The 144,179-nt window shown below is 40.9% G+C and overlaps 1 protein-coding gene across 9 annotated transcripts; it reads left to right on the forward strand.

Moving 5' to 3' along the window:
* Positions 1-23,709: 23,709 nt before the first annotated feature.
* On the forward strand, positions 23,710-94,441 carry AMOT (angiomotin). 9 transcript variants are annotated; one of them, XM_070066642.1, is made up of 15 exons: positions 24,061-24,496; positions 31,659-31,711; positions 32,556-32,620; positions 38,746-42,232; positions 44,618-45,551; positions 52,891-53,398; positions 57,472-57,616; positions 59,087-59,179; positions 63,456-63,601; positions 78,156-78,305; positions 79,054-79,244; positions 87,067-87,189; positions 88,325-88,557; positions 89,655-90,371; positions 90,720-94,441. In XM_070066642.1, exons 5-15 carry the CDS (start codon positions 44,680-44,682, stop codon positions 90,815-90,817), a joined length of 3,276 nt encoding a protein of 1,091 aa, XP_069922743.1. In that variant the 5' UTR covers positions 24,061-24,496; positions 31,659-31,711; positions 32,556-32,620; positions 38,746-42,232; positions 44,618-44,679; the 3' UTR covers positions 90,818-94,441. The 9 variants fall into 9 exon arrangements, with proteins under 9 accessions (XP_069922746.1, XP_008271119.1, XP_069922743.1 ...); XM_051827265.2 differs by having other exon boundaries at positions 42,084-42,232; XM_008272897.4 differs by lacking the exon at positions 31,659-31,711 and having other exon boundaries at positions 24,033-24,496; positions 42,084-42,232.
* Positions 94,442-144,179: the final 49,738 nt, after the last annotated feature.

Below are 144,179 nucleotides of genomic sequence, written 5' to 3' on the forward strand. Positions count from 1 at the left end.
ACTTAATAAATGTTAGCAGGTTTGAATAACTGCTAAAATATGATGTTTTGCATATTTAGCATAAATGAAAATTTTTTAACAAAGGAAAGCCATCTAGCTCCCCTAAAGAATGTTCCATATTGTCTTAATTAATTTTAAATTTTATTACTGTTGATTCTTTAATTTTATTTTTGGGTGGAGTTCAGTGTTCTTTTGGTTTTTGAAATTATTTATTTCAAGGGTCAGCGCTGTGGCGTGGTGGGTAAAGCTGCTGCCTGCAGTGCCAAGATCTCATATGGGTGCCAGTTCGAGTCCCGGCTGCTCCATTTCCGATCCAGCTCTCTGCTATGGCCTGGGAAAGCAGTGGAAGATGGCACGAGTCCTTGGGTACCTGCACCCGGTGGGAGACCTGGAAGAAACTCCTGGCTCCTGGCTTTGCATCAGAGCAGCTCCAGCCGTTGAGGCCAGTTGGGGAGTGAACCAGCAGATGGAAAACCTCTCTCTCTCCTCTCTCTGTGTAACTCTGAATTTCAGATAAAATAAATAAATATTTAAAAAAAAGAAATTATTTATTTCAGAAAGAGGGAAATGGAGAGGGGGAAAGATAGATTGAGTTCTCATCCACTGATTCACTCCCCAAATGCTTAGAAAGTAGGCACTAAATGCAGGCTTCCAATATAGATGACAGAGACCCAACTGCCTGAGCCATCATCACCTGTTACGACCCAGTGTCTACATCTGCAGTAAACTAGAGTCAGGAGCTAGGTCTAGGCATTGAACCCATACACTCTGATGTGGCATGTGGGCATTATAAACACCTACCCCTAAATTAGCTTTTTATTTGGAAATAATTTCAAACATATAAAAGAACAAAACTCCATAAAACATACCCATATACTCTCTAACAATTTATCTTATTTGCCTTATTGTTTTTATCCAGATATATATATATATATACCACCTATATATATAAATATAAATATAAACCATTTGAGAATAAGTTTCATGCATTATGGTCCATTGCCCCTAAATTCCTTGGTATCTCCTTTCTAGCTGTAAGTACATTTAAATTTTTTTTATTTAAAAGTGTTTTAACAGATAAATAAAAATTTTACATACGTATGAAGTACCCTATGCATCACATTATGTCCAATCTGGGTAATGATATCGATATCCTCAAATGTTTAACACTTTATTATAGTGGGAAAAAAAAAATCCTATCCTCTAGTTTGTAGGAGTTTTTTTTTTTTAATTTTTTAAAGGAAGAGAGAGATGGATAGAGAAAGATCTGCATATTCACTCCCTAAATGCCTACAACATCCATGGCTAGGCCAGACCAAACCCAAGAGCCAGGAAATCCATCCAAGGCTGCCCTGTGGGTGGCAAGGATCAAAATACTTGAGTCATCATCTTCTGCTTCCCAAGATGCACATTCTCAGGTGGCTGGATCAGAAACAGAGTGGGTACTCAAAGCTAGGCTCTCTGAAACAGGATGTAGTTGTCCTAAGCAGCATCTTAACTGCAGTACCAATATTCACCTCTAATGTTTTATTTTATGGAGAAATATACAGTATATTGACATTATCTAAAGTCACTTTACTGTGCAATAGAACCCCTAAACTTGTTACTTTTCTGTCTAGTTATAATTTAATATGTATTAATCAACCTTTTTCCATTCTTCCCACCACCCTTTCCCTTCACAGCCTTTGGTAACCTAACCACCATATACTTTTAAATTCTATGAATTCACCTTTCTTTAGACTGCATATATGAGTGAAATCATGTGATAATTGTCAGGATTTTCTCCTACATATTACAGTATAGTTAACAACTCCAGTAATGTCAACAACAGTACAATATTTTATATAATCTACCATCTGTTTTTTATTTTTGTCAATTGGCCCAATAATGTCCTCTGCAACATATTGTCCTCCCCCCTTACAGGATTCTAAGATGATGTGCTTCAATTATTTGTCAAGTCTCTTTAGCCATATTAAATTTGGAACATTTGGACAGCATTTCTAATGTCTTTTACAACAATGAATGTTCCATAAATTTTACAATAGAAACAGGGTTCTTCCACAAAGTACGGAAGCTAAAAGTAAAGACTCTGAAGCCAGACTGGCTGAATTAGAATCCCAGGTCTGCCACCAATTAACTGTGAATTCTTAGGCAATTTATTTTATTGTCTCTGCGTCTCAGCTTTCTCATGAAAAATAGGGTTGACAACACTACTTCATAAGGCTATGAAGTATGAAGATAAATCAGTTCATATACACAAAACATTGATAACAGTACTTAGCACATGGTAAAAGTACAATAATATTAGATATTATTATTATAATTCCAATGACCAATCAAATGTACCAAAATGTACACCTCTTACAAGGTACTCCTTTATTTCTTTTTTTTAACTTTTATTTAATGAATATAAATTTCCAAAGTACAGCTTTTGGATTACAGTGGCTTTTTCCCTCCCATAACTTCCCTCCCACCCTCAACCCTCCCATCTCCTGCTCCCTCTCCCAACCCATTCACATCAATATTCATTTTCAATTCTCTTTATATACAGAAGATCAATTTAGTATATATTAAGTAAAGATTTCAACAGTTTGCAACCACACAGAAACACAAAGCGTAAAGTACTGTTTGAGTACTAGTTATAGCATTAATTCACATAGTACAACACATTAAGGACAGAGATCCTACATGGGGAGTAAGTGCACAGTGACTCCTGTTGTTGACTTAACAAATTGTCTTGTTTATGGCATCAGTAATCACCCGAGGCTCTTGTCATGAGTTGCGAAGGTTTTGGAAGCCTTTTGAGTTCACCAACTCTGATCTTATTTAGACAAGGCCATAGTCAAAGTGGAAGTTCACTCCTTCTTTGATGACCCGTTCTTTCCACTGGGATCTCACTCACAGAGATCTTTCATTTAGGTCATTTTTTTTTTTTTTTGCCAGAGTGTCTTGGCTTTCCATGCCTGAAATACTCTCATGGGCTCTTCAGCCAGATCTGAATGCCTTAACGGCTGATTCTGAGGCCAGAGTGCTGTTTAGGACATCTGCCATTCTGTGAGTGCTGTGTATCCCGCTTCCCATGTTGGATCCTTCTCTCCTTTTTGATTCTATCAGTTAGTATTAGCAGATACTAGTCTTGTTTATGTGATCCCTTTGACTCTTAGACCTATCATTATGATCAATTGTGAACAGAAATTGATCACTTGAACTAGTGAGATGGCATTGGTACATGCCACCTTGATGGGATTTAATTGAAATCCCCTGGCATGTTTCTAACTCTACCATTTGGGGCAAGTCAGATTGAGCATGTTGCAAATTGGTACTCCTTTTTTCTAAGATCAAGTCATGTTTGCTTGACCAATTACAGTAACATAGATTGTTTAACTTTAAAAGGTTTAAAGGTTATTGATTTTTAATTATTTTTTGCATCATAAGCCCTTGAGAATCTAGCAAAAATCAATAGAATCCCCCTCCCCAAAGCCCAGTCTTTACCTGTCACCTTAGGTTATCCAGGTAAGCTCTAAATCAAATGGTAAATTTCCTTATAAAGAACACAGAGAGGAGATAGAAGAGGAGGAGGCAATGTAAATATGGAGGAAGACTGGAGTGATGTGGTCACAAATCAAGGAAGGCTGGGGCTGGCTCTGTGGCGTAGTAGGTTAATTCTTGGCCTGCGGCACCAGCATCCCATATGGGTGCCGGTTCTAGTCCCGGCTGCCCCTCTTCTGGTCCAGCTCTCTGCTGTGGCCTGGGATAGCAGTCCTTGGGCCCCTACACAGCCTGGGAGACTGGGTAGAGGCATCTGGCTTCTGGCTTCAGATCGGCAGGGCTCCAGCCATTGCGGCCATCTGGGGATTGAACCAATGGAAGGAAGACCTCTCTCTCTCTGTGTCTCTCCCTCTCACTGTCTGTAACTCTGCCTCTCAAATAAATAAATAAAATCTTTACAAAAAGCAAATCAAGGAAGGCTGGCAGCTGCCAGAAACTAGAAGGGACATGGCAGGATTCTTTCCTTGAACCTTAAGAGGGATCGTAACCCTACTGATACCTGATTTCAGACTTCTAGCATTCAGAACTATGAGAGTCATTTCTTATGCTTTAAGTCACCAAGTTTGGGGTAAATTGTTACAGACACCACTCCAAACTAATACAAACACACATTTTCCCTCACAATTTTATAGATTTCAGTTACCCCGTGGATGTCAGGTGGAAGAACTCTATTCTTGATCATTTACCAATCAAGAGCCAGAGGCTCACATAAAACCACTGCTAGGTATTGAAGTACAGGGAAGTAGAGCTGATGGTGACAACCAAAGGTCCTGATTGGAATGAGATATAGATGAAACTCAGGGAAAACAGTCATACTATGTCAATCTAGCAAGTGCAGGGCTTGGCCTGGAACATTTTCCCTGCATGCCATCACCATCTCTGACCTTCCTGCTTCAAGAGCCCTTCATTCCCTTACTCCCAATATTTGCAGACTAAAGAAAATAAACACAGTTGCACTGAAACCAATTGAACAAAGAGCACTTTAAAAAACGAAAGAAAACCTAACACAATGAGGGTGGGCATACCATTTGCTCAAGTACATTAAGAGATTGAAAACAGCCACACAGAAAAATGTTGCACACAATTTTTTTCCTGAAAAAAAAAAAAAAACAAGTTAGGGAGGAAAAGTGAAAGTTATTAAGGCAGGGGTCAAACTAGAGCTTGGTCTAGAGAAACATTATTTTCCTCAAATTTAATAACCAGGAAATGACATTAGGGAGAGGGCTCTGCTGTAGGTTGAATTGTGTCTCTCAAAATATATGTTGAGGGGCTGGTGTTGTGGTGCAGCATGTTAGGCTACACCTTATGACACTAGCATTCCATATTAGAGTGATGGTTTGAGTTCTGGCTATTCTACTTCTGATCCATCTCCTTGCGAATGTACCTGAGAAATCAGATGGCCTAAGTGCTAGGGCCCCTGCTACCCACATGAGCAACCCAGATGGAGTTCCTAACTCCTGGCTGTAGCATGGCCCACCCCCGGACATTGTGGCCATTTGAGGAGTGAACCAGCACATGGAAGATCTCTCTCTCTCTTTCTCTCTCTTTCTCTCCCTCCCTCCCTCTCTTGAACGTTGACTTTCAAATAAATAAATAAATGTTTTTAAAAATTATGAGCCTTCATAACAGAACCCAGGACTGAGTCTTGGAGTCTTATGCCACCATGGCAAGCCCTTGGCAAATTGATTAAACCAGTAGTATTTGTCTTCAGTTCCATCCCATTTCTATGAGTAGAGGCCCCATTTTCTATCATGCTGTACCCACCCTCAATAAGGTGATTATTTTGAGTCCTTGTCACATTCTTGCTTTGGCTTCCTATGGTAACTTTTACTACCCAGGAACTAATACCAAGGTGCCGCTTAAGATCTGACCACCTCACAGTATTAGTTTGTTTTATTTTTTAAAATATGGATGTATTTATTTGAAAGACAGAGGTATAGAGGGAGAGAGAGAGAGCGAGAGAGAATCTTCCATCCACTGGTTCACTCCCCAAATGGCTGCAATGGCCAGGGCTGGGCCAAGCTGAAGCCAGGATATTGAAACTCCATCTAGGTCTCCCATATGGATGGCATGGGCCCAAGCATTTGGGTCATCTTCTGCTGATTCCCAGGGGGATTAACAGATGGGTGCATCAGAAGTGGAGCTGCCTGGACTCAACTGGTACTCTTATGGGATACCAGTGTCACAGGGGGTAGCTTAACCTGCTGCATCACAGTACCAACCCCAATACTAGTTTATTTTTAAGGAGAGATGTCTTAGAGGTCAAAAATCTCTTAAAATAAAAAGGAATCCAGTGCTAATGATGGACTGGTGTGAAGTGGGTAAATCCTTATGACAGGAGTCCTGTGCCTTGTCATAGTCATTTGTTCAGTTCCAACTGTCAAGTGTTGAGCACTCGATACTCTTTGCCTGATCATCCCACACATATTCTTTCACAAAGATCATTATATCAAAACAACCACATGAAATAGATATTGACATCTTCATTTTAAGTAAAAGCAAACTGAGGACCAGAGAACTGAAATGACTTTCCCAGGGAACAGACAACAGGAATGTATCAAATTCAGAACTAGTTCCCCAAGGCTCTCTGATTCCCAATCCTTTCTTCTATATAATACACTGGCTCATTTGACATGATATAGAATAACTCTCATATGCAAGACTCTGCTTTGTGTCTTATGGGATGATGCAGAAATGAGCACAGTAATCCCCCCTTTATCTGAGGGGGTATATTCTGAGATCCCCAGTGGATTCCTGAAATCACAGATAGTACTGAATCTTATGGATACTATGATATATATATATGTAAAATATATATATATACATGATAAAGACTAATTTACAAATCAGATACAGTAAGGGATTAGCAATAATAAACAATAACAGAGGTGAGGAACTAACATAGTGGTTGGGACACCAGTTAAGACACTCACATCCCAGGGCTGTTAGTGTGGCTCTCTGCTAATGGCCTGGGAAAAGCTGCAGAAGTTGGCCAAGATTTCATCATGCTATTCAAAATAGTGCACAATTTAAAACTTATGAATTGTCCATTTCTGGGATTTTCCATGGCTATTTTCAGTCTGCAGTTGGACCCAATTAACTAAAATCATGTAAAACAAAACTGTGGATAAAGAGGCACTACCTTACAGCATGTCAATGCCATCATCCACAAACTTAAAATATATTCACATTGTGGGAGGGAGGGAAGTTATGGGGGGGGAAGCCACTGTAATCCAAAAGCTGTACTTTGGAAATTTATATTTATTAAATAAAAGTTAAAAAAAGAAAAAATATATTCACATCAACTCATGTCACATAATTGGTAACTAAAAGCCAGTTTGTCTTACCCAGGCCTAAACAACTCTCGTTCAGAGAATCACTGAGGGTTGAGGGGAAAAGGAAGGTGGTTGATTATATTTTAATTCAGTTCTTTCTGATGACCAAAAGTCCAAAAATATTTTTCCTTCTACAAGAAAAGTCTATTTCCCCCTGGACAAGCAGTAGCCCCCTGTTAACTTCTAGCATCCTGTTAACCTCTAGCCCAGCCTTCTAGGAAGTCAGCTGTTTCTCCTCATTCAGCTGAACTCTTTCTGTGTTGGAACATGGATTTCTACATTGTCAGAGCTTGTCCTCTTCAATGATGGGGGTGGGGTGGGGTGGTGGAGGTTCTCTGGTAACTTCAATGTAATTTTCTCAGCCTTGGCATTCCCTAATCTTCAACATACCAACATCTCCCCAATATTTTTTAAAGATTATTTATTTATTTGAAAGAATAAGAGAGAGGGAGAAAGAGAGGGGAAAGGGATCTTCCATCTGTTTGTTTTCTCCCCAAATGGCTGCAAGACCTAGGGCTAAACTATGCCAAAACCAGGAGCCTAGAACTTCATCTCAGCTTCCCATGAGGGTGGCAGCAACCCAAGTTGCCTTCCAGGCACATTAGCAGGAATTTGGTTTGGAAATACAGATTAACTGGGACTCCAATGGCACTCTGATATAGGATGCTAGAATCACAAGCAACTGCTTAACTCACTGCATCAAAATGACTGCTCTGCCTCCATGTTTTAGATACTATGCCACTTTTACGCTTTCGGTCTTCTGTATCTCAAACCTGCTATCCAGATATAACCAGATATTAGTCATTTATATATCGCTGTGAATATGCTCAAATTCATCCATCCATCCATTCCAGTTACAAATACTATGCTATTGTTGATAGAATAAACACATGGGTCCATATCTGAGGGAACTCAGTTTCTAGCAGATGACATAGACCATTACAACATAGCTTTTATTCAAAGTGAGACTAGAGTACCATAGGGACCACAAGGCAATATCTAACCCACACTAAGAGAACTAAGGAAGGTTTTCACAAGAAGGTAATGAATGCTAAATAGTAGACAAAAGAGCAAAGAAGTAAGAATTTCCAGAGAAGGAGAATAATACGTGCAAAGGCACCAGGGCACAAGCTGGCATTTAAAGAAAGAACATTGGGTTTTTTGTTTGTTTGTTTTATTTTGTTTTTGTGAATAAAATACAAGGCATGAGTTGGGAAGAAGAGCAAGATTTAATAAAGTTAGAAGGCATGTGAACCAATGAGGAGTTTGAGTTTTATCTTGAAAGACATAAGGGCACTAATGAAGACTTTTAAGTATCACAGTAATTTGGAGGCTCACAAAGCAGTTTCATAAAGTATGAAACTTTGGCATTCTGAGCACTATGAATTAAAGAAAATGGGAAGGCCTCAGAAGCCAAGTCTCTCTCTGATCTCCTGTCTTGTTATCTCTGGTCTCTTTTCTCCCCTGTAGTAAGTCATAGAAATCAGATTTGTTCTTCTCCAAGATAAGTCATGGAAGCTAGAACTCCCTCACCCCCAGAGCAAAACACAAACTCAGTCTCCTTGCTCCCTTGAAGATCTTTGGTCCAGTATCCAGGAGGAAGGAACACTACACATAAGAGACAAGAAGAATCTGGACAGGTGTCACTCGGTTTACCCCCTCAGTCTATTATCATTAGAAAATACTCTTTTGACAAATTACATTGCTATACAACTGCCCATTCTTTGTTTAACATAAGCATAAAAACAGACATCTTTCCCTGTATCTTTGGGTCTTCTTTCATGAGGACTCTCATATCATGTACAGCATTAATTACATTTGTTATGCCTTTCTCTTGTTTACCTGCCTTTCGTCATAGTGTTGGTCATGACCCTTAGGATGGGAGAGAAAGGGTTTCAAACCTTTCTGTCCCTACAATAATAGCACCAGCAAAAGTTTGTAATCTGAAAAAAATCTGGTTTATTTGCAGCCCAAGTGAGTATATTAGCTTGAGTGGAACAGACAGTTTATGCAGAAGTTCAGAAAAGTTCAACTTTGTAAAGTAGGATCAAATTTTTAAGGAACTTAGAATGCCAGCTAGAACAATTGGAACCTGTTCAAGCTGTTTTAGGTCAAAGTCCTCAGCATACCAATGTGCCATACTTCAAGATATCATTTTCTAAACTGCACCACTGTCCATGTGCTTGGAATGTCTTCCCTTAACCTCTCTACCTGTAGTCATTTAAAGAATCTCCATTGAACACCATTTTCTTTGCTGATCAAAGTTCATAAAGCTAACTCTTTTCTCTTCCTTATTATATCTTGCTTGGTTAAGGTGACTATATATTCAGAAAAATAAAATTTTGAAAAATATGTATGTATTATATGACAATCGGGAGAAACTATTTAAAATTGAAGCTGTTCATTCTTCTGAACTGTTTCATTGAACCTGTTTTCTAGTTATTTAAGCATTTTGTCTCTCCACCTCCCCCAGGGTTTTTGGAGGCTGGATCCAAGTTTAGACTTCATGGCACCAATCACATGTGAGGTATCTACAGTGGTTAAGTAAGTATTTGTGTTTGGACTAAGGGCTAATGTTCTTTTGTTTGAGTTTGGCAACATTCTTCAGGCGTGGTCCACCCTCAGTAACTATGAAGGTAGTGCACAAGGAAAACGAATGAAAGTAAGAATAAATTTGGCAGAAAATACATTTTAACAGAGGAGATTAGCCCTTCTGCTGAGTAAGCTGAGCCCTAGTAAACTGATCCATGCCTCCTTTCAAAGAGCTATGGAAATAAATCACCTGTGGGTGAAACAGAGTCTCTATATGCAAGGGGATTTTAAGTGTCTCCATGGTTTAGTTGTCTACAAAAGTCTCACCATATTTAACATTTGCTCTGTCTTCAAGTTACTTTGAGCATTTTCTTGAGATGGTGAAAAGGAGCAAGGAGCTCTCACTTTCCAAAGTATCCACCAAAGCCAAAGGGATGTTAATTAGAGGCAGGAGGGGAAGGAGGAGGGAGCTGGTCTTACTAAAGGAAGTTAGTTTATTCCCTGGGAAAGAAATGAAACGTGAGTTCAGGACCTAGAATGGAAACCTTTTAAACCCTTCATGACCAGACTAAAAATTCAGTGGAGGGGATAGATGAGATGTTAAAATGAGATGATAAATAAGTCAGAAATTTCCTGTAAACTTGGATGAAAAGGTGATAAAGTCAAAACTGCTTCAAATTCTGGTTTTTGATATTTAGAAAAACTCTAGAGTCAGCAAATGTTTTCTGTAAAGGAGCAGATAGCAAATATTTTAAGGTTTGTGAGCCACATCCCTATAGTCTCTGTTACATATTCCCTATTTCTTTTAACAACACAGTAAAAATGTTAAAACAAAAATCTTAGCTGAGATGGCACAAAACCCAGTCACAGGTATTTGTTCATGGTCACTCTGGAAAATGGTGATTATTTGTGTAAATTTCAGCTTGATGAAGACTTACTGAGCACCTATTTTGCTTAGGATTGATTATGCAAAATCAGCAGAAGTTCTCTAAGGTAAAGGTAAGGAGGCTTCTGAATGCTGAAGACTAGCTAACTCCACACCAGCTAACCAGGGCTCCTCAGCCTTCAATAACGCAACTGTTCCCAGTAGGTAGAAGTAGCGCAGAGGGCCCACGTTTCAGTGAATCTGAGGGTCTGTGCAAAAGCTCTTCAAGTATGCAGAGCAGGGTGGGGCGGGGTGGAAGAGGGGGATGAGTGTGACTTGAGCAGGACACTGAGCATCTGGTCAAATTAAAATTGGGGATCTCCCTGAAGAGTTTTCTGAGGAAGCTCTAGTGCAGTCCGGAAGCTGGGGTCAAGGAGAGGCAAACACAGAGTGAGCCTTGGAAAGCCCAGGCAGGGGAAGTCCTGAGGCTGCAGTTTAGGAATAATTAAATCTCTGCAGAATGTAACTTACCTGCCTGGGATCAGTCTAAAATGCCTCATAGGATAGACTTTAATGAATGTAAAGAAATTATGCCTGAAAAATTGGAGTCTGGGGGCTCTGAGAGTTCTGGTGCATTGAGGAAGAGGTTGGGAAAGTTCCCTTTTCTTTTCTCCCCATAAGACTCACTTTTCACTGGGGAGGACAAAACAAGCCTGAAGGTGGAAGCTGCCTGGTATCTACAGAGCACCTGATAATAAGCTTTTTGAGAAGTCAAGGGAGGGGCTCCCTGCAGATGCTGACTGAAAAGACTGGAGGGCAACAAGTCTTAAGCCAAGATCAACTTGTCAAAAAGATATGAAGAACAATGCTTCCCCCACCCAGCACTTGCCCAGGGCTAAAGACTGAATCAGTGCTCACCTAGTCCTGAAAAAGCTGAGAGAGTTAGTGTGGGTGGTAACCACACTAACTACAGGTGTCCCCTCTAAAAAGCCATATATTTCAGTTTCCAAAGTGTTTTCACAAGCATTATTTGATGTAAAGCTCACAGCAAGCCAGTGTGATACAAAGACATGGCAATGATTATTTTCTCATTTTTTATAGATGAGGAGGTGTAGGCTAAGGAGAGTTAAACCACTTGCACAAATTTACACAGCTTGTAGTAACAGTGTCACAGTCAAGTCTTTTTGAGAACTTGGGTTTTCAATTGACATGTGAGAAGTATACATATTTATGGGGTACAATGTGATGTTTTCACATATATACATCGCATGATAATTAAATAAGAGTATTTAGCATAACTATCATCTCATACATTTATCACCTTTTCATGGCAAGATCATTCAAAAGCCTCTCTTCTATTTTGAAATATTAAATACAGTATTGCTTTTTTTTTAAAGATGCATTTATTTGAAAGAGTTACAGAAAGGGAGAGACAGAGTCCTTCTCTCCACTGGTTCACTTCCCAAATGGCCACAATGGCCAAGAGATGGGCCAGGCCGAAGCTAGGAGCCTAGAACTCCAGCCAGGTCTCCCACATGAGTGGTAAGGCCCCAAGCACTTCGATCATCTTCCATTGCTTTTCCGACGCACATTAGTAGGGAGCTGGATCTGAAGTGAAACAGCTGGGACTTGAATTGTTACTAATATGGGATGCCGGTGTTACAGCAGCAGTTTAAGCCACTGTACAAGGCTGGCCCCAATATTTAATACAATATTCTTTTCTTAAGATTTATTTTTTTTGAAAGTCAGAGTTGCAGTGTGAGAGGGAGAGACAGAGACAGAGACAAAGAGAGAGAGAGAGAGAGACTCAGAGATCTTCCATCTTCTGGTTCACTCCCCAAATGGCTCCAACAACCAGGGCTGGACCAGGCTGAAGCCAGGAGACAGGAGCTTGATCCTGGTCTCCCACACAAGTGCAGGGATCCAAGGACCTGGGCCATCCTCCATTGCTTTCCCAGGCACATTAGCAGGGTGCTGGATCAGAAGTGGAGTAGCCAGGACTCATATGAGATGCTGGCGCTTCAGACAGTGGTTTAACCTGCTGAGCCACAACACCAGCCCCTCAACAAAATATTCTTTTTTTAAAGAAATATTTATTTTATTTATTTGAAAGACAGAGAGGTAGAAACAGAGAGAGAGGTCTTCCATCCACTGGTTCACTCCCCAGATGGCCACAGCTGCACTGATCTGAGGCCAGAAGCCAGGAGCTTCTTCAAGGTCTCCCACGTGGGTGCAGGAGCCCAAGGACTTGGGCCATCTTCTACTGCTTTCCCAGGCCATAGCAGAGAGCTGGATCGGAAGAGGAGCAGCTGGGACTAGAACCGGTGCCCATATGGGAACCCGGCACTTCAGGCCAGGGCTTTAACCCACTGCACCACAGTGCCGGCCCCTCAATACAATATTCTTAACCATAGTCACCCTACTGTGCAAAAAAACACCAGAAATTCTTCCTTCCTATCACTTTGTATACATTTACCAATCTCATCCTAGACTCTAAACCCAGTGCTACTTTTACAGCAACGTGGGGAATAATTGGCAAAGGTTTTGGGGAGAGGTGTGACCTATCTGGGAGCTGGAGGGGGATGGATGCCAACAAACAGCTGGAAGATGTGGATGTTGGAGTCAAGAAGAAGAACTTAAAGCTTTTAGAAGGCTATAAATTGGAAGGGCTTTTAAATAGAAACAGTTCTGAATCCGGAGTCTATGTTTAAATGAAGCAGGGAGTTCAGTTTCCAAATGTTGAGGGTAACCTGGGAAATCCACAGAGGCGGTATAGGGATAGGTTTGAGGAGTTTACCCCGAAGCAGAGGAATTCTCCAGAGCAATGAAATTGCCTGCCCATTTGACTACAGATCCTGAGAAAAACAGCTTTGCTTTTGGATTTACATACTAAGGGCCTCAAAAAAGAAGATAAATAACTGATTTACACAGAAACCTGTGTCATCATGAAACACGTTTCCCTAATCCAAAAAGCACCTGGTAAGCATCCACTAGGTGCCAGATAGAGTGCTTGTAGGTGTGGGGCATACAGCAGTGAATGAGACACTGTCCATGTCCTCCAGGGGAACCTAGACTCTAGTGAGCAATATGGAGAATGAATTGCTACAAAGCAGGATAGAGATAGGAATGAGGACTGAATCCAACGGAAAAAGAGAAAGCGAGGGGAAATACGTGTAGCAAGCCCACTGCACACTCTCACCCTCAACACCCTGACTTCATGTCTTCCCCACCCCCTAGCAGGCGGGGACAGGTCATTGAAATTTTGGAAATGTGATGCTACATGAAACATGACATTGGAGGCATTAACCACATGAAGTATGAAATGTAAGTCATAGTTCTGTTGTTCCACAATAGGTAAAAACTGCTGTTTTAAAAACATTAACCTAGAAATCATGAACCATGAGAAATTATGCACAGTGTCTCTTCCTTTTCCATTCCATCACACTATGCTTCTAGAAAGGGAACTATAGTATGAGGGGGTTGGAAAATTGAACTTGTGTTAAATGTGCTTGCTGTTGGTTAATGTCACCCTGGTAAGAGCATGATAGGAGTGGTTGTAGGGGAATATCATGATTTGAAATTTCTGTTCTTTACCCCCACAGATAACAAAGGAGGAAAGTTTATCCAAATAAGAGGTTTAACCTAGTGTTCAGGGTCAACTTGGCTAAATTTTACCACAGAAGGAAATGCTACTGAGGAAACCTTAGGATGGGGCTGCGGGAGACCCACTAGCACTAGGATGTGAAAACCCTCACAAGTCACATAGTATTTAGTGTTAGAAGAATCTCAAGCACTTAGTTTAAGCCATCTATTCATTATTTTCTAAAATTTATTTTTTGAATGGCATAGACACACAGAAAGAGGAGGAGGAGGAGAGAGAGAGAGAGGAGAGAGAGAGAGAGAGAGAGAGAGAGAGAGATCTTCTATTTACTGATTCATTTCCCAGATGGCCACAACAGCTGGAAAACTGGGCCAAGCCAATGCCAGGAGCCAGGAGCCAGGAACCAGGAACTCTTTCCAAGTGTCCTATGTGGGTGCAGGGGCCCAGGTACCTAGGCAAACTTCTGCTGCCTTCCCAGGCACATTAGCAGGAAGCTGGGTCAGGAGCAGAGCAGCCAGGACTTCAACCGACATTCCAATATGAGATGACAGCATTGCAAGCAGAGTCTTAACCAGCTGTGCTATAGTGTCTGACTTCTTGCACAGAAATTACCTGACTTCATGAGTTTTAACAGATGGTGATCATTATATTAAAATATAATCTTCTTCCTTCTCATAATAATAACAGCTATTATTTATTGAAAATCTAATATGTTACAGGGCTGTAAGTACAGCATCACAAATTCTAACAAATCCTTAAATATATACCCATTGTTTGTATATCCCTCCAAAATGTAAGCCCCATTAGGATAGAGAGTTTATTTGTTTTATTCACCAGTGCATCCTACACCCTCAAATCATGATGATGAATCATCCATTCATAGTGGATGATCTACACACATTTGTTCAACCACTAAGTTAGAAAATTGAAAATTGAGGGGTAAAGTGATTTATCCAAGGTCACACAATCACTTGACAACAGGGATCTTAATCTAGTTCTGTCTTATTTCAAATCATTTTGTTTCTTCTACTATACTAGCTTGACTTTTGAGAAATCTATTCCTAATTTACAGTTTAAATGGATATATAGGTGCCGATGCTGTGTTGCTGAAGGTTAAGCTGTTGCCTGCAGTGCCAGCTGCTCCACTTCCAATCCAGCTCCCTGCTAATAAGCTTGGAAAAGCAGTGGTAGATGGTCCAGGTGCTTGGGCGCCCATATCCACATGGGAGACTTGGATGGAGTTCCAGGCTTCTGGCTTTACCGTGGCCCAGTCCTGGCCACTGTGGCCATTTGGAAAGTGAACCAGCAAATGGAAGGCCTCTCTCTCTCTCTCTCTCTCTCTCTCTCTGTAACTGCCTTTCAAATAAATAAAAAATAAGGTAAATTTTTAAAAAATTAAAAATAAATGGATTTTTAAGGAATGACACCATCTACTAAGTAATCTGGACCCATCTTATTGCCATGGAAGACACTGAGCCAGCTCTTCAGTCTAATAGACTTGCTAGAACTCATGTCTACTTCATGTTTCTCATTTGCTAGATACCAAATGAATATTGCATGTCCTGCTTAAATAGTTCACAAACATTTCTTATCTATATGAGGATACTTCAAAAAGTTCATGGGAAATAAAGTTAAAAAATAAGTTTATTTTGCTGCAACAGATTTTTGGAGTCCATGCATAGTTTCTCTGTCTCTCTCTCTCTCTCCCCCCCCCCCCTTTAAATATTTATTTATTTGAAAGTCAGAGTAACAGACAGAGAGAGATCTTCCACCCCAAGGGTTCAACAGCCAGGGCTGGGCCAGGCTGAAGCCAGGAGCTACAAGGCTCATCCAGGTCTTCCACATGGGTTGCAGGGATCCAAACTGTTGAGCTATCTTCTGCTGCTTTCCCAGGTACATCAGCAGGGAGCTGGATGGGAAATGGTGTAACTGGGATACAAACCAGTGCCCATATGAGATGGCAGCATCACAGGCAGCGGCTTTACCTGCCACATGCAACGCTGGCCCCCATGCATAGTTTTTTATAATATACTCTTCCCATGACGACCCCCTCATACTTCAAAAACTTCCCATTATACACCAATGAACTGGGAGACAATAGGATAGGCATGCCACTTCTGTTCAGCTCTCTGCCCCAGTATTCAGACAACTTGTCAATGTTCTGATAACTCCCAACAGTTGCAAGGAGCCCCAAAGATCGTCTAGTTCAATGTCCTCACTTAGTAGTGCAGGAATAGCTCTAAAGAATTATTTAACTCAGGCTAGCCCACAAGTATCTTTAAGGAGATAGGCAAGATGGTACTAGGGTTGGGTAGAGCTGTGAGATAAGCATGATGCTCTATCTTGAACCAATAGTTTTCTAGATTGAGAGATAAAGTTAAATAATTTGTCCATTAAATATATTAAATCTTATTTTATTCTCTCTGTCTCTCTCACTGTCCACTCTGCCTGTCAAAAATAAAAAATAAAAAAATCTTATTTTATGTCAAAAATACTTGTGATACCATTTATCCCGTAGAACACACAATTCACATGAATGCTTAAAGAGAAACAGGAAGTAGAGGATACTGCTCAGGAACTATTTCCCTGAAGAAGTAATTTAAACAGAAGCCTGAGAAATTAGATTGGGTTAGTGAGGTGAAAAGTGGGAGGAGAGTGAGCTAAAAGCAGTTTTTACAGTGCCCTAGGCAGAAGGAATAGTGTGTACAAGGGTTCTAAGGCACACGTAAGGAACTCAAAAAGCCAGAGGCCTGAGAGTGACAAAACCACATACACCTCCCACGATCTCCTACAACACCTCTTAAGAATCCATCTTTTCACTCACATCCTGCCCAAACACTGTGAGGAAAAAGAGAGGGAACACCTGAAACTGAGATGTCCACTACTACTCCAGCACCACCCCATGTTCCTTAGTCAAGATTAGGAAGTCAGGAGCTCAGAGCTGGCATTTGCTTAAGGATTTTCAACATGCTTATGAAAAATATTCCCTAGTTTAGCTCAAAAACTGCTTGGTAGAAAAAGTAAACTCTAGTCAGCTCATTGCATAAAATATTATAAATAATGCCAGCTAATATTTGTCTGTGGCTGTCATTTCTCTTTATCACCCTCTGAAATAGCTGCTGCTATTATACTTACTTTACAAATGAGGAAACTGGGGTTCAAAATTTGCCAAAACTCACATAGATAATGAACAACAGATATAAAACCAGGTCCTTTTGGTGCTAAAGCGCATATCTGCTCAGCACTACACTGCCTTGTGTGAGGGTTAGAAGAGAAGAGGGATTGTGAGGGCTTTACTGCTAGGTGCTTTGTAATCCCTGGACACCACTAGACATGCCCATCATCCTGCCCACAGGAATGTCTAAAGAAGGAATGGAGGATCATCCAGAGACAAAGTGTTAAGAGACTATTAGATGCCACACATTGAGACAGGATCTCTAAAGATGTTAGTTCTTTTAGTCCTCATAGCAACGTTTTATGGTGAAAAAATTCTCCTCATTTTATGGATGAGAAAACTGTAGTTGAAAGCATTTAAGTGACTTACCTCATTGGTAAGTGGTGGAGCTGGGACTGGAATAATACAGGCTTGAGTAGCTCCGGAAGTCTGGGCCCTTTCCATCAGAACACATCAATGACAGCTTTTCTATGCTATCCTCCCCCAGTAAGATATTCACACCTTCACAAGGGTCTTTCCTATGCAACTTTCACAGGACAGACCTGAGAAGGCTGACAGGGCCTGCAAGGTGGACCTCCCTTAAATCACACCAGAATGACATTGACCTGCCTTCTCCTTGGAGTTCCTCTAGTAGGGCTGTGAGCCAGAGAAGATAAATCTCTACCCATTCACAGCCTTCTCCTTCTCCAACTGGGATAACAATTCTCAGACACTCTGGCAACTACAGAAACAAAGAATACCGAATCAATGAAGAGTTTATTTGCAAAGGGTAATGTCAGAGGATGAATTTCCTTTAAATTCTGCTAGCGCTCTACATTTAACATGCTTCCGAGTATAGGAATATGATTTTCCTCTGCCATGCTTTCAGAGGTTCAATCTACCACTTTTCAGAGAACAGACTTAGGTGCCTGTTCCTCAGCCTTCCCACTTCTCTCTTGGTCTACCTAACCTAGGACATTGCAAACAAAACCCTCCTGAGGGGTGTGGACAGTCAGGACCTTTCCAGAAACTCAAGCTTGTTGAAGAAGAGAGAGTATTTAGTCAAGTTGAAGTGAAACCCTGCATAAATCATAAAGAGGCAAACCCAGGTTACTCAAAACAGAACCCTAGGAGGCACTTGGGGAATAGACTCACAGGCAGCTTTTATTTTTTCTGCAGCCGATTTACTTCCAAAATGCTGGGACCCACAAGGACCCCAGGAGTAACTTGGCTCCCAAATGCTGGAGCGGGTCTTGGCCTTGGAGCACAGTTCTGATGTTGTTTCCTGAATTCCCACATTGCTGTTTTTCACACATGGATCAGGCTTCAAACTTCCTGTGTCTGGACTGTGTGTGTGTGCCTGTAAGCATGTGTGCCTCCGTGTGTGTGTGTGTGTGTGTGTGTGTTTATATGCTTGATAAGGGTGTAAGGGGATCCAAAAGGAAGAGCATTTAACTGAATGCCTGTATTGCATATATGTCCCTTTGCTTCTTTCCTGTTCAGATAAAGCTGCTATTTTCTGATCAGTTTGGATTAGGCATGCACAGGGCTAACATCCTTAGGAATAAACAAGAACCTGACTTTAAGAGGTGTTCTGGAGAGGGCTGCTTTTCCATATTTGTCGGATATACCCAAAGGGTATTTTGGGGGAGAGAGGAAGAGAAAGTTATGGGTGAAGACGTAAATCCTGAAGATTTGTTTTCCCCAGCATATGTGCTTGACTCTGCTTTCGTTCTTCAATTCATTTAAATGATTTAGTTGTTCACCAGGCAATTAGAGGAAGATGTGCTCAGTTCACACTCTCAGCCCACTTTGTGAGTTGGGGAGAATGTCATTCCATGTGAAGCACTAAGGTTTTCTGGTCTTTCCTTTAAGAAGAATATAGCTAAGGATTGGGGAATAGACTATAAGCAGTACGTTCCTTTCTACTTTTCCTGTACCAATGCAAAAATAGTGCACACAACAGACAGACTTTCAAATATTGAGATGCTTATTAGTTGCCCAAATTTAAAAAGCAGGGAATTTTATGTTAAAAATACTTGACTTCTGGGGCTGGCATTTGGTGCAGTGGTTAAGATGCACCTGGGATGCCCACATCCCATTATTGGTGTGCCTGGTTTGGGTCCTGGTTCCACACCTGATCCCAACTTTCTGTTAATCAACATCTTGGGAGGCAGCAGGTAATGGCTCAAGTAGTTGGGTCCCTTCCATCTACCTGGGAGACCTAGATTGCATTCCTGGCTCCTAGCTTTGGCCTAGCCCAGACTCAGCTGTTGAGGACATTTTAGGAATGGACCAGTAAATGGGAGATTTCCATATGTCTGTCTCTCAAATAAATAAATTAAAAATTTAAAAATATCTGACTTCTGATTAATCTTGAAAAAATCAGCAGTCCTGGCCACATTGGCCTGCTTCGCACTGTGCGGACATCAGGTCACTCCCTTCATGTAAGTCCTGGCTTCTTCTTCCTGGCAGTCCCATCGCTGGCTCCTGACATTAAGCCTAAGCCTCATTAACTTTTTCTTTCATTGTGGTCAAACATGCATAACAAAATTTACCATTCTAATGATTTTCAGTGACCAATTCAGTAACTTTAAATACATGCAAAATATTGTACAACTGTTACCATTGTCCATCTCCACAAGTTTATCTTCCCAAATTGAAAATCTGTACTGGTTAAACACTCCTCACTTTCCATCTTTCCTCCACCCCTTGATAACCACTACCCTACTTTCTGTCTCCATGAATTTGCCTATGCTAGGTCCCTCTCCTAAGTGGAATCATGCATTTGTCTTTTTGTGTCTGGTTTATTTCATTTCTCCTAATATTTTCACATCAGACATCTGATTTGTTTTAATGTACTTTATTTTTTAAAGCACACACATTGATTTTTATTGTGCTTTAAAGTAGTTTTTGTTCCTAACGAAAAAAGCTCTGATTAAACAGGACAGGTAGTTTGGGATGGAGAATTATCAGTTCTGAGCTTAAAATGACCTTCCTTTCTTCCCCTTGCATTGCTATATGCAGATTTGTAATGTGCAGTACTTAGGCAACCACTGCCTTTACACAGGTGTTTTACAGCTAGTGGTTAATTCTCCTGGTATCCCCCAGAGGGCTTTCCATATTTTATAGTCATGGTATGAAGACACAGGGATGCTGTGGGGATTAGTTAAATGTGTGTGGCAGTTTGCTGTATAAACTTACTCTCTGAAACTAGTTTTTACTCCTTGCTCTTAACTTTCACAGCTTTCACTGTCAATACCATTCATTTAGTACTTAGCATATGCTTGTTAGCTGTCTTTTTATGTATATATCCTTGAAGGCAGGAGCCAAGTCTCATACTTCTTTGTCTTTTCAGTCCTGTCCCTAATAGCAGCTCAATCAATGTTTGTTGATGTTGGCTTCTCCCCTCCCTCCTCCCCCTTTTAAGTAGAGTAGGCAGTGCAGAGCTTTAAATTCAAACTCAGTTTAAACAAACTGAAAGGTTTTTAGGGTACAAAAACATACAGGAAGTCTTGCATGGCAGGAGACAAATAACACCTAAGATGCTTGGAAAACCTGGGGGAAGCAGAAGGACCAAGAACTTTGCCACAGGCTAAGAAGTGACACAAACTGCCCAATTCACCACTAAGTTCAGAGTTCCGCTTACTCTTCCCCATCGAAATTCAAATTTGGAGAAGACCCAAGGTGGCTTTTCAAAAGGAGGTGTTAGAATTGAGTTAACAGGGCCACACCATGGTACAGTGTGTTAAAACCACCACCTGCAGCGCCAGCATCTCATATGGGCTCCGATTGCTTCACTTCCAGTACAGCTCTCGATAATGCACCTGGGAAAACAGCAAAAGATGGCTCAAGTCCTTGGACCCTTGAAGCTATGTGGGAGATCTAGATGAAGATCCTGGTTTCTGGCTTAACCTGGCACAGCACTGGCCGTTGCAGCCATTTAGAGTGTGAACCAGTGGATGGAATTTCTCTCTCTCTCTCTCTCTTTCTCTCCTCTCTCTCTCTCTCTGGCTTTCAAACAAAATAAAGCAATCTTAAATTAAAAAAAAAAAAGCCACTTGAGATGTCCGTATCCCATACTGGAGTGCTTGGGTTTCAGTCCCAGCTCTTCTCTCAATTCCAGTTTTCTATTGATGTACACCCAGGGAGGCAGCAAGTACTTGGGCCCTGCCAGGCATACCAGAGACCTAGATTGAGTTCCTGGTTCCCGATTTCATCCTGGTAGAACCCTGTCTGTTTCTGACATTTGAGGAGTCATCCATTGGATGGGAGATCTCTGTCTTTCAAATAAGTAAATCAAGAAAATTTTTTGTTTAAAAAAGAGTTATCATTGAGTAAAGAAATGCAAGGTATGCTGTGATTGGTGATGCCACTTGTAAGGGAAAGAAAGTGTGTGTGTATGTATTATAGGTCTTCAAAAAATGGAAACATAGAAAGTGCATGTTATTAAAAAACTACATGGATTTCAATAATTTTTGCACCAAAAAACTCATGTTTTAGTTCCATTTCCCATGAATGCTTTGAAATATCCTTGTGTATGTGTACCTGAACTTATGCTTAAACATGCAATGAATATATTTCAAAGATTACACATAATCATAAAGAAAAAGAGATTATGGGAATGAATGGTAGAGAGGAAATTTTCACTGTGCTGTCTCAGTACTGTTTTCATTTGATCTTGTGCATATTTTACTTCTTCCATATTAACTGCATGGTTGATTTTTAATAAGCATCCTGTTGTAAATGTGATCAGTAGTACTTCTCCAGCACAGTCCCACCTTATCTAACTCTCCTGTCCCCTCCTTTAAATAATAAGGCTGGAACAATCTTGCCTAACAAACAAGGTGTCCCCATGTCTTTGTAACACTCAAAAAACTCACCCTCACCATGAAATCTCACTTGGAGAACCTCACCTCTCACATAAATGGAATCAGACCAAGAATCCATTTTGCCTAAGTAGCTGCTCCTGAATCTTTCAGCAGCTCCTAGCAGAGCACATGGTACACTCTGCAGCACGCCTCCCACCTACCACTTTTCCTATACCCTGAGTATATTCGGAGATTCTGTTCACTAAGAGGTAATGTTTCCTTTAAGCACAATTTCTCTTGCATTCCTTGATCCATGGCCCCTAGAACAGCTCCCATTAGGCAGGCTTGAATTGGATGCCACCCTTTCATTGCCATGAGTTCCTTATAATAACTCAGAGTATTGTCAAGACCTTTACATTTAGATTTGCTTCCTCCTTGAAATGTTTTCTAGGAAATATGAATCTGCAGAGAATGGTGGTTTCCATGGTAAATGTTCCCTCATATTTGTTTTCTCAAGTTCACTTCAGAAATACACAGCATGATTTCCTCTTTCAGTATCAGCACCACAATAGAATTGTGGCACAACCGCAGAACTGTTTAAAAAAGAAATCTCACCCACCCTGGTTAGAAAAGGGGTAATTTATTATTCTAACTGCAGGGAACCAGCTTCATCATATCCACCCCCAAAGCTGTAGGAGAAGAGTTGACGTTTTAAAATAAAGCCACAAAGCCTACACAACCATGGATGTAAATGCTTAAACAGATGAGAAGAACGTTTGATTTCCAAACACATGTGAGACTTTCCACCATGTGTGATTCACAAGGATAAACACATACATGTGTGGAGTGCTTTGCTTTGTGGTTTAGCGTTTTCACACACATTTCATTGCATTTTCACACCAGTCCCTTTAGGTTAACAGGGCATGTCTTAATAGCTTTTATTTACAGGAAAATGAAGGCTGAGAAGTTAAGCCACTTAAAAGTCGCAAACTAGCTACTAAGCATCAGAGTCCCAGATAAATTCTTGCTATGGTTCCAAATTTCCTGTTATTCGGCTACCCCTTCACTGTTTCTCTGTGCTTTCTTTTCCCCTGATGTAAAATGGTAATTTTCGTGTCCCAGGATGATATTTTCAAACCCCCATGATCTTCAGCAATATTGATTTTTCGCAGCCAGGTAATGGGAACACCACATTGACACTGCACGCACTTTTCTCTCCTCCTGGTTTAATGAAGTAAGGAGGCAGAAAAGTTATCTACTTCTAGCGGCCTGGAGAGTGCCATAAACATAAAGGTGTACAGGGAGTCCGCAGACACATCGTCGCACTTTTACCAGACAGAAATCAAGTTTCTCATCTTTCGCTTCCCAGCAGCAGCTGCGAGAGAACAGAGCTAGACAATAGCCTCTTGTTTCGTTTTCACGAATTTTGAGGACGGGTGGGACAAAAGGATGGGACTGGCGTCTTAAGGGACCAATCGAAAACGAACCCTAAGCTAGGACTAGCCAACGGGTAACCGCAAAATAGCGGTGGGTTGGAACTTGCTTCAGGGTTCGCTCCGCCCGCCCAGCCCGTCGCTCCCAGCCCACCCTAGGGGCGGTGCCTCTGCAGGGCCCCGCCCACGCCCCCTGCCGCCTCCGAAGTTGACCGAGGGGAGGGGCGCGGGGGTGGGGTAGGTGGGGGAGCAGAGGAAGAAAAGAGGGTGTCTCGCAAAGCTGTGACCTGGGTGGAGGCCTGCTGGTAATAGGAAGCAAGAGGGGAAGGGAAAGGAAGGAACGCTGCTTCCTCGTGCCTTATTTTAGCCAGGCTTTGGTGGTAGTAGCTTTTCAGCATTTCTATTATTTGTTTCTTTTTCCTCCTGCAGTGTGGCCGGGAACTGCACTGGGTCTCCCACACGACTCGGCTGCGCTATGCCCTGAGAGTATTATTGGCCGTCTTGACAAAACCCTCTCCTTCCTCCCAGCCAGTGCCTGCGTAGGCTGTCCAAGCTGCCATAACCGAGGCACTCCCGGCAAGTGGGAGGGCAAGAGCTAGGGTCCTCCGTTACTCCCCCTCCCCCGCAAGCTCAGGGACCCAGAGTTCAATTGTTTGAAACTTCCCCGCCCCCTGCCCCGCCTGTCTTCCGCGCCCGGCCCCCCTCCCGTGGTCCAGGCCGGCTCCCACCCTTCTTTCCCCGCCCTCTACTCCGCCCCACTCCGTGGCCCACCCCCCGCTCCTGGGCGGTCCTAGCCGCTCACCGCAAGAAGAAAAGCCACCCATTCCTCCCCCTCCCCTACCTCCCATCCTTTGCCCAGGAGCTGCCTTCATCGCAGTCACGCCCCTTCCTTCCGAGGAGCTTTCTGGCTGCCTAAACGGGTAGACCCCCTGAATTACTTCTTCATCTCCTCTCTCTTTCGTCTCCTCTTAGTTCTCACCGTCTCTCCCCCACTACCACCACCTCCAGTCTATCTCGCCTCCCACCATCCGCTGCTCCACCCTCCGGCCCGGTATCCTGCCTGTCCACTGCCACCAAGGAGAGCCCGGACGGAGCAACGAGGAGGGGAGCAGCCGGGACTTGGGGCTTCCCCCCTGCCCATCCCTGGCCGTTGGCCCGGGACTGAAGCCACTTGAGCCAGCAGAGAGTCGTCACCTTGTCTTCGTTGCCTTCAGGGGTAGGAGACGCGTGGTTACTTTTTGCGGGGAGCTGGGTCAGGAATCCATGGTGGCATGAACTTGGTCGTGCCCTCGGCATGAGTGAGTCGATTTAGCTGCGTGTGGCAATGCCCATGTGTTCCACTTTCTTTACATCTGGCCGAGAGTTTTCTGGGATATGCAGCGAGTTAAATTGATTAAAGACTACTGCGCTCGTTTCCCGTCCTACTTTGGCTAGGAGATGCTAGTGGGTACCAGGACTTGGTGGTACTTAATTGACTCCTGGGGTTCTTGTAGGTCTCTAGGGTAATTAATCACCTAAGAAACTAAAGACCCAAAGAAGCTGAGCTCTACCTTCAGCCCAGCATGAATGTCTGCTCTTACCTCTGATAACTGGCTGGGCCTCTTTCAAGTGTTTAGGGTTAGGGTGGGTGCTTACACTCCCTGAGCCCGAGGGCGTGATTTCTTGAAGTTTTAAAGTCTAGAAGTAATCTGCAGTACAACGCTGCTTTCTCTCTCTCTCTCTCTCTCTCTCTCTCTCTGCTCTCTCTCTCTCTGTGTGTGTTTGTGTGTGTATGTGGTGGAGGTGGTGGTTGCTTCTAAGTGCTATTGAAAATTCAAATATATTAGAAAGCAATGTTGCACGATTGGGCAGGTACTTTGAGGGTTCACATCTGGACCACTGTAATTTGGCGCTTCAACAGTAAGATGGGCTTCATGAATGCAAGAAAATAATGAGCAGAAAAAGTGGGAGGGAAATGAGAAATTTTATAGACTGAGCTGTCCCTGGTAAATTCTCACCACTAATAATCATATATAATAATTTACACAAGGAACTAAATACAAATTAATGAGAGGAAAGAGAAGTTGGTGAGAAATGGCATTTCCAAATTTTGTGTTTGTTTTAGAATTTTCTGACAACTTGGGGTATTTAGTTCTGTTATCCTCCTTCCTTCAACATGAAGAGTGGACGTTAAGGGGCAGTTAGAAACTTATGAATATAACCTTCCTCTCCCATTCAGAGAGGAAGATAATTAGTCACCATAATCTTCAATGATGAAGGGCTAAGTGTATTTAAGTCTCCTTGAGCTAGGCTTTGTAAAAAGTTCTTTCTCAGGCCAGCCTTTGTGAAGCCTTCTCAGTTAGACCTTTCAGCACCCTCATTTAGTAGCTAAGAATAGTTTGAAATGCCATTTTGGATGTGGGATAAATTTTCACCCATCTTTCACCTATCTTCAATTGGACAAGGGTGTCAAGTTTATGAGAATTGGGGCATTCAGATATCCCCAACCTGTGACTTGTTTGGGAACAAATTACTTACATTTTAAAATAAATTCTTTGGTTGGTTTTAATGGAAGAAAAGAAAGCAGGAAGGTGGAGCAGGAACGTTACATGGAGATGATTTTAAAGACTATCAGGTTTCAGATCAGCTGGGAGGGAAAGCTTACTTAACCAAACTACATTTTGTAACTGCCTAGGACATTTTAATAGCCAGGTGGTTGTAGAGTAGTTGCATCTATTTACAGAGGATACCTCAAGTTCCAGCTATTCTGTATGGGTTTATCCGGTATCATTTACAGACATTCTGGCACTACATCATAATTCATTTGGAGTTCTTTGTTCTTCGGAAAAGTTTGTAGCTCTGTAAAATTGAAAGTGCATTTTTCTAACTTCACAATCTAGATGTGAAGTCAATCTCTGACCACATTTCTGTGTAGAGTAACTTTTACGTGAGAGTTGTAGATCTGTTTACCTATTGAAAGAGATTTTTAGAAAGCAAACAGTCAAAATTCATATTCAATACTGTGTTGAGTTTGGAAATTAAAATCTCATTTCTGGTTTATGAAGTATAGTTTATTTGACTAATGAATAACTAGGGAATTCTGTGGAGTTGCTTTCTCTGAAGTTTTGTAAAGAATGAATCAGATTCTCTCTAGGATGCTTTAAGAACTTCTAATCAGAAGGCAGAGGGATGGATGCTATGACTTTGAGATCCCATTGAGTGCCAGAATTCTAAGTGGGTACATCTGCTTCTGGGCCTCTCCTGAGAGCCCTCTCCCAGGGCCTGTGCCTTCTTTAAAAGGGTGTCTTTGTAATTAAGCAGCCCCTCTTTCCCCCATCCCCCTTTTTCTCTTTGATCCAGCTTTTTAAGGCATTTTCCCCCCATTTGGAGACAAGAGGAGTTTCTCACACCCTCCTGCTCCCCTCTTAGCGTTTCTTTTCCTTTACCCCAGAAAAATTCCCTGAAGTTCTCAGGATGATTCAAAGTTGTTTTGTTTTGTTTTGTTTGGGGGAGGGTTAGGGAGGGGTGGGATGGGGGGGATTGTTATCAATGAAGAAGAGTAGAGGATATATTCCCTCTTGGGAAATGCTTGTGACCAGGTAGCCTCCTCCATGGAGACTGAGCATTTGGAATGCATGAGAACAGTCTATTCTTTAGGACTGTCTGGTAGAAATTGTCCTTTGCACCCATTAAACACAGCTTAAACCCACTGAAAGGGGTGGAGAGAGGTGTGTGTGGTCCAGGCCAGGCCTTTTGGGATGGTAAATGGGTAAATGTTTCCAAATCTCCTATTACATCACCTCTGTCTCCCATGGATTCAGTAAGTTTAGAGAACTGCTTGACAAGTTAATTAGCTGGGGACTAAACCAATTTGTTTAGAATTGTGATCCATTGATTTCCTGTCCCCAGGAATTTTTGTTGGTGTTTTACTATGATGTGTTGTCTTTGGTCTTACTTTTTTGTGTTTGGACTTTGGTCGGAAATCCAGGGTCTCATCCCCAAGTCAAAGGTTAGAATTTGGTCCCAGGAACTAGGGGGACATTAAACAGCCTGGCCATACTGCATCACTCTCCTGCTTGGCGGGCTTCTGACCCTTTTTAACCCAGAGAAAGGAGGGAAGTTACCTCTTCCACACACAACAGATACACAATATCTAAATAAAAAAAAAAGAAAGAAAATAGAAAGCCACTTGCCTTATAAAAGAATCCATAACATGTTTATTTGAAAGAATTAGCTTTCCTAGTTAGTACCTTTAAACTATGACTTGATATATAAAAATTCACTATAACTGGACCTTTTCAGAAACATATTTACTGCCTAAAGGAATACATTAGAATTTGCTTGAATGATTATTGTTTGATTTAGGAGAGGCCATTTTTTGGTCTTTGAAATCTCTTTGTAACATAGGATGAACTTAATTGTCTAAATCATTCTGGTTTTTAATAATGATGGATACATTAGCCCTGGTACAAATTGCTTATAGAATGGAGCTAGTATTGCTTCCTGGAAATAAATTGAACTTAATCGATTATGAATATATCAAAGGATGGGACTATCTACCCTATATAGGTAAAATAGTTTATTTATTATAATTGTAGTTGACTAACCCAAGGATCCAGAAAATTGTTTCTAGTAAATAATAGAAATTGATGCCATTTTTTCTAACAATCTGTAATAAGCTTATGCAGAGCCTGTTTGAGAGGGACCTGGACTCTGGGCCTGATTCTAACTCAGTTTGGCTCCCTTAGCAAGTTTCTCCTACTGTAAATTGTGAGGGTTGGACAAGGTGATTGAGAAACAGTTCTCATAAGTTTATGGTTCTTTTTCTCTTTTATTAAGATTCTTTTTTTAATTATGTACAGAAGGTCAACTTAGTACATACTAAGTAAAGATTTCAACAGATTGCACCCACACAGACATACAAAGTATAAAGTACTGTTTGAGTACTAATTTTACCGTTAATTCTCATAGTACAACACATTAAGGACAGAGATTTTACATGGTTCTTTTTCTAGGATTCAATTTCTGATATGAGTGTGAATGATTGCTAGTATAATGAGTACTTGTTAGAAATACAATTATGTAATTATTGTGTTTTTAAAAAGAGCCTGTAAAGAGATATCCACATAAATGTAATATGCTTTATATTTTTAAGAACATACAATTTAAATTCTAAGACCCTGTTCAAAACATCATCAAGAATCTCATTACCCTAACAGATCACCTGCTTTCATTATTTCTAGTTCCTTTCCAGCTCTTTGTTCCCATACTAACATGAATTTTACATAGTTAAGGCCATAAGAATATACAGAGTTACTTTTAAATAAGAGTTCAGCTAAGACTTCGCTTTGTAAACCACTGTACAGGAATGAAGTCAGAACCTGACTGAGTACCATGAAGAATCCCATAGGTTTTGTTCCTTGAATGCCAGGAGAGACTAACAGATTTAATAAATAATCCCTAAACATTTTCTGTGATTTAGGGATTGTTCATATATCTACCTAGCAAGGACATTAATTCTACTCCTTTGACCTGTTATTCCTCCTCCCATTCTTTTTTTTTTTTTTAAGGAAAAAAAAAATCCTAGAGCCCATTGTTTACTTCGTTTAAATCATTAACAGTAATTCTTAAGTCATTGAGGTGTGCTATTCTATCAAGAGAATACAAATTTGTGTAGACTATAAAATTTCCAGAATGAGAAAGGAGACCTTGTGGTGGCACAGCTGTGCTTCTTTTATAGCTTTGAAAATAATATATTTGAATTCAAATAAAATATAGCAAAGAAATTTAGGATTTCAGACAATAATAGCCATATAAGTATAGTGGAATAGCCTACATAGAGTGGCCTTCCTGTGGGACCTTCACCATTCAGTTCTGTGGTCCTTTAAATTTCTTTTAGTAGTCAAGGTGTAGTACACATACGATCTCCAATTTTTGAGGGATCCTTTCATGGAAACCAGTTGCTCATCACCAATTAGACTAAATTTCTGTAACTAGAATAGAAAAGCAAATTGTGGAATTTTAGAATGTAGAAAGTACCAAGTGAAGTACAGAAACTTTTTTTTTTTTGGTCCTTCAGAAAGTTTGCGGAATAGTTGAATTAAAAGAGAAGTTAATATTGGTGCAAAAAGATTTGAAAGCTATGCATAGTTTTTTATAGTATGCATTTAAAAGCTTCTAAAGATCCTGCATATGTATTCACAGGGAAAATGCTGATGGATTTCTTTGCTAATATTTCTAAAGACAATTCTTGGAAAAGCCTACTTTTTTTTTTTTTTTTTTTAACTCTATAGGCTTGCCTTCACTTTTTTAAAGTCACTTTCACTCTTGCCCCAACTCCATGAAATGTCATTAAACAGTGTGACTTGAAGCCGGGATCTGGCTTTCTCTGCCCAACTCCTTTCGGACTTGCCATGTGACCAAGGGTAAATGAATTAGCTCCTCTAAGCTTCAGTTACCCTTCTGGGAAGCAAGGATATTAATACTTCACAGAGGTGTTTAGGCATGCTTCATATTGGGCACATGCTTTGAGGTCATTGGATGAAAGGTGTTTGCATGATGGCAAAGAAGGCTTATTATAGGGTCCTGAGCAGGTGTTCACTTTTAATGAGCTTTGCTCTCTTATAACATACAGTGCCCTTTGGTGCCCCATTGCCTTATTGACTATAATTAAGATTGACCCAACATTTGTATTGTTGGCCCCTTCAGCTTGTTGAAAAAATTTTCATATTATGTAGTAAATTGAGGTGCAAATAAGAGAATTCTATCATCTGCCAGGGTCAAGAAAAATAGTTTCATAAATAGACAAGAGTTGGAATGTGCCGTAGAAATCAGTGAGTTTGTCAAAGCTCCTCCAAAATATTAAAAAGAGTAAAGAAAATTTCTCTGTGTGTGTGTGTGTATGTGTGTATGTGTTGAGCAAGAAAGTTTTGAGTAATATTTGTGTGTGACACATACTGATGATAGCCAGTAACTGAAACCCGGCCATTGTAGTGTTTTTTGCACAGCTGTTTTTTATTAATGATGGAATATTTATGCTTGCTGTACAATTCGTGGCTCATTTCCATGTGTATGTCAGAACTTAAATACCCCCCAAAGCAACATTAAGGTAACATTAAATATAAATGTGGCCAAGCTAGAAAGGGTGGATTTGGGGAGGGGAGTCTCCTTACTCTCATTGGTGTTACCTCAGATCACAATAACTGCCTACCCCCAACTTTAAGCAAAGATGCTGATCTTGTTTTTTCCCCTCTATATCCCACAGCAAACTTCACATTTTGATCCTTTTGATATGAACAAATGATCTGCCCCCCCCTTTATAATGCAGATGAAACTGATGTATGTGTTTTTTAAGAGCATATTTTCCCTGCACATGCTTCTCATTATCCCAGAGGCCTGGACTCAATCAGTAAAGGAGCAGAGAAACCACATAATTGAAAGGAGAATGACGGTGGTGCATAGTTGGAATATTTGTGGGAAGGGGATTGCTGACATCAGAAAATGTAGTGGCCTGAGTGTTAACAGCATTGAAGAGAAATCAGCTTTCTGTGTTTCTGTGCATTGAGAATCATTTTTAAGGGGATAAAAAAATATGGGCCAGGTTTGACATCCTTTTATGAAGTTGCCCTGGAAACTTTGATGAAGGTTGTTATAGAATAGTTCAATTAAAACCTTCCTCATTAGGAAGCTAATTAGTGCATCTCTTACTCATTTTGGTGTTTTCAAGGGGCACGGATTTGCATTGAATTAGTGACATTCTTTCCATGTGATAGCAAACTAAGATAAAAATCACAGATGGGGAAATTATTTAGATTGCCTATTTTGAAGAAATCTAATTTCCTCTTTATTACATTAGATTTTCAGTACATATTTTTGTGTCATTTTGTTTATATAGAGTGATCACATCTTAGTTTAGTATTCAGTTTTACTTTCTAAATCAAAGCATATTAATTTGAATTTTCCAAATGAATTGGAGAAATACAATGAATCATAAATCATTTTATTAAGGTTATATTTGATTTTATTTCCTTCTACAACTACTTTCTCATATCTCTCCCTCCCTCTCTCTCTTCCTCCTTCCCTCCTTCCTCCTTAACCTCCCTCGTGTGTGTGTGTGTGTGAGAGAGAGAGAGAGAGAGATTGAAGGAAGAAAATTGTTTTTAAAAGCAAACAATTTTTGGAGCTAAGACAATATTGATGACCTCCTTTACTCCCAAGAACATTCTGCCTGCCTGAGGTTGCCAGTTAGGCTTCCATTAGGCAGGGGAATGTGATGAGTTTTCTGACCAGGTGCTTTGGGTGACCAGGCTAAGCAATTGTCCCTTTGAAAAGAGAGCTGTGGTGAGAACATGAGTACAGGATACCTAACAGGTTCTTTCTGCTGTTCTCCAACTTTTTAGATAAGTTCTTGCTTCTGAATTTTCAAGGCCATTTGCAGTGCAGTAAATGTTCTGTAAGTAAACAGATAATACAGACCTGCTGTGGAACTCCTTTGCACTATAGCTTGTAGCAGGCGATCATTCTGTACATATATTCTCCTTGTTGCTATGTCCCTTGTCATTCTCACACTAGTTTCTGCTAGTGGGAAAGTTAGCTGCATTTTGTGATCTCTAGTTTAATTGATCTCACCCTAGTCCTTCTTGGGAAGGCAAGATCTAGATTCAGTGTTGCAATGGCAGCTCCGTCAAGACAGCTTCCCTGTGCTTGCAAGTCAGCAGCAGGAGGAGGGGCTGCTTTCTGCCTTGGGAGAGTGACTCAGGCCCTTCGGTATGAAGATATGAAATACTGGCTCCTGTTCATGCACCTGCTGGATGCCACACCTGCAGTCAGCACCTGAGCCCTATTCAGACACAAAAACCAGAATGAAGGCAGATGGGGCTGCCTTCCAAAGGGGTACAGCAAAACAGGGAACTCCCAGTTATGTTAGCAAAGCCCCACCTGAAATTACCTTTAACCATGTGTTCCAATGTGAGCATGGGGCAATGGCTTAGGTATTTTCTTCTAGGTTCAGGGTACTCTTGCTCAAAAGATTTGTTGAGGTTCCCAGGGTGTTTGCTTTCCTCATGAGTTTCTCTTGAGAACTGGCCTCTTAAAAACTGGACAGGCAGTTCTGTAGAAAGTTTGGTGTTATAACTGAGCACAGGCAAGAAGTTACAAGACCTGAGTTCTGATTCTGGCTGTACCAGTGAACAATATGAAACTCTGGTCAAATTGGTTTTCATTAACTATCTGTTCTGGACTTGAGCTTTTCCAGCCATAAAATGGAATTAATCACAACTGCCTTTCTTTCTACACAGAGTAGCTGAGAAGGAAAACAGAAGTGAAAGAACTTTTGACCCCTTAGAAGACTGAGAATCTAAAGGTAATATTATTATTATTATTATTAGTCCATGTCTTTCATTCTTTTTCATTTCCTGCTGTTGTTTCAGCAAAGTCTTAGGGAGTTTTTATTCAACAAGATGCAATTATTAAGCACATTTATGTGTTATTTAGTGTTTTAGGTGTTGGGATACATATAAGACCATTTCAAGTTCATGTACAAATTATTTTAGTGCAAAAAATTTTGAAATCCATCTAGTTTTTTTGTGGTACATATTTCCATAAACTTTAAATGTCCTGTGGCATGGATTTCAAAAAAAATTTTTTTGTACCAAAATGTTATCTTTTTAAAAATATTTATTTGAAAGGCAGGATTACAAAGAGACAGAGGCAGAGAGAGAGAGAGAGAGAAAGAGAGAGAGAGAGAGAGAGAGAAAGAGAGAGGTTTTCCATCCACTGGTTCACTCCCCAAATGGCTACAATGTGCAGACCTGTGCCAATCCGAAGCCAGGAGCTTCTTCCAGGTCTCCCACATGGGTACAGGAGCCCAAGGACTTGAGCCATCTTCTACTGCTTTCCCAGGCCATAGCAGAGAGCTGGATTGGAAGTGGAGCAGCCGGGTCTCAAACCAGTGACCATATGGGATACTGGCACTGCAGGTGGCAGCTTTACCTGCTGTGCCACAGCACTGGCCCCTGTTATCTTTCAACATATTTTCCACCACGAAATTTTTAAAAAATATTTATTTTATTTATTTTAAAGGCAGAGTTTACAGCAAGAAAGAGGGAGAGACAGAGATAAGTCTATCATCTACTGGTTCACTCCCCAAATGGCCACAATAGTTGAAACTGGGTCAGTCGGAAGGCAGGAGCCAAGAGCCTCTTCTGGATCTTCCACATGGGTGCAAGGGCCCAAAGACCTGGACTTTCCTCTGCAACTCTGCTAGGCACATTGGCAGCGAGCATCTGTATGGGATGCTGGCGCTGTGTGTAGCAGCTTAACACACTGCACCACAAGGCTGACCCCCACCACAAACTGTTTTTAAGATTTAGTTATTTTATTTGAAAGGCAAAGATACAGGTAGGGAGGAAAGAAAAGAGGGAGGGAGGAAGGGAGAAAGAGTGAGCAACTGAGTGAGAGCAAGGCAGCAAGAGAGAGATCTGGTTAACTCCTCAAATGGCTGCCATGGTCAAGACTCGGCCAGGCTGAAGCCAGGAGCCAGGAGCTTCATTCAGGTCTCTTATGTGGATTTCAGGGGCCCAAGTACTTGATCCATCTTCTGCTGCTTTCCCAGGCACATTAGCAGGGACCTGGATTAGAAGTGGAGCAGCTAGAACTCGAAATGGTGCCCATATGGGGTGCCAGAATTGCAGGTGGCAGCTTAAACCGCTACACCACAATGTTGGCCCCCATCTACCACAGTTTTTAAAATGCTTTCATGTGCACTGCAAAATCACAAACCCTTCCCATGTCTTCCAAGATCTCACAGCCTAGCAACTTCTGTTTTCATATTGGGCTCAATCCATTGCAATACCTTCTGCCTGGGCATTTAGAGGCTTAAAAATCAAGCATTAAGTTTTTTTCTCTCAGTATTGCAGACTTCCATCCCTGGTGCAATATATTCTAAGGTCTAGATTGAAAGTGTGTGGGGAGAAATATTTTTTTTCTCACTCCCACATTTGCAAAGTGTCTGATCCTTGATTGATCACTTTTTTCGTGGAGTTCTGTACTTACTTTCATTCTTGGTTCTGCTGTCTAGACCATCCAATTTTTTTTTGACAGGCAGAGTTAGACAGAGAGAGAGACAGAGAGAAAGGTCTTCCTTCCATTGGTTCACCCCCCCCCCCCCATGGCTGCTATGGCAGGTGCGCTGCGCCGGCCCAAAGCCAGGAGCCAGGTGCTTCCTCCTGGTCTCCCATGTGGGTGCAGGGCCCAAGGACTTGGGCCATCCTCCACTGCCCTCCTAGGCCACAGCAGAGAGCTAGACTGGAAGAGGAGCAATCGGGACAGAACCGGTGCCCCAACCGGGACTAGAACCTGGAGTGCCGGTGCCTCAGACAGAGGATTAGCCTAGTGAGCTGCGGCACCAGCCTAAACCATCCAATTCTTAAGACCTGTCATCAGTATGCTAATGACTCCAAAAGGTATAGCTTTTAAAAAAAACTATTAATGTATTCAAATGGCAGAGACAGGAAAGAGAAAGAGAGAGAGAGAGAGAATGAATGAGCTAACTCCCATCTGCTGGCTCACTCCCCCAAAAGCCCACCATGATCAGGGCTATTCTGATCCAGAGCCAAGAGCTGGAAACTCAATCCAGGTTTCCCATATAAGTGGCAGGAACCCAGTCACTTGAACCATCACTGCTGCCTTCCAGGGTCTGCATTGGCAGAAAGTTGGAGTCAGGAGCCAGAGCTGGGAATTAATTCCTGGCACCTTGACAGGGGACACAGGCATCCTAACAGGTATGCCAACCATTAGGCCAAATATCTACTCCTCAATCTATCTTTGACATCAAGGTGGTCACAAAATTCTTTGCTATCATCTCAACACATAGATTTGTTTTTCCTCTGGGAAATTTTTTCAGAGAGCCTAATCTTTTGTATAGATCTCTGTGTTATCAGAGATATCTTCTCCTATCTTTGTTTTTCCAGTGAATTGTGATTCCCCTGCTTCACTGGGAGTTCTTGGAGGACTGGGTTCCATTTTATTTTATTTTATTTTTTCACCTCAGGGCCTGCCCAATACAGTATCTGGCTACAGTAAGTACTCAATAAATGTAGGAAATATGCTGTGATCAGTTATGTCATTGAGATGTATGGAAAGTTCAGTAGGATCACAGAGAAGAGAGAATTAATTTTTCATAGTAAGAAGAAGAACTGGGGGCAGAAGAGAGATGGATAATAATTCCAGAAAAGCCTTCACAGAGAAGGTGAAAAGCAAAACTGCCTTTTCCAGGGGTTCTGGCAAAGAAGCCATGGAAGGAAATACATGGGGTCTTCAAAAAATTCTTGTAAAAATGGAATTAAAAGATCAGTTTATTTTGGTACAAAATTTTTTGAAATCCGTGCTTATTAGGTGTCTTCAAAAAGTTCATGGAGGAGTAGACATTATAAAAAGTTCATGGGTGAGTAGACATGGTTAGCATGCTGATTAGGACTTCCACATCCCATATGGGAATGCCTTAGATTCCTGGATCTCCTCTCCATTTGGCTTCTGGCTTTGGCCTGGCCCAGCCTCGGCTGTTGCAGGCATTTGGGGAGTGAACTGGCAGATGGAAGATCTCTTTGTGTATATCTGTCTGCCTGTCACTGTCTGCCTTTCAAAGAAATAAAAACTGAATGAATTAAAACATTTTTAAAAGTTCATGGCGAATGAGCATTATGGAAAAACTATGCATAGATTTCAAAAAATTTTGCACCAAAATAAACTTGTAATTTTTTTCTATGAACTTTTTGAAGTACCCTTATGTTTGCCATGTCTGCTCTTGCCAAGATGGGACATCTCTGGCCAAGAATCACCACTACCTTAGGAGTGGATGACTTTCATGGTCAGGTCTTCAAATGACCATTTAAGGCAGGTGGTGCCTAGTCATATAATATTAAACAGGGCTAACCTTAAATGTGCCAGCTAACCTGAGGCTGAAGAAAGAGGTATACATACAAGCTTCTTGGTGATGTATAGAAGCTTCATTCTATACAGCAAAATCTTTAAGATCTGAAAATGAACATGTTCAGTCTTCATAATGAAACAGATCAGATCACTAGAACTGAATGTCTTCAAGCTGACTGTCAGATCTTTCCAAGGGCAAAAATGAAAGTTGATATAAGCCATTACAGGCCATGAACCTGTTCTCACCCACCTGATGCTTTTACTAATTAGCTTCTTGGCTGGGTGGCAATTTGGGGCAAGTGCATGCAAGCTGGATTCACAGGGGCGCCTGCATTCCACTCTGTCATTTCGCAAGGCACTGGGATACTACACTGCTTCTCTTGGCTTCTTTCCTTCCCAGAGCCCTTCTCTGCCCTGGTAGAGAAATGGAAGCAGGAGAACTTTTCATCCAGTGAGGGAGAGATTTCATGGGGCTTTGGTGTGTTGCTAGTTTTGTTTTTTTTTATTGGGTTGTCTAAAAACATTCAGGCTCCTTGACCCATTAACTTCACTTCTGGGATTCTGTCATTAGGAAGCAATCCAAAGTATTTTTAAAAGACGGTTAAATCACAAAGATGTTTTTGTAACATTATTTAGACTAGTACAAAATTGTAAACCATTTAAATGTCTTAATAATTGGAGAATGGATAAATGAATCTTGATACACTCATTTAATAACTATTACATAGCCATTACAATGTTTGTTAATGAAGTCTTGCTACCACATGGAGAAAGTGCTTGTGATAGAAAAATGTAGCATCTATAATCATATGTGCATTAGTATTTCATTGCTTTGTAAAAATACAAAACAAATAGGGAAAACTAAAAGAAATATTTTATTCTGGTATTCTAGGATTATAAGTTAAATTTATTATAAATATCTTCATACTGTTATATTATTTACAAAATAAAATATAAATAAAAATGGGTGATATGTCATTGGAGGTACAGGATGGGTTAAGTGGGCAGCTTCTAGGTGTGTTTTTAAACTTTCCTCATTTTCTGCTCAATCTTATTTCATGGATCCTTTACACTTTTCTGAGGCAATGAGAAGTGGGATGTGACATTATTGATCAAGTCCTCCTTTGAAATGAATGTGTGTGCTGTGGCAGAGGAAGCTGGCAACAAGGTTCTTCTTGCTACCACAGTATTTCACTGCTGATGTTCACTCCAGGGTGGATCCCTTTGCCACCTATTTATTTGTTGAAGCTAATTGCTTCAGAGCAGAGTCAAGTAAAACTGGGACCAAAATTGACCAAGCCTTTTGAGTTATCATCTTAGAAATGGTCTCTCATACTCTTGTTCAGTATGATACAGAAATGGCAGGGCTGGGGCCGATGCTGTGGTACAGCGGGTTAACGCCCTGGCCTGAAGCGCCGGCATCCCATATGGGTTTGAGACCCGGCTGCTCCTCTTCCGATTCAGCTCTCTGCTATGCCCTGAGAAAGTAGTAGATCGGCCAAGTCCTTGGGCTCCTGCACCCGCGTGGGAGACCTGGAAGAAGTTCCTGGCTCCTGGCTTCGGATTGGCACAGCTCAGGCCGTTGCGGCCAATTGGGAAGTGAACCATCGGATGGAAGATCTCTCTCTCTCTCTCTCTCCTCTCTCTGTCTCTCTGCTTTTCCTCTCTCTGTGTAACTCTGACTTTCAAATAAATAAATAAATCTTAAAAAGAAATGGCAGGGCCTTGCTGTGGTGCTTAAAATAATTTTCCAACTTAATCTAGACAGATGTAGCAATAGGAGCAAAGAGTTGGGCCTAGTTCCTTTTTACTTAAGCCTTTTCTTAAGCTAATGCTGGAGTTAAGTAAGAACAAATGCCAAGCAGACATGATGCTGACAAGATCAAGAACAAGGGCCTGAAAATATTGATGAGTGGAAGTTTGTATTAACTCTCTGAATGACTTGCACATCTTGGCCTAAATAAAGATTTTGCAAGATCCTTTTGCCATACATCTAGCTAAACATTTTCCTGTTACCTCTTTGGATTTTTCTTTTCTGCCCTTAACATTTTATTTCCAATGTAACTGGAAAATTACTTGTAGCATTGAGACAAATTTTCAGTGTCTTAAAACCAGTCAATTCAGTTTAACACTTATTAAGCATCTTCCATGTGCAAGCTAATAATATAAAATATAAAATCTGTGTTCTGATCTCAGCTCTACCCTTTTGAGGCCCTGGCATCTTCCTTTATGGAAAGGGTACATTGGACCTCTGAATAGTTTCCCAAGAGTCTTTCTACTTCTGACTTTTGAATGATCCAGAGGATCCTTACACAGAATACTGAGTTGCAAATAAAGTTTTTTTCTTTAATTTTGAAAATTTAAATTTTCATTTTATTTGAAAGAGACAGAGATCTTCCATCCACTGGTTCAGTCTCCAAATTTTCGCAATAGCGAGGGCTGAGCGTTGCTGAAGTCAAGAATGCCAGCCCATTCGCAGCGGCTTAACGCTCTGGCATGAAGCGCCGGCATCCCATTTGGGTGCCAGTTCTAGTCCCGGCTGCTCCTCTTCCTGTCCAGCTCTCTGCTATGGCCGGGGAAAGCAGTAGAAGATCGGCCAAGTCCTTGGGCCCCTGCACCCGAGTGGGAGACCCGGAAGAAGCTCCTGGCTCCTGGCTTCGGATTGGCACAGCTCCGGCAGTTGCGGCCATCTGGGAAGTGAACCATCGGATGGAAGACCTCTCTTTCTCTCTCTCTCTCTCTCTCTCTCTCTCTCTCTCTGCCTCTCCTCTTTCTGTGTAACTGACTTTCAAATAAATAAAAATAAATCTTTAAAAAAAAAGAATGCCAGCCCCACAAAGAAAGTTGTTTTAAGAAAACAACCTTACTTCATAAAATGGCTGCAACCTTCTAGAAAAATGCTACTTTGAAACAATAATTATTGCCATAGCTAACTTTATTGAGCCCTTCCTATGTGTCAGGCTCTATGGTTATTACTTTACATGGATTATTTCCCTTCATCTTTATAACAACCCTATTAAGCACCAACATCCCTATTCTGCAGATGATGAACTTGAGACTTGGGGACATGAAGAGACATATTTGAGGCCAGTTAGTAGTCATAAGTCCTGAATTTGTACTTGGGCAGTATCACCCTAGGCCTAGGCTCTTAACCATGATTCTTAGATTGCTCAACCCACTGCAAGTTTAGAGATAACCTGTATAAGGACCATAGTTTCTTACCCACAAAGTTAATTAGTGGCCTGAGCTGCAATACTGTTGGGAAAGGTGTTCTCTGGGACACTTCTAGCTACAGTATGGATTGACCTGCAGAACATGAGGATTGACTGTGACCTCTTGCTTTCTGTGAAAGATTGTAAGGTGTGTGTGTGTGTGTGTTTGAGATGCACAAACACATGGATATAATTACAGAGAAAACTTCAAACTGGCTCATTTCCATTCAGCTGGGAATAAAATTGCACGAAAGAAGTAAATCAAGATTTAACAGAGAAAAATTTTCTAGCCTTAGATTCTTCATCAGGGTTGGTGGAGCGAGGGGAGGGGGCAGAATGGGAGGAGGCATTAGAGGAAGGAACGAAGACAAGATCTTATAGGGATATTGCAAAATCTATTGAAGGGTGAGAATATGGTCTATCCTGGAAATCTTGTAATGTTGATTCTCTGGGACTTGGCTTGGGAAACATCAGGGTTCTCACTAAGTGTCTTGGCTTAACCTCCCAGGTGTACTGGGATAGTCAATGACTATAAATGAATAAGAATTTAGCTTGGCCTTGCTGCAGAGTTGTTTTTTCCAGAGCTGACTATGTAGACTTAGATTGCATTTTTAAAAGACAGAACCAGGGATATCCTTTCTTCTCCCATCAGATATCCTCAGGGACAGTCTGTATGTTTAGGAGAAACAAGATTATTTTATTGATTCAAGATGATGTCAGACCTCTTGCAGTGACATGATTAAAGCTGTGGGCAAACTAAAGGTTATAGAGTTCATACTATTTTAGTTCTTGAGCATGAGATAAGAAATCTTTGCCTTTCATTTTTCTAATAAATGGAGTAGTATTTTCCTCCTTATGTGACTATTCACATGTACATGAATAGAAGGTTTTTTTTAAGAAAAACATCAGTAAACTGGAGAGGACTCAGCAAATCTTTTTTCTTAAGTTGGTTTCTTTTCCTCTTTTAAACAGCAAATGAAAATGATGAGGATGGGGATGGGGGAACAGTCTGTGTCCCATGGACAACAAGTGATTTGGGTTTTGAAGTGGATATGAGGGAGAAAGAACAAAGTTAAGGGAAGAGGCAAAGACTTTGCACAAGCAGTTTCCTCAAGGAAGAGCTAGGTGTCAGGAGAAAACCAGTCACAGTTGACATGAAGAATCTAGATTGTTCTGGAAAAGAATTACATAGTGATTTCTCTCCAGGGGCTCAAGTTTAAAAGCCTTGGGCTGTTTTCTGGTGTTTCAGTTAAGAAAAAGACAAATGTTTTGTTCTGTTGGACAATAGAAGCATGGTGGATATTTACCATAGCTCTGTTAACAGTCTTACTTTGATTCCAATTAAAAGTTGTTCCTCTGCTTTGAAATTAGGGGAGACACCCTTAAATAATTACATTGCAGATTGGAGATGATTGTGCTTTGAATGGAGATTATACCTTGGGCCCAAACAAGATGGAAAGACAAATTTCCGTGTTTGTTCACTCTATATCTGTTCACTTTGTTTTTGGCAACATTGCAAGGAAATAATGTTAAATTAATCACTGTGTGGTTTTGTGGTTTTTTTTTTTTTAACTTGAATGTTTTGGACATGATCCCAAAATAGAGATACATGTGTGCTTCCTTTGCATTGCCTTGCTCCTCAGAAGGATTCTCTGGTGCAGATTAATATTTTTTGTTTAAGTGATTTGAATAAGTCATGGCGAGGCTGGGACACAAGAAAGGAATCTGATTCATGTGCCTCTCACCTAACACAAACTATTGAGTTTTATAACACTTTTGGTTGGACTTGCATGGCTTTCCAGAGGGTCATAGAAGAAGTTGAAAAATGAGGACATCTCAAATCCACATCTTTTGGGTGTTTGCATCTGGCATTTATAATGTGAGTCTAATAGTTTCCTTTTGCTGAAACAAGGACACAGAGAGAATTTGAGCAAGCCAGTTTTGGTATGTGCTGCTCAGAGAAGGGTTGCTGCTCTGAGTTAAGGGCAGTCAGCTTTCTGACTGCAGCAAGGATGACTGGGCCATCAATAAGATGGTCAGATTGTAAGCTCCATGAGGGCAGGGACTCTTTGTGTGTTTGTAAGTCCTCATTATGTCTATCATGAGAATGGAAAATTTCTGAAGTAATCAGCATGCAATATAATCACTTGACTGAAAGTTTTGTTTTTCTTCTTCTCATCCAAGACTGAGAGAGTCAAATTGAGAGCCTCTCCGAATGTTCTTCTTTTGACTCAAAACATGCTGTATGATGACTACCTTCCCTTCTGGTATGTGGGGCTGGGAGCCTCAATAATCTGTCTGGCTACTGACAGCAATTTAAAGGCTGCCTCCCTAAAGCTGACGGTGGTAATGGCTTTTGTCATCATCCACTATTTGAAATGGGAATGACATCAATGGTTCTATGGGGCTTTGAGGTTAGAGCAGAACAATCCTTTCCAGGCTCAGACCTGAGCATTTCCGTCATCTGGGGACCTGCATGGTCTCCTGAATGAACACAGCTGCTGAACAGTGTGGCTCCTTTCCCGCCTTTGTGGAGATCGACTCTGCCACTTACTTAAAAGCCAAGCATCATGGGAGGAGGAGTTATTCTCTTGGAAACGCTGGTTTGTTTAACTACTGGCCATTGGTGGCAAAATAGAAACGACGTTTTTATTTCTCCCTCCCTCCCCCTCCTGAACATTTCAGAGAGACCAGTGGTCGAACTCTTGGCGGCGCTTACCCTGATCCTGAGTGTTAGGGCAGAGGGAATCTGCTGTTGCGGTTTCTGGAGCTGCTCATAAGAAAGAATTCCCTATCCTGATCAAGGCTTTACGCCTAAAAGAAAGCAGAAATAGGTATGGACCACCAATTGTGTTTGTGTGTGTATGTGCTGGGTGGGGTGGATGTGGCTTGGGAGGGGGTGGTGTATTCTTGCTGGGGTCTTGGGCGGCTAAGTGTCTGCATTCCCCTGCCAGACAGGAGGGGTTTGAAAGTGATAAAGTAGTTTCAGGCACCCAAAGATATTTAGATGTTATGTTAGTGCTGTCAGCCTATCAGAAAATCCCATTTTGACAGTCTAAATACAGGGGTTCTAGAGGGTCACTGTAAGGGAGGGAATGGGAACTAGAGGGTAGGTTTCTCAGCCCTTTGGTGGTTGGTGTATACACTTCCCAAAAGAATATGATGAATGATATTTAAAAAGGATCTTTGGAGAGTTAACCATGGGGAGAAATTTCTCAAACAACTGGAAACAAGTAACAGTAATCAATAAGAAGTTAAAAAGATGACCTTTCTCCATCTGCCAGACGCATGTTCTTGGTCATTCCTTGCATGGTTAAAGCAAAGGGATTCATGATTCTGGAGAGATTTGAGGCTGTTTAGTATCTTAGAAATAGGGGCCTAGGAGCCAGTATTCCAAAATACTCATCTAGAAACTTGAGAGTGGTTAGGTTGACCTTTATGGTGACTCTGCATGTGACAGCATGTCCACCAATTACTTAAGATCCTTAGTGAAAATTTCATAATCGAATGTTAGCATTTAATTTCAGTGTGTAACATGACAGATTCCAAAGACTTTTATAGAAAGCTTTTATTTAATAAATATAAATTTTATAACTACAACTTTTAGATTATAACAGTTCTTCTCCCATACCTACCCTCCCACCTCCAAACCATCCCACCTTCTACTCCCTCTCTCATCCCATTCTTCATTAAGATTCATTTTTAATTATCTTTATATACAGAAGATCAACTCTATACTAAGATTTCAACAGTTTGCACTCACACAGAAACACAAAGTATAAAGTACTGTTTGAAGACTAGTTTTACCGTTAATTCTCATAGTACAACACATTAAGGACAGAGGTCCTACATGGGGAGCAAGTGCACAGTGACTCCTGTCGTTGATTTAACAATTTGAACCTTTAATAAGTTTGCATTATCTAGTATGCAGAGAGAGAGAGAGAGAGAGAGAGAGAGAGAGAGAGAGATAGTTTGCCTACTTGTTTTTCATATAGGAAGATAGAAGTTAAGAAAAGAGGAATCAGTTATTTAGGTTATTCCATAAACCAATAGTATGATTAGAATTCAAATCTTAAGTTGCCTTACTACTGTTACCTACTTTACTCAATCCATAATCCATGTGATTTCCTTAGAATTGGTGGTACTGGTGGTGAGTGGATATGGTATTCATACTTTTCAGAATGTCATTCTCATTTTTCAATTTCCTAATGTTATCAAAGACGCACTTCAAATGAAAGAGGCATTTTACTTTTAAGCTCCTCTTATCCAATAACATGAAAAACTCTGACTATTCCTGAATGGCTAAAAGAGAAACTTTGCCAGTAATAATTGCCCCCAGTCCTTTTCTTATTAAGGAGTCAAAATGGACATTACGAAAAAGTTCTTAAAAATGTTTCGGAGTGCATAGAAAAATATTTGCATTAAGGAGGGGTCAGTTCTACCTGGTGTAAGGCAAGCTTTCTTCATTTTTTTTTAAACTATTAAATTCTTTTTGAGAGGCAGAGAGACAGAGCCAAGTGCCCACCTGCTGGTTCACTCCTCAAATGTCTGCAACAGTCAGGGCTGGGCCAGGCCAAAGACAGAAACTGAACTCATTCTAGGTCCCTGACCTGGGAGGCAGGAACCCAACAACTTGAGCCATCACCACTGCCTCCCATTGTCCACATCAGCAGGAAGCTGTAGTCAGGAGCTGGAGACAGATATCAAGCTTAGAAACTCTGATGTGCAATATGGGTATCTTAACCACTAGGCTAAATGGCCACCCCATTTTAGTTTTCATTTAGCATTTTATAGTTCCTGTCACATGTAGCACTGCTTTACAAATTCTGCTGTCCTGCCCTCACCTCCACAGCCATAACAGTTTTAAATTTAAATAGAATACACAAAGGTAAACCCTGTGTATAAGAACCTTGGAAAATTGCTTACTCTGATCACCCAACTTGACCCTTGAAGGTTTCCCTAACCATCAGAAACTTAGATAGAATATGTAATTCCTGCTAAAAATGAAAGAGTAGGTACAAAGCTCTTACGCCTCTGTGTTCCACATCAGGTCAATGCTATATACTGGAACTCCCAATAATTAATCTGTTAATTCTAGATTCATTTCTGCATTTCATTTCTATAGTGGAATCCTCAACCCTAAAAGCCCATTTTCTTCCCTTTTAAAGGACTGATTTATCCATCAATTGAGTGTTAAGCTTCCTGTTTCCCCTTCCCAGGTCAAGGGCAGCCCAGGTGCCCAATTTCTCTCTCTCTTCACAAGGCACCACCAGCAATAGAGATGAGAAATTCTGAAGAACAGCCAAGTGGAGGCACCACGGTATTGCAGCGTCTGCTACAAGAGCAGCTTCGCTATGGCAATCCTAGTGAGAATCGCAATCTGCTTGCCATACATCAGCAGGCTACAGGGAATGGCCCTCCTTTCTCCAGTGGTCCTGGGAACCCAGGTCCTCAGAATGATGTGTTGAGTCCCCAGGAGCACCATCAACAGCTTGTGGCTCACGCTGCTCGACAGGAACCCCAGGGGCAGGAAATCCAGTCAGAAAACATTATCATGGAGAAACAGCTGTCTCCACGAATGCAGAATAATGAAGAACTCCCAACTTATGAAGAAGCCAAGGTCCAGTCCCAATACTTTCGGGGACAACAGCATGCCAGTGTTGGAGCTGCCTTCTATGTCACAGGAGTCACCAACCAGAAGATGAGGACTGAGGGGCGTCCATCAGTTCAGCGGCTCAATCCTGGGAAAATGCACCAGGATGAAGGACTCAGAGACCTTAAGCAAGGCCATGTCCGCTCCTTAAGTGAAAGACTAATGCAGATGTCATTGGCCACCAGCGGAGTTAAGGCCCATCCACCTGTTACCAGTGCTCCCCTCTCCCCACCACAACCCAATGACCTCTACAAGAATCCCACAAGTTCCAGTGAATTCTACAAGGCCCAAGGGCCACCTCCCAACCAACATAGCCTGAAGGGCATGGAACACCGAGGCCCCCCACCAGAGTATCCCTTCAAGGGCATGCCATCCCAGTCTGTAGTGTGTAAGGCCCAAGAGCCAGGGCACTTCTATAGTGAGCATCGCCTGAACCAGCCAGGGAGAACAGAGGGGCAACTGATGAGGTATCAGCATCCCCCTGAGTATGGAGCAGCCAGGTAAGAGAGTTCCCTTTCTGTCATTTCCTGACATCACCCCAACCAACTGCTTCTGCTGTGTGTTGGGAATCTTAAGGGAAAGTATGGGCAGTGTTTGGTATAACAGACTCTACAATGCATGGCTCTCCCCTGGCTTCACAAATTGCCTACCAATCTGAATTTCAACCCTCTGCAGCCGTAATACGCCCCATGTTAACATTTCCTTGACTTTATGGGTTGTGCATAGCCTCAACAACCCCATAGATGAACAGGAGCACAAATCATGACTTCAACAGCTACTTGCTGTCCTGTCTCCTGGGACATTAAAGGAAGGGTTAGTGTTGTTCTTCTTATGAGTTAAGACCTTCCTTCAGAAGCAGAAGCAAATTATCTTGGACTTGAATGAGTGAAATTTCCCATCATTTCCATATATTCTCCTCCAAAAAACCTTCATTTTTATGAACAAATCTGTCTGTTGCTTATATGTTATAATTTTCTGTAGAATTACTATGATTCTTTTGGGCATTAAACAAACATCCAGATATTACAATGGAGAGAAATATATCTGTACACACTCAGGTTACTTGCCTTGTACTTCCTTGCAGTTCATGAAGTCTGGACTGCTTCATCTTTCTTCTTTGGAGTTTTATTATTGCCTGTTGTGTTTTTGAACATCTATGAGAAACTTATTACAGATGCTAAAATGCTGGAGGAAAAATATCACCATGACTTCTGTTTTCTTCATAAATCCAGTTCTTCTGAATTATACTTATTAATTATTCAGAGGCCCATGGCCCCATTGCTCTACTCACCAGACTTGATGATTCCATGGTTCCGTTCATTGCTCCTATTGTTAGTATTTGGACCATGTCACTGATGAGAAGTATTTCAGTATATGCGATTGAAAAAGGTTTAAACTGGCCAACAGTGATGGCAGTTATGTATGATGTTCCTGCCCTGCTTCTATGTGTAAGGATGGCTGGCCATAAGATTTGAAGTCCTTTACCTCCTGTCCCTTCCTTGCTCATTTGGGAAAGAATCTCTTGGCTTGAAGTTCCTCAGGTTCCTCAGGAGTGAAAGCATTCAGTGGGTGGAGTAGGGTGAAGGTAAGAGAAGGCACCTGGTTTCTTGGGTTTCATTTTTTCCTCCTTCAGGTCCCTTTTTTTAGCCTGATGCAATTCACTTTGAGCTCCACCCCTAACATTACCAGTGTAGGCCTTTTCCCTCCTTAATCCAGATTGATTTCCTAACCTTTTTCAACCACCTCTGGATAGCCTTCAAAGCAGGAGCTTAAGTTCTGATAAAGTGTCTTGGAACAAGAAATTGGATAAGGGACAGAGCATTCAGGTTTTTTTGTTTGTTTGTTTGTTTTTCAAGACTTATTTTATTTGAAAGACAGAGTTACAGAGAGAGGTAGAGACAGAGAAGATAGGTCTTCCATCCGCTGGTTCACTCCACAGATGGCCACAAAGGCTAGAGCTGAGCTGATCTGAAGGCAGGACCCAGGAGCTTCTTGTGGATCTCCCACATGGTTGCAGGGACCCAAAGACTTGGGCCATCTTCTACTGCTTTCCCAGGCCATAGCAGAGAGCTGGATCTGAAGAGGAGCAGCTGGGTGTAGAACTGGTACCTATAAGGGATGCCGGTGCTTTAGGCCAAGGCTTTATCCCACTGCACCACAGCACTGGCCCCAGAGCATTCAGTTTTCAATGAGAGCAAGATCCCAGCTTCCACATGCCCAGTGAAACAGAAGATCCACAGTGGATTGGCCTGCTAGACAACTAGGCTTAATGGAAGCCCATTCAAGAAGGCAAAATGGCAGTGAAGCTGGAGAGCAAATATCTTATTTTTCCTATTAGTATGGGAGAGTCTATGGGACCCCCTCCATGCCTCAATTGGTTGTTGTCTGTTGCCTTTTGCGAGAGGAGTGTGTAAGCTATGGCATGAAGCAGAAGCAAGCCAAAACCCCACTTACTGCGTGGCCTGCCTTCCCAGGAAAGCAATTTTCAGAAGTCATTCACCAGTATTGTTTGTGATCTGCTATGACTCCCATAGTGATTGAAGCTAGATGGAAAAACCCTTTGATCTTCCTAGATAATAAGGAGACAAAGAGGGTTTTTTTTTCCCCTTTCTGTGTTGATTAAACCAACCAGAGCGATTTAGCTGCATTTATTTTCTAGAAAGATAGCTGTGTTTTCTCCTGCCTCATAAGTTATCAATGTATCACTCTTTTTCTATCCTCCAGAGCAACAGAGTCCAGGCTGACCTATGCTTTTTTTTTTTTAATTTGGTTTTTTTTTTTTTTTTTTTTTTTTTTTTATTTGAGAGGAAGAGTTACAGACAGTAAGAGGGGGAGACAGACAGAAAGGTCTGCCATCCACTGGTTCCCTCCCTAAATGGCTGCAAGGGCCAGAGCTGGGCTGATCTGAAGCCAGGAGCCAGGAGCTTCTCCCAGGTCTCCCATGTGGGTGCAGGGGCTCAAGTGCTTGGGCCATCTTCTACTGCTTTCCCAGGCCGTAGCAGAGAGTTAGATGGGAAGAGCAGCAGTTGGGACTAGAACTGGTGTCCATATGGGATGCCGACATCCCAGGCAGAGGATTAACCTACTGTGCCACAGCGCTGGCCCTGGACTATCCTTTCTTGATCAATATTTTCACAAAGACATTGGCTGTAACAGTTTTTCTTTATGAAATAGGAGCAGAGTGCTTAATGTACTTGATGAATAATCAAACTTAAATGGTGCTAGTTGGAGTATGCTTTGTATCAAATTTGGGTCTCCATCAGGCAAATTCTGGATGTGAAATTCCCGCAGATTCTGCATGAGGAAGTGGCACCAATTGTTGAATTATTAGTTACAGAAAGGTAGTTGAAATGCTTTCCTAAAGCATACTGCTTTTAGGTGATGACACATTTTTCTTTCTTTTTTTCCCCTTTTAATCAAGTAGCTATTCAAGTATATTTCCAAAAATGTATGCAAAATGGAATTAAAAGATAAGTTTGGTACAATTTTAAATTTTTTAAAATTTATTTAACTTATTTAAGAGGCAGAGAGAGAGACAGAAAGACACACAGACAGGCAGAGAGCTTCCATCTGCTGGTGTTCTCCCCAAATACCTACAACAGCCAGAGCTGGGCCAAGCTGAAGCCAGGAGCCTGAAACTCAATCTGGGTCTTCCATGTGGGTGGCAGGGACCCAAGTATTTGAGCCATCACCTGTTGCTTCCTAGGGCGTGCATTAGAAGGGAACTGGAATCTGGAGCAGAGCTGGGACTCTAACTCATGCACATTGACATGGTTTGCTGGTGTCCTGGCAGCAGCTTAATTGCTGTGTCAAATGCCTGCCCTGATGCAGAAATCTTTGAAATCTATGCACTGTTTTTTCATAATATGCATTTTGTCATGAACTTTTTGATTATCCCTCCTATAGTTTGTGAATATTTTTTGAAGTAATTGCTGCTAGCTCCAGTTAGTCCTAGTTCTTAATCCACAATTCAGAGATCAGGATGAAAAGCAAATTTGGGGGCAAATTGCTGTAAAAAAAAAAAAAAAGAAACTTTGCCTTTAGAAATGCAGTGAAATGCTGGAGATTTGCTGTTAAAATGAACACAAAAGTTTTAAACAATCCTTTGATTACGTCATCTTCCCTATGCCCTCCTCCCCACTTGAAAAATAAATACCTTGAATGCCCAGAACTCCAGAAAGGAAGTAGGGCCAAGCCATCCGAAGAATTTTTAAATTTCTAGATCTTTGTCTTCCTAAGTGCTGAGCCTTTTTTTGCATGCTGGGTTTATACATTTATCAACTACTTTTAAAAATTAAATCATTTCTGTTTACAAAGCAGCCACCTCCTTTCAATTGTTGAAATCCTGCCCAGATCTGTGGTTTCTTGAAATCCTTGTGCTGTGGCCTCTGAGGGGGCCTGACTCTAGTTCAGAGCCGAGCTGGTTGTGCAAGAGAAACCATCTGGTGTTTGCAGCCACTCCAGCACTCACAAGCTCACGCTCACAGAACCCAGGAAAGGCGCAGTGTCTGTGGGCAGCAGAGGTTCTGTGGTGAGAGGAAACTGGGTTCCACGAGGTCGTTGGCAACTGCTATGGTGAGAGTGTGTGTGTGGGCTTGCACACGCATGGGCCAGCGATGTAGAGTGTGTGTGTACATGTGTGTGTGGCAGGGGGGAATGAGGGCTCCCAGCCCTCCAGGTGACAAGGGTGCTAGGTGCTGTGTCAGCTGGAAGGACCCAACTTTTACTTCCCCCTTGCATCCCCAACAGCTGTTGCTGGGAGGACTGTGACTTTCCTCACTGGCCTTTGCGTGTATGCCAAGTCCCCTTTTCAGCAGAGCACCGATCCTTTGGAAGGAAGGAGCAGGATGAAGGGAGGGAGGGAAGGGGCAGGGAGGCCAGTCAGAGCTTCCAGGAGACACGTGATTCTATTGTCTGTGGGTGACTTGTGCTTCCTGGTTAATGTGTCAGTGGGGAGCAGTCCAGCTGCTGTGTGGTGGAAGGACCTGGAGAGTAAGCCGCTCACCTGATTGCTGCTTTTATTATTATGGGTTTTACTGTTACTATTGTTTAATCTTGTGTGTATTTTTGCTTCCTCTGATATTCCATCCCCTTCTCTCCCTCTCCTGTCCCTGAGTCCCCTCTTTTCAAAGGGACCCGTCTCCTGTGTTAATAGTGTCCTGTTTGTTGTGCTAGACGGGTGGTGGAGCCCAGATGGTGTTCCTTCACTGCAGGCCCTTCTCTATTTCTGCAACTGCCCAAGCCCTTGCTTGATTGCAAATCTATCTGCCAGTGACAAGATTGCCTTGGTTGTCCCAACATCTCAGTGCATTGATATCTGCTTCCTTTTCCAGGCTGGGGAACTGCTGGGCAGCTGCCTTGTCTCTGCTTATCTTTGTCCTAGGTTTTTCTGACCCTGGAGACCTCCTTTGCGGTCTCCTCCTTCCTGAGGCTGGTGGGAGGGGAAGGCCGTGTGCTGTGGGGGTATGGAGACGCCTCCCAGCCTCCAGGCAGGAGGGAAGCCTGAGGCCTAGTCTGAACTGTTTGAGAGAGAAGCCTGGCTTGCCTGATGGGCCCCAGGGGAACTGTGGGGAGAAAGCCCAGTTCAGAACTGGGTGTTTTTAACAGAGTACAACTTGCAGGTCTTGGGTGTCAAAATCCTGGGACAGAAGATGAAGATTAATATAGTGACTTTGTCTTCTAAATTTTGAGAGCTGGCTTGAACATGGAATTTTAGCTCCTCTCTTTTGTTGAAGAGATACAGAAGTTCCCAGCAAATCCTAGGACATTTTATTTTCCTTCTAGGGATATATAGACATTTTAATAGCTTTTAATCTTAGAAGAAAGAGAGTACATTGTCTGTGTTTAGCTGTGAGAATACTGAAGATCCATGGCATAGACAATGGGAACTCTTCAACAAATCAGTTTATGAACAGCTCCCAGGCCTTTGAAGAGTGCTTTGAGTTCTTGGAGATAAAGATTAAGTAAGGAGGCAACTTTCCAATGGTAGTCATGAGTACCATATAAATTCCTCTGTGCCCAAGTAATTTGTATCAGTATTCAGTAATTATTTATAGTGACACATGTATGAAATTTAAATAATGTGGGTACATCAGATTCATAGAATGAGTTGAGGGACATGAATTCAGAGTTTGTGCAGTTTTGAAGGCTCTTGTTAACATCTAGGTTATTGCGTATCCATGAGCAAGTGTTTGGAGTGGTCTTACAGATGTAGGATATCCTTACAGTGAGGCTGCCTTGTAGGGGTAAGTAAATGAAAAATAACAGTAACTGGAGTGTATGCGGGAGGCATGTGCTTTAGTGTCTGGATTTCCAGTTAAAAGTTAATTGCTCCTTGTCATTTGTCCCAGTTCTTCCATGAACTTTATGCAATTTAATGCAAAGATTAAATGGCTATCCCATAAGTAAAATCACTAATAAGGTCAACTCATCTCACTGGGAGGTAGATAAGAGGCTATAATTCTTCTTCACTTAAAAAATGAGAAGATCCCAGTATTTTTGCAATTCATTTGCAATCTCAGGAACAAAACAGGCTCATGCAGATTAAGTAATTTGAGTAAGGTTAAATAGCTGGTAGGCAGCAGGAACAGTCTCCAAACTTTCTCTGTTAGGATCCAAATCCCATGTTCTTAGCCATCTGTCTTCCCTGGATTGAGAAATATCAACTGGTAGGACAAGTGTCCATGGGACATGGGGGGCATATGAGGTTAGTTGGGCATGGGGTGGAGGTGAGCAAGCTTTTTGTCTTCAGTGTACACTGACAGATGTTCTTCCTGATGGTGGTGATGGAGGAAGTAATCCATCTGCCTACTCTGATTGTTTCTTTTAATGGCTAGTAGTCATTAGGTAAGAATTATTTGTACCTAGGTATTAGTAGTCTGTATCTAATAATTAGGGACAAAAATGAGAGAGCCAGATTAAACAATATAACCAAAGTGCTCTTCCTGGAACTTTCTCAGAGCAATAGGCTGGGAATCTAAACATCAATGCACAGAAATCAGTGTATTATGGCAGGGGAAAGAGCCAGAAAATGGAAATTGGGAAAGAAGTATTCTAGCCTGTTGTTACTACTAATGTACTCCTAATATTTGGCAGTTAACTTCCTCTCACTAGGCCTCAGTTTCCTCTTCTATCTGACAGGGCTGGACCAATACAATTCTTGATGATCTTTCTGGTACTTAGATTTTGTCATTTAGTACATCAAAAATAGTGTCATGAATGTCATGAAATTGCCTGTAACTTCCTCTCAGTCTTGATATTGTTATTGCTGATGGGCATTATTCAATTTTTCATAACTGGAATTCATAATTATTTGTTGTCTCTAATATAATGAGTACCTATATATCCTTGTAACTTTTTTGATGAATTATCACAAGAAGTTACAGATAGCAAGATGAGACCCTTTTGGGGGACAGCTGTTTGTTGTTTCCTTCTGGGCAAGTGAAACCTGTTTACTGAATTTGAATCTTTATATGTACTGGATCACATTCATAATGTCAGGAAAGGTTTAGTTTAAAATAGTGACATGACATGAAATTTGCCATGTGGAAGAATCATTTAAAATGCGTAGACTTGAGCAACGAGAACATAGCTGTACATCACTTAGATTTTCAAAGTGCCTAGAGGTTGTCCGTCTTGAGATCACACTTCTGTCTGTCCAGCAGAGTCATGGTAGGATTGTAGAAGTCTTTGCAGAGAACCCATAGTCTAATGCTGCCTGCTCCTCATTTTGCAGGTGTCCAGAGGCACCAGAAGGCCTCTCATGTCACTTTCTTGTGCCTTTCTCCCTAAGTGACTTAGGAGAAAACTTCACCTGAGCCTGCCCTTCTTGTTTTACAGGCCAACACAGGACATCTCATTGCCATTGTCAGCCAGAAACTCTCAGCCGCATAGCCCTACGTCTTCCCTGACGTCTGGGGGTTCCTTGCCTTTGCTGCAGTCTCCACCATCCACTAGATTGTCTCCTGCTCAACACTCCTTGGTCCCAAACCAAGGAGACCACTCAGCTCACCTGCCTAGGCCACAACAGCATTTCCTTCCTAATCAGGCTCACCAAGGGGATCATTACCGTCTTCCCCAGCCTGGCCTGAGTCAGCAGCAGCAACAGCAACAGCAATCACACCATCACCACCATCACCAGCAGCAGCAACAGCAACAGCCACAGCCAGGAGACACCTATTCAGCTATGCCTCGTGCTCAGCAGTCTGCTTCTTACCAGCCCATGCCAGCAGACCCTTTTGCTATTGTTTCCAGAGCCCAGCAGATGGTGGAGATCCTCTCTGATGAGAACCGCAACTTGCGGCAAGAGTTGGAAGGATGCTATGAGAAGGTGGCAAGACTACAGAAGGTGAGGATTCTGTTTGGGAATGTTAGCATCTCCTTTATTGTTTTTTTTTTTTTTTTTGACAGGCAGAGTGGACAGTGAGAAAGAGAGAGAGAGAGAAAGGTCTTCCTTTGCCGTTGGTTCACCCTCCAATGGCCGCCGCGGCCGGCACGCTGTGGCCGGCGCACTGCGCTGATCCAATGGCAGGAGCCAGGTACTTATCCTGGTCTCCCATGGGGTGCAGGGCCCAAGCACTTGGGCCATCCTCCACTGCACTCCCTGGCCACAGCAGAGAGCTGGCCTGGAAGAGGGGCAACCGGGACAGAATCCGGCGCCCCGACCGGGACTGGAACCCGGTGTGCCGGCGCTGTAAGGTGGAGGATTAGCCTAGTGAGCCGCGGCGCTGGCCTAGCATCTCCTTTAAATCTTATTCATTGGATTTGTTTAATATCCATATAAAAGTCTCTGCCTGTAGGTGCCTGCATTACTTATGGGCAAGTCTTCAGGATTCTTATGTCTGCAGGTTAAATATGGGTCAAACTTTGGAAAAAGCCTCCTGCCTATCTGTCTAGAAGAAGGAACATTTTACATTTATGAAATGAATTTAATTCATTGTTCTAGAATTTTAAAAGAATGGGATATTTCTTCCTAGGATCAAGAATACTGGTGATGTCTATGAAGGTGGGGGGCTTGCCAGCATTTTCAGCCTTTTTGTTTTGATTATAGTTCCCAAAATATGAATTTGAATCTTCAATATAAAACCATGTTTCCTAGAACAATCTCACTGGTTGAAATTAGAGCCTGTGCTGCCTTGTTCTGGAAAAAGCTTGCTTTTCTTTCTTTTTTTTTTATAAAGATTTATTTATTTGAAAGTTAGAGTTACACAGAGAGAAGGAGAGGCAGAGAAAGAGAGAAGGAGAGGCAGAGAAAGAGAGAGAGAGAGAGAGAGAGAAAGATCTTCCATCTACTGATTCACTCCTCAGTTGGCCACAATAGCCAGAGCTATGCCAATCTGAAGCCAGGAGCCAGAGGCTTCTTCTGGGTCTCCCATGTGGGTGCAGAGGCCCAAGGACTTAAACCATTCTCTATTGAAAAGCTTGCTTTTCCTAGTGGCAGTTCTCATACTAACTCCTTTTCAACACCACTTTTTGCCCTGGTCCTACCCTGCAGCTCAGAATCAACATCTGCTCTTTTTCTCTGGTGTATGTGGGGGGTAAGAGGGTTTTAGCACCAAGGCTGGGTGACAGGTGACAGCCCTAGGCTGAGGAAGCAGAAAAAGTGGTGTGTGTTCCCAGATCACATTCTTCCCTGGGCCCCTCCTGTCTCCTGCAGCTGGGACTTTAGTTCTTGAGTGCCCCAAGCTAGGAACTCTTCCCTTCCAGTGGCTGTTGGTGAATAAGGTTATGATTTTGGCAGCCTCTTTTCAGCTTTTGTCATTGTGGGGCTCATGTAGTTTGATCGTCCTAGGGAGGAGAGGCTGCCTTGTATTGTTTGACAACTCTGTCCTTAAGAGACACTAGATGGAAATTTCTGGGTCCTAAAGAAGAGAGGTTATCCTAAGCTGTCCTTTTATGTAGTCAGAAAGTCCTCCCCCCCCCGCCCAGTTTTCCCAAATCTGCATGGGGGTTGGTGGGTGGTATGGATGAGAGCTGTTTCTTCCTGGCTTTGCCCTGATTTTAAATTTTACTCATCCCCTCCCAACCATTACATTAACACAATATTATTTATATCCAGGCATCAAAAACCCTATGTGGATGATTAGATTAACCATTGACAGCCACACCCAAACTATGTGAAGTGGTCCTGGCACATCTTTGATACAGCCACTGAAGGATGAGCCCACTTTCTAAAACTCTCTTTGCCGAAGGATCCATGATGATTTTTTTTTCAGGGGCGATGGGGGAGTGGGGAGCGCAGTAACAAGGAAAAGGAGCGCAATAGCTTTGTCATTGCTTCCTAGGATTGAGAAAAATGCTTTCAATAAGTGTAGTATGCACAGCTTGAGTGTTGGAGGTAGGGTGGAGGGAGTCAAACCAATGTTAAAATAGAGTAAATGGACAGGTGAAGTAGAAGAGGAAAAGCAAAGTGGGAGGAAAACGGTAGATTGCAGGTGGTACTGGAAAAATTAGAAGGTTGAGGTTCACCATGGGTATAAGTAGACAGAATAGTCTGGAAACCTGCTGCCATGTTCTATCATGCCCTACCATCACCCAGACCAAGCCAGTGCTTATGTTCTGTGAGTCCTTTTCCTGGAAGGCCCTATTGACACATCTGACTCTTGCCTTTGGGAGAGCATGGTATTTCCACAGCAAGCTCAGGCAATATGGGTACAAGATCTGAAAATTGCAGTCCAAATGCCTTGAGTGAAGGGACTGCCCACCCCAGCTGTAGTCTATGGTGAGGAACTGGAAAACTTCGCTCTGAATGCAGCCCAGAGTAAGCCAGCATTTCAAATGGAAATGTTTATTTTCTCTACCCAGCACTTGAATTTCTTGCAAGAGCTTCATCAGGCACAGGTCTCACTGATCTTGTCTCTAAATGCCATTCACCAGTTTTCACCTTCTGTGCTGCTATCTTGGTGCCATCTGCAAAGAGAAAAACACTTTCAAGTCTGCTCTTTTCAGTGGTATAAGTCTCATTTGTTTGCAGGCAGTCTTGTCTCAGGCAGAATTTTGGAGAAGGGAGCAGGTTGAATCTGAGATGTTTGGTAACCTTACCTTTCCCCCAGCATCCCACTGGGGCCTGGTCTTTTTCCCCCAAAAGTACCCTAGGCTTTGTTCCAGAGGGTAGTAGAAAACTGAAAAGGAATGCAGCATGGTTGCAGGAGTCAAATTTAACTTGGAAATGCTTAATAGGCCATGGGGTTTATTTGTCTTATACAAATGATATGCAAATATCTCTCATTATTTTATGTGCAGTGGAGCTAACTGGTTTCAGAAAACTCTAGAGTCTGATTTCTTGTTTTCTTCCTGATTCTGGCTGATTCAGGGCAAGACTCTTTCTCTTTGTGTTTTTTTTTTTTTTTCATTTTATAAGATTTGTAGAGGTGTCATAAAATACAGCTCCATTCATGAATTTCTGTTAAAAAATCTGTACTGGTTTCCCACTGACTACAGGATAAAGTCCAAATGCTTGGCATTAAAACTTTCTTATTATCTGACTCCAGTCTCTTTGCAGCCATATCTTGTCAGGTTCCCTCTGTGTCCTCCACTGTGTCCAGCCAAATTAGACTACTGGTCATTCTGAGAATGCATTTTGATCACTCAGAATAGAATATCCTTCCCCTCACCTCTGCTCATTGAAATCCGATCCAGTGTTCAGGATCTGACTCTAAATGTCACCTCCTCTAAGAAATTGTTCTCCCCTCCCAACCCCCAATCAGGAATAACTTCTTCCTTCTCTGTACTTGATAGCACTACTACCTTTTTTTTTAGACTTCTGTATTTTGCCTGATGTTCTTTCACTTGATTTGACAGAAAGCTCCTTGAGGACAATAATGATCTTATTCATATTTATACACCCCACAGTGCTTTAGAGAGTTCTTGCAAATATTTGGGCCCATATTAAATGTTTGTTAAATGGAATTGAACTACAGCATTAGGGTCAAGCTTAGTGTTGTTAGGATTTATCTCTGCCATTTACTTGCTCTTGGGAAAGGAAAGGCAATGTACCTTTTTTCCTCTGCCAAGAGATTAGGACAAATTGAAACAGACATGTGAAAACCCTTTGAATGGCCTGGAATAAAGTTATTTATATACTATATACACCATTATTAATATTTTCCAAATAAAAATTTCAATAAGAAATTAAAATTTCTTTATGAAATTTTGTTTTATCTTACCACCTTCTCTGAAGGCAGAAACTACTATTATATTTTTTAACCTGAGGAAAACTTATAATGCCATGCATTAATTATTGATTTTATGGTTGAACTTGGAAATCCTTCCTTGAAACTTTTCCTATCTGTGTTATATTTGCCTTCTGGCCATCTGCAAGCCCTGGAACAAGCTGTTAAGCAAGGCTTTGCATATATATTTTCAGACCATCTTCCCCATCAGCTTCCTACCATTACTTCTACCTTCCCTTTTCTTATTCAGGTGGAGACCGAAATCCAGCGTGTCTCAGAAGCATATGAGAACCTGGTGAAGTCATCATCTAAAAGAGAGGCTCTGGAGAAAGCCATGAGAAATAAGCTGGAAGGCGAGATTCGAAGGATGCATGATTTCAACAGGGATCTGAGAGGTGAGGAGATCTGAGAGGTGAGGGAATCAAGGGATTTGTCTTTGTGCTTCCCAAACAGCTACAGGATGGAAAGCCAGGGCTGAAGGCCGGAACTGAGGAGGATCCCACTAGGCTTTGGGGCTGTCCAGCCCACTGGATGGGTCAGTAAATTTCAGGCCATATGTCAGGCTAATTTTGGATGACTGCCATACTACCTGGCCTCAAGCTTGCTTAATCAAAGTGGGAGGATATGCCTGATTGGCCTTCAGAGCTGTGAGCTGATGTGTTAATCAGTCAGAATTCCTCCTGGGACTTCTGGATCTACCTGATCTGCCCTGGCAATTAGTGCTGCCTCTTTTCCTTTTATATGATTGGCAAATGCATGTTTTTTTTGGCTTTGCAAGCTTGAAATGGTAATGCCCTCTGTTATTTCTAGAACTCATTCTCTTTTACTTTCACATGACAACATTGGGGGTGGTGGAAAATGCTTTTTAAAGATTTATTTATTGGGGCCAGCGCTTTGGTGTAGCGAGTAAAGCTGCAGCCTGCAGTGCCAGCATCCCATATGGGCACCAGTTCTAGTCCCGGCTGTTCCACTTCTGATCCAGCTCTCTGCTATGGCCTGGGAAAGCAGTAGAGGATGGCCCAAGTCCTTGGGCCCCTGCATCCACGTGGGAGATCTGGAAGAAGCCTCTGGCTCTTGGCTTCGGCTGTTGCAGGCAACTGGGGAGTGAACCAGTGGATGGAAGACTCTCTCTCTCTCTCTCTGCCTCTCCTTCTCTCTGTGTATAACTCTGACTTTCATTTTTGAGAGAGAGAGAGAGAGAACGAGATCTTCCATTTGCTGGTTCGCTTCCCAAATGTCCTCAGCAGCTAGGGTTGGGTCTCCCACACGGGTGGCAGGGGCTCAAGTACTTGGGCCATAATCTACTGCTTTCCCAGGGCCAGTATCAGGAAGCTGGATCTGAAATGAAGCAGTTGAGACTCAAATTGACACCCATCTGGGATGCCGGTGTCACAGGTAGCAGCTTAACCTGCTGCATCACTGTGCCTGCCCCATGAGACTGACTCTGGGAGCCAGAAACTTAATCCAGTTTCCTCAAGTCCTGTCACTGCCTCTTAGGATGTGCATTAACAGAAAGCTGAGATGGGAGTGGAGCTGAGACTCAAACTCAGGCACTGCAATGTAGGATGTGAGCATTTTAACTACTAGGCCAAGTGCTCACCCCAGCATCTGTTTTTTTTTTTTTTCCTTTCACCTAGGTTTTGGCATTGAGGAGTGAAAGTGTTAAAAGTACTGACCTCCTCTTTCTCTGCCATGGGCTACTAGTGTCTTGAGATTCACATTTGCAAACCTATGTCTGTGTCACCCATTCCTGTTTAACAAGAAGAAATAGGCCTGTTTTGCCAAAGGTCAGAATTTAGAAGACAAACAGCATGTGCTTGGAATTTTTTATCTGGGGCCCTGTTGATTGTCTCCAAATTCCACAGAGCGTCTAGAGACTGCCAACAAGCAACTTGCGGAGAAGGAGTATGAGGGGTCAGAGGATACCAGAAAAACTATCTCTCAGCTCTTCGCCAAAAGTAAGTCTGAAAGTTTCAGGTGCAGGTGTGGGTGGGAGCAATGAAAAGCCATGGCAGAGTGAATGTCACCTGGGGATTCCTTTTCCTGTTCAGGCATGAAATTGGAAGATTCTGTTCTTTTCCTCTTAGGCCAAGAAGGCTGCTTGCTTATCTATAATACATATTCAAGAAATGTTCATCTAGTGACATCAAATGGCTTCTTCTGTATTAAGCCAGAGAAGCCCAAGAAATCCTTGCTGTGGTCATGGCTAGCTGAAGAAAGGATGTTGGTGACCACGGGATGTCTTAATGGGGTTTTCTTCATAGAATCCAGGTGCTGGCTCTGGCAGTAATGAGATTAACATGCCAGATTGACAACTGGAGTTTGGAATGCCTAGCAAGTAACTGGGGCTCTCTGAGCGAAACATCTGGTAGTAATATATGTATACCTATATGTATATGTATATATATGCATATATTTTTAAATAGCATTACACAGTGGCAGGTTGCAAGGATAGCTCTAAGGAGGGCACTGCTATGGTGTGAACTAGTTGCATAGTTGGAGGGTGTGGGGCAGGGCAAGCTGTGTCTCCCTCTTAATTATTTGCTTTGTGTGGAAATTCTCCTGGGACAGTGGCAATGAATTAATCCTCTTCTTTATCAGTCCCTAATGGACTCCACCCAGCTAGACAATGCCCAATTCATTCTAATTGACACAAATAAAATCACCATTAAAAACTTCATAGTGGATTGAATCCACAAGGAGAATTAAACAGATAAACTCTCCTCCTCATTTCTGCAGATGCCCATAGTTGTTTATGCCACCTCCAGGCACCTCTGTGCAGCTCTGGTTGTAGTCATGCTTGGTGGGGACTTGTCAGTCTCTTCCATCTTTGCTAGGTCTCCAGATGACCCTTTCAAGTCATTCCATGCAGTTTCCAGTCAGCTTTTACAAGTTTGTTTGATTTTCACTTACAATACTCCCCTTTCTTCCTGGGTTGCTCTGTTGTGCTCTGGATTCAGAATGGATTTTTTTTCTCTCTCTTTTCCTTGAGCCTCCTGCTTCCTTTGTCAGTTATGTTTTAGAGCAAGGAATGTAGTTTTTCTGGTGTCCTCAGTGCCTGATGTGGATTGTTGTGAAGTTGCTTTTGTGGTGGCAGTTACCCTGGAAGCTAGTTTGCTGCCAGAAAGAGGGTGGCAGTTTCCCAGAGAGAAACAAAACATGTGACTCTTGCTCTGGATCTGTTAGTTTGTGCTCCTGTCTGTAGAGGTGGCATTTCAGGTGACCTAGAAGCTTAGCTGAGGGTCTATAAAATGTGGTAATGTAATAGAGCAGACTACATGAACATCAGGGCAAAAGACTATCAATAGGCTCTGGAACTAGGCAAGGAAGAGTATATGACTCTTGGCCCCTTTAATTTCTTTTCCCTATGTGGTTGGAACTGTGGCAGGAGAAAAGAAAGCCCTCTTGAAAAGTCTCCCTGGGCCACTGATTTTTATTTTAACCAATTGTGGGATCCTATACAAGTTAGTCAAGCTCTCCAAGTCTCCATTTTCTCATATGCAAAATGGAGAAGAGAATAATACCTTCCTTGGTATGGTTATTCTGAGGATTAAGTTAATGCAATGCCTGGTATGCAATAAGTATTCAGCAAATGTTCATTTGTTTCCAAGGTACACTTGAATAGATACCTAAAATCACAGCGGGAGTGAAGGCAAGACTGCCCTATTGAACTTTCTCCTACAAGCTTAAGGCTCTTCTCAAGAAAAAGAACCCTTGATCTTTAAATCTACATCAAAACTATTAATTTGAGTTTCTGGTGTGATATTTGTCCTACCTAGTTAAGAAGAGAAGGACCTAAAAAAGCATGAGACATAACTACATATACTCATGGTTCCTTGTAGCTATAATATAATCTTAGGTTCAGAGACATAGACTTACTAATTTTGTCAGGGGAGTCTCAACCTTCTCATTCTGAAAACAGAATCTGTATTCAGAATCTGTCACATCACAACGAAAAGCATGCTTTGAAGCTACAGATTTTCTCTCATTATTAATCAAGGTGATGATGATCATCTTCCTTATGTAGTAATTTCCTTTGGTATTTGTGCTTTCTAATGCTTCTTTCATTTAAATAAATACATTATATCATTTGATCCTTAAAAACTATTATGAGTTTAAATAATATGATATTTTTACCTCTGTTTTAATCTCCAGCGTTTTTAGCTTTATAACTTCCATCTTTCTGCTCATATTACTCATCTGTTCTTGCATGCTGTATCTCTTTTCCATTAGAGCATTTAACATCATAATCATAATTATTTTAAATTCAGTATGATAATTCCAACATTGATGTTTGTTCTTTTAAAACTGTGTATTTTTGATTTTCAGTATTCCCTGTCATTTTTGTTGTTATTGTTGAATGGCATACACATATGTCTGAGAGGGAAAGAAACTGTGATAAATAGGACTTTAGTGATGTGATAAGATGTGGGAGGAAGGAAAACTTTCTTCAGTTCTATGATTAGCTCTAAGTCTTTTAGTAAGCTCATATCATTGAACTGTAAACTTCACAAGTGCTTCTGTTTTTTTAAAAGATATATTTATTTGAAAGAGTTACAAAAATAGAGGGGGAGAGAACTTCTGCTTGCTGGTTCAGTTCCCCAAACAGCCTCAAAGGCTGCGGTAAGCCAGATGAAAGCCAGGAGCCTAAAAGTCCATTCAGGTCTCCCACATGGGTGCAGGGGCCCAAGGACTTGGGCAATCCTCCTCTCCCTTCCCAGGCACATTAGTAGGAAGCAGGATTGGAAGCAGAGTTGCTGGGATTTGAACCAGCACTCTGATATGGGATGTGGACATCACCAGCAACAGCATAACCTGCTCTTCTCAATGCCACCCTCTTTTTGTTTCATCACTTTAGGTTCAGGAATGCTAGAGAGGGCTGGAATTGAACATTTCTTTCTCTCATGTAGAATGCTAGAGCAGTATAGAGTTGGATATTTCCCTTCTTCCAGGTTAGTTGTGCTCTGGTTAAAAAAAACTCCAATAGGTTAGGATCTTATTAATTAGTTTTTCTTGTGGGCAAGCTTTCTTAAGAACAGGATGCTTTGGAATCTTTCTTTTTCAAAGATTTATTTTTTATTTGTTTAAAAGGCAGAGTAAGAGAGAGAGAGAGAGAGAGAGAGAGAGTCTTTCATCCACTGGTTCCCTCCCCAAATTCACCACAACAGCTGGGGCTGGGCCAGGCTAAAGCCAAGAGCCCAGAGCTTCCTGTGTCTTCCACATGGGTGCAGGGGCCAATCACTTGGACCACCTTCCACTACTTTCCCAGGCACATCTGCAGGGAGCTGAATCAGAAGTGGAGCTGGCAGGTCTTGAACCGGCATCCATATGTGATGCCAGCATCATAAAATGTAGGCCTAACCTAGTACACCAATAGTAACTTAATGCTGGCCCTGGCATATTACATAATGGTTACTTTTTCTCTGCCTCTGCTGAGGGCACTGAGGGATTTTTCTCTGATCACTCTTGTGACTGAGTTCTCCTGGAATAATTGCTGAGGTTTTGTCCACACCAAGCCTCCTGCAATTCATCAATTACAGTTCAGCTTATGCTGTCCTTCCACTGATTCCCCTGGACATTTTTGCATATGGCTTTCTACTCTGGTGAGTTATGATTCTCTATATCTGCCTGTCTGTCTCTCCAAATTTGAAGACAGCAATTTGCCCCATGATCTCATTTCTCTGGATCTAAGAAGAGTTGCTGAGTTTTCAAGTTTGAATTGTTGTTAGGAGGAATTGGAGGTCTTATCCATCTCATAAAATGTCATTTTTTAGTTCTATTTAATGTAGTGTCATGAGAAAACAGTGGGGAAATTTTACAGGGCTTAATTGTTCTTTTGCAAATGCAAGACCATTTTGAAGGAATAAAATCATGAAGACAAGCTGACCTTCTCTTATGATGTGTGTGTGTGTGTGTCTGTGTGTGTGTGCATGTGCACATGTGTCTACATGCTTTCTTCTTTGTTAATGATTAATACTTTTCATGGTACTTTATATCTACTTTCTCATTACTTTTGCATGGCAACCATTAAGTTGTTGCTAAGTGGCTTTTTTGAATTTACACAGGGAACTTGTAGTACAGCCAGTGATAAAGTCCAGATCTTGAGTATTCTGGTTCTTTTAGCTGTGTACTAGAAGAGTAAACTCTCTAATAATGGGAATTGATTTATCAGTTTTGCTCAGGTGAAGGTTGTGAGCCAGCTCCAGGCAGTACTGATATTTTGTGTCCTGACAGATAAAGAAAGCCAACGGGAGAAGGAGAAACTGGAAGCAGAATTGGCCACTGCCCGTTCTACCAATGAGGACCAAAGGCGGCACATTGAAATCCGAGACCAGGCCTTGAGCAATGCCCAGGCCAAGGTGGTAAAGCTGGAAGAAGAGGTATGGTTTTGTTAGGTGATATCTGAACCTGAGGGTATGAGAGTTGAGAACTCAAGAGCATTGGTTTTCTCATTGTGCTGAATGGGCAGCCGTATAATCCCTAACAGGGAGGTACCATCTACAGCTTCTAGTTATAGCTGGATTGATATGAATGGACTTTGATTTCTTTTGTCTGTAAGTTCATTTCTTTTGTTTCAGAAGAGGAAATCACCAGAGTGATTTGCTCATTCATATAATCAGATAGTTTCTAGTACACTCTAAATTCTTAATATATTCCCAGCCCTGTCGTGAGCCCATGCCACACAGACAGCTGCATGCACTCACACATGCCTTCAAAAAGCTCATGGAAAAATGTAATTAAAAGATAATTCACATTTTCCATAAACTTTAAAAACAATTTTATTTTGTTTGGGAGACAGAGAGATCTCTTATCCAAGTGCCTAGGTGACAAGAACTCAATCCAGATTTCCCACATGAGTGTCAGAGACCCAACCATTTCAGCCATTACCTGCTGCCTCCCAGGGTATGTATTAGAAGGAATCTAGAATTGGAAGCAGAGCTGAGGCTTAAAATGAGGCACTGGGATATGGGATGCAGGTGTCCAAACAATGGTTTAACTGCTGTGCCAAATGCCTGCTGCTCCATGAATTTTTTGAAGACCCTTTGTATATTCCTGCACATACGAAATTTTATGTGTTATTTTGAAAGACACAGAAGATGATTCTGGATATTTTAAAGTATGCCAGTCCCCTCTCAAGTCAAAAATACATCTTGATGGCCGTGTCTTTTGCTGTTGGACTTTCTTGGCAGATTGGTTTTGCGAGGTTTGGGACAGGATGGGACTCAGGGTCAGTTTGCAGTTTATGTCAGGAGAATGCACTGGCTAGGATACAGCCTGTGCCTTAGTGGCTAGTTTCTAGAATGCAGTTATGTGGTAGGGTGCATTTGTCAATTATTTGGGTGCAAGGATGGAGCCTTCCTTTGACAGATGATAGATAGTAAAACTGTTAAGCACACAATTAATATGTATCTGATTAGCCTTGCTAAAGACGTTATTTGATTGCAACCCCAAATTGTGTTCATATGAAATAGAGGTCACTTTGCTGCTGGCCTGCTGTTCATCAATCTTGGATGTGGTTTGTCACTGCACTGGAGTACTAGTAATTCTTAGATATTTTGCACTTAAGAGAATGGGTGTGTTCCACTAAACATTAATGTTAGAGTGTCATTTGCTAATGAAAATTTCACATCTCACTGACTTCTATTCTAAGGTTTGAATTGTTTTAAGGGAAAAAATAGCCTCCATTTTGACAATTAAATGCTTTATAAACTTGAGATTATATAAAATGTTAATGACCAAATAGCATTTTGGCTGTTGTTGTGGAGTATCTTTCCTGCCTTTATTCATTGCTTGCTTCCTCTCCCTTAGTACTCTGCTTCCAATCAACTTCCTGTTAAAGTGCCTGGGAAGGCAGCAGATGATGGCCCAAGTACTTGGGCTCCTGCCACCCATATAGGAGACCCAGATGGAGTTCCTGGTTGCTGGCTGTGGCCTGGCCCAGCTCTGGCTTTTACAGCCATTTGGAGAGTGAGCCAGTGGATAGAAGATCTCTCTCTCTCTCTCTCTCTCTCTCTCTTACAAATAAATAAATCCTCAAATATTATTTGCACCAAAATAGATCTCTCCTTTAATTCCATTTTTCGTAAACTTTTTAAAGTACTTTCATCTGGTAAGTTGCTTCATGGAAAATGAAGAAGCCTTGTATTTGCTTTGTCCAGATCTAAGGAGCTTAGCACACTTTTTAGCCTTTTGCTATAACTCATATGTTCCTTTCCCTCCTCTGTTTGCAAAGACATTCCGCAGAAAATTATAGAACAGGGTTAAGACAGGATTCTTTCAGAGAAAGCCAAACTGAGAGACCTGCTGAGAAGTAGCTTTCTGGTGATCACATGGCAAATTTTGTATAGAGCCAGGAATAAAACTGTAGTCTTATGACTCTTCCTTCCTTAAACCCTGTTGCTTGTCTGAATCATCCTTTGGTTCAACTCCCAAAATGATAATGTGGGCGCTTGTTCAGATTTAGTAACCTCTGCAACTTTTAATTTTTAAAAACTTGCTTTAGCTGTTGGGCCTTTTTGTTTAAAGAAATTATTTACTTTTGTTTATTTGAGAGACACAGAGAGAGGAAGAAACAGAGAAATCTCTCATCTGTTGGTTCACTCCCCAAATGCCCACCACAGCCAGGGCTGGGCCATACTGAAGCTGGGAGCCAGAGAACTTAATCCAGGTTTCCCACATAGGTGACAGGGATCCAAGTACTTGGGCCATCACCTGCTGCCTCCTAGGGTGCATGTTAGTAGAAAGCTGGAATTGGGAGCAGAGCTGGGACTCAGACCCAGGAACTCCAGTATGAGGTGTAGGCATCCCACGGAATGTCTTAATGGCTAAGCCAAATGCCCACCCCTGGACTCCTCTTCTCAAAAGACTGAATGAGAAACTTGTCTGGATTGATTTGAGATTGTGGTATCTCTATAGCTCTGTTGCCCTTCTGGGAAGAGTACCCATCTAGCGGGAGACAACTGGACACTAAGACTCTGCACCCATGTTGGTTTGCAATGTCTGAGGCAGTAACTGGTGGTTAATCATTAAAGTAGCATAGGTGTTAGAATAAGATGTTCAATTCTAGTTCCTACTGGGCAGCTCTCACTGAAGCAGTTGTCTACATTTCTGGCTTCAGCCTTCTGAAGCTTTTCTGGGCATTTGTTCCAAAGATTTAATGTAATTTTCTTCCCCCAAAATATGTAACTGTACGATTTAAAGACGTTCTAAATATTAGGCTGGGATTGAAGGATGGGTCTAGTGACCAGAGAGTTCAGATGAACTCATTATTGATTGTTATTTTATCCTTCATCCAACTTGCATTTTCACATGGAATCTAATTTGTGGGAAATTCTGTGTTGCTGGCGCTAAAGGAAGTGGGACCTTTGACTGGAGGAGCAGGAGCACAGCACTATACCCAGGGCAGTCTAAGAGGCCCTGCAACGTTTTCCAGACTCTTGAGCTGAATCGCTTCTAGCAACTAAGAAGGCTTGCAAGATCATGTCTCAGGAAAAATGCATTGGTTCTCTTTTTCCTTTTTTTGTTTTAGCAGCCTATAAGGGCTGGATTTGCTTCTGGGTGGTGTTTGTTTTGTTTCCCCTATACTTTTTAAAGGAAAACTTCTCTTTCTCTTATCCTCAAATATAGAATTGCTAGTAGAAGTTTTGCCTGTCTACTGTGACCCAACCCCCCATTAGGCCTTAAAAGTTTTTTCTTTACATTTTTAAAATTTATTTTTGCTTTTATTTATTTGAAAGGCAGAGAGGCATAAAGAGATATTCTCATCATTTCCCCAAATGACCAGAACAGCTGAGGCTAGGCCAGGCCAAAGCCAGGAGCCCAGAACTCAATCAAGATCTCTCATGTAGGTGGTAGGGACTCAAGTACTTGAGCCATAACCTGCTACTACCCAGGGTGTACATTAGCAGGAAATTGCTTTTGCAAGTGGAGTTGAGGCTCAAATCCAGGCATTCCAATGTGGGAAGCAAGTGTCCCAAGTGGCATCTTAACTTCTGTGCCAGACACTTGCCCTTCTTTTTTCTTTAAATGTCTAAGTATGGATCATTCCAAACTATTATTAAGGTATTGATGACTCCAGAAAAAAATTGATAAGGGGTCTTCATTGTGATTCCTTCAGAAAAATCAGTGAATATTTCTAAATCGAGAACAATATTCATAAATACAAAAGCTATTTCTTTGGCTGCTGTAGATGACTCAAGCAAGGCCACGTCTGAAGGCAGGATATGCTAGATGTTCTGCCTGTGTCAAATTTGAACAAATAACAGACTTATGGCTTGTACATGGCACCACAAACTTACCTCTTTTCTCAGACCTTAGAAGTTCTTCCAGGGAAAACCTTTCTAGTTTACTTAACAGAGTTAAGGATGCTTCCTCAAATTCATCCTTTTTTTATTTTTTGCTGGGGAGTGTTTTGTCAGCTTTCTGAGTGCAAAGTCACTAAAGTAACTAGTTCTCATTGCATCAAGATGCTTAGGGAAAGATTACCACTACTTGAATGATCCCAGCGCCCTTGCATTCATTTATGCAGTCCTCTCTATAAAGACTTCATTTAGATTCATTTCCTGAGATTCTTTCTATCTTTCTAATCCCATTAAATCTGCTTGCCTGTGGTTCTCCACAATCACTGTGCTCTAAGCAACAATGTTGCCTCAGGCTTACAGGGAATGTTTCCCTGCAGTGACAACTTTCCTCCTCTTCTAAGTTCAGCCCAGATTGTTTCGTGGACCCTACTATACTAATATCCAGAGAGGTATCTTGCTGGGGAGAGGACAGCGCACTAAGTAAAAAAACAGATCTGACTTTTTGGCAAGTCAGTGGGATCCAGGCCTTGACACACCAGTCTGCAGCCTGTGCTGCAGGCAGCCGGTCGAGGTAAATGGTGCCTTTCCGTCCTTGCCCTTATCTTTCGGAACACGTAGTTCCTATGAAGTGGAGGCTCATTAAACTCAAGTCAAAAGAGCTCTGTGTCCTACAGCAACCGTAGCATTCTCTCATTCAAAGAGAGCTTCCCCGCCCCCTACCAATTTGACCCCTCTGGATAGTTTTGGAGAATGCCTGGCATATCCTCTCACAAGGCTCAAGGCTCCTCAGGCTTCTGGCTAGCTGCTGTCTTATGATCCAGAGATGAAGCCGCTGCTTGGTTGATTGTTTCAGGCATGGTGGGGAAAAGGCCTTGGCAAGATCAAAGAGGGAAGATGCTGCGGGTGGGCTGCTTACTGAGCACAGTGTGCACATGAAGGGACAGAGCAGAATGTGCGGAGGGCTGGCAGAAAGAGCCAGTGAGCCTTGTGCTTTGGCTTTTGGCTAGAATGAAATAGAGATTCAGGAAGAAGAGGCTGAAATGTTAACCTGTTCTGCACTGTAGTGTCTGGTGGTGATGTAGACTTCCTGTTGGTAGCTCTTATTGGACTAACCAATACATTTTCCAAAGCTCTGATGCCACTTCACTCAGTTCTCCAAAACTACATGTTTTACCCCTTTTCCATCATTCTTCTTAAGGCTTGATGTTATCCTTTCTAGATCCCTTACTTGATTTTTTCCCCTGCTTTTAAAAATGCATAATTTTCTTCTACCATATGTATCCACAGAGTATCATACTAGTCCCCTCCCTTTCCAATCAATGTCTTTATATGTCTACTACTTGAAACTAATTTTCCAGCAGTAGGTGAATCCAATATAACACAGTGGTTATGATGGATTATAGATTTAGATGGAAGATCTCAGGGTGTAAAGTAGAATGTTGTTGAATTCAAAGTACACATCCACCCAGAAATCTTCCACAGTGTTCTTCTGATTTTCTTTTTATTTACTGGAGGGCATTTCATCTAAGGATGACATTCCCACATTTCTGACAATGGATGTTCTTTGAAGTACATGTGGTTCTATCCAATATGTTAAAGAAAGAAATTTCTTCACTTCAAATAGAGATGGAGGAACCTCTCTAAGCTCAATTATTACAGATTTCCTATGATTTCGTTTTGAAATTCCCACATTGGAAGGCTTGTGGATTTCTTTTTGGTCTCCTATACAACATGAACTGCATTCCCAAGGTAGCAAGTTTTTAGAGATGGTTTTTTACTCTTCAATTCTTTTAATATCCACTAGTGGACCACAGCCTTTTGGCAACAGACAGAGGCAGCTTGCTAATACCAGGGTAGTGTTACCAAATTGCTTCGGTGTGAACCCTTACTTGGAGTCAGGGTTTCCCGAGTAAGACTAAGTCAGATCAAGTTAAAATCACTGAAGACTTGTCTAGTAATATATAACTAGTTGTATCAAGGAGAGGAACAAAGTATGCTTCAGTTGTGTCATTTGAGAAATAGTGAATGCAGTTTTGGACAATAGAATGGAAGGGAAAAATCAGATATAATAAAGGCACTGGACTTAGTTCTATATTATTAGACTCAATGCCCTTTAGCAGATGGAGTGTTTGTATAATTTGGTGTTCATTCAACTAGTATTCATAGATTTCTCCTTCTTCCTACATATCTGCATTTTTTAACCTTTCTTTGCAAGCATTATCCTCTTTTGACAGATTAGAAAATTAAAGCACTAATAGATTCAGTAATACAGTTAGTGACAAATCTAGGAGAAATTTCCAAATACCTTAATTCTAAAACATCTAAAATTATTATTTGTCCACCAATGAATAAACTGGAAGGTTAATGAATAAGTCAGTTTCTTGCAAGTGGCTGAGACAAAAGGTTACAGCTTTAGGGGCCCTAGAAATAATTTTGTATAAAGCCATCCTTTAAAAAATAAGTTTGAAAGACACTCACAGTTGTTGGAAGGAGGGAAGAGATGCCATCACGTGGTATTCATTTGCAGGGATCAGATTTTCCTGAGTCAGAAGAGGGTTAAGAGACTTGCCAAATGCTCAGGGAAGGGTTCAAATTATTACAGAAGTGTGATGGAAAAGTATGATTGATTGAGCTCAAGATTATTTGCCTTATTCTTCATTAAGTTGCCTCCTTGCTGTTCTTCCTCCCATTTCTGATTCCCCTTTAAAAACTTATCTTTGAGTAGGTTTGATTTGAAACTCTTATGTTGACTTGGCCAAGCAAAGTAAATACATTTATGAAGGTGTTTGTTTATTGCTTGTATATTTCATTGTCATTAATCTATGTTGTGCTCATATTTGTTTTTTTTTTTGTCAGAGTTATGTAATATAACATGGTTACCAAGAATTCAGTGACCATTCAATTAGAACTAGACCCTAAGAGAGAAAGCAGAGTTTCAGAGTGATGAAATCATGCAGTCAGCTAGAGGTCTGTGGGTAAAGGGACTATGATAACATTAAAATATGAATATAAGTGGTTGTTCAGATTGTGGCATAAAGGAGATGTTCAGTTGTATTGATGTGTTGAGCAAGGATTCTCAACCTCTGCATTGTTGACAGTTGGGACTGGATAATACTCTGGTAGTAGTGGGAAGCAGGAGTTTCCTGTGTATTATGGGATGTCTAGCAGCATCTGTAGCTTCTATCACCAGACGCCAGTAGCAATCCACCTCCAGCAATGATAACCAAAAATGTCTCCACACATTGCTAAATGGCCCTGGGCAGCAGAACCTCCACTTGAGAACCATTGCCATGAAGGCAAAATAAGTACAGCAGAGGGTAAGATGAGGTTGGATGGGGTTGGAGAGAAGGTGGTTCTAAAGATCAAGACAAAGAGTAAGAGTGGTTTAAGGAGCCATGTTAACAGAGAATGCATAATCAGGGGAAAAACAAGGAAAGGAAGTCTTTGAAAAATTGTTGAATTGGCATTTGGTAAGAATACTTAAAATGGATGGAATGATTTCCTAGATATTCAGAGAATATCTAGGGAGAATTTTGTTTAAATGGTGGCCAGCATCACCTTAATCCCTAAGCCTGAAAAAGATGCAGCATTGAAAGAAAATTACAGACCAATATCCCTGATGAACATAGACGCAAAAATCCTCAATAAAATTCTGGCTAATAGAATGCAGCAACACATCAGAAAGATCATCCACCCAGACCAAGTGGGATTTATCCCTGGTATGCAGGGATGGTTCAGTGTTCGCAAATCAATCAATGTGATACACCACATTAACAGAATACAGAAGAAAAACCATATGATTATCTCAATAGATGCAGAGAAAGCAATCGATAAAATACAACACCCTTTCATGATGAAAACTCTAAGAAAATTGGGTATAGAAGAAACATTCCTGAATACAATCAAAGCAATTTATGAAAAACCCATGGCCAACATCCTATTGAATGGGGAAAAGTTGGAAGCATTTCCACTGAGATCTGGTACCAGACAGGGATGCCCACTCTCACCACTGCTATTGAATATTCTCGAAGTTTTATCCAGAGTCATTAGGCAAGAAAAACAAATTAACGGGATACAAATTGGGAAGGAAGAAGTCAAACTATCACTCTTTGCAGGTGATATGATTCTTTATTGAGGGGATCCAAAGAACTCTACTAAGGGACTATTGGAACTCATAGAAGAGTTTGGCAAAGTAGCAGGATATAAAATCAATGCATAAAAATCAACAGCCTTTGTATACACAGGCAATGCCACGGCTGAGGAAGAACTGCTAAGATCAATCCCATTCACAATAGCCACAAAAACAGTCAAATACCTTGGAATAAACTTAACCAAGGACATTAAAGATCTCTAAGACGAGAATTACAAAATCTTAAAGAAATAGAAGAGGATACCAAAAAATGGAAAAATCTTCCACGCTCATGGATTGGAAGAATCAATATCATCAAAATGCCCATTCTCCCAAAAGCAATTTATACATTCAATGCGATGCCAATCAAGATACCAAAGACATTCTTCTCAGATCTGGAAAAAATGATGCTGAAATTCATATGGAGACACAGGAGATTTATTTATTTTTTGAAAAACAGTTATAGAGAAACAGGGGCAGAGAAGGGGGGGTCTTCAGTCCTCTGGTTCACTGGTTGTGCCAGTCCAAAGCCAGGAGGCTGGAGCTTCCTTCAGGTCTCTCATGGAGGTTCAGGGGCCCAAGAACTTGGGCCATCCTCCACTGATTTCCCAGGACATAGCAGAGAGCGGGATCAGAAGCGGAGTAGCTGGGACTCGAACAGGCATCCATCTGGAATGCTGGCACTGCAGGCGGTGGCTTTATCTGCTACACCACATCATTGGCCTCAAAATTTTGATTTCTTAAAACCTCATGTGACTAGGCATTCCTAAGAGAGAATATTGTGTCCAAAGGCAATGAGGCATGAAACATTAAAGGTCATTTGGAAACTTTAAGTTATTTAACCAGACTGATGATGCATCAAATGTAAAAAGACGATGGAACAAGGTTACATGGGAGGCCTGTTTTCAGGGGGAAAACAGACAACAAAAATGAATGCACACACACACAGACACACACACAATCTTCTTTTACAAATGAAATTTTGTGTAGAACCATAATATACAAAATGCATAAAAGAAGAGCCATTTGATACAACTCACCCCTCCTTAGAGGCCCCTTAAGTACCTACACAAACATTAGGACAACAGTTTGAAAACCTTTCCAGGACTTGGCAAACGTTTTCTAAATGGTAGTAAACATGTTTGGTTTTGTGGATCATGCAATTTCTGGTGCAACTGCAACTGCTCACCTCTGCCATTGTAGCTGGAAGGCTGCCTAGGACAATATGTAAATAAGTGGGTATGGCTTGATTTGGCCTACTGCTGACCATTTTGCTTTGCTACCTCTTGAAGCACCCCTCATTTTTTTTTTTTAACAACTGTGCACTTGGGCGGAGAACAGGAACAGGGAAGCAAGTTGTGATTAGTAGCAGAGCTAGATATAGAACTGGTCTTCTGATTACCACTTTCTTTTCTTTACCTTATAATGTGCAGTCAAGTGGAAATTTCTAATACATACATACATACATATATATGTATATATACATGAGAGAATAATGAGCTCTGACTCAGGGTCTTTATACAGGACCTTTGACCATAAGTAAGCTATTTCTTTCTCATGTAGTGGAAGTGCCCCCCAGACCATGTCATTTGAGAGAATAAGAAACCTTTGCATCTTCTCTGTGGTTTCTTCTAATTGTATCTCCAGTGAACAGCTTTTTCCTGTAAACATATCTATAGTTCTATTTCATGAAGTATTTAAGACCTAGAGTTACATGACTTCTTGGGGAGAAAGTGGTTTTATTTCAATGTTATAATTAGATGAATTGATCAGTAGAGTTACTGAAAGAATGAAAACTATGTCAAGGCTATCAGGAATGGAACATGACTGACTTGATATAAACTGTTTTCTAAACAAGAAAAACATCAACCCTGAGCACTTTTTGTACCAGACGCTCTACTGAGCACTTCATATGTTATCTTATTCAATCTTGATAGATTATATCACATCATCATCATCTTCATGTTATTGATGAATTAATAAATGCAAGCTCAAATGCAAGGGAGAAATAAGAAAGGAAGTTCAGAGACCTTTAAGTAACTTGCCTAATATTGCATACTTAAGGAGTGGGAGAGTCCAATTTTGGACAGTCTGAGGCCAGAGCTCATGACTATAAACGTTTTACTATATGGCCCCTCTCCACCTAAGAAGGAACCACGGGCATTTCTGATGGCATTGGAATGTGAAGTTGAGGACCTGGTTGCCCTACTTACTGATGAAATATTTGAAGAACTTTGTACCACAGATAACTTTGCAGAGGAGAGGCAGAAAATAGAATTCATCATGATGAAGGTTGAAAGTGAAGCATAGAATGTCTAGTAATAGTAGTGATGTTAAACCATATAAATCTTTATTCTTTTCCATAGGTAGATGCAATCTAGAAAACATACTATGTAACTTAGAAAATGACTGACTTTGCTTACTGTATCTATAGGACCTTGCATCAGTAATATCCAAGGGTTGACCTTTTCTACCCTAGCTTATCTAGAGATTAAGCATTTATTGGGTCATCATGGTGTTTATGGGTGAGCTGTACTCTTTTTCTTTTAAAGGAGATGGGAGAATTATGCCAGCAACAGTGGTCCTGGTACCTTTTGTAAAATCATCCTAGTGGCAAACCATAATGGAATTTTTCTTGGCCTGCTTTTTGGAATTTGTCTGACCTACATGCCTGTCTTCAGCCAACTCAAAGAACTCCCTGAGCCTTTATTCTTTATTGCTTTTCCCTTCCAGAGGTTTAACTCAGTGACTTCTATTGCTTGGGGTTATTTTGCTGATATTTAAGTTTCTTTTTTTTTTTCAAGAGAGGCAGGGCATCAAGAAATCTACATGGCCTTGGACTGCTTATTTTTTCAGTTTTCTGAGCTCACATTGCAGAACTTTACCATCAGGGCAAGAACTGTATGCTATCTAAGTTTAATTGCCTTTAAGTGTAAGTGCCATAAGCCTTGGTAATTATAGTTAACTTTCTGTGCATTAACATTGCACTGCTCCCTTAGGGTTTTCAAAGTGATTCACAAATAAACGCATTCAACTTTAAATAGCTCATGAGGATTAAAGAATCCAAAAGGTGAAGGCTAGAGGAAGTTTCCTGCTCCCTAATTATTCAAATCTTAGCAAATAGGAAAGCAGAGGCAGCCATAACTTATAGGTTTAATTGCCCTAAACAGCATTGTTGCAAATAGTCATGTACTCCAGAAAAGAAAGGTTTAAACTTGTTTAGAGAAAAAAAAAGGGTGACTTTTTTTTTTGTTTTGTTTTACTTCCTAGGAAAAGATCTAATGGAAAGAAAATCTAAATGTAGAACTCCCCTCAACTGGTTCCCAAAGCTAGACTGAACTATGTTTGGAATAAAGGGAAATGTCAATAAAATATAGAAGAAATTTAAAAGTTTTTTTTTCAACCACCTAGGCAAAGTATACCACTGATCTGCTAGGACAATATCACATAGGTTTTCTTCCACCTAGAGAAGGTCCAGCAATTTTTTTTTTTTCAGATAGCGTTAGACAATGAGACAGAGTAAAAGGTCTTCCCTCAGTTGGTTCACTCCCCAAATGGCCACTACTGCCGGAGCTACACCGATCCAAAGCCAGGGGCCACGTGCTTCTTCCTGGTCTCCCATGCGGGTACAGGGACCCAAGCACTTGGGCCATCCTCCACTGCCCTCCCAGGCCACAGCAGAGAGCTGGACTGGAAGAGGAGCAACCGGGACTAGAACCCGGTGCCCATATGGGATGCCGGCGCTGCAGGTGGAGGATTAACCAAGTGAGCCATGGCACCGGCCCAAGGTCCAGCAATTCTAATTTGAGGCAAAGGCAGTTACAAGACAAGGTGAATTTTCCCACCAGTACATGCCAATGATATCTAACTGTAATTATAGAGCTGTGATTTGGACTCATTACCATGAAGAAGTTATCGGGTTTCTGCAATAGGGGAATCAGGTTGATCTTGTTGGCTTGACTCCAGCTAAATAGGTATGGGCAATGCTGGTAGGGTAGGTAACTTAACATTGCAATTGTTCGTCTAGGTAGCTCCAGCGCTTGGAGATTTGAAGAAAAATCAGGATTGAAAGTTCCAGGATTCTTTTTTGAGTCGATTATCAATGACACTTTCGGATTTTAATCTTTTTTTTCTAATTATCTTTTTATTCTTTTTTTTAAGATTTATTTAATTTTTTTATTTGAAAGTCAGAGTTACACAGAGAGAGAAGGAGAGGCAGAGAGAGAGAGGTCTTCCATCTGTTGGTTCACTCCCCAGATGGCTACAATCCAAAGCCAGGAGCCTCCTCCGGGGTTTCCCACGCAGGTGCAGGGGCCCAAGGATTTGGACCATCTTCTACTGCTTCCCCAGGCCATAGCAAAGAGCTGAATCAGAATTGGAGCAGCCGAGACTCAAACTGGCGCCCATATAGGATGCTGGCATTGCAGGAGGCGGCTTTACCCGGTACACCACAGCACTGGCCCCTTAGATATACCTAATCTCCATTTCCATGAGAATGATAATGACAGATGAGCTCCACTTGGGAGAATTTCTACTTTATAAAGAATCTATGGGTTGAATTATTAACGTTCAGAAATATTCCACAAGTATTATGAGACACATAATCTATTCAGTTGTTAATAATAAGCTTTGAAAGCTGCCCTTTCTTCTATCTTCATAGGTATAGAGATTATGTTTATCTTCTTTAGAGAGCTCTGAGATCCTCCTTTCCTTTATTCCCAAGGAGCCAAGATTTGGCTTGTAAATTATAAGGATACAGGGGCCAGCACTGTGGCTTAGCTGGTAAAGCCATCGCCTGTAGTGCTGGCATCCCAGATGGGTGCCGGTTTGAGTCCTGGCTGCTGCACTTCCGATCCAGCTCTCTGCTATGGCCTGTGAAAGCAGTAGAAGATGGCCCAAATTCTTGGACCCCTGCATCTTCATGGGAGACCCAGAAGAGGTTGTTGGCTTCTTGCTTCGGATCGGCTCAACTCTGGCTGTTGCGACCATTTGGGGAGTGAACCAGCAGATGGAAGACATTCTCTTTCTTTCTCTCCCTTTGCCTCTCTGTAACTCTGCCTTTAAAATAAATAAATCTTTAAAAAATTATAAAGATACAAAGATTTCACATTCTTTTTCTCAGCTGGCTTTTACCTTTTGATTTCTTGGGTATGGCTTACAGGCTTACATAGAGGAAGAAACATGTTTGATTCAGTCTAGACTTGATTCATTAGTTTGAGTCATGAGGGATCCTTGACGGTTCCAGAATGAAAGTTAAGGATCAGTTCAGGATCATCAACTCAGGCTCATGAGACAGAATTAGCAAGTAACCTGTGATCTTTCAATAAAGTACTGTCAGGCCATTGGTCATACTTTAGGAGACTACAGATTGCAGCTTTACTTTTGTGACATAGAAACTTTCTAGGAGAGAAGTGATGGATTATTTTTGGTAATTACCTGTGCCACAGATTTCAAAAGATAATTCTGGTCTCCTTTAACTTCAGCAGTTAACCACCGTCGTTTTTATCTACTTGTAGAGGAGGTAGCTATATAAAAGCAAGTGGGCTTCCTTTCCACACCAAACTCAAATCTTCTCCAGTGAGAGCCTTCCTTTTTTTTTTTTAGCATTTCTCTACTATAATAACCAAAATTTGTGTGTGTGTGTGTGTGTGTATCTCCTTCCAGATTGTTCCAATTAAAAATGAAGAAACCAAAGTGAGGACATCCATAGTGGGAACCTGGAAAACTTAGCATCTAAGACAGATTGTCCTGAGGGGAGTAGAGTTGGAGAAGACTTAGAGAAGGGGTAGCAGGAACTGATTAAAATGGAGCTGCAGGGCCAGTGCTGTGGTATAAAAAGTAAAGCTGCCACCTGCGGTGCTGGCATCCTGTATTGGCACTGGTTTGAGTCCCACCAGCTGCCCCACTTTCAATCAAGCTCTCTGCTATGGCCTGGGGAAGCAGTAGATGATGGCCCAAATCCTTGGGCCCCTGCACCTGCGTGGGAGATCTGGAAGAAGCTCCTGGCTCCTAACTTCAGATTGGCGCAGCTCCAGCTGTTGCAGCCAATTGGGGAGTGAACCAATGGATGGAAGACTCTTTTTCTCTCTCTCTCTCTCTCTGCCTCTCCTTCTCTCTCTGTGTAACTCTTTCAAGTAAATAAATAAACTTTAAAAAAAAAAGGAGCTCCTCATTTCTCTCCTGTATATGGAAAAGAAGCGGTCTTGAAAAAGTTCACGGAAAATACATAGTATGAAAAAATTATTTATGGTTTTCAAAACTGTTTTGCACCAAAAGAAGGTTATATTTTGATTTCATTTTCCCCACAAACTTTTTGAAGTACAATATACAAAACAGCCTGCTGCTCATGATGAAAGACCTTCTCCTCATTCATTTTTTTGGGAGAGGGAGTTGGATGCTGCTACTGAAAGAGATCTAAACACTGGGGTGGATTTGGTTGCTGTATAACTGACACTGTTGCTCTTCTTTCTTCCATCTTGCAACTCTTCCAACCTGGATTTCCAGTTGAAAAAGAAGCAGGTGTATGTAGATAAGGTGGAGAAGATGCAACAGGCCCTTGTGCAGCTCCAGGCAGCATGTGAAAAACGGGAGCAGCTGGAACACCGCCTGCGGACTCGCCTGGAGAGGGAACTGGAATCTCTCAGGCTCCAGCAGGTACGGAGAATGTAAAGGAAGAAGGGAAACAAGATTATGCCTGATGGCTTACTTTTAAGTTACCATTTGATAGGAATTATAAAAAAAAAAAACATTTATTCATCTTTAAATATTCTGCCCCATCTGATCTCACTCCAAGGTGCCTCCCTGTTGTAGACACAAAGCATGTTTCTTTAACCTTTTATCCCAGCAAAGTCATTGATGTCTGTGATCATGCACCTTTTGTTTTCACATGAACCTTAGAAATGGTAGAACCTAAAAGCAATGAATAGGCTATATAGAGTCCTAGACATTTTAGAGTTGAAAATGGCCTTTAGAAATTTCCCAGCCATATCTGTCCTTGGTTTTAGATGAGGGAAAATCAAGACCCAGAAAAGATTGCCTGACTCACTAAAGATCACATGACAAGTTAGGGGCAAGGTAAGAACTAGATCCTAGGTATTTTTATTTCCATGTATGTTGGGAGCCAGCTGGTGGGCAGGGATGGTAGTTTTTGCATCATTAATTGATTTTCTAAGCAGCAGGATAATTTGCCATGGCAGCCTCCTTTCCTGACAAACGGATTCACCAAGGCCCTAAAAGAAAGTCCTGTGACCTAGGAGATCTGAATGCCCCTAACTTCTTTCTGAATAAGAATCAAAACTCAGTAGCTTATACAGTAATCCCTTCCAAGAATAGAGACTTCAAATGAGAGTTGGATACCATGATTCTTCCCTCACTAACCTCAGGGATCTCCCCTTTCTCTCAGCGCCAGGGCACCTCTCAGCCCACCAATGTTTCTGAATACAATGCCGCAGCACTGATGGAGCTCCTTCGGGAGAAGGAGGAAAGGATTCTGGCCCTGGAAGCTGATATGACGAAGTGGGAGCAGAAGTATTTGGAGGAGAATGTGATGAGACATTTTGCTCTGGATGCTGCAGCCACTGTGGCTGCTCAAAGGTCAGTAGTTAACTGGGAGGGGTCTTTTCTTTTTTTCCTTAGATTTATTCTATTTATTTGAAAGGCAGAGTTACAGAGGTAGAGACAGAGAGAGAAAGGTTTTCTATCCCCTGGTTCACTCCCCAGATGGCCACAACTGCCAGGGCTGGACCAGGGCAAAGCCAGGAGTGCCCTATGGATCTCCCACATGGGTGCAGGGGACCAAGGACTTGCACCATCCTCTGCTGCTTTCCCAGGTGCACCAGCAGGGAGCTGGATTGGAAGTGGAGCAGCCAAGACTGGAACTGGCACCTATATGGGATGCTGGTACTGTAGACGGTGGCCTAACCCTCTGTACCACAGCATCAGCTCTGAGAGTCTCTTTAAAGGGTGGAAGTGGGAAGGGTAGAAAGGTACTGATTCATGGACTTTTCTGGGGTTTCTTTAGTAGTCTGTTTTTTCTCCAATTTCTGATTTAAGGTTGTTTTCTTCCATCTGGTTATGCAGGGATGGAATGGCTGTGGGAACAGACAGCTGGGGATTTGAAAAGGCAGGTTGCTTTATGAATTTACTGGAATCATGGCTCAGCATTCCTATGGAGCCAGAGCAATTGCAGGTGGGATCAGCTGCATGTTTGCCCACCTCCTTCCCTAGAGCCACTGATTGATTCTTCCAGCCACATGTGCAAGTTGTTTAGCCCCAGGATGGGAGTGAAAGCCCCTCTAGGGAAAGGCTACTCAGAATGTAAATGTCACTTAGGAGTGGCTGCTGCCATTTGATATCTCTGGCTCACCCAAGGTATGTCAAAGGCTGTGCTGAATATGAATCCATCCCTGCCCTTTGAGAAGGTCTATATTTGAAGGCCACATTCTCTGTGTGCCTGAGCTCATCACATGTAAGCAGTCCCATTCCATCTGCTGGAGGAGAGAGAGTGGCAGGAGGATTTTTATTTTTGCTTTTTGTTTGTCTTCTTTTCACATTATAAACATTGATTATTGACTTTGGGAGGAAATAGTCGAGCCTATCCTTGTCTGTCTTGCTGCCGTTTACAACCATCAGCTGGGAAAGAAAGGAAAGGAGGGAGGGGAGAGGTGAGGAGGGTAGGGGGAAGAGAAGGAAGGGGTAAAAGAAAAAGAGAGAAGAGAAGAGGAGGAAGGAAGGACAAATAGCAATCACTAGATTCAGATTAAGTGAGGATTTGGATTGTGGTGTTAACCGACAAACTTTTTCTATCTGTTGGGTATCCAAGGTGAGCTATGGTGTATGTGCTTGCGTAGATCTCTATACACAGAAAGTTACTAACAGCCCAGTCTTGTTTGGAACGTTATCCCAAATGCATGGCAGGCCAGCAGAGTCTGGAAGCACTTGCTTTACTTGGGTTGGGATTTGTTTGTCCTCCTCATGCTAAATCAGAGGAGAAATGTCAGTGCCTAAGTAGTGGACAGGTGTTTTAGAAACCTGCTCCCAGTTCTTCAGGAAGTTGTCTTACATCTCTAATGTGTTCTGCCTCCTCCCAGATACTCCCTAGACCTTAAATAGGTTCAAATTGCCCATGACTCAAATTGAGGTCCTCTTGGGCTAAAACTTCCCTGACTTTGTTTCTTGAGAAAGGTGTGCTCTGCATATGCCAGTGTGCTGATAGAGTGCACACAAAACCCACCTGAGCCAGAAGATAATTGCAGGTTTGTAGGCAGATTAGAAGCAGAATTAAGTGTCATTTTATCTGATAGCCCTCAAGGGAACACCTGCACCTAGCACTTGGTCAGAGGTTACTCATGAAACTAGCACTGAGAAAACATTGTTTTTATTGGGAGGTGAGGAGATAGCAGAGTAATTTTGTCATCTTTAGAAGGTTAGAAAGATACAGCTCTGAGGGTGTGCGATGTGAGAAAGTGTTCAGAATGCAGTCCAGGTCAAAATGCAGGAAAGCTAGGGGTTGTCACTGGGGACCTTGTAGAAAGAAATCACTATCCCTTCCTCTATCCCTTGAAATCCGTAAGTATCAGGGGAACCCCCTTTTAGATGGGTTTCCAAAATCTGTTTGCTTCAAAAGATAAATTTAATGTAAATCACATTCCTTTGCATTACCATGTAGAAAGTTGTCATGTAATTACTATTTACAATAAAATGCCCAAGCTTATCATTTCATATGATAAAACCAGCTAGTTCTCATTCATTAGGAATACTGTGTGATGATTCCACTTGCAAACATGAATCTGGACTGTGAGTCTCTTTTGCATGCTAGTGATCCAGCCCACAGAGAGATTGGGAAATAGACTGTATTCATATTTTTGTAAAATGAAAATTGGACTGGATGATTCCTCCATACCTTTCTATTTCTAGTATTAAACTGCATTTCTGAAGATAGTACCTCTTGTGTTCTGCCACAGAGATTGGTTTCCTTTTCCTCTCTTCTTTGTGAGATTCAAACTGAGGAGATGATGTCTAGCAAACTTTGTCTCAGAACCTGTGAGCACTTCTGCCTTTCTTTCCTTTTCCTTTTCTACTTGTTCCCCTCTTCCTCCTCCTAGCCCGAATGTAGGAGTCAGCCAGGAATCTGCCAGTTGGTCCTTCCCCTGGTAAAAGTTTTATGTTGTCTTTTCTTTCAAAATAATGGTTAAGTGCCTGGACTATTGACTGCAAATGAAAAATGCTCAAAATATATTTGACTAAGGAAAGAAAGTAAAAGAAAGGAAGGGAGGAGAAGGGAAGAAATGAAAGAGAGGAAATGATTTCTCAATGTATATCTTAAATCTTCCAATCTAGCACCACACTTTAATGGTGTGCTTGGGTTTTGTGTCTTCTATTATCTCAAACTTACCATATCACAAATGCAATAGTCAATGACAAGTTTCACAATTGGGCCTCCTGCTTTGGTGGTATCAATGGTAGTTGTAGAAGACAGAATTAGTTTTCAATTAGCTATTAGTTACAAATTTTTTAGAACACTGATGTATGCATAGAGTTTGATGAATGTTGATAATTGTGTAAAATAACGTAGCCACCATCTCAGTCAAGAGAGGACACATTCTGAATTATCTTTATTTCCTTGAATTTGATCCCTTTCTCACCTGCTTGACCTGAGGCAAGAAATTATCTGCTTTTTATTTTTATCATAAAATTAGAATTTTCTGTCCTAGAGTGTCATAGAAGAGGAAGTCATGTTGTGTTTATCCTTTTTTGTTTGAGATTCATATGAGTTTATTCGTGTATTAATAGCTCATTTCTTTTTATTGCTGAGTAGTGTTGTAGTGTTCCATGGAATGAATATATCATAGTTATGTATCCATTCACCTGTGATAGATACTTGGATTGTTACTAGTTTTTGGCCATTGTGAATAGGGAAATAGAGATTTTAATATAAGAAAGACAAATGTCTTTTGGGTGAGAAGATATATTAGGTGATCTATTTATACCTATACACCTTCTAGTACTTTGATTCTATGAAGTACATCTTGACAAAGAGGAAGCTGTAAATATAATGATTTCTGGTAAGATCAGGGTATGAATGAAAAGCTAGGTTTGGCCTAAAAGGGTCCAGGAGGAGGCATTTTAATTCATATGTGAAATGCTGGAATTGCCCTTTTTCCTGAGATTCATCTAGGTACCAGACACAGCAACTCTGTGATATTGGTCAGTTGTATGTGAAGGTGAATTTTAGCTAATAAAAAATTAAGAGGGCCTAGAAAGAGAGAGTAAATTGATGATTCTTTGGCTTATTGAAAATGAATATTTAAAACCTGAAACATAATTTGTTCAATAAGCCAGCATAAAATGTATTTTATTTATTAAGTACAAGTAGTATTTACTATGCAAGGGGTTCTTCTAGGCATTTCAAACTTATTGCTTATCTTTATAGCAACACTTCCAGGGAAGTACTGCTTTCCATTTGATAGAGGAGAAAGCTGAGGTATTGAGGAGTTAAATAATTGGCCCCAGATCACATAAAACTACTAAGTAGCAAAAGAAACAGGATTTATATCTACATTTCTGTCACCTTAGCTGCTATGCTCTGTTGCCTCTCAGATATGTTGTAGCTCAAAGATTAGGGATTAATAGCTGCTCAATAAGATAGTATTTGAGGCTTATTATGTAGTCACTTGGAAATATTGTATATAATTGCAATAATATCGCCTGCATTAAAGTTCCATATTATTGTAAACTAGAGAGTCCTCTCTCTATGCTTACTATAGATGAGAAGAATTACTACCAAGTAGGAGTCCCTATTCAGTCCCAGAAGATCCAATTTGGCAGTACAGATTTTTGGTTTCAGCTCACAAGGAGTGAATTAATTTCAGAAGAGAAGTGAAAGGATAACAGGATAACACATGTGATTTGTTTGTATTTACTGAATCCAATTGTCACCTTTCAGTGAATGTGCATTGTGTCATTTTTATTTGCGGTGAACTTTCCTAGAAGGAAAGAAGTGAAGAAAGGGATAGCAAATGGTAGAAGCTGTTCAAAACATGCCACATGCCCACCTATTCCTTCATTGTAAGCATTTATCAATTTCCATCCTCTTCTCATTCCACATTCTTAATTATCTTCTTTTCTGCTGAACTTTCTCTGTGTTAATAACAATGATATTAACTGTAACAGCCACTCTGACATCTCCAAGATTAAAATTAGGAATTTCAGCACTTCACTCAGATATACACCAAATCAAAATCCATTACAGCACTTTCCACAAATTCTTCCCTAGTTTCCTATCATAACAAATGCTCTGTCACTTTTCTTATCATTTGAATTAGAAACAACGAAGTTCTCATTCATTCTTCCCTCTCACTCACACCCACATTCAGATAGTCTCCAAATTCTATCAGTTCTACCTCTTATAACCTGTTTCCATTTCCCTTGCCACTTCAGCAGTTCATGTTTCCATTATCTTTTGCTGGGATTGCTACAATCACCACACTGACTGGTCTGCCTGATTCCAGTATATTTCTCCTCTAATCCCTCCATCACATTTTAGCAGAAGATAGTGCTGTCTTCTAAAAGCACAGCTCAGATCGTTTCATTCCCTTATGAAAACTCTAATAATTTTCAATGCCTATTGGAATAAAAACAAAACATTTCCATATTGGCTAATTATTTAATTTTTGTCTTCCTTTGAAAGTTTCTTGCAATCAAAGACTAGACTTCTACATGTTTCTCCTCCTCCAGCCTCCCAGTAACTTCAAATATAGTCTTCTACTTATTGTACAGTTCACGTATGATACAAACAAAAGCATGGTGCCCATAGGAAAAAAGACAGACCTGAAGTTTAAAATGCTGCTGGATGTTTTAATTAGGAGGTCATTGGTACCAAGGAATTTGAGTAGTGGGATGGGGATAATTTTATTGGAGAAAGGAAGAAGAGAAAAGATGACTGGGGGTGGGAGGGTTATTGACAAAAAAAATGTTTACTGAAGAATTTGAGATGGGGGAAGTCAAACTGACCAATTCACAATTAAGGGCTTGCACATTTTGTATTTTAAGGTTATAGCATAATATCATTCTCCTGATGTTCCTAAGGATAGTATTGGAGTGCTGGAAGGTAGCAGCTCAAATTGCTTCTTCATATACTGCTTGATTGCTTTGGTTTAAACCATTGACCTAGTAGCCCTGGTCTTCTAGAAAGAAGACTGATACTTAGGGCTGTCCTGGCAGCCCTGTAGGAATTCACTAAGTGCCCCACATTTTCAGGCTCCATTCCTGAGGCGTTCACAGTGTCCATATCAATTAGCTGGCAGGGCTCTGTGTCCCCAAAATGGTCTTTTATGCAATGAAAGTGGCAGGAAGCCAGGGCTAGTTCCCCCAGTGACAAACCATACGCTCAAGTCCTCCGTGTCCTTAGACACCATGCACTTTTTGAGAGGCCTGGCTCTAAAGCCTCAGCCATCAACTGGAACTCTGCAGTGCAGAAACAGCCTCCAGGATTATACCAGGAACTGGAATCTTTCAAGTCATACTCTCTTGTATGTTATTCTCTTACCTATGCACTTCTCTCTTACACTTGATCTTAGCCAAAAGACTTAGAAGCAATGCACTTCTCTTAATGCTTTGCTTTGTTCAGTGCTTTTACTCTGCTTGACCATGTATTTTACTTTATCCCCTATGAGATGGAAGTACAATTATTGTTCCCATTGTACATATAAAGACACTGAAGCTTAGAGCAGTGAGCTGATCTTCTGAGGTCTAAAAGTTGGTAGAGTACTTGGGAATGTTGGGATTTGAACCTAGTCTTGTCTATAATAAGAGCCCAAGCTCTTAAGCACTATGTGATGCTGCTTCCTCTTGGGTATCTAGTAGGACTAGAAAAAAGTGAATTACATGATAGGGAATATAGAATTTTGAGATATTACTGTATTTTCCAGAGTGAATTAGAGTAAAGTGTAGAATTCTGACATGTTAAAATATTTTGATTTGATTTCATCATCATTAAAAAAAATCATCTATTATTTTTCACTTTATGTTTCTGTGTGGGAGCAAACTGTTGAAATCCTTACTTAATGTATACTAAGCTGATCTTCTGTATATTAAGATAATCGAAAATGAATCTTGATGTGAATGGAAGGGGAGAGGGAGTGGGAAAGGGGAGGGTTGTGGGTGGGAGGGACGGTATGGGGGGGAAGCCATAGTAATCCATTATTCGTACTTTGGAAACGTATATTCATTAAATAAAAGTTAAAAAAAAATATTTTGATTTGAGCAAATGATGATCATTGTATTCCTTTTTCTTCTTGCTCTCCAGGTAGTTCATGGTTTCAAGAAATGGTTTCAACTTTGTACACAAGGTGCAAGCATTTTGGGGAATAGTAGCTTTGCAGAGATTCACAGAATTTCCCAACCATAACATCAACTTTCTGCTTCTTCCCTTGCCACTTCATCCCTTTCTTCCCTGGTCACAATCTCAAAGCTAAGAGAATATAGTTGACTGCCAGCAGAAAATCTGCCTGGATTTTTCTCACAGATCGTCATTCTTGTAGGAAGTCTAAAGAAGCAGGGCCAGTTCATTGTTTTCTCAGCCTATTGTTTGATTTCCTTTAAGATTAATGTAATTATACCAATATTTTCCCTTAGTCCTGATTTCTCTCTCTCTCTCTCTCTCTCTCTCTCTCTCTCACACACACACACACACACACACACACAGAGAGAGAGGCATATGTTTTCCCTTATTAATTGGTCTTTGAATTAATGGCCTGAGACATTTTCAGATGGAACATGATGGTCCCTTATACAGTTTGGACTTTGGCAAGAGAGCAGTCACTTAGGGTAGACTCATTGATTTGGTGCAGAATGTTTCAGATTTAGATTACATAGGAACCCCCATTGTTACACACCCAAAGACCCTCTTTTCAGCTCACATGGACTACCCAGTCTTTGTTGTTGACCTGTTCATTTGTTTCCAATGCTCAGGCATAGATCCCAACACTCATCTGTGGCAATAAGCTGACTTCCTTCAATGCCTACCCTTTTCCTTTTCATGATGGTCACTAGAATAAAGTAGAATGTAAACATATTCTTATTGTTTGGCCATGACCTAAAAACTTGAAGGACCATATTCCACAAGATTGGGGGTAGATATCTGTCCAGTTCTGAAGGCAAGCCTGTGTACATCTCATAGAATCTCTCAGTGACTCTTGCAGCTGCATCCATGCCAATAATCTCTTCATCTACTCTGGGAACTGAGACTTTTTTTCTTGGAAACTCCTACCAGTAAGTCACACAGAAACTAGCTGTTCCTAATGCGATTGACTTCAGCTTAGGGCTTTCCAGCAAAGCCTCCTTTACCTTGGGGTGGAGATAGCATTCATTTCTTTTGCTGCCCTCCTGTCATCATCACTGCCATTTTCCTCCCCAGGGATGCATCGGTCATCAGTCATTCTCCTAACACCAGTTATGACACAGCTCTTGAAGCTCGCATCCAGAAGGAGGAGGAAGAAATTTTGATGGCCAACAAGCGTTGCTTGGACATGGAGGGCAGGTATAAATGTCAATCTGGATGAAGATGAATCTGAGAATTTGGTGTAGAGACCAGATAGGTCAGTAGAGAAGGACACAGATATTTAGCGACAACTGGGAAGCCTGCTCACCCAGAATCCCCCTACCACCTTCACCTCTGCTAGCCTGTTACTTAGGGTTTGAGATGTGATGATCTTTACCTTGAAAATTCCTACCAATTGTTGAATTCTAAATAGTGTTGCTCTCCCCTATGCCTTCCTAATTGTGTTCCACCTGCCCTCTGCCAAAGTTCAAAGTTCAATTATTGGCATTTATACTCTGGATCATTCTTTGCAAAAAATATACCTTTAAGCCTATGATATAGCAGAATTCTTTTTTTTTTTTTTTTTGACAGGCAGAGTTAGACAGCAAGAGAGCGAGACAGACAGAAAGGTCTTCCTTCTGTTGGTTCACCCCCAAATGGCTGCTATGCCAGCGCGCTGTGCCGATCCGAAGCCAGGAACCAGGTGCCCCCTCTTGGGCTCCCATGTGGGTGCAGGGCCCAAGCACTTGGGCCATCCTCCACTGCCTTCCCGGGCCACAGCAGAGAGCTGGGCTGGAAGAGGAGCAACCGGGACAGAATCCGGCGCCCCAACCGGGACTGGAACCCAGAGTGCCGGTGCCGCAGGCAGAGGATTAGCCTAGTGAGCCACAGCACTGCTGATATAGCAGAATTCTTAATGAAAGAACATCCATTGAAACTGGGATGTAGGACTCCTGTTGCCTCCTGTAAACTTATAATCATTTATTATTACTGGAAGGCTATGGCTCATTAATAGAAGACCTCATCTTCTCATGGAACACATTGTTTTTGTTGACTCAAATTCTTCACAGCAGAGCCTGCCACACCAGTTCATTCTCTCCTACGTGGCCTTTCTTTTCACCAATACTTTACTTTGACCTTCTAAGGTGTAAGCAGCCACTCATAGATGCTCTACTGGGTGTTCAGGAAAACATTAAAAAAGTCATAGTACACCATTCCATAATATGCACTTCAGAATGAACTAGGCTACCCTTTAGTCAAAAAGAGAATGGGAAATCAAGTACTTGTAGGCAATGAGACCAGAACACAGAGGTAGCTCCAAGGTCTTTATATGTTTTTTGTCTTTGGTTCCTAGGATTAAGACCCTGCATGCCCAGATTATTGAGAAAGACGCCATGATCAAAGTTCTCCAGCAGCGTTCCAGGAAGGAGCCAAGTAAGACAGAGCAGCTGTCATCCATGAGGCCAGCGAAGTCTCTGATGTCTATTTCCAATGCTGGCTCAGGCTTACTCTCCCACTCATCCACCTTGACTGGCACCCCTATCATGGAAGAAAAACGGGAGGATAAGAGCTGGAAGGGGAGCCTAGGTAATGACAACTAAGGAAGATTATAGTCACACATTTAAAAAGATCTCCATATAGCAAGGAAAAAGGGTGACGCCCAGGTTCTAGAGAGGAAGATGTAGCTGGTCAGGATGTTTTCCTCCTGAATGGTTAACTACATATTGTAGAGCTCTGCCACACTGGGAAGTCTCATGGTGAGAACAATTAAAGAGGCCAGGGCCTGAGAAGATAAGAATTCTAAGTTCTTGGGTGGGAAGGGAGATAGCATCAGTGGCCTCTTAAAAATTTCTTCAATTTGGTCTTTGCTACACAGAATCCTTGTCCATGTCCAAAGCCCATGTGCCTCTTGTGCCATTCACAATTTCAAAATTCCAGCATTTCTTTGTTCTTTTCTCCCCTACAAGAGGACGACCCAGCATTCTACTTAATCAAAATCAATCTGGGTCGCAGGTTTTTGTTACCAGAACATTCTGATATGAGAACAGAATGTACTTTTTCCATTCCAAGCCTGTCCCTTCCATCCCCACTAATCAAAACCTCCAAAGTATTGTAGATACCATGGTACATTTTTAAAGCATGATGAAGGGAGTCATGTATATTTATTTACTTTAGCTCTTTGTGATGCTTTTTCACCTTTCTTGGTCCTCTGACACTTGCAAGTTCCTTTGCTTAGACCAGAGAAAGCATTTGGGAACCATGCTCATGTTCAGAACCATAGATCACACAATTAATAGCAGACTTATCTGTGTCTTAAGACTTCTTCCTCTGGTCATTTCCAGCTCTCTGGTAATGTGTGGTGTTGGTTATAAGTGGAACCGAGTGGAAGAATTCTTTCTAATCACCATTGGGAAAAATAAAACAGATACTCAGAACACTTCACTGTTTAATGTGTTGTGCTGGGAGTTGGATAATGAGGACCAGGGATCTTCCAAATCTAGAAGAAACCATTAGCCATGGTGGAAAATGCTGATAAGCCAACTCCTGAGTTTGCTGGAGGCAAAAAGGTTAAGAATTTAGGCCCACTCAAATTTCTCCTGAAGTCCTGAAGAGAAACAGATAATCAGATGTATGGATTAGAATACTGTATTGTTTCCTAACCTCTCTCCCTTGTTCATTTGCAGGCATTCTCCTGGGTGGAGACTACCGTGCTGAGTCTGTCCCTTCCACACCTTCGCCTGTGCCCCCCTCCACTCCCCTGCTCTCGGCTCACTCCAAGACAGGCAGCCGAGACTGCAGCACCCAAACTGAACGTGGACCGGAACCCAACAAGCCTGCAGCTGTTACTCCCATCTCTGTTCCTGCTCCAGTTGCTGCTGCCGCCACTGCTGCTGCCATCACTGCCAACACTGCCACTGCTGCCACCAACACCAACACCATGGTAGCTGCTGCTCCAGTCGCGGCTGCTGCTGTTGCTCCAGCTGCCACTGCTGTTGCTGCTGCCCCATCTCCAGCAACTGCTGCTGCTCTTACTGTTGCTGCTTCTCCAGCTGCTGCTGCTCAGATGCCAGCTGCTGCCTCTGCCACCACCGCCACTGCTGCTCCTGCTGCTGCTCTTGCTCCTGTTGCTGCTGTTGCTGCTGTTGCAGTTCAGGTTGCTCCAGCTGCTCCGGCTCCGGTTCTAGCTCCAGTTCCAGCCCCGGCTCTGGCCCCAGCAGTGGCTCAGGCTTCTGCTCCGACTCAGACTCAGGCACCAACTCCTGCTCCGACTGTGGCTCCTCCTGCATCTCCAGCTCCAGCTCCAGCTTTGGCTCAGGCTGAGGCTCCTGCAAGTCCAGCCACTGGTTCTGGATCACGTCGTTTGTCTATACCAAGTTTGACTTGCAATTCAGATAAGACAGGTAATAATTCTCTACAGCAGGGAGCTTTTGGTACGGCTCTCAAAACGCAGGTTGATTTGTGGGTACCTGCTGCTCAGGCAGAGATGGTCATCTGGACTGAGCCCTTCATGTTGTAATGGGGAGCCATTAGAGGAGGGGAGAGGGTCTACAGATGATTTCTCTTCCACTGAGACAGGAATGGGCATGAGTAGAAGCCATTTTCCCAGTAGAAGTAAATGGGGGTGAGGGGGTGGCACTCAAGGCTCAATTTACCCTTACCTCCACGAGGGCTCTAATGCTGTCTGTTTCTAGAAAATTGAGCTTTTTAAATATCCTTATAAGTATCTTCAACACCTTATTTTCATTCAGATGGCCCTGTTTTCCACTCCAATACTCTGGAAAGAAAAGCACCCCTTCAGATCCTGGGACAAGAGCCTGAAGCAGAGATGGTGGAATATCTCATCTAAATGACCTTATCAAGAGCTGGAGTTTATCAGAAACAATGCTTTTAATCATTTCCCCCTTTTGTTTGTTCTTATTTTTAGGGTGAGGATAAGGGTTGGGGGGTGGGTATGTTTTCTAAAGGGACTTTTTATTGGAACAATATAGTACTTAAGTAATACCATATGAACTTCAGTCTATTCTGGTATACTCCGAAAGTACCTCTAAAGACAGACTCATCAGAATGTGTTCTGAAGTCTGTTGTTTGCATTAGTACAAAACTGGGACTGTTACCAGGTGGATATACAGTGATGTTTTCAGTGTGCTTAAATTTGTTTAAAATTTCCCTCTTCCAGATTATTTTCTATTGAAGAGCACAGCATGTGTGAAAGACAGTGTATAACATGTAGTGCAGACATGGAAAGCCAGAGAGAGTTCATGTGTGTGCTGTTTTGTGCAGTTACCAACTGGATAGCAGCCAGAGAAAGCTCTCACCTCAGGCTCATGAAAGGGAATAGTTTTAAGAGCTTATGTAAGCTGGAGAACAGGTGGGGAGCACTGGGATACAGAAAGATGCTAGAGCTAATTTTCCCTCTCAGTTTCCCAGCTACCTTGCCCCAAGGGATTGTGTTGATCTTCATTTCAGTGGTGCTTTGGAAGTGGGTTCTTTTGGTTCCCTCCTGGAGGTTCATACATTCATATATATATATATATATATATGTGTGTGTGTGTATATATATATATATATTCTGAAGTAATTTATGCATTTGGATAATTAATATATTGCTTTCAGATGCTAGGAGAGTAAATTAACTGAGTGATATGCAACTTCCTCTCTCCTAGGGGAGTTAGGCATCCAAGGCCTCTATGGAGAGTTGCATGAGGTGCTGTGTGTAGATTGTTATAGCCATGAACACAGCTTGTCTGCCTTTTGTGAGAACAATCAGCTTAGTATTTATTTCTTCTATAGCATAGGTTCACTAGCTGGATTACTTACTAGTCCCAAATTGCCAATAGTTTGCAAAATGAGAGAGCGTTTTTGTTGACAAGTTGAACGCTTTAAATTTCTGGTGACTGTTTTGAAATAATTCATTCTGTTTTTCCAGTTTCTTAGTGTATTTGACTATCGCCTCCAAGGGAATAGCACTAGAAGGCCAAAGTACTATGGTGCAGACAGAGGAGAGGTGGATTGTGTGGTCTTCTCAGTTGCCTCTTCTCATTGCCAGGGATTCCTTGAAATAGCTTTGGGAAGCAGTGGGAAATGTGTATGTGGGCGGGGACCAAAGGAGGCAGTGGCTGCAAGCCTTGCCAGTCTGTCTCCAATGACACAGAGGGTGCTACTTGCCACAGGCCCCTGCCCTGTGTCACCTCTCTGCCCTTCATTAAGGGGACAAATCTGCAGACAGTGTCATTAAGTTCAGTTTTCAGGGGTATAGGAAGGGTGAAGGGGCATTGTTAGGTAAGGGTGGGGATAGAAGTTTTGGGATATATTAGAAACCAGATTAATAGAAGAATAGGCCTGATATATTGTATCATGAGCCATAGTGATGGGAAGGAACTTAAGCAACATAGCCCTTCCCTCTAATTTTAGTGATGAGAATCTGAGACTTAGAGAGGTTCGGTGACTTTTTCAAGATCACACAGCACTGCTGTCCACACTGCCAATTACCATGCTGATTTTGGGAAACCCTTATACACGGAAAAAGAGCCCATTTTAAGAAAAAGACATCTTCATGGTCCAAGGCATCTGTGTTTTGTAAAATGTCCTTGGCTTGAGTAGTTTGTCCAGGGAGCTGACAATTCTTATCTTGCCTCTTGTGCAGTGCCTTGTGCAAGGTTTATCCTTTCCTGATCCCCACTTCAATAACAAGTCACAGGAAATGTCCTCCTAAGAAGTCAACCCCACTTTGTTTCTCCATATCAGACTTAGTGTCTCAAATCATCTCATGGGGTTCTGCGAGTAAAGGCATGGCACAGTTAGAAGTACTTTGTGTAGTTCTTATTATCTTCAAAATGAATTATTGTGTGCATGTGTTTGGGATGGGGAGATGAGGAAGGATAATGTGATTTTTCAGCCAGTCCTCATATTTTTATTAATGACATGGTCATTGGAATATCAGTTCTCCATAAAAATTAGAAGTGCAGTGGTATTAATACTTATTCATACTATCCTTAAAATAACAATAATAATACAACTGTAATGGTAGAAGCAGCAAGTAGCACACTTCAGAAGAGCTACTTTCTATCTATCCAAATGAAGGAATAAATAGAAGCAAACCTTTCACTTACTCCTTTCATGGTTGTAGCACATTGCCAGGATTTGTGCTCACTCTGGGAGCCATGAGTGTAATCACATTCTGGAATATGACAAATGTCATACATTCCACACCGTGTGGCAGCCATCTTTTTAGACTTAGGTGTTTTGGAGAAAGAAGGAAGTTCTTGGCTAAGTACTTTTGGGGCTTTCTAGAACATCTCTGCCCTCTCACACCAGAGGTAGTACCCTGTCTGCTCAATTTCCAATCCCAGATAATTTGCTAAAATAACATTGTACAGTTAAGAGATGGAAGAAGACCATGTCAGTGCATTATGTTTATGGAGAAGTTAGAATGCTGCCTTTTCAGAAAATCTCTGCAAGGTATCACTTAAAAAATTCAGGTTCATGGGAGAAATCTCAAGGTAGCCACCTTTTCACAATTGTGTGGATCTAACACTTAGGGGATCTTTCTGGACTCCCACCTATCTATGCATTTTGGTGTCACCTCAGGACAGGAGGCTGACCTTGTTGTCTTAACTTATACTGCCTGGTGTTCTCTGTAATGAGTTGCACCCACAAGTCCCATGAACAGAACAACTTCATTTGAACAACTTTTCCTTGATATAAAATTCCTAGTAATGATTTCTTTGAAATAAAAGTAGCTTGAGCTTTCTTTTAAAATCGTATATCTTGATTGTTGTCTTAATGAAGGATTTCTTCTCAATGCTGCTTTTGAGCTTCAGGGTGACAGGACAGCAGGAACCTGAAATGTCTGCCATAGGAAATGTACCAAGAGACCTGTCATGTTCTCTTTTTGTCATTGCACTGTTGGGTGGGCTTAGCAGTTGGAACATGAACAAACTGATTGTGCAAACTACTTTGTATGAAGAGTCTAAACACTCATAATGCGGCAGCTTAAAGTGTATACATATGCACTAACTTTCATAACTTATATATTCTCATGTCTGTTAGTGTACAATCTCTTGTTATCAAAATTACTCATTCACATATGGAATATGTTACTTAAAATGTGTGCATTTTTACTGAAAATGTTTTCAAAGGAAGGCATCCACTGAGGGCTAATTGCCACCAATCTCAGCCTACCACCATCCTTGGAAATGTATCTTCCAAGTGCCATCCATCATCAGTGGGACAAGTGTCGGGAGTTTGTTTATATTTCTGGTAGCAACCGTAGGTTACATGGAGCCATCAGACCTCTTTCTGTCCTTCTTGTGATTAATGGCATGTGATTGTAAAACAGAGAGCTGGGGTTGGCAGATGGGCTAGAGAAGAATTGCCTTTACTTTAAAATGTATGTGGTCCCATAATGATTGTGATCTCATTCTGTAATCAACTGAGGTAGTTCCAATAAAGTGAAGCAGGTTTCAATCCACTTTGTGCCTATCTTTTCACTGACAATAAAGTTAGCTATTTCAAAATGCAGTACTATGTGGAAAATGCTTTGGTGTTTACCTGATGGAGGCTTTATTTGTGCTGTATCAGTCATGACTTTCAATTTAGTATGTGGTAAAATTGCCTTTCCAGGACACAGTGTACAGTAGAATTTGCATTTGGTTGATGTAGGGGATGCCATTGTAGATTATAGAGTATTAATACAATGCCACAGGCCACGTGCTCTACTTGGGCTCTTTTTATACTCAGGCAGCATATATTAAAATCTTTCATCGTTTTGTCTCCTGGTTCTGAAGGATAGCATGATGGCCATCCAGCACAAAGAATTCATCCCTTGGTTAGCATTTTGGAAGGCCCCTTGGTATTCCTTTTGTACCCTTGTTCTTATGCCAATTCATTAGTTCTGGTTGAGGGGACATGTTATTAAAAGCAAATCAAAACCACAAACAAGTCGACTGTTGGCTGCAAATGTTAAAATCTGCCTTTATATTGCCCTTTCTGTGCCTGTTGCCTACCAGTGAGTTTCAAACATGGCAGGTAAGGAAAGGTCCCCCTCCCCAACAGGAGACTGAAATGACACATTTTCATGGTGAAATTGGCTTGTTGGGGCTTGCCAAAGGGAGGGAGGAGTGTATAGAATTCCTCTGTCAATTTGAAATTTTTTAAGGTTGGATTTTTTTTTTCTCCTCCATATCATCATGAGTGCTTTTGAGACTGTAGGTGAAAAAGACCTTCTCTTTCAGGGCCAAGAAGATGGTGGTATTAAGTTAATCACACCTTCTTACAGAAGTTTGCAAAGCATTCCTTTCTGAAATATTGCACTTAGTTCTTAATGAGCAATCATTCATGGGGAGAAAAAGCAAAGATTCTTTCAAAGTATGTGAGATTGCATTGGAGGAGCATTTCTAGATTTTATCCAGTATTATGCCTGATCTGGTATCTGCATTGTGCTCCACTTCCCTTCCTGCAGATCTTCCTTACAAGTAGTCAGCACAGCCTGTATGAGTTAAACAGTTGCCCAAAAAGTACCTCCTTTCTCCTACCACTTCCACTTCCACTTCCACTTCCATCTTATATGGCAGAAAGGTTTTTATTGGAAGAAAATAAATGTTTCATCTCAGAACACAGAATTTCTACTTTGACTGACAAATACCCAGATAGTTGGGTGAAGAGCCTTGGGTGATAATTTTCTTTTTGGAAACTAAATCTTATCTTGCAGAGCACCCAATTTCCTATCATGTCACAAGTCCTCTCACGTAGATACACAAACTCACCAAGCTTAGAGTATTTACTTTTGTCCCCATGATTTTTCATCTTCCAATCACCTACACCAATAAATTCAGGCATGTGTGAGTTGTTGGATTACTACTTATTATGTAATAGACTCTACAATGCAATATTTAAAAGAATACAGTCCATGATGCTAGTTTCTTGAGGAAAAGCACACACAAACACATTTGCATTTCATTGTGAAATATGAAATAGCAAAAATTTGAACAAGATATGGAACTAGTACAAAAGGAAGGTTGGTGGTATGGCAAGGGAAGAGAAGAGCAGAACTAAGTTGAGCTTTGCTCTGAGTTACAGAGAGCATAGACAGAAATCTTCTATCTGCTGGTTCATTCCCCAGATGATTACAATGTCTGAGGCTGGGCCAGGCTGAAGCCAGGATCCTGGAGCTTCTTCCAGGTCTCCCACACGTGTACAGGGGCCCAAGCCCCATCCTCTACTACTTTCCCAGGTGCATTAGCAGGGAGCTGGATTGGAAATGGAGCAGCAGGAACTCAAACTGGCACCCATATGGGATGCTGACACTGTAGATGGCATCCTAACCCACTGAGTCTCAGCCACAGGCCCCTAAGTTGAGCTTTGAACTAGGAGATGAAGATGAATATTCCTTGCAGAAAGAGCAGCATGTGCAAAAACAATCTCACTTCCTTGGGCCTGTAATCAAATGAAGTCTCTATTTGAAATATAAAAGGACCTAGAAAACCATTTTGAATTGTAACAGCCTCCTAATGAAAATGTAAAAATTCATTTATAAGTCAAAAGAGCATGGAGTTTTAGTCCTATGGGGTGCCACTGAACGATGTTTACCTGTGCACAAGTTCCTTAAAGCCATCAAAGGATTTTATCAGTAAACTAGGGTTAAATACCTGTCCCTGTGGACCTCATGAAGAGGGGATAGAGAAGCCTCACAAAGTGAGAATATAAAAAGGTGCCAGTCAAAACAATAGGCTGAATCCATCAAGATGAAGTGATTTCATTAACTTTTTATTTTTTTATTTTTTTAAAGATTTTTTATTTATTTGAAAGAGTTGCACAGAGATAGACTGAGAGGCAGAGAGAGAGAGAGAGAGAGAGAGAGAGGTCTTCCATCCGATGGTTCACTCCCCAATTGGCTACAACGGCCGGAGCTGAGCTGATCCAAACCCAGGAGCCACATGGGTGCAGGGGCCCAAGGACCTGGGCCATCTTCTACTGCTTTCCCAGGCCATAGCAGAGAGCTGGATCAGAAGTGAAGCGGTCGGGTCTCAAACCGGGGCCCATATGGGATGCTGCCGCTTCAGGCCAGTGCATTAACTGGCTGTGCCACAGTGCCGGCCCCTCATTAACTTTTTATTAAGGAAAAACTCCAACATACAAAAACAGAATCGCTACAGCATCTCCATGCACATAATTTACTAGGCTTCAACAATTACCAATGTGTGGTCAATCTGATTTATTTATTGTCCCCACTCACCCACCCAACATTGCTTTGAAGCATGTCACACACACCATAGCACATTTTATCTATAAATATAAATGTAAAAAGTGTTATGCCTGAAACCAATATAGATACAGCCCACTAAACAAATGAAAATGACATATTAATGCTTTGTCACTTAACAAAGCTTCATTGTTTGATTCCACAACTCCTACCTTAAACTGAAACCTATGGTCTCAAACAGTCCTGTTCTCCACAACCCCATAACAAAGGGTACAATATTTTCCTGAAGGCTCTCCAATGTAGGTCCCAAGCCTTTATTCCTCCCATATGCATATTAAAAATTCCAACTCCATTAATGTCCCTGTCATCCAACTGTTCCTTGTTTATCTCATTTACTGATTTGGTCACTATCCCAAGTGCACTAAAAATTTTTGCCCTTGGATCATAGTTTCCTCTTCACCCTTTTTCTTCAGCCGTCTCTGCATCCTGGCCTGTCAGCTCTCAACCTCTCCAACTCCCCTGATCTCCACAACCACTCCACTTCAGCTGTCTCATGGTCAACACAGAACTGGTTCATCATATCCACCAGCCCCACTCTGGCCACAGTCTCCCATCCTTTCATTATGTCTACTCTGACTCTGTCTGCCCTCAAATCCCTTGATGCCTCCATTCCCTCTATTTTAGCCCTCACCTACCTGATCTGGACCTCAGGCTCAGCCACCTGAACCAGCAATCCATTCACACCCTATTACAACCTCACCCATTCATCACAGGCCAGAAACACATGAGCCATCCCTGATACCTCCTGCTCTCTCACAACTGATATCCACCACTACAATCTCATCAAAATAAATGGTAAAACCCACTCATTCTTTTCCAATTTTACTGCCAGCAACCAATTCTAAGTTACCATTTTGGATTATTTCTGTAACCTATTAACTGATCTGCCATGCCCACTCTTATTCCACTCTTTAGTTCTAGTTTCTATTCAACAAATGTAATTTAAAGCGTGTGATTCCTCTGTTGCAAATCTTTCAAAATATCCCCTTCTAATATGAATGAAATGGGATTATAAGAAGTAAAGTATCACTCATTGTTTTAAAGTTGATGGGGTACAGCTGATTAAGCCACCGCCAGCAATGCTGGAAGCCTATATTAGTTCTGGTTTTTGTCCTGTCTGTTCCACTTCTGAATCAGCTCCCTGCTAATGATCCTAAAAGAGCAGAGGAAAATGGCCCAAGTACTTGGGCCCCTGACACCTACACGGGAGACCTGGATGGAATTCCAGGTTCCTGGCTTCAGACTGGCCCAGCCCATTTGGGAAATGAACCAATGGATGAAATTCTCTTCTCTCTCTCTCTCTCTCTCTCTCTCTCTCCTCTTTCTCTGTAGCTATGCCTTTCAAATAAATAAATCTTTTGTAAAAAGACAATTCCTACACTGGATTAAGCCACTTAACCATGTACACTTAGTATTGTATTATATAACAAGGAAACTAAAGAAGGAAAGGGAAATAAGATAAATGCCAGGAAATCATTGGCTAGTGTCTGCCAAAATATGTAGCTTCAGGAGGTGCCACATCAAAATTTGGAAAGCTTGTCAAAATGTAAATTCCTGGGTATCTCTACTCTAGAAGTGAAGGATAATCATCTATGAGGGCAAGACCAGGGAGTGAGCATTGGTGTACACTGAATAATCACATGAGGTGATGCTGAGACAGAGGGCTTAGAAAAGATTTCAGGGAACACTGCACTAGGTTTTATATAGAAAATTATCATGCCCTGAAAATAGTGTCCTTTGAGCATAAGAAAAAGAAGATATATGGAACAAAGCATGATAAAGATTCTAATGGGCCAAGAGTCAAAGTATATCTGCACAATGCCAGCATGCCAGCCTCTAGTGGAAGTGTTATCTATCACACAATCCCTTACTTTGGTGGGCAATCATTTTATTATTTTCATTCACTCTTTTAGTACTTACAGTAAGAAGACTGTCTATTCTGCTAAGCTATGACTTTAAGTGGTTGGATTTACTGCTCTGATCAAGCAGCGAATGTTGTTGGTTACTTTTGTTACTGGCTTACTTGGTTTATAGTCCTTGAGGCAACCACAACCACATTTGTGATCTTGGCCAGCTCATTCAGCTCCAATGACTGTTCTGTAATATGAGGTCACTGGATTATGATCTCTAATGTCCCTCCTGGCTTTTACACTCCATGATTCCATGAGACTAAAAACTGCCTCTGAGGTCATAAATTCTTTCACATGGATCCAAAATTGTCTATGCACTACAGATAAAAGACATTTTAAAATCTGAATATATTGAAAATTTTCCATAGGTCTGTGGATCTATTCATCAAGATTGAATTTCTTCTTATTAGTTCTGTCCCCACTTGACATTTTATTCTCCCATCCTGGCTATACCTACTTAATTTTCCCACTGTACATGTAATTTTCAAAAGAAGACAAGTACACAAGATTAAATTTTCCAGAAAATTATGAGGAAATCAAAACAGAGAGAAATCAGGATAGTTTACATTTCTATTCAGCCATGAGTCTATGGTAATTTGTATTCATCCAATTTTAGGGGGCTTAACAAGCAAGGTTAAAAGGGAAATAAATATTCCAGGCATGGGACATGTCACAACACATGACAAAGAGAAGAATAACCATGGCTGAAGCACCAGGCTACCCATGGGACCAACAAGAGATAGGAAAAGGGCAAAGAGAAATAACATTTTTGTGATCTGCTAGGTGTTTTATATATATATATATATATATAGGATATATATATATATACACATGTGTATATATATATGTGTGTGTGTGTGTATGTATCTTATATATTCCCAACAATGAAAGTAATAAAATTTAAAATAAATTTAAAGTAAAAATTTAAACATTTATTTAATAAATATAAATTTCAAAAGTACAACTTTTGGATTATAGCGATTTTCCCCCCATAACCACCCTCCCACCCACAAACCATCCCATCTCCTACTCCCTCTCCCATCCCATTCTTTATCAAGATTCATTTTAATTATCTTTATGTGCAGAATATCAACTCTATACTAAGTAAAGATTTCAACAGTTTGCACCCACACAGACAAATAAAGTACTATTTGAATACTAGTTTTACCGTTATTTCACATAGTACAATAAGGACAGAGATGTTACATGGGGAGCAAGTGCACAGTGAATCCCGTTGTTGATTTAACAATTGACACTCTTATTTATGGTGTCGGTAATCACCCGAGGCTCTTGTCATGAGCTGCCAAGGCTATGGAAGCCTCTTGAGTTCACAAACTCTGAACTTATTTAGACAAGGTCATAGTCAAAGTGGAAGTTCTCTCCTCCCTTCAGAGAAAGGTACCTCCTTCTTTGATAATGGGGTTTATTTTTCAATACTTCTTTCTTTCATATACAAAAGACAAATCCACATTTCTTGAATCCTGATTCACAAATTGCTTAGGCAATTTAGATAGCCCTCTTTAGGAAAAAATTTTTAAATTATGAATATGCAACCAGATACTATTTATTTATAATGAGAAATCACAATAAGTAGAAATTTTTAAAAGCTGACAAATATCAATCGCAATGAAAAAGCCCAATTTAACTTGTTTTTTTTTGACAGGCAGAGTGGACAGTGAGAGAGAGAGACAGAGAGAAAGGTCTTCCTTTGCCATTGGTTCACCCTCCAATGGCCGCTGTGGCCGGCGCGCTGCGGCCAGCGCACCGCGCCTATCCGAAGGCAGGAGCCAGGTGTTTCTCCTGGTCTCCCATGGGGTGCAGGGCCCAAGGACTTGGGCCAGCCTCCACTGCACTCCCTGGCCACAGCAGAGAGCTGGCCTGGAAGAGGGGCAACCGGGACAGAATCCGGTGCCCCAACCAGGACTAGAACCCAGTGTGCCGGCGCCACAAGGCGGAGGATTAGCCTACTGAGCCACTGCGCCGGCCTCAATTTAACTTTCAAGAATACACTTCATATTTGTTGTTTGCTTCTTTATATGACAATGGTTTTGCAATAATATAAATTAAGATAATAGAAAAATTAGTCTTTCCATTAGCATGCATAATAACAAATTATTATTATTATTATTATTATTACTGATAGATTGCTAAAGCATGCAACTTTACACACGGGTATTTTCAAAGCTTATAGAACCGATTCAGGTTTGTTCTCTAAAACTGTAAGAAGTTTGATAAATTATCTTTTATGCAACTCTCATCACAAAATAGAAAAAGTACAATGCATAGTTGTGTGATTTGTGTTATTGAGTGTATTCCTAATGCAGAAGAGTGTCTTCTGTGATAGACATTTATGGGACCTGAATGCTCTGCATACCATTTTGCACATCAGGTGTTTGAAGGAATTGTCTATAGATTGGCTTTTGCATCTATACATTTCAAAACTGATTTCTGTTCCAGTCTCACGTGCTTTCAGTGCTAAGTACCGTAAGACAAATTTATATAGTGATAAAACCTCTGGCTTTGCACTTTTGTATTACCCTGCTGAATAAGTGTAATCAGTAGGGGTATTTCTGGAAACTACTCCTTTACTAGTATGGTTTAGAAAGGATTTATCTATACACAGGACTGACTGAAAACCATATAAATATATCTCAGTAAATGAAAACTAAATATATCTCAAACTTTCCCTTTGCTGGATCTTGAACACAAGAGAAAGGATAATGCAGGGAAATTAGAATGGATAGTCAGGATTTTCAAGAGAATACAAACAGAAAAATATCTATATGAAGGTACTTCATAAAGCTCATGGAAAATGCATGTTATGAAAAAGCTACACATCGATTTAAAAACTTTTTGTACCAAAATAAGCTTCTCTTTTCATTCCATTTTTTCCAGGTACTTACCAAAGTGCCACTGTATATCTACCTCTATCTACCAATCATTTATCTATATATTGATCAATTGATAGAGCTACTTCTCTATATGGATATCTATATAGATCTGTTCATCTATATCCATACACACATGCACACACATATATACACCTACATACATAAGGAAATTTCAAAAAGTTCATGCAAAATGTGTAGTATGAAAAAATATGCATGAATTTTAAACATATTTTACACCAAATAAACATATCTTTTCATTAATTTTTTGAAGTACCTCTCTGTGTGTGTGTGTGTGTGTGTGTGTAGAGAGAGAGAGAGAGAGAGGGATGGAAGAGACAGGGAGAGGAGAGAGAGGGAGAATTGACTTACTTTAAGGAATTTGTGCATGTGATTTTGTGGCTGACAAGTTTGGGATTTGCAGAGTAGGCCGATAGTCTAGAAATTCAGTTAAGATTGGGTCTTGCAATTTTCAACTGCTTTTACTTTGGGAAATTTCAGCCTTTGCTCTTAAAGCTTTGAACTGATCAGATAACACCAACCCACATTATGAAGGGTAATCTTTACACAAAGTTTACTGATTTAAATGTTAACCACACAGTAAAAATATCTTTACAACAAAATCTAGACTGATGTTTGACCTAGCTATCATGTACCATAGCTTAGGCATATAAAGTCAATAATCAATCACCTCAACCAACTCTAACCAATAGATTTAAGTCATTTTTGTAAATTTTATAGAAACACTTTACCATGGGAACCCATTGTTAGGGACCACATGGCATTTGAATGATTCCATGTGATTCATGTCTCACAGCCAATCCATCAGTAAATCCCATCAGTTTCACCCTGAAAATACATTTGGAATCTGAGCACTTCTGAGTTCTGCCAGCCCAACCATTTCTTCCACAGGTCATTAATCTCTGCCTCGTGTTCTTCATATAGAGTGTTAATTATTTCATCATTTTTTGATTTTATAGAGGGATGTTTAGACACAATTTTCATCTACTTAAGGGCACATTTTGTGGTATCTTGTTGAACTTTTTAAAAATTATATTTAAGGTGAACAATTTATTTCATATATACAGATTTAGGAACATAGTGATACATCTCACCCTAGCTTCCCTCCCCGCCTACTGCCCATGCTCCCACCCTTCCTTCTCCTCCCTCTCCTATTCCCACTCTTAATTTTTACAAAGATCTATTTTCCACTCATAAGATTAACCCTACTCTAAGTAAAGAGTTCAATAAATAGTATGAAGAAAAAAAACACTGTTCTTCAACAGTAGAGACAAGGGCTGTAAACAATTATCAAATCTTAAAATGTCAATTTCACTCCTATACATTACATTTTAGGTACTCTATTAGTTACAACAAATCAGGGAAAACATGGTATCTGTCTTTTTGGGATTGGCTTATTTCACTAAGTACAATGGTTTCCAGCTGCATCCATTTTGTTGCAAAAGACATGATTTCATTTTTTTTTTTTACCCTTGAGTAGTATTCTGCAGTGTATATAGCATACCTTGTTTATCCAGTCATCAGTTGATGGGCATCTGGGTTGATACCATATATTAGCCCTTGTGAATTCAGCTGTGAAGAACATAGGGGTAGAGATAACTTTGATCTGCTGATTTCATTTTATTTGAGTAAATTCCCAGGAGTGGGATTGCTGGGTCATATGGTAGATCTATTTTCAGGTTTCTGAAGTATCTCCATACCATCTTCCACAATAGCTGAAGTAGTTTACCTTCCCACCAATAGTGGATTGGGGTAACTTTATTACCACATCCTCACCAGCAATTTTTGTTCTTTGATTTCTGTATGAGTGCCATTCTAATGGGTGAGGTGAAACCTCATTTTGTTGCACCTTTTTACCTTTTCATAAATAGTGTACTTTTAGCTATAATGTGTCAGTTACTTTTAAATTATTCATCTTTGAATGATTGGCTTTTTCTGGCACAGCTATTTGCAGGAGGGTCTAGTGATGGAAAATGAGCCAAGGTAACTTTCATGCTTCACAGTCTAACAAAAACCTTGGACAAAATGCATGTATTGGAGTTTATTTCAGCAAAGAATAATTCATGAATTGGGCAGCCCTCAAAATCAGAGAAGGTTCAGATAACTCCACTCTGCAATGTTGACAGTGAGTATTTTTAGACAGAAAAAGGCTTAAGAAAGCCCAAATAAGAAACAAAAAGCTGATAGGTCATTTTGAAGTTACTTTTCTTTTTTCTTTTTTTCTTTTATTATTTTTGAGATGACTTTTTTTTTATTTGACAGGTAGAGTTATAGACAGTGAGAGAGAGAGACAGAGAGAAAGGTCTTCCCTCCATTGGTTCATTCCCCAAATGGCCACAACAGCCGGTGCTGTGCAGATCTGAAGCCAGGAGCCAGGTGCTTCCTCCTGGTCTCCCATGTGGGTGCAGGGGCCCAAGCACCCAGACCATCCTTCACTGTCCTCCCAGGCCACAGCAGAGAGCTGGACTGGAAGAGGAGCAACCAGGACTAGAACCCGGCGCCCATATGGGATGCCGCTGCCACAGGCAAAGGGTTAACCAAGTGAACCACGGCACCAGCCCTACTTTTCTTATATAGATTAAACAGAGGGTATTTCTTCATTAGGCCAGCTAAAGCTATCTTGTTAGGGGATTTAGTGCTCGCTCTCCCTCTCTCACTCTAGCTCTTTCTCTCACTCTCACTCTCTCTTGCCTCCTTACCTCCCTCTCTCCCTCTTCCCTAATTTCTTGGATGGTTTCTTCAAGTTTTAGTTTGTAGGTGTGGAACTTGAGCATGAGTTATTTCATTTAGGTTTGATTTGTTGGGGCCTTGTGCAGGAATGCAGTCCAAATCAATCGGCTGCATTTTACATAATTAAAACATGTTATCCCTTGCCACCAAAGAGACAGACTGTTTACTGCAAAAAAAGGCTCTGCTGTGGATCTTTGTCTAGTCCCACCTCTTCAGCTTCTCTAAAACAAAGCTAAGCCAGGTTGATATCTGCTCCTACTAAGTCCAATTCCTAGATGTCTTGCTGGAAATAGGTTGTAGCTTTTAAGTCTCCAGTGTGGCATTCATATTCAGGAAGCTTATTTTATTTATTTATTTATTTATTTGAAAGGGAGGGAAACACAGAGAGAGATCTTCCACCCACTGGTTCACGTCCCAAATGTCTGCAATGCTAAGTGATGCATGCCTGTATTCCTCCAATAATATTTTTTTACACACAACAATTGCAAATATTCACCTCCCTCCTTCATAGGTAGTTGTCAGCTCCCATTTCAATGTGAAAGAAGTTTTCACTTAGGAGCTCAGGGATAATTTTTTTAAAGATTTATTTATTTATTTATTTGAAAGGCAGAGTTAGAGAGAGAGAGAGAGAGAGAGAGAGAGGTGTCTTCCATCTGCTGGTTCACTCCCCAAATGGCTGCAATGGCTGTAGCTGGGCCAATTCGAAGTCAGGAGACAGGAGCTAGGATCCAGGAGCTTCTTCTGGGTCTCCTATGTGGGTGCAAGGGCCCAAGGACTTGGGCCATCTTCCAATGCTTTCCCAGGTACATTAGCAAGGAGCTGGATTTGAAATGGAGCAGCTGGGGCTGGAACTGGCTCCTATATGCAATGGTGCCACCACAGTTGGTAGTTTTACCCTCTGTGCCACAGTGCCAGCCCCTCATGGTTTATACTAAAAATATGTAGCAGGGCAAGCATTTTGTGCAGCTGTTTAAGCCACCACTTGAGAGGCCTGCACTCCATATTGGTGCCTAAATTCCAGTCCTGGCTCCACTCTCCATTCTAGCTGCCTAATGCATACCCTAGGAGGTGTAAGTGAATGTTCAAGTACTGGTGTCCCTGTTACTTACTGGGGAGACCAGAATTGAGTTAATTGATCCTGGTTCCAACCTGGCCCAACCCTGGCTGTCATTGATCCTTGTTTCAACCTGGCCCAACCCTGGCTGTTGTAGGCATTCAGGGAGTGAAAGAGTACATAGGAGATACCTCTCTCTCTTTGTCTTTCTCTCTTTCTTTTTGCCTTTCAAATAAAATAAAGATACATAAATAAAATATATAACACTAGGTAGAATACGGTCATTGGTTAATGAGAAAGCACTCAGCTGTAAACAGCTGTCCTTGCTATACTGGTGTTAACCAGCTCAAAATCAGCCTCAGTAACAATTTAACTTTCCCACCCTTTCCAGGGGAAGACTTATCTACAGCTCCACTCAAACTCACCTTTCTCCTCCAGTCTCTAAGGATAAGGCAAAATTTCTTCCAGATCAAGATAAGGTCAGCCACCCTATCCCCACCTTTGCTCTGCCCTTACCCCTCCTCTTCTCCTTAGGAGTCTCCATCCAACCCAAGCCCTTTCTTTCCCTTATCTACAGCCCCTCCCCTCCTCTCTGATGGCTCCTTCTGATCTAATCAATATACTCCAGCTGCAGCTTCCTCTCCTTCCCTTCATAACCATGTTTTTTTTTTTTTTTTTTTTTGACAGGCAGAGTGGATAGTGAGAGAGAGAGACGGAGAGAAAGGTCTTCCCTTTGCCGTTGACTCACCCTCCAATGGCAGTCACGGCTGGCGCGCTGCGGCTGGCGCACCACGCTGATCCGAAGGCAGGAGCCAGGTACTTATCCTGGTTTCCCATGGGGTGCAGGGCCCAAGGTCTTGGGCCAGCCTCCACTGCACTCCCTGGCCACAGCAGAGAGCTGGCCTGGAAGAGGGGCAACCGGGACAGAATCCGGTGTCCCGACCAGGACTAGAACCTGGTGTGCCGGCGCCGCAAGGCGGAGAATTAGCCTAGTGAGCCGCGGCGCCGGCCCATAACCATGCTTTTTAAAAGAGGCTTGGGTTGTAAGGTCAAAAACTCAGACTAGGGATTGAGCAAGAAGTCTTGTTTCACCAATTGGAGCACAGCTGAGGATGAAGTTTTCAGAAACTAACAAGGACAGCACCCACCCCATGCAAACCCCCAGCAGTTGGGATTTGGAATGGAGGTGTCATTTTTTTTTTTCTTCATAACATTTTTTTTTTATTTTAAAGGTAGATTTATATAGAAATGGAGGTAAAGTTAACTGCTTGGCAAAAGAACAAAGTTAAAATGGCATGAAATGCATTAAGAAACAACTCTGCTTCCTGACTTCACATGGTTAACGATTTGCCCAATTTCCACAGAAAACTATTGTCATCTGCTTAGTTTCTTTTTTTTCTTTTTTTTAACTTTTATTTAATGAATATAAATTTCCAAAGTACAGCTTATGGATTACAATGGTTTCCCCCCCATAACTTCCCTCCCACCCGCAACCCTCCCCTTTCCCGCTCCCTCCCCCCTTCCATTCACTTCAAGATTCATTTTCAATTCTCTTTTCCATAACATTTTTTATTCTCTGAGGATCTACTCCTCAGGTATGCACATCCCACCCCTTGCAATACCTGTGATGCTTGAGTCCCAGATACCTATCAAGACTAGGAGTTGTAGGGAACCAGCTCACTCAGACCTCCCAATTTGTAAAATCCACTGGACTACCTGAGGACCTGAATACCTTTCTTTTCTGAGATGTGGGGTGTGTGTGTATGTTGACCTTGGACACGTTGATCTCTCAGGCCCCAATACCATTCCCTGAGTTCTTTGTAGAGCACGACTCAGGACTAAGCACTGCTAAGGACTCTGAAAATTCTTGAGCCCTCAAAACCTTAAATGGACAGCTGTCTCTCTATTTTGCCCAACATTTCCACCATTATAGCCCTTGATAGAGGCTGGCCACTTCAGTGTTTCCTGCTGAAAGCCTTGGTTGTTCTGGAAACTCGGGGAAGGCACAGTCCTTGGGGTAGATCAGTGAGTCCAGCTGTGGGGGAGCTGGGGCAGGAAGATACAGGGAAACTGATAATAACTGCCTCCAAATATTTGAAAGATTGTCAAAGGAAAGGAAAGAGTTGCCCCATGTAGTCTTAGAACTAGGCCTACAGGCAAGGAGTAGAAGCAAAGTGGATAGAGATTTATGCAAAAAAAGAGCTTTCTATCAGAACTGTCCCAAGATGAAATGAGATGCTTAGAAGATTGTTGAATCTTCATTGTTACAGAAGTACAGTTCAGAGGCCAAAAGATTACTTACTGGGTATTCACCACAGTGCATTACTTATTCATTCACAAGACTCCTTCAGTGCAAGAACACATGCCATTTACTTTTGTATCCTCAGCATTTGTTGCAGTGAGTGGTTCAATGCCTGCCACACAGTAGGTGCTAAGCTGGTGTTAGTTATTAATTATAAAATTAATGATAAGTTCTCAATAAATGTTTCATAAAATGAATGCATTAAAATGGAATTAAGCATTATGCAAAGTGAAGCAAAAAGAGCATTATGAAGATGGGAAGACAAAGTGAACTTGCATAATCTGCCAACCTTTTGTTTGTCATAAATATGAAATGAAATATATGAAAGCACTATGCAAAGTGTGTAGTGCTATCACCAACATTATGTATTTTCAATAAATTCATCCTCTTAGCTCAACCCTCTAGAAGGCTTTATAGGCCATACAATAATATACAAGCCTAGCTCCACAATTTTGAGAAACATATAATTTAAGGAGACCAAATAAATGTATACAAAGTGATTGGAGGGAAATTCAGTGCTATATTGTGTGCTATCATACACATAAGAGCACTTCTGGTGTCCAAGGGGTCAAAGTGGCCCTATTGCTTTGTTGATGACTGCTGACATTCTTCAAGACATCAGAATTGACTCCAACAGCATGGTTTGTGACCTTGGGCACATACCTCATTTGTACCTATTTTCTCATCTGTCAAATGGGAATTACAGCTCTTAGTTTACTTTCAGAATCAAATGAGAGAATTTCCTAGAATATACTTAATCAATGGAAATTATTCTCTGCAAACATATTTATGATCATCACTGTACACACATTTCATGTCTCTGCTCTAGTGATATAGCACTAATCTTCTTTCAGTCTTATCATTCTGATAATTGATACCCAATTAATTCAACTTCCCCTTCTCCTTCTCCCTAGAGGGAAGGTACTTGAGCCCAAGAGAGAAAAATCTCCTGGCTGGGTTGCCTGTTGAAATGTGGACTAAAGAAGACACTCCCTGGCAAAGGATACACATTTAGCCATTGAGGATAACTGGATGGGTGTGAGGTTGAGGAATGAAGACTGACTGATATGTTGCCAGTCAACTTTCTCTTGTTTAATATGTGCTTCTCTATCCTGGTTGGATTTTTCTAGAAGTTATGTGGGGAACTAAATGTCTGTTTTCAGTCTTTCTACCCTGATTTCCTGAAGAATCATTCTCTGGATGATCTGATAACCAGCCAGCTCTCACCACTTTTGCACTTGTAGTTCTCAAGAATAGCTGTAGAAAGGGGGAGCTGGCTGGAACAACCTGGGTTTTGTTCCAGCCTCTCCTAGAAACAGGACATCCTAAAGTGCTTTAGGCCAGTGAGTCATGTGACCCTGAGATATAAAACTCAAAGCAGGCTGCTTTCTGGCATCTGTAATCTGCTGTGCAAGCGGGCACTCACACTCAAGACTCCATCCACCCCAAGAAGCTTCCTGAGCCTTGGGGAACTAACTGACAATGAATTCTAAGTTTTTGTTCTCTCTCACTGCCTATCTGTAGGTAATAAATCTGCTTCCTGTAACTTCTTGCATGTGTGAGTGTTCTGTCTCAACAGACTCAGATAAGTTAGTAACCAATGTCCAGTGAACCTGTATCACATTTCCTGCTATGGATTGAATTGTGTCCTCCTGAAGCATATGTTGGAGCCTTAACTCCCCATATGACTGTATTTGGAGATATGGCTTTTAAGACATAATTAAGGCAAAATGAGGTCATAAATGTAGGGATATAATCAGAAGGGATTGGTGGCCTTATAAGAAGAGGAAGAGAGTGTGCACTTTTTCTCCAAGTTCACACTGAGGAAAGACCATGGGAGGTCAGAGTGAGAAGGCTGACCTTGCCTGCCAAACTTTGATCATGGATTTTCCAGCCTCCAGACTGTGAGAAAATAATTTCTATTATTTAAACCATGAAGTCTATGGTATTTGCTATGGCAGCAAGAGCTGAGTCAGATACTTCCCATCATATTTCAAGTATATTCAGACTGGCACTCAGGAGCCATGGAAGAGATGTCTACAAATCAAGAAACTGGCACTGATTTAAGGCCCTTAAACACAAGGAGGAGTGCTGTGTGGTATGTGAGTGAGTGGGGCCTGTATTCCCAGACAAGAATTACTGAAATTCAGTGTCAGGCTATTGGAATAGGCAACCATTTCCAGCAATGAGTTATTTGTGTTTTAAACTAAAGCCACATTTCTGAAGCAAGGCAAGCTGAGTTTCTGAAGCAAGGCACAAATCCGTTTCTTTTTTTAGTGGTCAGGTTCTGTGGAGGTCTTCTGTAGCAGAGGGGATTATTTCTGCACCTTCTTCTGGAAATTTTTTTCTCCTTACTTCTCTGGAACTAGAAGTAAACCTAAAATTGAAGTCAATTTAAAAATCAAAATGTCTTTACTTTTCTTTGTTTGTAAAGTGTTGCGGTTGCTGCTTCGGATTCTATACTCCACTGCACAGATTGATTTCCAGGCATCCAAAAGAACAGGGGCTCCTTCAGGCTATATTGCCTTACAAACCGATGCACGAGGACAGAATGGAAAACCACAGGCTTGGGGACTGCTTCCTGCACAAGCCAAACTGCCTGCCACCCTTGCTTCACCAAACTGCCTAGGGAAACATTTGGTTTCCAGATGCTATGTATGACAAGGCCCTTGTTTTTTCTCATGGTGCATGTGACCTGAGCTATGGATGCCTCTAGGATATGGCAGAGCTACTTTCTGAAGACATTGTTTTCCAGTAAGTGAGTAGAGGTTAGGACAATAGGACAGGTGGGCATATAGGTTCAGGAAGGATTCAGTGACATCTACTGGCCAACTTTGACTATCTTTAAGGCACTGCCTCAGAGTCATTTGAGTAGTATGTGAAAATACAGATTCCAGGGCTTCTCTTTCCACAAGATAGGATTGAGTTGCTCTGGTAGGGTATCTCAAGTATCTGCAAGTCTAATAAACTATCCACATCATTCTTCTGTGCAATCAGGATCAAAAACCCTTGCTTGTCTTGAAGAGCATCCCTAAGTAAGAAGTAAACATAACTGCACACAAGCCTATATCATCTTTCATTATCTAGATCAGTTCTAGACCCTCAGGCTGCCATGTTTTGAAAAATGGTAGTTGTTTCAGACTGATGTTTAATATGTAAGACAAAGCAAACGATCTACTGTGTCTGCTTTCAGATGAAGAACCATGAGGTAGCACATTGAGTTAAAGGAAATGGAATATGCCATTTGCATATTACTATTTAAATGTCATTTATTAAATATTTTATAAATCCCCACAGTCTGAAAAATTGGTCCCACCTGCAGATTTTATACCAGCTGCAGAACTTTAAGCCATTTTTTTAGATAGAGGAAGCTGAAAATCAGAGAAGTTAACTCACTTGTCCAACTATATTTTATGTAGACCCATTCATCATTTATTGATTTATTCATCCATCCATCCATGCATCCATCTACCCTTCCACTCATCCATGAATCTATCAATCCAGTCATCCACCTATCAACTTAACTATTCATCAGATCATATTCCAAAGACTGTGTTGGCTTTGGGGTTATAGTGAAGAAGTCAAGCCCCTGACTGTATGAAAACTTATGATTAAAAAAATAGAAGGAAACATCAGCATTCTGGCACAGATGTTACCAAAACAAAGTTGCATTCAGGTGAGCCACAGGAGAAGAGGCAAAGGGCTTAGGGAAATACATTTGTTGACATAAGCTTACAGTTATGTAGGACTTACTAAATAAATGCTAGGTATTGTTCTGAGTGTCTTACCTCTTTTTTTAAAGAAAGCTTTTTTGTTAAATAAGTATAAATTTCATAGATACATCTTTTGGATTATAGCAGTTCTTCCCCCCCCCCCATACCCGACCTCCCACCCCCACTCCCGTCCCACCTTCTACTTCCTCTCCCATCCCATTCTTCATTAAGATTCATTTTAATTATATTTATATGCAGAATATAAATTCTATACTAAGTAAAGATTTCAACAGTTTGCACCCACACAGACACACAAAGTATAAAGTTCTGTTTGAGTACTAGTTTTACCTGTAATTCTCATGGTACAACTCATTAAGGACAGAAGTCCTACATGGGGAGCAAGTGCACAGTGACTCCTGCTGTTGATTTAACAATTGAGTGTCTTACTCTGTTAACTCATTTCAACCTCAAAATTACCCCAAGAAATAGATACTATTATTATCCTCATTTTGTAGGTGAAGAAATGGAGATACAAAGATATTAAATAACTCATTTATTAACAAGCAGAGCTGAGATTCAAAGTTCTTTCCTTAATTACTTTGAGCCTCCACTTAGCTGCCAGCTCCTAACATGCTGTGGCAGATAGTGACCCCCGGCACCCCGGAGGAGGGGCTCGGTGGAGCAACCTGTGCTGGCAGAAGGATGCCACAGAAAAAGAAAAATTAAATAAGCCCTGGAATCACGGGACCTGGAGGAGAAGGATGCAGAAACTGCATGTCCTGTCAATGTGAAGAGGAAGCAAAGACTTGAGGACATTATGATATCTGATAGTGATGGAGAGGAACCAAAGGAAGAGAATGGATTGCAGAAAACTAAGACAAAACAGTTGAACAGAGCAAAGCATCTGGCTAAAAGAGAAATTACACCTCCCTGCTAATGTGCATGGGAAAGCAGTGGAAGATGGCCAGGTGCTTGGGCCCCTGCACCCACATGGGAGACCAGGAAGAAGCTCCTGGCTCCTGGCTTTGGATTGGCCCAGCTGCGGCCCTTGAGGCCATTTGGGGAGAGAACCAGTGGATGGAAGACCTCTCCCCCCCACTCCTGCCTCTCTGAAATTCTGTCTTTCAAATAAAATAAATAGATTAAAAAGAGATTGATCTCTCTTGCATGCCCTTCAAACAGGCGGCAACTGTACCCGCTATGCCATAATGTCAAGTTCCCATCATTGACCCTTGAATCTTTCTGTTCCAATTGGAACTGCTTAATATCTTATGCTTGGAAACTTAAAGTGATTATTTGAGTCTAAATCAGCAGTAAACATACAGCATTGAGAATGTTGTTTATTAATGCACCATTGGTTCTACTAATTGAATCCTGACCTTTACCTTAACTTGTCTTCCTGACAATTTTATTTCTCTTATCCATACCATACTTTCCAGATTTATGATTTTATTTTAGTGGACTGCATCTTTTAGTGGTATTCTGAGAAAGGATAAGGGGGAGGTAATTTTGAGTCCTTACATGAATGAAAGTGTCTATCTTTACATTTGATAACCAATTTACTTGGATAAAAATTATATATTGGATCTCCAAGAGTTTCTTCAGAGTCCGAAGGTAATGCTCTGTTGTCTCCTTGTTTCCAATGTTGCTGTTGAGAATTTTTTTTAAAAATTATCCTTTGTTAGCTGGAGGTTAATAGTTTTTGTATTCCCAGGGTTTTGAATGTTCATAATGATATCCTATGCTATGTACCTTTTTTCATTTATTCCATTGGGCATTTAGTGACCTGTTAACCTAAATACTTACTTCTTTCAGTTCTTAATTTAATGAATAAATTCTATTTATTCAAGAGTCAGACACACACACACACATACACACACACAGGACTGAGAGAGAGTATATGCAAGCAAGAGCGTTCCTATCTGCTGGCTAACTCCACAAATGCTGGTAGTGGCCCCTCAGCTGGGACTGAAGGCTGGATCTGAGAACTCAATCCAGGTCTCACATGTAGGTGGCAGGAGCCCAGTCAAGTGAGCCATTGCTGCTGCCTCCCAGGGTCTACATTAGCAGGAAGCTGGAGTCAGGAGAGGAGCCAGTATTAAACCCAAGCACTCTTTTTAAAATTTTTTAAAACAATATCCTTTTTAAAAAAGATGTATTTATTTATTTGAAAGAGTTACACAGAGAGAGACTGAGAGGCAGAGAGAGAGAGAGAGAGAGAGAGAGAAAGGTCTTCCATCCGATGCTTTACTCCCCAGTTGGCTGCAGTGGCTGGAGCTGAGCCGATCCAAAGCCAGGAGCCAGGAGTGTCTTCCGGGTCTCCCATGTGGGTGCAGGGGACCAAGGATTTGAGCCATCTTCTACTGCTTTCCCAGGCCATTCCAGAGAGCTGGATAGGAAGTGGAGCAGCTGGGACTCAAACCGGCGCCCATATGGGATGCCGGCACTGCAAGCGGCAGCTTTATCTGCTACTACACAGTGCCAGCCCCTCTTTTTTTAATTTTTAAAACTTTTATTTAAGGAATACAAACTTCATGTATTTAATATATGCAAATTTGGCAACCTGGTGATTCTCCCCCCCCCCCCGCCTCCCTCCTATCCATACTCCGACCCTTCTTCCTCCTCAATCACCCTCTTCCTCTCGTTTTCCCATTCTTATTTTTTACAAAGGTCAGTTTTCAGTTGATTTTATACTCATAGGATTAACCCTACGCTAAGTAGAGGATTCACTGAATAGTATGAAGAAAAAAGAAAAAAAAAAGAACAGAAATACTCTTTTGTTTGATGTGAGTGTATTAACTTCTAGGTTAAGTGCTTGTCCCTCTTCAGTTCTTGAATTTTGTGGTACTATTTCATTATGATTTCTTCCTTTTAACTTTCTGTCATTTTTACATTTTCTTTTTCTGGATTTCTGATTATCTCTTTGTTGGATCTGCTGGGACTGGCTCTCACAGCAGGTCATCTCCTACAGCAATCCTTTTGTCACTAATTAGATGACCTGTTGTGAGGCTTCATGTATAATAATTCTTTGTGTTTGACTTCTTTGCATATAATGGTCTTTCTTCCCCCTCTATGTAAGATCAGTGTGTATGTCTATAAAGCAGGATGTTTTCCTACTCAATCACAATAAAGACTTACCCAGTTTAACTTTAAAAAAATTACTTTGCTAAACTTCTTTCACTTTAATATCTGAAGTCCTCATGTTTGGAGAGCTATTGCTTTTATTAGCTACAACAGCCAATAGTGGTAGCATTTATGAAACATACCAGGTACAGTACTAAACAGGTAACACATATTTTTTTTGGACAGGCAGAGTTAGACAGTGAGAGAGAGAGACAGACAGACAGAGAGAAAGGTCTTCCTTCCGTTGGTTCACCCCCAAAATGGTCAACACGGCAGGCGCCCTGCACTGATCTGAAGCCAGGAACCAGGTGCTTCCTCCTGGTCTCCCATGCGGGTGCAGTGCCTAAGGACTTGGACCATCCTCCACTGCCTTCCCGGGCCACAGCAGAGAGCTGGACTGGAAGAGAAGCAACTGGGACAGAACCGGTGCCCCAACTGGGACTAGAACCCGGGGTGCTGGTGCCGCAGGTGGAGGATTGGCCTAGTGAGCCACGGCTCCGGCCCACATATTGTTTATCTTGTTTAATCCTGGCAACAACTATCTCCATTTTAGATGGAGGAAGCTTTGAATCATAGAAGTTGCTCAGAGAGCTTCAGCTAAGTTATTCCTTGAGCAGGGTGGTGCTTGACTATGGCCATATCCCTGTTGCCTAAGCACAAGGAGGTCTTTGAGATCAAAACTTTTCATGACACCAAGATGTTTGCCTTTTATCATTCATTCTCAAAAAGCATGCAGAGACTACAAACTCTGTGATGGTGTTAAATAGTACAATGATATGTACTTCAGTATCATTAAGTTATTTTAAAATACTTTTGTTTTCCTTGTGCTTAAGCATAAATAGTACTTTTTGTCATCTTGTGTAATGTATTAAGTATTTTTCCCAATTTCCAATTATTAAAGTTTTAGAATTTAGCAATTTTATTCTAAGAATAAAGAATCAGAGAGGTTAATTTGCTTTGTCAAGGTCACACAGCTCGAAAGCAGCAAAGTTTGATTTGAAACAAATTTATTCTAAAGAGCCCATACTCTTAGCAGCTATACTATATTGTCTTCCATAATGTAGTGATGCAAGTGAAGGCAATATAACAGCAAGAGGAGCAACAATTAATAGGAGCACATATTCTGTAGTCAGAATGCCTGGATTTGAATTTGCTCTACCACTTACAAGCTGTGTGATTGTGATTCAGTATGCTTATTTATTAAATGGATATGATAAAAATCCCTGTATCATAATGCTATTGTGAGAATTAAATGAGTTTTTATAAGAAAACACTTAGAAGAATGCTTCTCTTATGGTAAGCACTGTATTAATCTTGGCTATTACTAGTATTATTCTTTCATATGACAAGAAGTAGCCACCCCATATCTCATATCTCAGTATGTCTATCAGTTGTTAGCTGGCTTATCACCCAGCAAAGAGCTGACAAGATGTACTACAACATTTGTAGGGGGTTATACATAAAGAAATTTCAGGCATAGACACAAAAGTTAGAAACAGCACACTGTGTTTGAGATTGGGGAATGTAAGATACCCAGGAGGACTGGGATTGGGTGTATTTGAACAAGAGTGTCCAAAGATGAAGCAGGGCAGGTAGAACAGTGACATGTTACAGAGAGTCTTACCTGCCACACACAAGGATTTGAACTTGATCCTCTGGAGAGTTATAAACAATTTTAAGCAGGAGAGGGACATAGTCAGCTTTGCATTTTAGACAAATCACTCAGGCAGCAAGCCTGGAGGATGGATTGAAAGGAGTCAGACTTGAAGTATATTGTTACCATAGCCATTTCTCCTTTTTTCTTTTTCAATAAGTAATAATGAATTCTTGAACTAGGCAAGTATTAGCAATGGGGGTAAAGAAGAAATAATGGATTTCAGAGATAATTAAGAGGTAGTATTCACAGGACATGAGAAGTGAGCAATTGTGGGGGGAAGGCAGGGAAAAGAATCTGAGTTGACCACTCCCAGGTTTATGCCTTAGGTAAGTTGTGGGGTAGTGCCACAATACATGAAGGAGTATACAGGAGAAAGTTGGGGGGAAGTAAGTAAGGATAATTTATTTGAGACATGTTGCATTTAAAATGGATCTTTGGGTATGAAGCTCAAAAGAGATCTAGATTAGAGATAAATATGTTGCATTCCTCAACTTGTATATTGTATTTAAGGTCATAGGACTGGTTGAGATGGTAAAGGAAGAGAGTATAGAGCACAGAGAAAGAGCCAAGGAAAGAAAGTCATGTCATGGCAGCATTTAAGGGGTGAGCACAAGAAGAGGAGTGAGTCATGGAACCTGGGATAGAACAACCTGAAAGGACCAAGAGAGGTTTTTGTCAGGAATAGGGGCGAATTTTTGCTAGTATTTAGGTGCCATTTTGTCTATAAGTCCGGGGAATGCTGAAATACTGCTGTCAGTCAGTTCTTCCTCTCATGAGATTTCCTATGGAATTATTTTCAAAGAATAATAGCCAAATGTAGGACAAAGTATTGCTTTAATAGAGAAGCTACAGACTCAGCACATGGCCCTTTAGGAAAGTTGTAGCACATGGCTCAGGCCAGAACTCTAATTAGGAGTTCCACCTCTTCCTAAAACCTATCATTCTCTGGATAGAATCTGGAGGACTCTGCAAGAACAGAGTAAGAGAAATTTTTGTGATTGTTTATGTGCTGGAAGCTGAAAAATTGTCAATAGGAGATGAACACAGTGCAATTTAATGGAAGGAAAAAAAAACTCATAAAGCAGCAGAAAAGGAGCCTGGGAAAGAAATATTAAAACAGGCTAACAGGAAAGGCAGAGAAGGAGGAGAAAACCCAAAGAGTGTGGAGCGTTCCAAGAAGATACTGGTTACTAGTATTAAAGACCACAAGAGAAGTCACTTAAGACCAGGAAGCATAGGAAAGTGCTAGACTTTTATCCTCATTTTAAATGATTTTTCTTTAAGTTTCATTTTATTTTTGATTAACAATAATTATACATATTCATTGGACATAATTTGATGTTTTGATTCATTGTATACATTGTGTAATGTTCAAATCATGGTGATAAGCATATTCATTACTTCAAACATTTATCATTTCTTTATGGCAAGAACATTCAAAATTTTCTCATCTAGCTATTTTGAAATACTTTTATTAACTATATCCAGAACTTATTCCTCCTATCAAGCTGTAACTTTGCACCAGTTGACCAACTTTTCCCTGCATCTCCCCTCTGCACCCTCTGGTCATCACCACTCGACTCTCAACCTCTGTGAGATCATTTTTAGATTCTGCATGTGCATGATATTATGTGCTACTTGTACTTATGTGTCTGAATTATTTCACCTAGCATAATGATTTCCAGATTCTTCTTGGGAGAATAGTGTTCCTTAACCTCATTTTCTTGATCCATTCCCCTTTCTTGGCTAATGTGAATAATACTACAATCAACATGGGAATACAAATATCTCTTTTGCATATTGATTTTGTTTTCTTTGTGTATGTAGCTGGTAGTGGCATTGGTGGATCATGTGATAACTTTATTTTTATGACTTGAGGACCCTACATACTATTTTCTATATGGATTTAATAATTTACGTTCCTACCAGCAGTGTATAAGGGTTCCCTTTCTTCCACACTCTTGCCAGCACTTGTTATCTTTTGTCTTTTCGAAGATAGATATTCTAACAGTAGAGGGATGTTATGGCATTGTGATGTTGATTTGTATTTCCCTAATGATTAGTGACGTTGAGCATTTTTCATATTCCTATTGGCTATTTTTATGTATTCTATGGAGAAATGTCTATTCAGATCTTTTTTCCATTTTAAAATCATATATTTAGTAATTTTCCACTATTGAGTTCTTTGAGTTATTTTATATGTTCTGAATATTAACCCCTTGTCATAAATATAACTTGAAAATATCTTCTCAGGGCCGGCACTGTGGTGTAGTGGGTTAATGCCCTGGCATGTAGCGCCGGCATCCCATATGGGCACTGGTTCGAGTTCCGGCTGCTCCACTTCCAGTCCAGCTCTCTGCTATGGCCTGGGAAAGCAATAGAAGATGGCCCAAGTCCTTGGACCCCTGCACCCACATGGGAGACCTGGAAGAAGCTCCCGGCTCCTGGCTTTGGATCAGAGCAGCTCTGGCCATTGCAGCCAGTTGGGGAGTGAACCATCAGATGGAAGACCTCTCTCTCTCTCTCTCTCTCTCTCTCTCTCTGCCTCTCCTCCTCTCTATGTAACTCTTTCAAATAAATAAATAAATCTCTAAAAAAAAGAAAATATCTTCTCCAATCTGTAAGTTGTTTCATCACTCTGTTGATTGTTTTCTTGGCTGTGCAGAAGGTTTTTAGTTAGATATATTCTCATTTGTCTGGTTTTGCTTTTATTGTCTGTGATTTTGAGGTAATATTCAAAAAATCTTTGCCCATTCCAATGTTCCAAAGCATTTCCCCTGTTTTATTGTAGTAGTTTCATAGTTTCAGGTGTTACCCACATCTTTAAATTATTTTAAGTTAATATTTGCATATGCTGAGAGGTGTAAGGAGTTTCCAGTTTCATTCTTCTGCATATGGATGCCCAGTTTTCCCAATAATATTTACTAGAATGTGTTCCTGGCATCTTTGTCAAATCAAAGTCAGCTGTAGATGTTTGAGTTTATTTATTACAGGACTCTGTTCTCTTCTAGTGGTCTGCGTGTGTGTGTGTGTGTGTGTGTGTGTGTTTGTCAATACAAGGTTACTTTGGTCATTTGGGGATTTTGTAGTTCTATATGAATTTTAGGATTTTTTTCATTTTCTTTAGGAATATCAATGATATTTTGATAGGAATTGTATTGATTTGTAGCTTATTTTAGAGAGTCTTCTCAGTTCCATTTCTGGTCTTCATGGTTAACCACTGTAACATCTGCAGTAGAGCAGGCAATTTTAATGAGCTGTTTTTCTTTACTGACATCTCTGGTTTGCAAGAATATAGGAATAAGTGCCTCTGATGTACAATCTGAACTGGCTCCTTTCATGTTCAGAGTCCTAAAACAGGAGTTGTAAACTAGTAGTTGGCAGATATTTTTTACCTGAGCAGTGTTGCCAACATATAAAAATCTGGAAAGTTGACATAAAATTTGTATTTATCTTTTCTTAAAAAATTAGAAAACTTTGCAAAGAGGGCTCTGCATCATGAACAATTGTAAATTCTGCTTGTCAAGTCTAGATAAACATATGCTCTTTAGTTTGCTACACCCTTCCCTATTGCTTTATGGTACAGATTTCTCTTCTCATTTATGTCAATGGTCTTGGATTTTTCCAAGTACAGAACTTTGGGAAAACACTAGCAATTAGTAGATGGGCATGAAATACAGCAGGCATTGACAAACTTTTCCGTGAAGGGACAGATTTGGAATATTTTAGGCTTCACAGACCATAAAGTCTGATCATACTTACTCAATCCCACCACTGAAGTGCAAAAGTAGACACAGACAAATATATAATCTAATACGTGTGGCTATGCTCTAAGAACACTCTATTTTCAAACTCGAAAATTTATATGTTGTATCTTTACTTCTTTTTATATTGTTAAGCATTAAAAATGTAAAAAATATATTTAGCTCAAGGGCCACATGAAAACAGGCTGCTGTGCAGATTTGTTCCACACTCTGTAGTTTTCTGAGTGTGACACTGAGAATCAATGGGTTTAACATGGAGGGTAACATACAGCTCAGAGGTTCCCCTCTGTTATTGGGACACGTGATGGGGACATGTAAGAGCTGGGGGAAATACAGTTTTATGGCTATGAGAAAGGCAAAACTGGCTTGATGATGTCATTTTGAGCAGATAGTGTTTTAATATAGCTTCCACTCTCCATGGGAATCCCAAAGGCAAAGAAAGGCAAGGCAAGAATAAAAAACCCAGAAAAAGACACCCATCTGAAACCGATCAGGCCAAAGAAAGTTGGTGTGAAATAACAACCAAAATCAGGTAGACTTTTTTTTAATCTATACTACATTTTTGAAAAATTTTTCCCAAAGAAACTTTTTATTTAATGAGTACAAATTTCATAAGTACAACTTTAGGAATATAGTGATTCTTTCCAACATAACTGCCTTCCCACCTCCACCTCATCCCACCTCCTCCTCTCTCCCCCACTCCCAATCCCATTCTCCATTAAAATTCATTTTCAATTAACTTTGTACACAGAAGACTGACTCTATACTAAGTAAATATTTCAACAATTTGCACACACACACACACACACATACAAGGGAACAAGTTTTACAGTTAATTCTCATAATATAACTTATTGAGGACAGAGGTCCTGCATGGGAAGTAAGTGCACAGTGACTCCTGTTGTTAATTTAACAATTAACACTTTTATGTATGATGTCAGTGATCACCAGAGCCTCTTGCCATGAGATGTAAAGGCTATGGAAGCCTATTGAATCCATTATCTCCATCAGTATTTAACAAACTGGAAGTCCTCTCCTCCCTTCAGAGAAAAGTACCTCCTCCTTTGATGGCCACTTCTCTTCACTGGGGTCTCACTCACTGAGATCTTTCATGTAGAACATTTTTTTTGCCACAGTGTCTTGGTTTCCCATGCCTGAAATCAGGCAGACTCTTTAGGTAACTCTTTAGTTATCCTCTTTCTGGTAAATAGCATGACTATTCCATAGGTCTTAGGGGAGTCAAGTGGGCAAATACATGAGAAGAAGACCAGGCAACCCTTTTATGCGGACACTACCATGAATGAAAAAACTTTTGAGATGAAGAAGTAGCCAACCTGAAGGATGTTAATTTGAGTGAATCTGGAGGATAGATGTTCATGGAGTAGGGAAAGGGGGATAAAAGGACTTTTTTGAGGAAGTTTAGAAAGCATGCTCTGCCTTAGGCTGGGGTTTTATGAAATGGTATACATGAATGAGTACATCTTACAGTAGAAAATGGAACCTGGCACCTTGTCAGAGAATCCAAAAGGTTAATAGATGGGCTAAGGTATGAGTAAATACAAAAAGATGTCCCCTCATCTCTCCATAAGACAGAAATGAGAATCCCTTTCCTTCTAGAAACCTTGAGAGAAAATCTTGGTCCCAATTACCAAAACAACACATGTTCACTGTAGAAATGTGTTACGCATAGTGAAGCGTATTTTTAACTTTTACTTAATAAATATAAATTTCCAAAGCACAGCTTTGAATTACAGTGGCTCCCCCCCCATAATTTCCCTCCCTTCTGCAACCCTCCCATCTCTCACTCCATCTCCCACTCCATTCACATCAAGATTGATTTTTCAATTATCTTTATATACAGAAGATCAATTTAGTATAGATTAAGTAAAGATTTCAACAGTTCACACGCACACCGAAACACAAAGCGTAAAGTACTGTTTGAGTATTAGTTATACAATTAATTTACGTTGTACAATACATTAAGGGCAGAGATCCTACATGGGGAGTAAGTGCACAGTGACTCCTGTTGTTGACTTAACAATTGACACTCTTGTTTATGGCATCAGTAATCACCCTAGGCTCTTGTCATGAGTTGCCAAAGCTATGGAAGCCTTTGAGTTCACCAACTCCGATCTTATTTAGACAATGTCATAGTCAAAGTGCAAGTTCTATCCTCCTTTCAGAGAAAGGTGCCTCCTTCTTTGATGGCCTGTTCTTTCTACTGGGATCTCACTCGCAGAGATCTTTCATTTAGGTCTTTTTTTTTTCCAGTGTGTCTTGGCTTTCCAAGCCTGAAATGTTCTCACGGGCTTTTTAGCCAGATTTGAATGCCTTAAGGGCTGATTCTGAGTCCAGAGTGCTGTTTAGGACATCTGCCATTCTATGAGTCTGCTGTGTATCCCGCTTCCCATGTTGGATTGTTTTCTCATTTTTAATTCAATTAGTTAGTATTAGTAGACACTAGTCTTCTTTATGTGATCCGTTTGACACTTAATCCTATCATTATGATCAATTGTGCCCCAAATGGTAGAGTTAGAAACATACCAGGGGATTCCAATTCAATCCCATCAAGGTTGCAGGTACCAATGCCATATCACCAGTCAAAGTGATCAGTTTCAATTCACAATTGGTCATTCTGATAGGATTAAGTGTCAAAGGGATCACATAAGCAAGACTAGTGTCTGCTAATACTAACTAATAGAATTAAAAAGGGAGAGAACGATCCAACCTGGGAAGCAGGATACACAGCAGACTCATAGAATGGCAGATGTCCTAAACAGCACTCTGGCCTCAGAATCAGCCCTTAAGGCATTCGGATCCAGCTGAAAAGCCCAGGAGAGTACATTAGGCATTGAAAGCCAAGACACTCTGGCAAAAAAAGAAACTAAATGAAAGATCTCTGCGAGTGAGATCGCAGTGGAAAGAAGAGGTCATCAAAGAAGGAGGTACCATTCTCTGAAGGGAGGAGAGAACTTCTACTTTGACTATGCCATAAACAAGAGTGTCTCACCCACACAGAAACACAAAGTTTAAAATACTGTTTGAGTACTGGTTATAGCATTAATTCACATTGTACAACACATTAAGGACAGAGATCCTACATGGGGAGTAAGTGCACAGTGACTCCTGTTGTTGACTTAACAATTTGACACTCTTGTTTATGGCATCAGTAATCACCCTAGGCTCTTGTCATGAGTTGCGAAGGCTATGGAGGCCTTTTGAGTTCACTGATTCTGATCATATTTAGACAAGGTCTTAAGGGCTGATTCTGAGGCCAGTGTGCTGTTTAGGACATCTGCCATTCTATGAGTCTGCTGTGTATCCTGCTTCCCATGTTGGATCGTTCTCTCCCCTTTTTTTTTTATTCTATCGGTTAGTATTAGCAGACACTAGTCTTGTTTATGTGATTCCTTTGACTCTTAGTCCTATCATTATGATCAATTGTGAACAGAAATTTATCATTTGGACTAGTGAGATGGCATTGGTACATGCAACTTTGATGGGATTAAATTGGAATTCCCTGGTATGTTTCTAACTCTACCATTTGGGGCAAGTCCGATTGAGTATGTCCCAAATTGTACATCTCTTCCCTCTCTTATTCCCACTCTTATATTTAACAGTGATCAATTTTCAGTTAAGTTTCAACACTTAAGAATAACTGTGGGACAGAGCCGTGGTTCAATAGGCTGATCCTCCAACTAGTGGCTCTGGCACAACAGGTTCTAGTCCTGGTCGGGGCGCCAATTTCTGTTCCTGTTGACCCTCTTCCAGGACAGCTCTCTGTTGTGGCTCGGGAAGGCAGTGGAGGACAGCCAAAGTCCTTGGGCCCTGCACCCCATGGGAGACCAGGAGAAGCACCTGGCTCCTGCCTTCGGATCAGTGCAGTGCGCCAGCCGCAGCGTGCCAGCCGTGGCGGCCACTGGAGGGTGAACCAACGGCAAAGGGAAGACCTTTCTCTCTGTCTCTCTCTCTCACTATCCACTCTGCCTGTCAAAAAAAAGAATAACTCTGTATTCATTACAGAATTCAACCAATAGTATTAAGCAGAATAACCAAAAAAAATACTAAAAAGGATAAAGTATTAAGTTGTTCATCAACAGTCAGGGCAAGGGCTGATCAAGTCACTGTTTCTCATAGTGTCCATTTCACTTCAACAGATTTCCATTTTGGTGCTCGATTAGTTGTCCCCTATCAGGGAGAATATATGATATTTGTCCCTTTGATTCTGGCTTAGTTCACTCAGCATGATATTTTCCAGATTCCTCCATTTTGTTGCAAATGACGGGATTTCATTTTTTACTGCTGTATAGTATTCTAATGTGTGCATATCCCATAATTTCTTTATGCAGTCCACTGTTGATGGGCATTTAGGTTGATTCCAGGTCTTAGCTATTGTGAATTGAGCTGCAATAAACATTAATGTGCAGACAGCTTGTTTGTTTGCCAATTTCATTTCCTTTGGGTAAATTCCAAGGAGTGGGATGGCTGGGTTGAATGGTAGGGTTATATTCAGGTTTCTGAGGAATCTCCAGACTGACTTCCATAGTGGCTTTACCAGTTTGCATTCCCACCAACAGTGGGTTAGTGTCCCTTTTTCCCCACATCCTCTCCAGCATCTATTGTTGGTAGATTTCTGCATGTGAGCCGTTGTAACTGGAGTGAGGTGAAACCTCATTGCGGTTTTGATTTGCATTTCCCTGATTGCTAATGATCTTGAACTCTTTTTTCATGTGGATTTCCTCTTTCGAAAAATATCTATGGAGGTCCTTGGCCCATCTGTTAAGTGGGTTTTTTGTTTACTTGTTGTGGCGTTTCTTGATCTCTTTGTAGATTCTGGTTATTATTCCTTTATCTGTAGCATAGTTTGCAAATATTTTTTCCCATTCTGTCGGTTGCCTCTTCACTTTCCTGACTGTTTCTTTTGCAATACAGAAACTTCTCAATTTGATGCAATCCCAATGTTAATTTTGGCTTTGACTACCTGTGCCTCCTGGGCCTTTTCCAAGAAGTCTTTGCCAGTACCTCTATCTTGCAGGGTTTCTCCAATGTTCTCTAGTAATTTGTTGGTGTCAGGTCGTAGATTTAGGTCTTTAATCCATGTTGAGTGGATTTTTGTGTAAGGTGTAAGGTAGAGTTCTTCCTTCATGCTTCCGCACATGGAAATCCAGTTTTCCCAGCACCATTTATTGAACAGACTGTCCTTGCTCCAGGAATTGGTTTTAGATCCTTGATCAAATATAAGCTGGCTGTTGATGTTTGGGTTGATTTCTGGTGTTTCAATTCTATTCCATTGGTCTATCCATCTGTTTCTGTACCAGTACCATGCTGTTTTGATAACAACTGCCCTGTAGTATGTCCTGAAATCTGGTATCGTGATGTCTCCAGCTTTGTTTTTGTTGTACAATATTGCTTTAGCTATTCGAGGTCTCTTGTGCCTCCATATGAATTTCAGCATCATTTTTTCCAGATCTGAGAAGAAGGTCTTTGGTATCTTGATTGGCATCACATTGAATCTATAAATTGCTTTTGGGAGAATGGACATTTTGATGATGTTGATTCTTCCAATCCATGAGCGTGGAAGATTTTTCCATTTTTTGGTATCCTCTTCTATTTCTTTCTTTAAGATTTTGTAATTCTCATCACAGAGATCTTTAACATCCTTCGTTATGTGTATTTCAAGGCATTTGACTGTTTTTGTGTCTAATGTGAATGGGATTGATTTTAGCAGTTCTTTGTCAGCCATGGCATTGCCTGTGTATACAAAGGCCGTTGATTTTTATGCATTGATTTTATATCCTGCTACTTTGCCAAACTCTTCTATGAGTTCCAATAGTCTCTTAGTAGAGTTCTTTGGGTCCCCTAAATAAAGAATCATATCATCTGCAAAGAGTGATAGTTTGACTTCTTCCTTCCCAATTTGTATCCCGTTAATTTGTTTTTCTTGCCTAATAGCTCTGGCTAGAACTTCCAGAACTGTATTGAATAGCTGTGGTGAGAGTGGGCATCCCTGTCTGGTACCAGATCTCAGTGGAAATGCTTCCAACTTTTCCCCATTCAATAGGATGTTGGCTGTGGGTTTTTCATAAATTGCTTTGATTGTATTGAGGAATGTTCCTTCCATACCCAGTTTGCTTAGAGTTTTCATCATGAAAGGGTGTTGTAGTTTATCGATTGCTTTCTCTACATATGTTGAGATAATCCTATGGTTTTTCTTCTGCAGTTTGTTAATGTGGTGTATCACATTGATTGATTTGCAAACACTGAACCATCCCTACATATCAGGGATAAAGCCCACTTGTTCTGGGTGGATGATCTTTCTGATGTGTTCTATTCTATTAGCCAGAATTTTATTGAGGATTTTTACATCTGTGTTCATCAGGGATATTGGTCTGTAATTTTCTTTCAATGATGCATCTTTTTCAGGCTTAGGGATTAAGGTGATCCTAGCTTCATAGAAAGAATTTGGGAGTATTCCATCTTTTTAGATTGTTCTGAATAGTTTGAGAATAAATGGAGTTAGTTCTTCTTTAAATGTCTGGTAGAATTCAGCAGTGAATCCATCTGGTCCTGCGTTTTTCTTTGTTAGGAGGTCTTTTATTACTGTTTCAATTTCTGTATCAGTTATGGGTCTGTTTAGGTTTTCTATGTCTTCATGGTTCAAGTTAGATGGATCGCATGTGTCCAGGAATCTATCCATTTCTGATAGATTTCCCTGTTTGCTGGCATACAATTCTTTGTAGTAATTTCTGATGATTCTTTTTATTTCTGTGTTGTCTGTTATTACATTTCCTATCCCATCTCTGATTTTGATTTGGTTCTTTTCTTTTTTTAGTTAGTTGAATCAATGGTGTGTCAATTTTATTAATTTTTTTTTTAAAAAACAGCTCTTCGCTTGGCTGATTTTTTTGTAATTTTTTTTGATTCAATCCTATTGATTTCTTCTCTGATTGTAATTATTTCTCTTGTTCTAATAGATTTGTGTCTGGTTTGCTGCAGTTTCTAGAACCTTGAGATGCGTTGAAAGCTCATTTATTTGGTGCCTTTCCAATTTCTGGATGTAGGCACCTATTGCTCTAAACTTTCCTCTCAACATTGCTTTTGCCGTATCCCATAAGTTTTGATATGTTATGATGTTATCCTCATTTACTTCCAGAAATTTTTTTTACTTTTATTTAATGAATATAAATTTCCAAATTGCAGATTATGCATTACAATGTCTTCCCCCCATAACATCCCTCCCACCCGCAACCCTCCCCTTTCCCGCTCCCTCTCCCCTTCCATAAACATCAAGATTCATTTTAGATTCTCTTTATATACAGAAGATCATTTTAGCATATATTAAGTAAAGACTTCAACAGTTTGCACCCACATAGAAACACAAAGTGAAAAATACTGTTTGAGTACTAGTTATAGCATTAAATCACAATGTACAGCACATTAAGGACAGAGATCCTACATGAGGAGTAAGTGCACAGTGACTCCTGTTGTTGACTTAACAATTTGACACTCTTGTTTATGGCATCAGTAATCACCCTAGGCTCTTGTCATGAGTTGCGAAGGCTATGGAGGCCTTTTGAGTTCACTGACTCTGATCATATTTAGACAAGGACGTAGTCAGAGTGGAAGTTCTCTCCTCCCTTCAGAGAAAGGTACCTCCTTCTTTGATGACCTGTTCTTTCCACTGGGTTCTTACCCGCAGAGATCTTTCATTTAGTGTCGCTCCCCTCTTTGCGGAGGAATGACGCTAGACCCTGCGCTGTTCTTTTGTCTGCTCGGCCCTTCCCGGGTTTGCTGCTGGTTCTTCCCGGGTTGGCTGCCGTCCTTCCACCTCCGTGGAGGGGCGGGCCCCCCTGCCACTTTCTCCACTTCCGCGGGGGAGCGGCACACCGCCGGCTGGCTCTCTCGGGGGCTGCTCAGATGTTCCTCAGGTGCTCCTGGTGCATGTTGTCTCTCTCCTCCTTTATAGTCCTCTTCCACCAATCCCAACTCTGCTACCCACACGCCGAGTACGTGGCTCTCCTGCAATCAGGAGCAGGATCAGCTCCTGCAGGTTAAAGGGCGAACTGGAGGCAGCTGCGTAGAAGCTGTTTACTCCTCTCCCAGTGCCATATTGTGGGAGAGCAGATGCATAGAATAAGTCTTAATTCCAGTAACTTAGTCTAGTCCGAGTTGCTCCCCACAATTTAGGTCATTTTTTTTCCCAGAGTGTCTTGGCTTTCCATGCCTGAAATACTCTCAGGGGCTTTTCAGCCGGATTCCCATGCCTTAAGGGCTGATTCCGAGGCCAGAGTGCTGTTTAAGACATCTGCCATTCTATGAGTCTGCTGTGTATCCTGCTTCCCATGTTGGATCGTTCTCTCCCTTTTTGAGTCTATCAGTTAGTATTAGCAGACACTAGTCTTGTTTATGTGATCCGTTTGGCTCTTAGTCCTATCATTATGATCAATTTTGAGCAGAAATTGATCACTTGGACTAGTGAGATGGCATTGGTACATGCCACTTTGATGGGATTAAATTGGAATTCCCTGGTATGTTTCTAACTCTACCATTTGGGGCAAGTCCGATTGAGTATGTCCCAAATTGTACATCTCTTCCCTCTCTTATTCCTACTCTTACACTTAACAGGGATCACTTTTCAGTTAAGTTTCAACACTTAGAATAGCTGTGAATTGATTATAGTATTCAACCAAAAGTATTAAGTAGAACAAACAAAAAAAAATACTAAGAGGGATAACGTGTTAAGTTGTTCATCAACAGTCAGGGCAAGGGCTGATGAAGTCACCGTTCCTCACAGTGTTCATTTCACTTCAACAGGTTTCCTTTTTCACGCTTGGTTAGTTGTCACCGATCAGGGAGAGCATACGATATTTGTCCCTTTGTGACTGGCTTATTTCACCCAGCGTAATGTTTTCCAAATTCATAACAAGGATCTCTTTTCAGTTAAAATTTAAACACCTAAGAATAATTGTGTGTTAATTACACAGTTCAACAAATAGTACTAGAACAAAAAAATACTAAAATGGATAGAGTATTACATTGTACATCAACAGTCAGGACAAGAGCTGATCAAGTCACTGTTTCTCATAGTGTCCATTTCACTTCAACAGGTTTCCTTTTTGGTGCTCGGTTAGTTGTCACCAATCAGGAAGAATATATGATATTTGTCCCTTTGATTCTGGCTTAGTTCACTCAGCATGATGTTTTCCAGATTCCTCCATCTTGTTGCAAATGACCGGGTTTCATTGTTTTTGACTGCTGTATAGTATTCTATGGAGTACGTGTTCCATAATTTCTTTATCCAGTCTACTGTTGATGGGCATTTGGGTTGGTTCCAGGTCTTAGCTATTGTGATTTGAGCTACAATAAACATTAATGTGCAGACAGCTTGTTTGTTTGCCAATTTCATTTCCTTTGGGTAAATTCCAAGGAGTGGTATAGCTGGGTTGTATGGTAGGGTTATATTCAGGTTTCTGAGGAATCTCCAGACTGACTTCCATAGTGGCTTTACCAGTTTGCATTCCCACCAACAGTGGGTTAGTGTCCCTTTTTCCCCACATCCTCTCCAGCATCTATTGTTGGTAGATTTCTGCATGTGAGCCATTGTAACTGGAGTGAGGTGAAACCTCATTGCAGTTTTGATTTGCATTTCCCTGATTGCTAATGATCTTGAACTCTTTTTTCATGTGGATTTCCTCTTTTGAAAAATGTCTATGGAGGTCCTTGGCCCATCTGTTAAGTGGGTTTTTTGTTTACTTGTTGTGGCGTTTCTTGATCTCTTTGTAGATTCTGTTATTATTCCTTTATCTGTAGCATAGTTTGCAAATATTTTTCCCATTCTGTCGGTTGCCTCTTCACTTTCCTGACTGTTTCTTTTGCAATACAGAAACTTCTCAATTTGATGCAATCCCAATGTTAATTTTGGCTTTGACTACCTGTGCCTCCTGGGCCTTTTCCAAGAAGTCTTTGCCAGTACCTCTATCTTGCAGGGTTTCTCCAATGTTCTCTAGTAATTTGTTGGTGTCTGGTCGTAGATTTAAGTCTTTAATCCATGTTGAGTGAATTTTTGTGTAAGGTGAAAGGTAGGTGTCTTGCTTATGATTCTGCACGTGGACTTCCAGTTTTCCCAGCACCATTTACTGAATAGACTGTCCATGCTTCAGGAATTGGTTTTGGATTCTTGATCAAATGTAAGTTGGCTGTTGATGTTTGGATTGATTTCTTGTTTCTATTCTATTCCATTGGTCTATCCATCTTTTTCTGTACTAGTACCATGCTGTTTCTTTTTAACTTTTATATATAAATTTCCAAAGTACAGCTTATGGATTACAATGGCTTCCCCCCATAACATCCCTCCCACCCGCAACCCTCCCCTTTCCCACTCCCTCTCCCCTTCCATTCACATCAAGATTCATTTTAGATTCTCTTTATATACAGGAGATCAGTTTAGTATACATTAAGTAAAGATTTCAACAGTTTGCACCCCCATAGAAACACAAAGTGAAATATACTGTTTGAGTACTCGTTATAGCATTAAATCTCAATGTACAGCACACTAAGGACAAAGATCCTACATGAGGAGTAAGTGCACAGTGATTCATGTTGTTGACTTAACAATTTGACACTCTTGTTTATGCCATCAGTAATCACCCTAGGCTCTTGTCATGAGTTGCGAAGGCTATGGAGGCCTTTTGAGTTCACTGACTCTGATCATATTTAGGCAAGGACGTAGTCAAAGTGGAAGTTCTCTCCTCCCTTCAGAGAAAGGTACCTCCTTCTTTGATAACCCGTTCTTTCCACTGGGATCTCACTCACAGAGATCTTTCATTTAGGTTTTTTTTTCCCCAGAGTGTCTTGGCTTTCCATGCCTGAAATACTCTCATGGGCTTTTCAGCCGGATTCGCATGCCTTAAGGGCTGATTCTGAGGCCAGAGTGCTGTTTAGGACATCTGCCATTCTATGGGTCTGCTGTGTATCTCACTTCCCATGTTGGCTCATTCTCTCCCTTTTTTATTCTATCATCTAGTATTTTCAGACATTATTCTTGTTTGTGTGATCCCTTTGCTTCTTAGTCCTATCATGATGATCAATTGTGAACAGAAATTGATCACTGGGACTAGTGAGATGGCATTGGTACATGCCACCTTGATGGGATTGAATTGGAATCCCCTGGTATGTTTCTAACTCTACCATTTGAGGTAAGTCAGCTTGAGCATGTCCCGAATTGCACATCTCTTCCCTCTCTTATTCCCACTCTTATATTTAACAGCGATCACTTTTCAGTCAACTGCCCTGTAGTATTCCTGAAATCTGGTATTGTGATGTCTCCGGATTTGTTTTTGTTGTACAATATTGCTTTAGCTATTCTAGGTCTCCTGTGTCTCCATATGAATTTCAGCATCATTTTTTCCAGATCTGAGAAGAAGGTCTTTTATCTTGATTGGTATTGCATTGAATATATAAATTGCTTTTGGGAGAATGGACATTTTGATGATATTGATTCTTCCAATCCATGAGCATGGAAGATTTTTCCATTTTTTGGTATCCTCTTCTATTTCTTTCTTTAAGATTTTGTAATTTTCATCGCAGAGATCTTTAACGTCCTTGGTTAAGTTTATTCCAAGGTATTTGATTGTCTTTGTGGCTATTGTGAATGGGATTGATCTTCGCAGTTCTTTGTCAGCCGTGGCATTGCCTGTGTATACAAAGGCTGTTGATTTTTGTGCATTGATTTTATATCCTGCTACTTTGCCAAACTCTTCTATGAGTTCCAATAGTCTCTTAGTAGAGTTCTTTGGGTCCCCTAAATAAAGAATCATATCATCTGCAAAGAGTGATAGTTTGACTTCTTCCTTCCCAATTTGTATCCCGTTAATTTGTTTTTCTTGCCTAATAGCTCTGGCTAGAACTTCCAGAACTGTATTGAATAGCTGTGGTGAGAGTGGGCATCCCTGTCTGGTACCAGATCTCAGTGGAAATGCTTCCAACTTTTCCCCATTCAATAGGATGTTGGCTGTGGGTTTTTCATAAATTGCTTTGATTGTATTGAGGAATGTTCCTTCCATACCCAGTTTGCTTAGAGTTTTCATCATGAAAGGGTGTTGTAGTTTATCGATTGCTTTCTCTACATATGTTGAGATAATCCTATGGTTTTTCTTCTGTATTCTGTTAATGTGGTGTATCACATTGATTGATTTGCAAACACTGAACCATCCCTACATATCAGGGATAAAGCCCACTTGGTCTGGTTGGATGATCTTTATGATGTGTTGTTGCATTCTATTGGGCATAATTTTATTGAGGATTTTTACATCTGTGTTCATCAGGGATATTGGTCTGTAATTTTCTTTCAATGCTGCATCTTTTTCCGGCTTAGGAATTAAGGTGATGTTGGCTTCATAGAAAGTATTTGGGAGGGTTCCCTCTTTTAAGATTGTTATGAATAGTTTGAGATGAATTGGATTTAGTTCTTCTTTAAATGTCTGGTTCCAGAAAGTTTTGATTTCTCTTTTGATTTCTTCTATGACCCAGTGTTCACTCAGGAGCACGTTGTTCAGTCTCCATGTATTTGCATGCTCTCTAGGCTTTCCAGAGTTGCTAATTTCCACTTTCATTCCGCTGTGTTCTGAAAAGCTGCATGGTATGATTCTAATTCTTTTAAATTTTCTAAGACTTCCTTTATTGTCTAGTATGTGGTCAATCCTTGAGAAGGTTCCATGCACTGCTGAGAAGAATGCAAAATCTTTAAATGTAGGATTGAAAGTTCTGTAGATATCTGTTAGATCCATTTGGTCTATATTGTCGATTAAATCTGCTGTTTCCTTTGGTCTTCTGTCCATTTGATCTGTCTATTTCTGAGAGTTGAGTATTGAAGTCCCTCAATATTATTGTATTGGAGTCTAAGTCTCCCTTTAAATCCCTTAGCATATCTTTTAAATAAACCAGTGCCCTGTAATTAGGTGCATATACATTTATAATAGTTACATCTTCCTGTTGAATTGAACCCCTAATCTTTATATAGTGCCCCTGTTTGTCTCTCTTAACAGTTTTTTTGTTAAAGTTAATTTTTTTCTGATATTAATATGGCTACACCTGCCTTTTTTTTGGTTTCTGTTGGCATGGATTATCTTTTTCCAACCTTTCACTTTCAGTCTGCATGCATCTTTGTTGGAAAGATGTGTTTCTTGTAAGCAGAAAATAGATGGGTTTTCTGCCTTAATCCATTCAGCCAGTCTATGCCTTTTATCTGTAGAGTTGATTCCATTAACATTACATGTGACTATTGATAAGTAGTAACTTTGCCCTGCCATTTTCCCAAAGATATTTTCTAGTATATGCTTTGAGCTTCCTATGATCTTTTACTGGGAGGTTTTCTTCTTTTACCTTCTTTCATATTGATGGCCGTGTTTCTGTGTTTCTGTGTGTAACACATCTTTAAGCATCTTTTGCAGGGCTGGATGTGTGGTGACAAATTCTTTCAATTTCTGTTTGCTATGAAAGGTCTTTATTTCACCTTCATTCACAAATGTGAGCTTTCCAGGATATAATATTCTGGGCTGGCAGTTTTTCTCTCTTATTACCTGGGCTATATCTCGCCATTCCCTCCTGGCCTTTACGGTTTCTGATGAGAAGTCATCTGTGAGTCTAATTTGAGATCCTCTGAGAGTAATCTGACGTTTCTCTCTTGAACATTTTAGGATCTTTTCTTTATGTTTCACTGTGGTGAGTTTAATTACAACGTGTCGTGGTGAGGATCTCTTTTGGTCATGTTTATTAGGGCTTCTATGAGCTTCCTGTACTAGGATGTCTCTGTCCTTCTCCAAACCCGGGAAATTTTCTGCTAGTTTCTCACTAAAAAGGCCTTCTAATCCTTTCTCCCTATCCATGCCTTCAGGAACTCCTAGAACCTGGATGTTGGGGTTTTTTTTAATAGCATCCTGTAGATTCCTGACAATACTTTTTATATTTCTAATTTCCTGTTCTTTTCTTTGGTTTGACTGTATATTTTCCTGTGCTCTGTCTTCTAAGTCCGATATTCTCTCTTCTGCTTCACTCATTCTGTTTTTAAGGCTCTCTAATGTGTTTGTCATTTGATCTATTGAATTCTTCATTTCACTATGATTTCTCTTCACTATCACAGTTTCATGTTCTACTAGCTGCTTCGTTTCATTTTGATTCCTCTTTAATATTCATTTTCGAAAGGTATTTTCTATCCTGTCCACTAAGGATTTCTGTAGTTCAAGAATTTGTTTTTGAGAACTTCTTATTGTTCTTACCAATTTTTTGAGATCCATTTCTTGCATTTCTTCTATCTCATCATCTTCATAATCTTGAATTGGTGTGTCTTGTTCATTTGGGGGCGTCATAGTGTCTTCCTTGTTCTTGTTTCCTTGGTGTCTGTGTTTGTTGCTTGGCCTTGTGGAGATATTATTTGGTTTATTCGCTGTAGTGGTTTTTCTCGTTATACTATGACTCTAGATTAAGTGGACTGTCTGCTTTTGATGGATCCTTAGAGGCTGTGTTGGCTGATGGCCAGAGAGCTCTGTTTGGTTCTTCAGTATGCCAAGGGTGACTCACCCAGGTTGTTATCTCTCTCTCTCTCTCTCTTTTTTTGACTCAGAAAGGAATTAATTCCGCACAGCTGAGCGGAATTGAGGTTTGTGGATGTATGAATTCTGTCCCGTGTGGGTATTTGTCTGCTCTACCCCAAGGACCACACAAAGGGTTTATGCAGCCCTCAGTGTGGTCTCAAATTTCTCTGCAGTCTCCCACCGGGTTGCCAAGGTTACCAAGTATGTGTACTCTGTGAGTTCTCTCGCCTACCCTCAGATTTTCACAGTCTCAGTTCATTAGCTCCACACCTTCACTAGGTCTTAATCTGTTATTTCTCCCCACCACAGTCAGGTTTTTCTGCTTGGCTGATGGTAGGCCCTGCTTTATGTATGTCCAAAATGGCACCTATTTGTCTTGCTCAGCTTTGTAAAGTGAGTGGAGAGAGAGATTCGTGTCTGTGCTGGTTCCCCTTATTTATTCATTTTTTTCTCTCCTCCAGTCAGCCTGGTGAGCTTTCCCCAGTGGGGCTTCAAGCCTTATTCCCTCTAGGCTCTTTCTGCTGTTTCCCTGCCAACATCTAGGGCTACTGAGGTTTTTTTCTCACCTCCCCTTCCAGCGCTGGTGTGCAGACTCTGCGGCTGGGTTTCCACGTGGTGGGTGACCTTGCTCTACCCGTAGGTCCTCCATGTAACATCCGCTAGATCCGGAAGAGTTTCCTCTGCAATTTTTTCCCTGAGCCTTTCCCTGAGACTACAGTAACTCCACTTTTATTAAACTATTTTTTCCCAGACTATCAGTGCGCGCCCTCACTATTCCACTATCTTTGCAAATGTCCTAGTCTTTATTATTTCTATCCTTGTACTGGCATGGCATTGAGTTTGTCCTTTTTTTCTATTTCTTTAAGGTTAAAGTTAAGTTGCTGATTTGAGATATTTCTTTTTTAGTGTAGGCATTTATAGCTATAAATTTTCCTCTTAGCACTGCTTTTCTGCTTCCTTTAATCTGTTTCATTTTAATTTTCATTAATTTCAAGTTATTTTCTAACTCTCCTAATAAGTTTTTGATGCATTGTTTGGGTTAATAGTCACATGCTTCTGAATTTCTTGATTTCCTTCCCGTTACTGATTTATGGCTTTATTCCATGTGGTCAGAGAAGATATTTTTATAATTATCTTTTTAAATTAATTGGGATTTTTTTTTTATTTTACTGTCATTTGAATACAATTTGCCTCATGAACTTGTCTTGGACTTTAAATCCCAGAGTCATGGGTTGGTGTCGCTGGGAAAAGCTAAAACTTGCCATGGAACTCCAAATCCCATTAAGCTGGGTAGTAATAATGCCATCTTAGGTCTTAATGTGATCATATTAAGTGTTTAATTGATCATATAGATATGATTAAGTGTTAAACGGATCATATAAGTAAGATCAAGTGTCTGGTAATAACAATAGGTAGAATTAAAAATAAGAGAATGTTCCAACATGTAAAGCAGTCCACACAGCAGACATAGAATGACAAATGCCTTAAATAGCACTCTGACCTCAGAATCAGCCCTTAAGGCATTCTGGCCTGGCTAAAAAGCCCATGAGAGCATTTCAGGCATGGAAAGCCAAGACACTGTGCCAAAAATAAAATGTCCTACACGAAGGATCTCTGTGAGTGAGACCCCAGTGGAAAGAGGGAGCCATCAAAGAAAGATGTACTTTTCTCTGAAGGGAGGAGAGAACTTCCACTATGCTTATGGCCCTGTCTAAATACTGACGGAGATTGTGGACTCAAAAGGCTTCCATAGCCTTTGCAATTCATGTCAAGAGCCTCAGGTGATCACTGACATTATACGTAAGATTGTTAATTATTAAATTAACTGTAGGAGTCACTGTGCACTTACTCCCCTTGCAGGACCTCTGTCCTTAATGAGTTGTACTATGAAAATTAACTGTAAAACTTGTTTTCAAACTGTTTTTTGTATTGTGTGTGTGTGCACGCAAATTGTTGAAATCATTACGTAGTGTAGAGTTGGTCTTCTGTGTATAAAGTTAATTAAAAATGAGTGTTAATGGAGAAAATGGGAAAGAGAGGAAAAGGTGGGATGGGAGTAGGGATGGGAGGGTGGGTATGGGGGGAAGAATCACTGTATTCCTAAAGTTGTATGCATGAAATTTGTACTCATTAAATTAAAGGTTTCTTTGAGAAAAAAAGCAGATAAAAACATTCCTTATTATTTCTATATGCAGCCACTGTTCATGTTATGGTCCAGTTTTTTTAAATTTTTATTTTATTTATTTGAAAAACAGAGATACAGAGAGAGGTAGAGACAGAGAGAGGTCTTCCATCCTCTGGTTCACTCCCCAAATGGCCACAACAGCCAGAGCTGCACTGATATGAAGCCAAGAGCCAGGAGCCAGGAGCTTCCTCCAGGTCTCCCATGTGGGTGCAGGGGCCCAAGAACTAGGTCATCTTCTACTGCTTTCCCAGGCCATAACAGAGAGCTGGATCAGAAGAGGAGTAGCCTGGACTAGAACTAGCACCCATATGGGATGCCAGCACTTCAGGCCAGGGCTTTAATCCGCTGCTCCACAACGCTAACCTATGGTCCAGTTTTATTCCAGTGCCCTTCAGACATCTTACATAGTTGAGAGTTATTTACATAATTTTTAGTTTGCTTGTTTTTACTTGGTCATAAAATTAGTTTATATTATTAAAAAATTTTGTAAACATGCTTTTTGAAATTTTTATTTCTATCAATTTATCAATCTATTATCAATCATCTACCTATCTTCCCCTATCCTCCCATCTCACACCCTAGCTCCAGCCATATTGCCATTTAAGCATTCTCCAGTTTTTATTTTTTAAAGATTTGTTTTATATATTTGAAAGGCAGAACTAGAGAGAGAGAGAGAGAGAGAGAGAGAGAGAGAGAGAAGGGGAGGGAGAGAGAGAGAGAGAGGATCTTCCATCCATAGGTTCACTCCCCAAATAGCTGCAGTCACCAGGGCTAGGCCAGGTCAAAGCCAAGAGCTTGGAATTCCATCCAAGTCTCCCACATGGGTACAGGGTACGAAGCACTTGGGCCATCTTCTGCTACTTTCCCAGGCTTATTAGCAAGGAGCTAGATTAGAAGTGGAGCAGTTCAGCACTCACATGGGATACTGGCATTTCAGGTGGTGGCTTAACCTGATACAGCATGACATCAGCCCCAAATAGTTTGCTTTTATATATAATTTCTAATTGTTATTTTTATTCCTAACTCTTAATATTTTAATTAATTCCCTTAGGGAAAATATAGCTATAAGAAATACAGATCGAGGCCGGCGCTGTGACACAGTAGAATAATCCTCCGCCTGCAGTGCTGGCATCCCATATGGGTGCCAGTTCTAGTCCCAGCTGCTCCTCTTCCAATTGAGCTCTGTTACAGCCTGGGAAAGCAGTAGAAGATGGCCCAATTGCTTGGGCCCGTGCACCCACATGGAAGATTCGGAAGAAGATCCTTGCTCCTGACTGCAGATCGGCCCAGCCATTTGGGGAGTGAACCAGCAAATGCAAGACCTCTCTTTCTGTCTCTTCCTCTCACTATCTATAACTCTACCTCTCAAGTATATAAATAAATAAATCTTTTAAAAAAGAAATACAGGTAATCAAAAGACATGATATTTTTAAGTTCTTGCCCAATATTTTTGTCTGATTTTAAGATCTGTATGAGCACCTTCATGAAAGTTTTCATTATTATTATTATCTTCATTATTTTACAAAAGGGCTTCAAAAATTCATAGAAAAGCAAAATTAAAAGATGAATTTTCTTTGACACAAAGGCAATCCATATATAGCTTTTACATAACATATATTTACGTGAACTGTTTGAAGCCTCCTAGTATTTATCTTCATTGTTTTTACTCGTTTAGCAAATATTTACTAGTAGCTACTATGTCAAAGTGCTAAGATGCATACAAAGAATATAAAGATACAAACTGTGTCCTTTGGAGTTTTCAGCCTATCCAAAATGACAAGACTTAACACATAAAAGATTACTAAATTCTGCTGGTCAACCTTTCCTATAATGCATACTTGCAAAATTTCATTGAGCAATATGTAGAATGATTATCACTGTAACTTTATGATAGCAAGAAAAGAAAGTGAAAAGGAAAGAGCAAAATCTAGGAAAATAAAAAATAGAAACCAAAAATAAGAACCTGGAAATTACCAATATGTTCATCAATAAGGGATTCATTAAATCAATATTGGTGCAATCATGTATTGAAATGCTGAGAGGAACATTTAACAGAGTAACATATGTCTAGACCAATAGAGAAATATGTCTTGTGTATGTTTTTCAGGGAAAAGAGAAGCAAGGACAGAGCAGTGTGCATAGTACCCTTCCCCTGCTTTGTGTTTTAAAGATTTATTTACTTGAAAGGCAGAGTTATATAGAGAGAGGCAGAGAGAGAGAGAAAGAGAGAGAGAGAGAGAGGGATCTTCCATCCTCTGATTTACTTCCCATATGGCTACAACAGCTGAGGGGCTGGGCCAGGCAGAAAACAGGAGCTAGAAGCCAGGAGCTTCTTCCAGGTCACTCATGTAGGTAGCCCAAGCACTTGGGCTATTTTCTGCTGCTTTTCCCAGGCCATTAGCAGGGAGCTGGAGCAGAAATTGAGCATGTGTGAGAAGAACCAGCACGCACATGGGATGCCAGTGTTGCAGGTGGCCTTACCTGCTACACCACAATGGCAGCCCCTCTGCGTGTGCTTTTGAAAGAGAGAAAGAGAATATGAATATAAAGACAACTCCTTATCAACATTTCTGAAACCCTAAAAGCTCTGAAAATGGAATTTTTTTTTTCATCTGCCACAAACTCATTGGGGGCAAAATCTGTATTAACTGACATATAGTCATTTGTAGTCTTCTTTTATGTCACACAGTCTGAATATTCATACATTTTACTTCATAAATTTTAATGTGTATGATTAATATTGAACATGTGTAATTTATGTCTTTGCTGTCTGAAACTCCACTAGGGGCAGCAACATATTAAAAATCATGGATACTACTTTATCACCATGTGAAAACTCTAAAAATATTGAATTTAAATGTTCTCTAGCCTAAAGGGTTTGGAAAATGCTTTGTGCCTACTTTACATACATATATGTATTTGGATCTGTTTTTTTCTTTTTTATTTGGGTGATATTACATGAAATATTGTATAGTGGTCTCTGGAAAAGGGACTGGGAATGGCAGGGAGAAGCTTTTGCTTTTCAATTGGAACCTTTCCTTAGTTTGAATTTTCTAACCTTACACATATATTTTACTTATTAATTAATTAAACATTTAATTGGAAAATACAATTGCATATATTTATGGTGTACAACGTGATGATGTTTAAAAATATGTATTCATTGTAGGAAGGCTAAACCAAGCTAACATATCCATTGTCTCACATACTTACTGGTTGTGTGTGTGTGTGTGTGTGTGTTGAGAACACTCAAAATGTATTCTGTTATTAATTTTCAAGAACAAAATATGTTGTTAAGAATTATATTCACCTGTACAATTTGGGACATGCTCAATTGGACTTGCCCCAAATGGTGGAGTTAGAAATGTGCCAGGGGATTCCAATACAATCCCATCAAGGTGGCATGTACCAATGCCATTTCACTAGTCCAAGTGATCAATTTCAGTTCACAATTGATCACACTGATAGGTCTAAGAGTCAAAGGGATCACACAAACAAGACTAGTGTCTGCTAATACTAACTGATAGACTCAAAAAGGGAGAGAACGATCCAACATGGGAAGCGGGATACACAGCAGACTCATAGAATGACAGATGTCCTAAATAGCACTCTGGCCTCAGAATTGGCCGTTAAGGCATTCGGATCTGGCTGAAGAGCCCATGAGAGTATTTTAGGCATGGAAAGCCAAGACACTCTGGCAAAAATAAAAAGAAGACCTAAATGAAAGATCTCTGCGAGTGAGATCCCAGTGGAAAGAATGGGGCCATCAAAGAAGGAGGTACCTTTCTCTGAAGGGAGGAGGGAACTTCCACGTTGACTATGACCCTGTCTGAATAAGATCGAAGTCGGGGAACTCAAAAGGCTTCCATGGCCTTGGCAACTCATGACTAGAGCCTAGGGAGATTACTGACGCCATAAACAAGAGTGTCAAATTGTTAAGTCAACAACAGGAGTCACTGTGTACTTACTCCTCATGTGGGATCTGTCCTTAATGTGTTATCCAATGTGAAGTAATGCTATAACTAGTACTGAAACAGTATTTTACACTTTGTGTTTCTGTGTGGGTGCAAACTGATGAAATCGTTACTTAATATATACTAAATTGATCTTCTGTATATAAAGAGAATTGAAAATGAATCTTGATGTGAACGGAATGGGAGAGGGAGCAGGAGATGGGAGGGGTGTGAGTGGGAGGGAAATTATGGGGGGAAGCCATTGTAATCCATAAACTGTACTTTGGAAATTTATATTTACTAAATAAAAGTTAAAGAAAGAATTACATTCACCATGTTGTACAATAGATCTCTTGAGTGTGTTCCTCCTATGTAAGTGAAGTTTTCTATGTTTTCAGTAACAGCTCTCCAATCTCACATCCTGAAAAGATTACCTTTATATCAAAAGAAATTCAACAGTTGGGTGGAAAAGATTATGGCCCATTTTTGTTTTCTTCTGTGTATCTATATTTAAGATCATTATCAAAGGAATTAAATTTTCAAAAGAAAGCACACTTAAAATGATAAAATATAAGTAGTCTTCATGGGAGAACAGTTTATGAAAGGAATTAGGACACATTCATTCCAAGAGTCAGAGATGCTTAGAAGTGTGAGAGGTCCTTGGAGCCCAAGAGAGATCTGGAGAGCCTGCAAGAGGGTGATGGGACTTGAGCTAGAAGTTACATACATAGTATTCAGTTGGTAGAGATGGCAGGGTTTTCAGATTGGGAAGATGATCCAATTAAAGCAAGAGAATAAACAAATTACTGTAATCTGGGAATTGGGGAGACTGAGTAAGGAAAGGGAGACCATTTACCTAAAAAGTACAAAAAAACTGAAGAGTAAAAGGATCAGATTCCACTTCCCACTTAAACTTGACCTTGAAAGTTCTCTCATGGAATACAGTAATCGCCAAACTGGAAGGTATGAAATCACCATTTGTCTTCCACCAGTCCCAACACATTTATAGATGGTCCTTGACTTATTCTAGTTTGACTTTCAATTCTTTAATTTTATGATGGTGCAAAAGATATATATATATATATATATATATATATATATATAAGAAGTAATACTTTAATTCTGAATTTGGATCTTTTCCCAGGCAAGCAATATATAATATGATCCTCTCTTGTGATGCTGGATAGGGCAGTGAGTTTGGATCCCAGTCAGTCCTATCATAACAAGGGTGAATAACTGATACTCTACAGTGTGCTGTGTTGCTAAGTTAGGATGCTCTGAGGTTATGCATGTTAATGCATTTTCAGCTTGTGGTATTTTCAACTTAGGATCAGTTTATCAGGATGTAGCCCCATCATAAATCAAGGAGCATCTATATTTTCTTTGTTTTATTGCCTTCACAGATCTTTCATTAAACAACCACTTTCTAAAATTTTTAAGACCCTAATGTCTAGAAACGGTTACCACTGACACTTTTGTTCATTTTGGGGGAGAAAACACTTTGGAAATCAAATGGTCCACTCCCCTCCCCTACATGCTAGAAAGAGAATGAAAGGTCATGAGAGGTGAAACATCTTGCCAAGTTACATAGTCCACTGGGGCAAACCTTTAAATAATATTCAGACTTCTACCCTATAAGCCTCTTCTTTCCCCCCCTGTTTTTACTGATGATACATTTATTTCTCAAACTAACCTGTGATCTGATAAGACCCCAGAATGTTATTGACGTCCAGGAAAGGTGAAACAAAATATAAAGACATATGGAACTGAGTGGCCACTAGAGAAGCATTGCTCTGGCTTGTTTAAATTGAATCCTGGGTACTAGTGAGTTACCATGGCAACATGGGCATGCATTTCAGGCTCCAGGGAGAAGATAGAATTCTCATATCCTGCCTAACCTTTCATTCCTGTCAAGACGTGATTCATCACTGCAGGAGAATGGGCCTCCAATTGTCAAGTTCAGGGAGTGGGGGTTAGGGGTGACAGGAAATTGGACATTCTCCTTTTTTTCTGTTTGCAATATCCTCTTTTTTGTAAGTAGAAGGAAGGAAGGAAGGAGGGAGGGAGGGAGGGAAGAAAGGAAGGAAAGAAGGAAACAAAGAGATAAAGGCTTTTAATTTTATTGGTATTTTGTTTCCAATATAAAATACTATGCTGGTATTAACCCTTCCTGACCTGGAAAAGAATTGTTACAGCTATATCTCCTTCCTTAGAAATTCAATTCTCTACTCTGTCTTCCAATTCCATGTACTATCACAGGATTCCACCAGTGTTATGGTTTGGCTGAGAGATTCATGAACTGTTATACAGAAAAATGAATGTTATTATCCTTAAAGACCTTTCTCTACTTAGAGGGAAACTCGAATCATCATTGAAGCAGGGGATTTAGATAAGGACCTCTATGGGGTTATGGTAAAGTTCTGCTGTGGATTGCATTACTGTGGGATCTTAAGGTGGGGAATGGACCAGGTTTAATTCAGATCTCACAATACCCACTCTCCTGACTCAACCTATGCAACTTATGACATCTCAGTGGGGTGCACAGAGAGAAACATAAAGTGATGGCTTAGGTGAGAAGAAGAGATCGTGACTTTGGAAACTGACAGTATACCAGGTGTCCATGGAACTATTCTGGGGGAAGCTCCTAAGGATGATCTAGAAAACATGATCATGTAAGTGGATGGAGTAGGGCAGGACAGCAAAAGATGGCTGTTTATGAGTTGTTGAGCAGTGCTATTCCAAGGCCAAGGCCTGATTATTCAGTTTGTTAGGTGGGGAAGATGATGCCCCCTGGAGCAGTGAGTGGAGTTCATCTATTCTCTTTATGTCTCCCAAAGCAGACTAATTTCCACCTTCCGTTTTTGTGATTCTTCTACAAATGCTCCCTGACTTAATGATGGGTTTACAGCAGGCATTGTGGCACAGTGGGTTAAGCCACTGCCTGTAACCCCCATCAGGTTGCTGGTTCAAGTCCCTCTCCACTTCCAATCTAACTTCCTGCTAAAGTGTCTTGGAAGAGTGAATGATGGCCCAACTACTTGGGTCCCTTCCACCCATGTG

The sequence above is a fragment of the Oryctolagus cuniculus genome, chromosome X, assembly GCF_964237555.1.
Source record: "Oryctolagus cuniculus chromosome X, mOryCun1.1, whole genome shotgun sequence".
In the NCBI taxonomy this organism is placed as follows: domain Eukaryota; kingdom Metazoa; phylum Chordata; class Mammalia; order Lagomorpha; family Leporidae; genus Oryctolagus; species Oryctolagus cuniculus.

Bases quoted from the DNA above. Each gene is read 5' to 3' on its own strand.
- AMOT (XM_008272897.4), top strand. From the start codon at position 44,680: ATGAGAAATTCTGAAGAACAGCCAAGTGGAGGCACCACGGTATTGCAG. The intron at 45,552-52,890 runs GTAAGAGAGTTC...CTTGTTTTACAG, and splicing joins CCTGAGTATGGAGCAGCCAG to GCCAACACAGGACATCTCAT. The intron at 57,617-59,086 runs GTGAGGAGATCT...CAAATTCCACAG, and splicing joins TTTCAACAGGGATCTGAGAG to AGCGTCTAGAGACTGCCAAC.